Consider the following 144179-nt stretch of genomic DNA (forward strand, 5'->3'; position numbering starts at 1 on the left):
TTACATGTGTTGTTATCCATTCAATTTTTGTGGAGCCATCACTACAAACAACTAGTTTATGTCTTGTAACTATGAGCTAAATGTATAGGACTTGTAACCATCAACAAAAAGCATACTGTATAACCAATGCCAATCCATCCAGATTGAAAAGGATTGTGTCGGTGATCCCATAGATGATGTTATAGTGGTGCTTTGGGTAGCAATGGGATGCACGTTCTCCTTTTGAGTGGGATTTGGAATCACAAATGGATTTGGATTTGAAAATTGAGTAAAAGACACTTGTGATTGGGTGATTGGTGAAAAATTGAATTCGCCAAACAACCTTGAAATATTTACATTCATTTGTTCTTGAATCAAGGCATCATTTTCAAGTAAGGGGTTCATTGGAGAGCTTAAGCGTCTTTGTCGTTGTAGAGCTCACTACACCATCTCTAAGTCTAATTCCTTCTTCTCTTGTGCCTTTTGGATCTCTCTTGCTCCCTTTTATACTCTTTCCTTTTGTTTTGCAATCTTCAACTGCTCCTTTTCTTTGTGTCCATTCTCCTTATCTATTTTTTTTTCTCATTCATTTGTCATGCCAGGACATGTGCTACCTTTTAATTCACTTCTTATTGTTTCTTTCAAGATTTGAGCTCATCAAATTCTTTCTTCCTTTTCTCCCGCTCCTCAATAGTTTCATATGCTCATCTAAAGTTAATAGTTGGGTTTGTATGCTCAAGCGAATTTCATTATCTCCATGATTTGTGGTATTTCATTGACAATGTGCATAGGTAGTTTTATGGATTTTGTAATGGTTGCCACCATTTCAGAATCAGTTGTCCCATTTAACCATGAGTCATCCATGTTGTCCAATCCATCAACACATTCTTCACTCACTTCGTTGAAACTTGCATTGACATCGTCAGTATCAACACAGTAATGTACAACCTCATCCACAAGAGTTGTGGATGGTGGAGATGAAAATAAAAATGTTCCATGTTCTTCTTGGCCATTTAAATAAATACTAAGTTTCATAGCTCCCTCCACAAACCATGACAATTGGTTTTGTTGTGAGGGAAGAATAAGATTATCCTCCAAATCCTCTTGTTGATTATGTACCATGTCAAGATGACCCCCCTCTTCCACTGCTTGTGAGAGCGCAAGAGTGATACATCTGGATCACTTTGAGGCGTACCTCCTGTAGACTTGTGTACATGTGTGTGTTGTAGCTTGAAGATTTCCACTTGGAAGAGTGGACAAGAGTGTATGTACCATTTTAGCTGATGAAACATCAACATCAAAAAGACTAAGGATGTTTAGTATTGCAAAATCATCGTCCTTTACCTTGATCTGGAAAGTGTCACTCAAAAACATGTCTTCTTTTAATGCCTATACATTCAATGATCATATGCCTTTCCTTTTGAACCCTGTAGTGATATTGGATGACATCAACACTTTTTGTAGTGACTTGCCACCTAATTTTGCCAATTCAACCCTCTTGATTTCTATGTTTAGAAACTTGGCTAACCATGATGCTCACTCCCTTTTGAAGTATGTTTTTAAAGGTGAAAACACACTTACATCTAGAGGTTGTAATTTGTGTGAAGTGTGAACTAACAACGTTAGCAAGTCAATACCTAACATCCTTGCTTCTTGAATGGTTGTGACTGCTACATGGCTATCATGGCCATAAAAAATCAACACGTGTCTATTACTAGGTGAGACCCCTCCTAGAACCAAGTGGAAAAAGTGGTGCAACTAGTTCATAAACAAATATTTTGTCATCCAAATGTATGGTTGGGCAACCATGCAAGCACCTAGTTTGCATTGTGCAATAAAGTTTTTTATCTAGTCCTTACATTTGAACAAGTAGAATCTTGATATGCTTTTCCCAAGAAAATTAACACAATAAAAAATTGTTATCCATTCTCGATTCTTAGGAATTATGAATGAAACACTCTTGCTACCTCTTATAGCAAGCACTTACATTGCACCATTTTTTCCTCCTTGAATTCCAATCCCATCACAATTTCATATCCGACAAGGACCGTATGGATTTGTGTCATACACTTTTGACAATGTCTCATAAAATGCAGATACAACAACAGATCTGAGATTGATTACTCTGTCTTTGTCAAGGCCTTTGGTTGTACGCAGGGTGAAATTTGGATGCCTCTTCTTGAAACCAGTCCATCATGACTTTCCATGTAGCCCATCCTAGATGTAATACCCCACTAAGGAACCCTGAAGGATAACCAAGTAAGGAAACATAACAATAATTTAAAAAAAAAACAAGACAAAGTACATTAACAACTCGTTAGGAAATTAATTAAAACATTTGCACATGCAGAAGATAAACATTCACCTAAACTAAGTCCTCTTGTGGGTTCCCTAACGTCACTACCTAAGCAACGCTCTAAACAATGATTAAGATTATTAAACCATATTACATTAGTGATAACATGATAAGAACACATTCACATCTAGTACTAGGTTCATTTTAAAACACCAAACAAAGTGTTCCTATGATAACCTTTAGCATAGAATATGATCAAGCATTCATCTATGAGAGACTAGTTGATACCAACATCACACTACTTAAACATCATTTAAGATTACATAACTTTCCAATAAATTAACTATTATTGCATCAATCTCCATAAAGAGTATCCAATATATAATGATAGTGTTACAATTAAAATGATATCTAACATACATAGCATATGCCAAAATATCACTAAATTATCTATAACAAGGAAAGAGATAAAACTGGAAAGAAGATACAAGGTCCACTGAAGCACACGAACAGGTCCACTGGTCCATGATGGAGGTAAGGAAACAATCTCCTAGCCATGTGGAACCTATAGGTCCACCCCACCGTGCTAGGAGATAGACATAAAGCTCCCACACAAACACAAGCAAACTAGACTGACAGTACCAAGATCCACAAAGACACAAAAGATACAAATGGACAAACAATACTTCATAACAAGGTTACACCAGAGACTTCTACAACACCACATAGGATAGGGTTATAAGATATAATTAGGGAAGAGTTTCATGGCATAGCCTCACATGGGTTACCCTGGCAATATTACCTTCTCTTAGCTCCAAACCTCGACCCCCATGGAGAACTCCATGCGGACCCGAACAATCCTTTCATGAAGACAAGTAAGTTTAATCATGCCATACAAACCTTCCCAAGGGTTAGGTCTAGTTTGATATATTTGGGCAACTTCCTCTTTCAAATTAGCTATTTCAAGGCCATGGCTAATTGCAGCCATCTCTTTGCACCGATCCACAATAAGTGCCTTTTCATCTTTAGTCAACAAAGTTGGTGGTCCTTTCTTGCTGGTGGAGGTACAACCACCTAACCAGTTGGTGGGATATTCCATTTTCTTGTAGCTGCCCTCATTGACATATCATTCTCTTCTATATCATAAAGAGCCCCTACTAGGTCTATTGGTGACCAAAAATGTTCTATGATAGTTGCTCATCTCTAAGTCAGAGGTGCTGAAACCTCCTCCTCAACTTCATGAGGTGCTAGAAAGCTGTCAACAATTCATAGAGCCTCTTGATTTGGTGGGACTCTAACTCTCCTTTTGTTAGCCAACCTTGTAGTTGCCCTTCTTTTCACAAGTCAAGATCCAGTTCCACATGGATTTGTCATCTTCAAACAATGAAATATAAAGTTGAAATCAATTTTTATGGTGATGCTTGAACATAATATTTGAAAACATTTTCCATAGTGTTCAAAGTGTGGTTTCAGTAATGTATAATACATTCTTAGTGTAACATATGTGTTTGAGAGTTTTGTAAACATTATAGATGTAAACATCATAGACATGCACTCATACAACCTAAAACATTAAATGACATAAATAATATGTCCCAAAACATCATAGAAATGCATGAAGGCATAAATACTATAACTTAGAAATAGCAATGCATGGAGGCATAAACAATATAACTTAGAAATGTAATGCATGTAGGCATAACCAATATAACTTACAACCATAAATACTATAACATAGAACTGCATGGAAATGCATAGAGAAGCTTGAACTGTAAAAGAAAGTAACAAGAAATTGCACATACAACAGTTGAAGTACAGTTGGTGCAGTTGAATGACACTTTCAACAAACATGGTAGAACATTACTTGTTTCTTACGAAGGCAATTACAATTGAGACAAGAAATTGAGAATAACACTTAGGCTCAGTTATAGCGAATTGGGACTAACATTAAACGACACACGACACTCAAAAGAGTATTATAGTATACGAACATGAAATGACAATGATTGAAACAAAACCTTAAGTCTATAAAAGACAATAACAGTACTTAAAAGGACAAATACAACACTTAAGTTTTCCTATGTGACAGAGTAAGTGTATGTTGACATGGACACACAAATTTTAAACATATAGGCATAGCAAAAGGATTAAAAGGATATTTACAACTATAACGAGCACTTCAACGATATTTACATTATTAAATAGATAGCCATCGACAACATAACTTAGAACCCCATCAACGATATTTACATTATTAAACGGGCAAGCATGGACACCATAACTTAGAACCCCATTGAAATATATGTTGGAGACATATGGCCACAATGACAATGTAACTAAAAACCCTATGACAATATAAATTAAAACCCTAGAGTAAATAGATTATGGGGAACACTTGTATGAAAATGGCTTTTGCTTCTCCTAATTAACTGCTCCTCCTCCATGACATTCTCTAAAGAAATGACTTAAAGTGGATGTTTGTTGGATGGTTGAATGGTCCAAAATACTAAGAGGGGGAGTGAATCGGTATTCCCACCACAATGAAACTTTACATTGATTTTAACCTTAGCAATTAATCTCATCAACATGAAACAACAAATGCTGAATAAACGAAAAAACATAATCACAAGATAGACACCAGATTTTTATATGTGGAAAACCCAAATGGAAAAAACCACAGAGAGGCTTAGCTCTCAGGATAATTGTAGTCCAATTTTTGGCTTTGTGCCTTAATTGCACTTATGAAGTCATTTTTTATTTCATATCTCGTGTAGGTTGCATTTTATGGAAAACTTATGAATTAATTTTGAGTTTTGTCTTTAATTCCTAGGTCAAAAGGGGAAGGAGACTATTTTGAAATTCTCTTTAAAGTGTAAAACTGTCAAGAAAATGGTATTTTCCCTTTTGACCTTTTTAACTTTTAAAAGGGAGGCTTATATTTTTATGCTATTCACACAATTTTTCTTTTGGGGCAAATACTTTGAAAGTGGATTCCCTGTATTTTGTGAGGGAAGTCCCACCAAAGCATGAGGAAAGTTTTGAACTCAGTCAAATACAAAGAACTCATATTAGTCATGAGACCATAGCATTCAAAGCCTTGCACACAAAATATAGTGATAGCGTCAGAAAATGATAAAGATAGTAGAACACACCGAGTTCATAGGGTCATGATACATCAACAAAGGAGAACACAAGCAAGTCTTAGAGTTCAAGGAGCAACATAAGCCTTTGGACAGTCAAGGCATCAAAGACCATGTGTATCCAAGGATTAGCAACCTTTGAAAGTCCAAAAGGTATTTCAGAGATTTCAAGATCGTGAAGGCTTGATGAAGGAGTGTTTCAGTCCTTTCATCAGATAATGAATGCATAACCAACAATAATAGAGAAGGGTTTGCAAAAAGGGCCTCTAAAGAAGCATAGATTTCAGTACCCAAGGATTGCTACCAAGACTACAAGACAATATTAGTTGAGACAAATCTCTTGCAGTTATAATTCTTGTAAGCTTCATGCACTATTGTAATAGTATGACAGTATGGAAATGAAGAATGCAGCTTTGGAGAGCACAAAGACAAATCTATAAAGTTGATCAAGATCAAAAGGGATAATCTTCAAATCAAAGACCTGCCACTAGTCACAACCAATGAAGGACTGCGTTATTATTAACAATCATGAACAAGGGACAAAATGCAGTTCCAAAGTATCTAATGACAGTCCTAGGATGATGAGATAGTAGAATAGGGAATGAGCAGTCAAGAAAGTGTTAACCAAGGGTAGCACTATATGTGAACTAAGAGTAGCTAGAAGATCATTCCATCATAGGGCAAGGGTTCAGGTCCAAAGTCTTCTACAAGAACAATGAAGAGGAATAATACAAAGCAACTTATGGTAGAATAGAAGTCTTGGTGCAATAAGAAAAAGACACTCAAAACAATGACAAAGTAGCATAGCAGAGAGGCATGATTTTATTCACAATCCAAACAAAGAATAATGTATCAAAATAATGCAGTGAAAGTACTATTCTTAATGGCAAAAAGATACATGAACAAAAGGCTAGATCATTGTTGTAGCAATGTATGACACCACAGATGGTAATTCTCAAACATAAAGAATAGTTTACAAATAGAGACGTGGATGTGCAAATCCATTAGCGTGGGTAACTAAATAGTAAGGTGTTGAAACACTGAGAACTTGTGACAATCACAATGAATAAGAAGCCCTAGTTCATAAGAAAGAGCAGCCTTTGGGCAAACCAAAAAGAATACTACGAGGCTGACTATCATAAGGGACATATTTGAATTTCAAATTCAAAGTAATCATTAATGTCAAACCCAAGCTCATATTTTGAAACTAAGTCAAGAGGGCGACCAAAGACAAAACCCACAATTTGAGGAGGTTTTTGAGAGTTAAACAACTACTTTACACTTGATTGGAAGGCCCACATGGGTTGACCATCAGTCAAGGGCAGTTTTGGGAGTAAAATCAACTTCTTATCCTTAGTTTCAATCCCTATTTTATAGGCTTTTCAGGTCTGCTTGCCCAACAAGATCATTAGTTCAATATCCAAGTCAATCAAGTGCCCGATTTAGAGGAGAATGGGCAACCAACACACCTACATCTCCACTTCACTCAAGCTTGTCACCTTGAATCAAGTCAATTAGCTAGAGCATGGAGTCAAGAATGGCCAAGGATTCAAAATTCAAAATTTTGGAGCCTCTTTTGTTATAAGTCAGACTTCTTCCTATTCTTCTTCTTAGTTCTGAGTCTTTGTTTTTGTTGTAGCAGCAGAGCTTGTACTTTGTAACTCAGTTTTATGACTATTTTCCAGATTCGTGTAAAGATTTTCAGACTTGTAATGAAAGTTGCTCCTATTTCTCAATATAGAAGTTCATTTCCTTTTCAGTTATTCATTTTTCCAGTATTGTATGTGAATGTTTTGATAAAAGTATTGTGATTTTTACTCAATAATCCTTAATTTTTATCTAGTTCCTTCAATGTTGAGTTCATGGTATAGCATGTTATAGCAACTTGCAGGTCAATGAATGTGTTGTTGTTTTTAGTGTATGAAATTGTGAAAACAACACTGTTTTCCTCTTTTTCCTCTTTACAAATATTAGAAAACTTAGACCTTTCATATGAAACACTTATGCAGAGCATGCATTGCTAAGTTGTGAGTATTTACAACTTCATAGCTAAGTAATTGTGAGTCCAATAGTTCATATCAAGTTATTTTCAATTGGTGTATCACCCATTAGTAGCAATAGTTTCATTTACAAAGCATCTCCCTATCCCTTTTCTCAAGTAAAATCATTAGTTTTTAGGATATCTAAAGGGGAGCCAACCCATAATCTGGAGATTCACCTTCAATTTGAGCAACCCACATGCTCAAAGGTGTTTCCATGTTTCACGGGATTGCTAAGCCCTCATCTTAGTTTTTAGGTGCAAATCCCTGTGACAACAATAATATAACTAGTTATATGGTGTTTACAAAAGGGTGGCTCGTAGTCGGATGGCTCACTGCTTGATTACAATACAACAGACTGTCAGAATGCTCACTGCAATAGAAATAAGTGAACTGAAGAAAAATGCATCTCCAAATGCATGAGGTCAGTTCCAAGATAAGATAAGATATCAAAACAACTTACAATAGATCCGGTAAGGGATCTTCACAACACTTTCTCCAACCTGTCAACACAACTGTTTGTAGCATATCCCATAAGGGATTACTGCAACTTTGTCTTCAATCTGTCAAACCAACTACTTGTAGAGAATCCGGTAAGAGATTACTGCAACTCTGTCTTGCACTCGCACGTTCGCACTTACACACACCTTCACTCTACTACTGATACTGCACACTGCTCGCATACACTTTGTTTCTCTATCTCTCACTTCACTATATATATATATATATATATATATATATATATATATATATATATATTGGTAAGCACATACACCAAGATAATATGTTGGCCAAGCACAAAAGGTTTATACAATAATGCATTTCTCGGATTAGCACGCTACCCAAATATGCCTTGACCAAAACAGAGTAACCAAGTCGACCTTCACTGATCTTCTACATGCTTCCTTCTTATTTACCAGAACAAAAAACAAAGGTTTGCTAGACTCATAGACACAGACTCATAAACACAAACTCCAAGCATAACAACTTCCATCTTCAAGATACAAATGGCACAAATTTCGGAGCATAGAACTTATAGATCATATTGCAATAGTAATATCCAAGTAGCAATTCCACAGTCACAACTAATTCCAACACTTGATACAAAAGGAAAAGCTCAACCACGTGATTAGCAAAACACTAGATTCCAGAGTAAAGGATCTTCCGCAAACTACTCGTAAACCATACATACCTCTCTGCTTAATATCACATACATACCTATCTTCCACTGTTGCTCAACATCACATACATACTTGACTTCCACTGTTGCTCAATATGCTACATCCTGTCCTAACCAGATCACAGGGTTTGACATCAATGACAACATTCACACAAATCTAACAGATGCCATGGCTATTTGAATTGTTTGCATTAATGATTTGTGGATTGGTTGTCTGATTTGGAGAGAAATAAATATGTGTCCTATTGTTTGGATTGTGTTTTTACAGTTGGATTATGTAATTTCAAATTAGCCATAAATGGATGACTTGACTGGTTCAGTCCATTGCTTGTAGTATGTGGTTGTTCAATGGTGGCCTTACATCTTGATGTTGTTCGATACAGGGGGAAGTGGGTGGAAGTGCCCATTACATGTGTGCTTCAATATGTTTGATGGGACACAATGTGTTGGTTTTGGTTTGATAAGTGACGTGAATGTGGATCTGACTGACTAGTGATGGATCTGATTGGTACTTGTGATGGGATGGAATGTCTTGTAAAGTGATGACGTGGTTTCACTTGACTTTTAGTACAAGTTAAAAAATTGAGCGCCTAAGGCTTACTTGTATGTATAGTTGTACCTTTTTTTGACTTACTAGGGGTGTTTATTTCAAAGTTGTGGCTATTTGCATACCACATCCGCTGTAGTATGTGTTCTGACAATTTTCAGATGAGTATGCTCTGATTTGAAAAACTGTACAGGGATATACTTAAATTTGACAAATCTATTTATATTATAAAACATTTTTTTTGCGTACAATGTTTGATCTATTTAATCACCATTTCTTATATTTTTATGACATGCGTTGACAATTTGATTGCTCGATTGTGAGGTCCATAAACCTTCCCACATATCACCACTATTAGACTTCGCTCCATTTTTGACCCCTCTTCATGTGTTAACTCCCTTTGTCACTTCTCAACACTATTACATGTACTTAAATTTTTAATCTTTATTTTTTTAATATATATATTTAGCGAATATATTATTTGAAATGTGTATACTACCCGCCTGTTTAGTTAACATTCTAAATATATTCTTTAATGACTTGCGTTTAACATGAATATGAGACTGTAAAACAGTTTCCCGTAAAATCAATAATCTGCTCCAATAAAAAAATGGACCGTTTTCATCAGGGTTTGTGCTATGGCATCGACATTGTAGAATGTGATTGGCTCATGGCATCGGCACTGTAGATTGTAGGAGGCACGGATCATTAAACAAGTTACAATGTATACTCTCGATCTCTACTGCACTCGGTAGCACGCAGTGGAACAAATCGTAGTATCCCCAGTCCAAATAAAGCATGGGATATTAATGCAGTTTGATCAAAGTAGAGATGGTGTAACGGGAATGTGTAGGGCCCAGGTGGATTAACATGGAGTTCAGCGATACATACAAACAAACAGGAGCTTGCTCTTTCTCCCCGAATGCGCGCTATTTGGCTGTTGCAGTTGACTACAGACTGGTCATTCGAGATGTCATCACCCTCAAGGTATGTTGCTATATAAACACATTACTCTTTTTTCTCTGAAATCAAGCAACATTCATAACATTTGAACACAATCATTTTCTGTATCAGTCTAGGGCTGCATTGAAATCACATGGATCCAAATATGTGTCCTGGGTATCAAACTATGTGTGTAAGAGCTACTCCTTGGAATGGGTTATACTTAGTTTTTGCGCTTCAAGTACATATTTTACATTCGGTCTTATATAGTAATCGATGATAACAATTAAAAATAAACATGTGAGAATGCCCATCTCTGGTAATGCCAGGAAACGTTGAGAGAAGTAGGAAGTCACGGTTATTCAGTGTATTAGAAACTCCAATCGGACGACCGTTGTAGATGTATTCTTTCGGGTAAACTACTACCTTTACTCGCCAATTTAACAAATTTTAAAAACAGGCCATTAGGCCTCCAGCAATACAAAACTTGCAGTAAAGAATCGTCTTTGTGTATGCTTCAATGTTTGAATAGGTTAAAAAGGCTTCATCCCTTGGGAGCGGGCCTCCTTCAATGAACCTTGCACCTTACACACACGGTGTTGACGCTGGATTTGAACTTGGGTATTTGCTACCAGAATTTATTGCTACATCCCTGCCCAACTTGCTATAGGTCCAGTGTAACAAACGGAAAAAAGAAAACTGAACTTGATTTTGACTTGGCCTCTGCATTGGAGAGACGAATTGTGTAGATATTACTCTTAACTTCTTTTCACAATAATCCTCTGATTTCATTGTTGACATCTTGTTAAAAAATCTTTTCCCCTCAAAATTATGTACATGTGATTATTGATAGTGACACGCTCTCTGAGTGTTTTTTATATAGGATTTAAAGTGAATGCCAAGTTTAGCCAAGATGAATATGGATCTAGATACTTTGGAAGGCTCTAGTTGATGTGAAATTTCAGAAATCTAGCTGACACTTTAGTGGTTGGAGGTATTAACCCAAGATTCGATGCTTAGAAAAATGGAATGATGCCTACTATTCATTATTCAACAAACTGAATTGTAATAAAGAATTCAGTTCTCTTATTGGAATTTCAATCAAAAGGTCATATGAATAATAATCAAGTCCCAAAGTTTGGTGGATTTTATCATAGATATTCGAAGTTTAGCCAATCTAAAAGGATACCCTAAATTCAATTTGAAATCGACATTGTATTTGTCCGTACTTATCTTATTGGGCTTATCGATGTTTCCATTTTTATTTTTTTGTTTATAATATTTTCTGTTGCAGAGCTATGTCTACAATATTTTCAGAATGAAATGTGATCTATGGCACCTGAACACTGCCGAAAGAATGTTGATGCATGAATTGAGGTTCTCTCATGGATTAGCCCGACTGGTATTTGAGAACAACGGCAAAAAGAGTCGTTGAGAGCACTATAAGCGAGCTACATCAACCAGGTGATAATTGTCCGAGTCTATAATTGTCCCTCTCTCACTCAACTGCACTACGGCTGAACTTACGCACTTTTATCCAACCAAGATTTTGTTTGAGCCCATGTAATAGAATGAAGGGTTGGTGGGCAATGTTTGATAACAGGAACATAATTTGCAAGCCCATTGAGGACAAGGCGGCTTTCTCATAGTAGAGGGTACCTTGTGGATGTAGAGGATGAGAGACAATAAATAAGTTCCTCTTAAACAACTTAGTCATTTGTAAAACAAATGAGATGGTGTCCTTGCTAGAGTGACCAAGCTAGGTGGGGAGTAGATGAGCCCCCACGAAGCTTTCGTGGAGCTGGAAAATAAATCCTTTATGCTCTAATTTTTAAATTAAAGACATTTACTAATATTCATAATTTTATAAACTATTTGTTTTTTGATTATTTCTTAGGAAATTTCTAGCCAGCCTAAGCCTTAGAGGCTACAGATAGGGACCTTCTCCTTGGCATTAATACTAACGGTCCAAATCCGTGAGTTAAATGGTCCAGTAGAGGTGCAAAGCTTGTGAGCCAAATGGTCAAGAGAGGACATGAACTTTGGTGGTGACAACAACATTATATTTTAACCATCACACCACACCTTTAATGACAATTTTATAAGCTATTTTTAATATATAATATTTAGGTTTGATTTTAATTTTAAAATGTATTAAAAGTTTATTTGACTTCTAGTTATTTTGAATACATTTAAATTTTAATATTTCCAATTAAAAAACATAATATATGTAAACAAAAAATAAAAATAGTAGTTGAATTTAATCATGATTTTTAAATTTTTTTTCATCAATAGATGAACTTGTTCCAAAATTTTCTTTGCTGAACTTGAACACTAACACGAACCTTGTGACATAGCATTAGTGCTGGAAAATCTGTTTGTGCTCATTATTTGTTATTTGTTACGAGTTGTTTTAACAATTCGCTAGACTTAGGTTGAGTTGAGCTATATGGGATAAAATTAATAGGTTGAGTTGAGCTATATGGGATAAAATTAAGTAAAACCCATATATGTATAGTTTTAGATTGTGAATAGCAATCGATATTTTCATTTTTTGCGTGAAGCTCTAAAAATCAATATGGTATCAGAGCTGGGCTTCAATATTTGGATTGCGTGGTTGTGAAGGGTGAGCTCATGAAGATGGCTTTGAGTCATGCCACAAGGGGAAGTTGAGCACATTTTACATACCAAAATCTGGTACAAGTTGGGTTGAGTGTGAGGAGACTTAATCTAGAGTTTAGGTGTAACATTCAAAGTGAAACAAGAACAAAGGTGTTAAAAAAGAGGTTTGGAACAACCTCATGAAATCAACATGTCTTTTTCGTTGTTTGACAAAATTTGACGATTCAAATTGTGTTGGAAAGCTGAAAAATAAGAGAAACAAACCCAACAATCTTTTAGAAAAATACTTTGAAACGTAAAAGGTGTTGACAGAAGGAAAAAGACTTTTCAATAATTGTTGGGTGTCCATTATGACTTTATTGTATTAGATCTGCATGTATTGATCAATTGAAAATGAGTTTTAAACTTTCAAACCTGCGAGTATCTTGTTCAAACTTCTATGGACAGTAAGATACATTAAATTCATGACAAATGGATTTTGTTTTGCGTTGAAGTCTAATTGTTTTTATTGCTATTAATTTGGTCTAAGTTTGTCAATATGTGAGTTGAACTCATAAGCAGTAGTAAGTGTGTCTTTGTTAAAAGTGTTATAATCAAGGTGCATTGTCGGTGGAACTTGACATCTTTGATATTCTTTTGATTAAGGGGTAGTCATGGATAAATTAAGTTACATTGAGAAATTTGAAGGTAGAGATTTTCTTACATGGAAGATACAAATGCAGTTACACCTCATAGAAACAGATCTTTGGATGTTGTCAAACTGAACTCAGTCACACCAACTAATGCAAATGAACTTGCTAAGTGGAATATCAAAAATAAAAAAGTGTTGGGAACTATTGTCCTCAACTTGTCAAAAGCGTACTTACACCATGTGGATTTCACAAAGTTTGTTAAAGAGATTTGGGAGTCATTAAATAAGCTCTTTGGATCTGAACTAGAAAGTGCCAAGATGACATTTATGGATTGAAGATGAATAAAGGTGCGAAAATGGCAGATCATATAAGTAATTTTCACACTCTCTTAAATCCTCTAAATGACATTAATGAGAAAGTAAAGGATATTGATGCCAAAGCAATTCTTTTGACTAGTTTGCCTAGAACATGTCTGGTATGGTGTTCACATTAAGCAAGGTAAAAATTAGTCTTGAAGGAATAATCTCTCCATTGCTTGACCACAATGAACACTCAAAATTCAAAAAAGTCTTATACGTACAAAACAAAGCTAGTTCACTTTCAAGAAAGCGAAAGTACAAATTAAGGCATCGCTCTTTAAAAGGAAAATTAAAATGCTTCTATTGTAATGAAGTAGGACATGCAATTTTGAATTGTATGAAGAGGCAACATGATCTACTAGATGACAAACTAGATCAACATGCTTCTTTGGTTGAAGAAATGGATTAGGAAGAGAATGCCAAAGATGAAGAGCTATCTTGTCTTAGTGACGAGGAATATGTGTTTTAAGTAAATTCAAGCTTGAAGGTAGGAGGCAACAGAGGAAGGAGGACACTCAACGTCCTCTCATCAGTCATCAATGATGGGGCCGCTTATCAGCTTTGGTGGCATTTTGTTTTTAATTGTGGTGTGTGCTTCTATTTTTCTAATAATTGAAAATTTCACATCATGGGAGGGGGATATAACACCAATATTCCATCTCCAATGGTAGTGACAATTTTCTGTGTTGTTGGAGATTGAGTGGCACAATTAACAATGGTGGCTATTTCTATTCATCTGTGTGTTTTATTTCATTATGTAACTTTCTAGTGTAAAATATTGTAATGAACAAAAGCACTAGTGTAATGCAGTTCATGGATATCAGAAAGGTTAGTGGTAATCCAAAAAACCATATGAGGTGAATAGATGAGTGTGTTCTTGTTCATGTCCAGGTTTGTGGTAAAATTTTGTGAAAACCATGAAAGGTTGATGAGAGGCGCCTTTCATTTAAATCAAGATTGTGAGCCACAAGAGTTGGGCATACAGTAGTTGAAAGTGTGAAGGTTTTTACCATGTTCGTGTTGAATTTTAGGATCAGACAGATAACAGTATAATGAACACACATAACACATCAGTACCCTGGGAAAACCTCCCTCTTGGAGGTGAAAAACCCAGCAACAAAGTCTAAACCTACATTAACTCAGAAATCAGTATGAGTATTACAACTTCACTTCACACATGAAGTGATATAGCAAAAAACCCAAATTAGGGCACACAGTAGAGTGAACAACACATAGAACAGACTTATCTGATTGATTCTCAATTTGATGTAGACAAAATGCTTGATCTGAAGGTGATACACAGCATATAGAGCAAGTTTGCTGCCCTAGGAGCAGTTCGCTGGCCTTGAGGATGAATTCGCCAGCCCTAGAGAAGTTCTCTGATCTTAGTCTTGAAGTTGCTGCCCTAAATGAAGCCCTGAACAAATTCGCTGCTGTTTGGAATGCAGATTTGCAGAGATGACTTTGCTGATCGTAAGCAGATGATTCGCTAATTGTGTGTTGAATGATTACAAATGACTTGGCTTATATATGTGGCAAGCTTTGCTAATAAGCCTTGGGTCGGCCCTTCCAACTTGGCGCCAAAATAGGATCAGCCCTATTTAATTTACAAGTTACATGTATTGGGCCAGACCTAATACATGAACAAGTTACAATTGAATTTACAAGTTACATTAGGGCCCAAATGAAGCCGCCCACTTAGGGCCAGATTGAATGATTAATACATTAAATTTTGTCAAACTTGTGGCTAAGGCCGACAGGCCACTTAGCCATCAAACGTGCTAGGTCGGCCCTAGAAGGATCCGACCTAGCTACACATCAACACTCCCTCTTAGCTAGGGAGGAGTCCTTCTCAATATCCGAGTCACATTGTGACAACCACCATGGCTACTCCTAGAGGGTGATGGCTGCTCCCATGGATGGAAAAACAAATAAACACAAGTGCCCATCACAGAATTGTGATGTCGTCATCTCAACATGACGTTCACCATAGCTACTCCCAGAGGGTGAATAAACACAAGTGCTACATCATGGAATTTCTTCCATGACATCCACCTTGCCTACTCGTAGAGGGTGGATCCACCATGCCTACTCGCAGAGGGTGGAACAAGGGCTTTCACCTCAAACTTCTCTCACAGAGAATAATGCATTAACAAGGGCTTGCACCTCAAACTTCTCTCATAGAGAAGAATGCATTAAAGTACATCTCAAGAAATCACTGATGTTGAGGCTCCCTCTCAGCTAGGGCTTCATTTTCCACAACTCCAAGCCTGTCTCGAAAGTACACAAACTTTACTTGGGCAAGAGGCTTGGTGAGAATATCGGCTGTCTGATCATCAGTGCTGATGTACCTCAACTGAATCGCATTCCGTTGCACCATATCTCTGACATAGTGATACTTGATCTCCACATGCTTTGATCTGTCATGAAACACAGGATTGACAAAAAACTTCACTTAGCTTTGGTTATCACAATGAAAACTGTAGGCTCCAATGATTGTCCAAACAATCCTGCAAGGAACTTCCAAAGCCACACTGCTTCGCGAATTGCCACACATGCTGCAATGTATTCTGCCTTTGCGATGCTCAGTGCCATTGAAGACTGCTTCCCGCTACATCAGGAAATCATAGTAGATCCCAAACTGAAACAACAACCAGCGGTTCTCTTCTGATCAGTAACACTCCCTGCCCAATTAGAATTAGAATAGCCTTCTAGATTCAGGTCCACATTGGAAGAATATTTCAATCCATATCCAACTGTGCCACGCAAGTATCTCAAGATATGCTTGGCCGCAACTAGATGTAGCTGTCTTAGTCCACACATGAACTGACTAAGTGCACTCACTGCATAACAAATATCTGGTCTAGTGTTAACTAGATACATCAAGGATCCAATCAACTGCCTGTACATAGAGGGATCCTTGAGATCTGAACTAGCTGCAGATTCACTTAACTTCTTCAAGTTAGTTTCCATAGGTGTAGGCATAGACTTGCAATCTAACATTCCAAACCTCTTCAAGATATCAATGATATATTTACCTTGACTCGAAATAATTTCCTTTGGCCTTTGCCATACTTCCAAACCTAGAAAGAAATACATGAGTCCTAGGTCCTTCATCTCAAATTCAGAAGTCAACTCCTTCTTGCATCTAAGGATGAGATGATCTTCCCCAGTAACAAATAGGTCATCAACATATAGTACCAAAATTAACATTTCACCATTGAATACCTTGAAGTAGATATTCGGATCAGCATTATTCTTGCAGAAGCTGAAACCTACTAAGTATCTGTCAATTCTTTCATACCATGCACGAGGAGCCTGTTTGAGACCGTACAATGCTTTCTTCAATTTGCACACATGAGACTCCTTCCCATGAATCACGAAGCCTTCAGGTTGCTCAATGTAGACCTCTTCCTTAATCACACCATTGAGAAAAGCTGTCTACACATCCATCTGATGTAGCTTCCATCCCTTAGCTCCTACAATGGCAATGATGGTCCTGATGAAAGTATATTGAGCAACTGGAGCAAATGTTTCTCAACGATCTATTCCTACTTTCTGAGAGAAACCACGAGCCACAAATCTAGCCTTGTATTTCTCAATGCTTCCATTAGTTGCATGCTTAATCTTGATTAGCCACTTGGAAGATACAACCGACTTTCCCTTAGGTCTTGGCACAATGTCCCAAACATCATTCTTAAGGATGGATTGATATTCTTCATCCATAGCATCTTTCCATACTTGCTGATTTGAGGCTTCCTCAACACTGGAGGGTTCAGTCTCAATAAGATTACACATCAATGCAACATAGCTAGAGAATTTCTGAGGTCTTTTACTTTCTCTGAATGTACCTCTAGGAGCCGCGAACTGTTTTGCCTCCTGCATAGTGGTCCTTGCCCAAAGAGGTCTCTTCCGATTCACAACAATAGCTCTAGGCCCATCAGTAGGATCCAAAGGTTCAATTGGATCATCTTTTGCTAAAGGTTCAGTAGACTCCCTCTGAATCTTAGGAGCATGATCAGTGTCCATGTCTTGAGGATTCTCATGAACTTCATCATCTATCTCCATGCATGAACCTTTGGAGTTTTTGAATGCAACATCTTCCTCAAATGTAACGTCTCTGCTAACCTCTATATACCTCTGACCTGGAATGTAGATTTTGTAGGCTTTAGAGGTTTCACCGTAGCCCACAAATATTCCTCTCTTGCCAGAAGGTTCTGTTGGTATTGGTTTTATCATCTACCAAACATTAGAATAGGATACCCGAAAGTATTCTATCCTCCTGAAAAATCACTACTGATTCCAAGGTCTATATGTGCGAACAAGCGACTTTAGTGAAATAGCTTCTTGGGTAGTGTATGCTGAAAATCTCAAGGGGGACTTACGTTAACAAATGTCTTTGAACTGTTGGACTTAGACGGATTTAGCAATTTTAGGCTCTTTCTTTTTTAGATTTTCCGAGATTTAGACTTTCAAAAAGGAGGAAAGAGATAGGGTTTGAGAAAGCTGATCTAATCCTACGAACTTCGGAGACGGTATCAACTGGGTGCTCTCGGGAAACCAAACTTTGCTTCGCCACACTAAGGACAACTACACAAAGCCGGTGCAATTTTCAATGGGTTGTCCTTATGATCGAGATGTTGGGATGCACAGAGGATAGGCTCAGACTAACTTTGCATAGTGAGATGGAAATCATCCATTCACCAAAAGTATGAGCAGAGATACACCGTCAATTAACACTTATCAAATCCTTCCTTCAATTTAACAACATGAAAGCAAATCTAATTTAACTTTAACTAAGTGTTGAGGAAATTGAAACCATGCTAATCACTCAAACAATAGGGATTACAAAGCCTTAAGAGAAAGCGCACATGCAATATATTATTCGAAAATGACCTTCATGCAACAATATGTCAAAAACCTCACACTCTCCAAATGAGAGGAGGTAGCCTTATATAGTTTTCAGAAATCAATGAACGACCAAGATCAAACAGTGATCAAGGGCCTAGATTGAAAGCTACAAACCCTAATTAGGGTTTCCCAAAACTAACTACCCTCGACCAATGAGAAAATTACATTTGGGACACTTGTCCTTCTTACTAAATATGAACCATCAATGAAAATAGAAGGTTGTTGCATTGTGAAGTGTGCCCTTCTAGAAGCTTCTGGATAAGTCAGGTTCATTGAACCTGGACATGTTGACTTGGAACAATCTGATTGGTTGGAAGATGACGAGGCGCACCTCAATGTGTTGGATGTCTTCCTTGAATTCTCCAATTTGTGCCAAGAAATTGTCTAAGTATGTGTTGATGTGTTTTTCATGCACATGCGAACACAGAATAAAATACCAAGGTACCTTATCCTCTCTTGAACAAAATTTCCCCGAATGCTGAAGATTTTGCCTAAGGATCATTCGAGAAGACTCCAAGGTTCTTATATGTAGGGTCTCTATATGTGGATAAGCTCTTGTGGTATGATGTGATTATGCTGGAATCACAAGGGGGACTTACATTCGACTGTTTGAGCGTCTGATTTGCTGGAATCACAAGTCCTATCTACTAACTGGGAGATAAAAAAATATCAAAAGATACAGGGCTCAGAGAGTCTACTCTAAGACCTAGAATGCGAGAAGGTGGATGAACGACTAGGTGGAGTCCTATTGGACTGGGTCTCACCATCAGATTGAACATCCCGACACCAACTCAGTGCGATCTTCTAAAGGAGGCTTCAAATAGATTCAAATCGTACACCATCAGACTGTGATCACCATTCAAGATAATGCATGAACAATAGACGTGTAATGACTTGAAATTAAGTTCATTCTATGCCAGTTGACCACGCAAGGCGCACTTACAGTCAGCAAGAGGCTAGTAGTTTGGACTAGGCGGATTCCACGCTAGTGCGTTCATTAACTTCCTTCATTCTATCTAATTAACCATCATCTAAAATGAAGATTCAACAAGAGACCATGCATATTGCAAAGAAACGACACTTATTACCATAACTTCAATGAAAATGGAGTTTATTTACAATCAAGGCAACAATTTCTTGCCTTCTCTTCGTAATCTACTCTAATTGATATTCTATTCACTATTCTAGCTACTAACTCTTAGCTATTCTAACCTCTATTAACCAACTATTCACTATTAACCCTTACAAATGAAGAGCCAGGGCTTTATAGAGAGAGCTCCTTACATTTCAATGGCTCTGATTGATTTACAATCAAAGCCTAGGATTACAAGATAGAAACCCTAATTAGGGTTTGTTATAACAAACTCCTTTAGCCAATGAAATAATTACATTTAATATTTGAGAACCAATAGGAAACAGGGGTAGGTGCCTAGAAGTTTGTGCCATCCTCGATAAATTAGGTACATTGAATCTGGACATGCCGAGGTGGACTAATCCGATTGGAAGAAAAGTGACTGGGATGCCATCTTGTTTGACGTTTGTGTCTTGGTTGATCCTCCTTTGTCTTTTGATGCAATGAATGATGTACCTCTTCAACTTCCATGTGCTTGATGGTCAAGGCATTTCTTTCTCTAATAGCATACTTCGCCTTGAAGTACTTGTAAGATCCTTCTTCTCTGTCATCATGTGGTTCCTTTGTGTGGCGAAATGAAGGTTTTGGAGATAGCTTACAATTCTTCGAACACTTGCAGTCTTCCAAAGCTTCAAAACACCTTGAGTCCTCCTCGATGATGATGGGACTGGAATAGGTCGTCCTTGTCCTGACCTGACCTTCTTCCATCTGCAAAACAAACCAAAAGATGATTAAGTACACATGATATATTTATCCTGGCCATAACACTTTTTACCTTAAATCATTAGCAAAAAGGGATCAAAATGGAATTTGCTTTAGGATCCTCCCCAGGGACAGGCCCTATAAGAATTTCGCTCTGGACCCTTTGGAAGGGTCAAGAGCGATTTTTGATTTTGTTCAATTAGACCATTTCTTTCAACATTTCACAATCCTAGACTTAACCTTCAAACCTCCTCCCATCATGATCTCACAACTGGCCCTTTGCCCAGCTCAAACAAGGCGAAAAATAGGGGCTTCAAAGGATTTCGCTCCGGACCCTTTGGAAGGGTCAAGAGCGAAATTCATGATTTGGTCTAAATTCCATCATTTCCTTACCCCAAATTACTTCCCAAGACAAGCATATACTAGTTTTCTCTCCACCAAGGCCTAGGAGTCTATCTTTTGATCTCAAACGTGAGCAAACTAGGTGATTTTGAGAATTTCGCTTTGGACCCTTTGGAAGGGTCAGGAGCGAAATTCATGATTTGCTTGTTTTCCCTCACTTAGCTTCATTCTTCATCCCTTAAGTCATTAAGAACAAGTCTTTGGGCTTCAAAATTGTCTGGGAATGCACTAGCTCGTAGATTGGAGCAAAAAATAGTGTCTTATGAAGAAATTCGCTCTGGACCCTTTGGAAGGGTAGGAGCGAAATTCCTATTTTGCTTGCTTTCCCTTACTTAGCTCTATCTTTCCTACCTTGTTTTCCTTTGACTCTCACCTTTGGATCCCTCTCACACGAAGACAACACTTGTTTGATCCCAAAAAAGGCCTGAAAGGAGAAATTCGCTCAAAACCATGGCTAGGGACGGGACCTATTTAGAATTTTGCTCTGGACCCTTTGGAAGGGTCAGGAGCGAAATTTATGGTCTAGCTCAAAATCTTCACTTCTAGTGATCACAACTCATTCAAATGCATGCTTAGGGACATCTTCAAGCTTAATTCACCTTGGTCAATGTTTGTCTTAACACAAAATTGGAAGAAAAAAGGAGATTATGAGAATTTCGCTCTGGACTCTTTGGAAGGGTTAGGAGCGAAATTCAAGATTTAGGCTTGATTCTTCATTTCTTCAACTCCAATCTACCTCAAAAGGCAAGAATACATCACTCCACTTCCATCCACGCCATAGGAACCAAGGGTTGGACCTCATCTAAAGAGAAAATAGGTGTTTTCAAGAATTTCGCTCTGGACCCTTTGGAAGGGTTAGCAGCGAAATTCATAATCTTGGACAAAATCCTTTATCTTCTTTACTTTCTATCACTTCAAAAGGCAAAAACATGTCAATTTACCCCCATTATGTCCAAGGAACAAGGCTTTTGGTCAAAACAAGGAAGAAAATAGTGCTTATGGAGAATTTCACTTTGGACCCTTTGGAAGGGTCAGGAGCGAAATTCTTGTTCTAGGTTGATTTCACACTTCTTCCCTTCAGTCCACCTTCAAACTTGATCAAACTCACCTTTCCTCACCACAATCAAGTCTATTTGCCATCCACTTAGCTCAAAATCCTCACTTTTCAATGTCTTAGGCAAAATAGAGTGTCAAATTGAGGATTTCGCTCTGGACCCTTTGGAAGGGTCAAGAGCGAAATTCCTATTTTGGGTTGATTTTCACTATTCCATCGCCTCAATCTACCTTTCAAAGGCTAGAACACATCAAAGTCCTTCCATCCATGCCTTAGAAGTAAAAAACTTGGCCATAACAAGTAGCAACATAGAGGATATGTGAATTTCGCTCTGGACCCTTTGGAAGGGTCAGGAGCGAAATTTTCATTTTAAGCTCATTTCTCACTTCCTTTCTCCTTTCCATGCTTTGGACATAACTTCTCAGGCCTCCTCCTATCATGATCAAGTGAATTTGCTCCTTGAATTGGCATTTAGTTCAAGATTTTGTGAAGAAATAGCAAGAATTTCGCTCTGGACCCTTTGGAAGGGTCAGGAGCGAAATTCACCCTTAGGCTCAAATCTTGACTTCATTTCCCACATTTTCTTATCCAAACAAGTGTTTTGCCTTCACTAATGCCTGGGAATGAGCTAGTTCCTAGTTTGGGGTCAAGGTGGAGTGTCTTATAGAGGAATTCGCTCTGGACCCTTTGGAAGGGTCAGGAGCGAAATTCCTATTCTTGGCTCAATTTACCTTGAATTTGACTTGACTTTGCCTTAGACTCACCCCTTTGATGTATTTCCTTCCATATCCTTGCCAATTCGCTCAACCACTCTGACTTAGGTGAAATTTTAGGTCCTTTGTGAAATTTCGCTCTGGACCCTTTGGAAGGGTCAAGAGCGAAATTTGAGATTTTACCTTAGAGACCACTCAAACATCCAAACTCCCACCTCAATCACATTGCTCCTACCTCTAACAAACCACCTCGAGGATTTCCTGGCTCAAAATTTTGGATTACAAAGACATTTTAACCATTTCGCCCAAGTACCCCTGGAAGGATAGGACCTATCTTAGAATTTCGCTCTGGACCCTTTGGAAGGGTCAGGAGCGAAATTGGTGAATTGGGCTAGAATTTCTCATTTTTTCCTCAATTTTGCTCTTGACTTGGTTGTTAGATCGTTCCTTCATCTTTTCAGGTCGATTTGCCTTCAAGGTGATATCATTTCAATGTTTTCGATGACAATTTAGGTCTTTTCCAAGGATTTCGCTCTGGACCCTTTGGAAGGGTCAGGAGCGAAATCTTTCCTCTAGGCTCAAATTTTGACCCTTTCATCAAATCTCCAAGTCCAGACTTGTCCAAGGTGTTCCCAAAGGGTAAATAGGTTAGCTACTCATCAATCTATGCCCAAGACTTCATCACTCATCAATTTGACCTATCTCAGACCCTCAAAGATGATATTCACTCACAAAGCTTCATTGACTTCCTCAAACTCAGACAAGACAACTAGCAACAAGAGCAAAACTTAACCTAAGGAAGGCATTCAATGAGACCCTGACTTGGACCACCTACTGACTCACCCTAGCTCTAGCAGAGCCTGCTATCTTAGTGATCCCTCTGGCAATACTCAAAATGCAAAGGCTAATAGACAAGAACCTAAAAGACCTAGAAAACAAACCCTAGAAAGCAAAAAGTAGGGGTCCCCATTTACAATGGGGCGATGTGTGAAATGGTCACAACAGTATGGAAGTTTGATTCCTTCTTGTCACCATTTGATTCTGCTTGGGAGCTTGTCTTTTTTAATTTCTTCAGGAGATGAAATCCTTCAAGAAGTTGGAAATTTGTTGAACTTTTCCATATTTTCACCAAGTCTAAGAACTTTTCTTTCTTGATGCCTTGAGATTCTTTCAAGTGCCTCGAATTTGGAGAAGAAATCTCTTCGTGAAGTATTTCTCATACTTAGCCAAATTTTGACCCTCTCTATGCTCGGACGAACTTTGCTCGTGGTCCTGTCTTCAATTCTGAATTTGGCTTGAAACTCCATTTGTGTTTTCTATGACAATCCTGCCTTCAGCTGCCAATTATGTTGCGCGGGAGGAGAGTAAAAGCTCTAGATAACCCCTTGCAAATATGAAATGATGGGATCAAGCTGTTCAGACATTCGCTGTGATCATGCCCTCCTTCTTGATACACTGAAATTTGGAGAAGAATTTCTCCATGCTTCCATCATAATTGAGGAAATTGGAGTTTTCTTTGTGAAACATTTCCCATACTTAGCCAAATTTTGGCTATCTTCACGCTCGGATGAACCTTGCCCGTGAACTTGTCCTCAATCCTGCATTTGGCTTGAAACTCCAGCTGCGATCTCTAAGATGATCCCGCTTCTACTACCATGTGCGACTTGCAAAACCAAAGGAAATTAAGTTAGAAATCTATCTTTTAGTGCAAAGTTTCGAAGGTTAGATGGCAGAATGCTTTGATCTTCCAATTTCTCAACACTTTTAGCTTTTAAGCAAGCTGCTAATACTTAGAAGGTCATGCTTAAAAGAAAGAACGTTCCATCCAAAATGATCCTCTTATCAAAATTTTGGATAAACCCGATAAAGACACCTCCAATACACTCAGAAAAATTGAGAAAATTGATAAATCTGCCCACCAATCAACTTCACCTTTGACAAAATGAGAATATAGAAGGAACAAAACTCAGAAAACTTGAAAGTTCTGCCTTCTATTAGTTGATTGAACTCCAAAATCTGCAGATACAATAAAACTCCTCCAAAAGTTCGCTCAATCTGCAAGAGATCACCATGCAACACCTCCAATCTGCAATAAAACTTCTTAAAAACCCTCAGACCTGCAAGAAGCTTGCTTGAAAATGCTCTCACTCTTCATAAAATTCGAACTCTTATTGTGCAATAATGAGAGGAGAGATTATTTATTTGTATTCAAACTTAAATTCAAAGTTAGAAACACGCAAATGCACTTCCATTCTTGACTTCAATCCAATCTTGCTCATGGAGGAAGTTTCTAATTTTAAATGGATTTGTACAATCATCTCCTTCAGTTCGAACCTCTTTACTCTTGAAAGTTCCTAAATTAATTTTGAGTTCTGATTCGAACTGAATCCTCAAGATTGCATCCTTAAAAACTTTCTATATTGGCTACAAGTTCGAATTCTTTGTCAATCTTCCAATATTTCCTCTTTGAAAACTTTCTATTTTGGATTTTAAGTTCGAATTGCTTCTCAAGTCTGCAAGATTCCTTATGATTCCATTCCAAAAACTTTCTAATTCAGTTAGCAATGACTTATTTTCGAACTTGTTGTTGACTTTGTTTGACTTCCAAGAGTAGGGCGGAGTTTTAAGAGTTCAACTTTTATGCTTGGGCGGAGTTTAGAGGTGCCTCTATCACCATGTTTGTTTGCCTTAAACTTCTTTTATCCCATTCATAGGGCGAACTTTTGAAGGCTCCCCATTGTTAGGCTCTCATGCTTACTTTGTTAGGCTCTCATGAAGGTGGACTTTTGAATGACTTCACCAAGGGTGGAGTTTGAAGGCTCTAGGCAAGGCGGAGTTTGGATGACCTCTCCAAGGCGGACTTTTGGGTTACCTCCTCAAGGCGGACTTTTGAATGACTTCACCAAGGGTGGAGTTTGAAGGTATCATCCCATAGGGCAGAGTTTTGGGAGGCCTTAAGAGGCTTGCACACCATCATGGGCGGACTTTTAACATCCCTCCAACAAGGATGGCGGAGTTTAGAGATCACTCCTAGGGCGGACTTTGGAGGTATCTCTCCATGGCATCATCATACCTTGGCTAGGCAGACTTTTGAAACCATCTCCAAGGGCGGACTTTTGGTCTATCACCAAGGATGGCGGACTTTGGAAGGCATCAAGGAGGGCAGACTTTCATGAGACATCAAGGAGGGCGGAGTTTTGTGCTCCCTCTTCAAGGCGGACTTTTGACTACTTCCTCATGCATGGCAGACTTTGGTGTTCCCTCCAACATGGCGGACTTTCTTCATTTCTCATGAGGGTGGACTTTTGAGCCTCCAACTTCATGGTGTACTTTTGGGAGATCACCATCCATCATCACCTTGGGCGGAGTTTAAGACTCTTCATCCAGAGGGCGGACTTTTGGAAGGCCTCAAGAGGGCGGACTATATATGAAATATAACATTTAAGTATAAGTTCTTATACTTTAAATTATATTTCATATATATTGACAGGATGTTTGAGAGTGGTTTCAGACCTCTAGGACTTATAATGCAAATTCTAGTTTTTGGAGGATTCTTCAATTTTTCAGACTTAGTCAAATTTCAGGACATTTGAGGATCAGGATGACATTCCAGACTTAGATGATTTTTCGAGCTGATTATCCTTTGAATGTGCCATGACCCCCTAAAATATAGGAACTTAGCTCTTTAGGTCAAAACTTGGAAATTTTCGATAGCTTTTGATGCATGCCAATGCCACCAGTGCAAACCCTAGGCCCCCATTCTGAAAAAGCAAAAAGAAGACATCCCTAAAAAATAGGGAAAACTTTCTAAAAATAGCCATACCGAGGATTGGGCTAAAAATGCCAAAAATGAAACTTCCTAAAAAATAGGAAAAAGCAAAAAAGCAAACTTTCTAAAAATAGAAAGTTATTCAAATTTGTTCAAATCAATTGCGTTCTTCGTCCTTTGGCATTTCTAGGCACTTTGACGGTATCCGGACTCTGTTATCACTTGGCTTGCAAAAACTGACTTTCAATCTCTAGGACTCGAACCGTTCAAAACTGAGCAAGGTTTGGCAAAACTGAAGCGGAAGGCCACGAGCACTAACAAAAACCCTAGAAAGCAGGAAAAAGGGAGGGTCCCCATTTGCAATGGGGCGATGTGTGAAAAAGGTCACAACAGGTTCCAACTTGGTCCTTTTATCTTTAGGCACGTGTACGTATACTGGACATCCAAAGATCCTCAAGTGACTGATATCAGGCTTGATCCTTGAAAAGGCTTCTTCTGGAGTCATGTTTTGTAGTATCCGATGAGGACATCTATTTTGAACATACATAGCTATTCTAGAAGCTTCTGCCCATAGAAAAGCCTGAAGATCTTGATCATGAATCATAGATTTTGCAGCTTCAACAATAGATCTGTTCTTTCTTTCTGCAACCCCATTTTGCTGCGGGTTGTAAGGGACACAAAACTCCCTCTTGATCCTGTTGGTGTCTGTTTTATCATCTATCAAACATTAGAATAAGATACCCAAAGGTATTCTATCCTCTCCTGAAAAATCACTGTTGATTCCAAGGTCTATATGTGCGAACAAGCGACTTTAGTGGGATAGCTACTTGGGTAATGTATGCTGAAAATCTCAAGGGGGACTCACGTTTACAAGTGCCTTTCAAGCTTCTGGACTTAGATAGATTTATCAATTATAGGCTCTTTCTTTTTTTTGGATTTTCGAGATTTAGACTTTCAAAAAAGGAAAAAGGGATAGGGTTTAAGAAAGCTGATCTAAACCTACGAATTCTGGAGACGGTATTAATTGGGTGCTCTCGGGAAACCACACTTTGCTTCGCCACACTGAGGACAACTACACAAAGCGGGTGCAATCTTCAACGGGTTGTGCTTATGATCGGAATGTTGGCATGCACCAGAGGATATGCTCAGACTAACTTTGCACAGTGAAATGGAAATCATCCATTCACCAAAAGTATGAGCAGAGATACACCGTCAATTAACACTTATCAAATCCTTCATTCAATTCTAACAACATGAAAGCAAATCTAAATTAACTTTAACTAATGTGTTGAGGAAATTGAAACCATGCTAATCACTCAAACAACAGAGATTACAAAGCCTTAAGAGAAAGCGCACATGCAATATATTATTTGAAAATATGACCTTCACGCAACAATATATCAAAAACCTCACACTCTCCAAATGAGAGGAGGTAGCCTTATATAGTTTTTTGAAAATAATGAATGACCGAGATCAAACAGTGATCAAGGGCCCAGATTGAAAGTTATAAACCCTAATTAGGGTTTCCCAAAACTCTATCAGTTTGAATGAATGAGAACATGACAAGTGGCACAATTGCCATTCTCACTAAAGTATGCGTCTAGTTTCCTTTTCGGATAAGTCAAGTTCATTGAATTTGGGCATGTTGACTTGGAGCAATCTGATTGGTCGGAAGATGACGAGGCGCCACCGCAGCGTGAGTCACTCCTAATCTTGCTGAGGCGGTGCAGGAGCAGGTACGAGAGTTGGCTCTTGCTCTCTTCTTATCTCAGCGTTGATATGTGCGGCAATTTCTAGTTCCTTGTCAAGGATAAAACACATGCGATGCCAATCATGAGTGTTTCTTTTCTCTTCCCACGCCAAGCTGTACAATTCTGTGATAACGTGTTCTTGTTCGTCACTAAAATCCAAGTCTGGCTGAAGTACTGGACGAGGTTCTCTGCCTGGTTTAGGAGGAATGATTGGCAGGCCCATGAAGCTCGGAAGGAAAATTGTTGAATTTCTTAGAATAATTTCTTGTTGACAACTCTATGCTTGCTTCTTCGTAGCCCCAATTTATGTTGCACGAGAGGAGGGTGAAAGCTCTAGATAACCCCTTGCAAATATGAAATGATAGGATCAAGCTGTTTAGACATTTGCGGTGATCATGCCCTCCGCTCAACCTGTGAAAACCTTCTTTGAACCTCCTTCAACCTGCAAGATAACTCTGAAATTTGCTCTTAACTTGCTCAAAAAGTTCGAACTTTTGTTGTGTAATAGTGAAAGGAGAAATGTCTTATTTCTATTAGAGTTGGTTTTCACAATTAGAAACACGCAAATATTCTTCCAATTCATGTTTCTAAATCAGCTTCAGTCCTGAATATTCATGGAGAAAGTTTCTATTTTAGTCTTTAGTTGGCTTGTCATCTCTTCAAGTTCGAAAATCTTCTTCTTGGTTCACAAAGTGCAAGTTTCTAAATTGATTTTTAGTCCATAAATTCGAACTTGATCTTGAGATATCTTCTTTTAAAACTTTCTAATTCCATCCACAGTTCGAATTCTTTCTCAATCTGCACTATATCTTCTTCCAAAACTTTCTAAATCAGTTAGCAATGACTTATTTTCGAACTTGCTGTTGACTTTGCTTGACCTCCAAGTGTAGGGCAGACTTTCTAGCTCATGGATGGCGGAGTTTGAGCAACACATGGCACCAAGGCATCAAGAAGGCGGACTTTGAAGAAGGGTTAGGCACTTCAACCTGCAGCAAGGCGGACTTTAATAGGTAAGTGGCTCCAGCATAGGGTGGACTTTGGTTCTTTCAGGACATCATGGCTAAACACTCGGAAACTTTCCTTATCCATTGCTATGTTGTTAAGCAGACTTTGTAGCACTTGAGAACAATTGTGCTTGCTACCTTGAGGCGGACTTTGAAAGCATAACATCTTCATCAGCATAGGGCGGATTTTGAATACCTCCTTGCACCATGACCTCTTCAAACACTTGGAATAATCCTTAACACCATAGGGCAGACTTTGAACAGCTAAGTGCCTTACTTGGGCGGAGTTGGTGAGACTTCCTTGCTCCATGGCCAATACTTAGAAACTTTTCTTCACTTCACAGGGCAGATTTTGATGATACCTTTGAAACTCCTTCATCACCCAAGGCGGACTTTCTATACCTCCTGTCATCACTCTTGGCTGCTCCATCATAATGCTTGGGCGGACTTTCTTGAAGACTTGGAACTCAACCACGAAGAGAGCGGAGTTTGAGGGGTACACTTATCATGGCAGACCTTTTTGGAGTCCATTTCCAATATTCATACTTCCAAGGGCGGACTTTGTTCAACTCGATACCTTTGGCACATGAAGGCGGACTTTGTGAGTCTTAGGCACCACTCACCTTGCTTGGAGGGTGCACTTTTGGTAGCTCACAACACTACTTACCTTGGGCGGACTTTTTAGCTTATGCTTCAAGGCGGACTTTGGGGTTCATTTGAAGGGGCAGAGTTTAGAGTGTTCAAGAAGGTGGACTTTTGGAGTTCAACTTATTCTCTTCTCAAGTGGGAGGGCGGACTTTTCAACTTCCACTTGCCATTCACCATATCCCTGGGTGGAGTTTTTAGGCATCTCCACAGGGCGGACTTTTCATCCCTCTCCACAGGGCAGAGTTTGGAGAGTTCACAACTTGGGCGGACTTTTCATCCCTCTCCGCAGGGTGGAGTTTTCATCCCTCTCCATAGAGTGGAGTTTGGAGAGTTCACAACTTGGACGGACTTTTCCCATCTCAAGCACCACATACCAAGGCAGGCTTTTGATCTCTCCTGTCATAACATTCACCATTACACACTGATTAGCCAGACTAAAAAAATATTTGGAAAACTTCAAAATTCCACAATTTCTTCAATTTTAACCAGATTAACTTGAAATTTGAAATCCATACTCAGGCAAACCATTTGAAGCATCATGACCCTTAAAATGTAGGAACTTAGCTTTTTAGGTCAAAACTTGAAAATTTTCGATCGCGATCAAAGCAGGTCAGCGGAACGAGTGCAAACCCTAGGTCCCCACTTCGAAAAAGCAAAAATCAGGCATCCCTAAAAAATAGGGAAAACTTTCTAAAAAAAGTCAAATCGGGGATTGGGCTAAAAATGACAAAAACGAAACTTCCTAAAAAATAGGAAAAAGCAAAAAAGCAAACTTTCTAAAAGTTGTTCAAATTCGTTCAAATCAATTGCGTTCTTCGTCCTTTGGCCTTTCTAGGCACTTTGACGGTGTCCGGACTTTGTTATCACTTGGCTTGCACAAATTGACTTTCAATCTCCGGGGCTCAAACCGTTCAAAACTTGACAGAACCAAGCAGAATTGAAGCGGAAGGTCACGGGCACTAACAAAAACCCTAGAAAGCAGGAAAAAGGGAGGGTCCCCATTTGCAATGGGGTGATGTGTGAAAAAGGTCACAACAGATCCTTGCCTCAATACAAAAATCATGAAAACTACTCGAGGTGTATTCACCTCCATTATCAGACCTTAGCACGTTAATTCTTTTCCCAGATAAGTTTTCCACTAAGGCCTTAGACTCTTTGAATCTACGTAGGACTTCATCAAATTCTTTGGACCTTAAGAAATAAATCCAAGTCTTCCTAGAGCAGTCATCTATGAAGGTTACATAATACAAAAATCCACTTCGGGATGCAATAGACATAGGTCCACATAAATCAGAATGTACAAGTGCTAATATTTCTTTTGACCTACCTTCACTACTATGAAATGGACTCTTAGTGTTTTTACCCATAGCACAACCTTTACATGTATCGTCATGAACATGACTAAGTTTAGGCATACCTTTAACCATCGTCTCTAATGTTGGAAGAGCTCGGAAATGTAGATGACCAAGTCTTCGATGCCATAGCTCGCTTGAACTGGAGGAGTCATGAAGGAGAGCTTGAACTGGAAGAATGGAAAGCTTATATAAGCTTTCATACCGATTCCCAATCACACGAGCAGATTTGATGTTGGATTTTTTTGGCCATGCAAGAACTCTTCCTTCTGAAAATGCTACTTGATAACCTTTATCCTCCAAAGCTGAAATGGAGATAAGATTCCTCCTGATTCCCGACTCAAACAAGACATCACTGAGGTGAAGAGAGATTCCAGAATCAAGGTTGAGAGAAGTAGCACCGAATCCTCTCACAGAATAGCATGCATCATCTCCAATGATCACTTGGAGATTAGACTCCCTCTCCACCAAATCTGAAAGATGCTCCCGATAGTCGTTGATGTGTCTAGAAGCTCCACTATCAATCAGCCAGGTATCACTATCGGTGGGAACATTGCTTGACACGGCTGAAATGAAGAGGAATTCATTGTAGCTGTCTTCCGCTGCCTTCTGATTTGAAACTTCATTAATGTTCGCCCCTTGTTGCTTCGGCCTTGACAAATAATCTCTTGCGAAGTGACCAAACTTGTCACATCTAAAGCATTGAATTTGGGAGAGATCTTTCTTCTTCTTCTTTGAATCAGGAGTAGATTCTGATCTTTGATCTCTATGCCTCTTGAAGTTGCCTTTCTTCCAATTCCCTCCTTTCTTCTTGACGGACTGAGAGGCAAGAACATGAGTGTCTTCACCATGGGAGCTTTTGATGATTCCTCTTGCAGCCAATCTTGATTCCTCTTGGATGCAATCAGCACGAAGGTGGTCAAACTTGGGAAATTTGGATCTCCCTGTTTGCCCTCTCGGGTGAATAACTTAAAGTACACAGATAAAGCACGTAATGCAGAATAATAATGCCATAGATATCAGATGCAATATATTAGATGTTATTCCATTCATAAGTGTCCTACACAAGTTACATTCGGAAGTATATAAAGATGCCGAGGGGGTGCGAGCTCCAACCGTCGCACCGCAACTACCACCCCTCGGTTGCCAACTAACCAACACAATTACAACTTAATTAACTAGTTTTATTTCCGTGTACAATATTGCCTCCAACATCATCCCCCCCAAAAGAAAAGAAGTCGTCTCCAGACGACTTAATACAAAATAGAAATGACATTAAACAGAACTGCTGACGCCAGTCGAGCCTGGAACCCACACACCTGTTGCGTCCTCGCCTGAAAACCCTTGGCTGCTACCATCCGATGCTCAAGTGCCTCTTTGACATCACAGTTCTCCTGTGCTTAAACCAAACTTGTCTGCCAAACATGCTTTTCAGTCTCAACCTCCACCAACTGCTACTCAAATGATACTGTCTCCATAGCCAATTTGTCCTCGATAGCCACCCGCGCTGCCCTTTCGGCATCCGACTCCTGGGTACGCTAGGCTATGTCTCACGCTAGTACTGCCTCCAACTTGGTGGTCAACTCCTCCCGAGCCATCTCTGCATCCACTAAGGCAACCTCACGTCCAGTCGAGACATACTCCAAGTTCCTCAAGCGTACCATTCCTACCTGGAGGTGGCCACAACCCTTTGGCACAAAGGCTAGGAGACACCTCAAATCCTCCATCACTCCCCCCAAAGGCTGCTAACTGAACTGAATAACTCTCTGCTGTCATACAGTTGCGCGTACCTGCAATGCCTTCCCTCAAATTCTGTTTGTTCGCAACCTCCAAATCCTTCTCCCTCTACGGCTTATGGCTTCCCCGCCAATGCTTAGCTGCAGGCTTCTTTCTCACAGTACGGACAACCACAACACTTACCGTGACATCTCCAATGCCCTCCGTCCAACTCCAACAAGTGTACTGTAGCTCAAAAATAAACTGGGGTCTGGGGGCAGCGCCCCCGCGGGGTCCAGGGGCAGCGCCCCAGGTGCGGTGTCGAGGGGCAGCGCCCCCGCCGCCAAGACCAATTTACAACCTTCAGAACCATACGAAAGTCCATGGCGCACATCATTTCTGTGATATTTTATGATGTCAAAACCCTTCTCCACTCTAATATTTTCAGTGTCCTGGCTCCAGATGTCATCAAATAATTTTTCAATCTGGTCATCGTCGTTTTTTTTTGTTCCTCTGTAATGTCCCCGATGGCACCTCGGCCATACAACCTCCCCGTACGGTCAACAACAGCACCGACACCTCCAATCGTATGACCACCTTCCCGTGTGGTCGACACCCTCCTTACCGTACGGACATACCTCCAGCGTACGGACAACATGCTCAATTGTGCACACCGTACGGTCCTCCTTCCGCACGCCCAACGCAGTTCAACGGTACAGTGACCACTGACGACGAAGCAGCTGCGTGTGTGTTTGTGTGGTTGCGTATTTTTTTTTTGCGTGTGTGGGCTGCGTATTTTTCCTTTGCGTGCGTTTTTGTGTTTTGCACTTTGTTTGTGCGGGGGTTTATGTGTGCGGGTGTCCACCGCACAGTGGTATCCACCGTCGGTGGTCCACCACACGGTGGTCCACCACACGATGGTCCACCGCACGGTGGTCACACCGATTGGTGGTTCCACCGTCGGTGGTCCACCACACGATGGTCCACTGCACGGTGGTCTCACCGTCGGTGGTCCACTGCACGGTGGTCCCACCGCCGGTGGTCCACCGTACGGTGGTCCCATCGCCGGTGGTCCACCGTACGATGGCCCCTACCATCGTGCACCTTCTTCTTTTTTTCCAGCCATATGGTCAATTGCCGTACGGACCCGTACGGTGTTTTTTGTTTTTGTTTTTATATAATCTAATTGTCGAGAGTCTTTGGCTCGGGTCCCATGCCTCTGGGATCGCCCTTCATCCTACTTGGTTTTCCTTGCCCGAGAGTCTCCTACTGTGGTCCTGTGCCTCTTGAGTCGCTGCCCGGCCTCTCGAGTCCCCTTCCATCCTCTCGGGTCCCCCTCCAGGCTCTCGAGTGTCCGGCCGGCCTCTCGGGTCCACTGCGCGCTTCGCTTGGTAGGGTTTCAATTTGGACCCATTGGTGGCAAGTCTATTTTCAATGGCCATCCGAAGACTTGGAACCACAAATTCTACAGGGACCACGGTCTCCTTCCCGTACATAAGAAGAAGAAGAATAAAGATTTTGAAGGCTGCGGCCTTCCACACAGGGTTCCAATCATTGCCGACACAATTGACCTTCGGATTATATATGTCACCGAGGTTTGGGGCGTCTCCCTTCCAATATTCTATGTATTCTGGAGGTACACCTCCTCTGTTACTTGCTCTGGTTCCTCTACTTCGAGCCTGTAGCTCTGGAACATTTCATAATCTTCCATCTGCCAATGGAAGAGCCCGTTCAATGACCCTGTCTCATCCTCGGAGCCACTCTCCTAGTTTGAGAATCCCTTCGTCGTTGGGCTCCCTGCAGCCTCGTCCTTCGTCCCTCGGGTCGCCTTTTCCTTCATCCTCCGATTCCGAAGATGATGCCAGTTCCTCGTCAACAACCTGGGTCCTCAGATCAATGGTGTACTTCCGCCCCCCTTTCTCCATAGAAAGGGTGTTCTTTTTCCAGTCGTGGTTCACCTTTACTGTAAACAGCCACCCTCTGCCTAAGATGGCGTCGTACCCCTTCTTCTTGAGTGGGATTACCACAAAATCTAGTATGAAAGGTTGCGTGCCGATGGTGACCGGCTGGGCCATCAGGGTGCCGAGTGGCTTGATGCCGTGCTGGTTTGCACTTACCAAGTTGAACGTGGGTGGCCATAGTGTTGGCTTCCCCAGCTTCTTCCACGTATCCTCTGGCAGTACATTCACCCCCGATCCTCCGTCCACGATGGTGTCTTTGAGGATAGCCCCGAGAATTCCCATCTCTACTACAGCAGGATGCGGACCACAATTTAAGGCCAACAACATTGGGTCAGCCGAGGGGCTGACCGGAACTTCCGCCTGTGTGGCACGCAAAGGTGCCTGCGCAGTGGTTTGTATGGAACTAAAAATGGCGGTTCTTAACTGTGGCATTGTTTCTAGAAGGTCCTTTACCCTTATAGGTACTTCCATCTGCAGTACTTGCCCAATGATGTTATTTTCCGCTTCCGTATGGGATGATGTACTCGCCACCTCGTTGTCCTGTCTTTCGGTCATCATCTCACGTTCAATATTGGCCTTTGCCTCCCATAATCTCTCCTTCTCCGTACGGGGGTCGGGATAAGTGGCTTTTTTCATCTGGGCGCGGGTGATCACCGGTACTTCTTTCTCACCAGTCTTCTCAGCCTTCTCAATGTTGAGGAGATTAACCCCTGCCTGTGGGCAATTTGCATCCTCATGGTTGCCTGGCCCACACCATCGGCAGAGGGGTGGCTTCCTTCGTGCAATCACGGGCGAAGTGCCCCCATTGATTACAGGCCCTACATTGGATAATTGGCCGGCCCTTGGCGTCATACTGGATACGGCTTCCGTTATTGTTATTGTTGCTATTCCTTCCGCCGCCGCGTCTGTTGTCCCGGTAACCTCCAGATGATGCCGTTGTGTTGGTTTGTTGGGCCGTACCCACTGGTGCGGATGTTGTGGCCTGCTCCGTGAACAACACTTGGTTCATTTGCATATTCCGGGTTTTCATGTTGTATGGACACTCCTTGGTGGAGTGTCCCATCACTTGTTAAATCTCGCAGAATGCCTTCTTCGGGCAAGTACCCTTTGTGTGCCCCTCCTCTTTGCACTCAGTGCACCATATGTCCCCTTCGGTCCGACTGGTGCTTCTCATTGTTTTGAATTCCCTCCTCATTCGCTCCATGTCTTTCTGGAGCGCTTGCACCCGTTTGCCAACCTCGCTGTCGCTGCTGCTTTCCTGTGACAAGTCATCCTCCTCGGACGAGCTATCTTTCTTTTTCTTTGATGTCTTGGTCTCGCTCTCGAGATCCATTGCTCTATTGTATGCGTCTTCGTACGATGTAGGTGGAACGATTTTCATCTTCTTTCGGAGGGAATGCTTTAGTCCCTCCACAAACCATCGCTTTTTCAACCCATCTGCTGGTTGACTCTCCATTTTTCCCAATAGTTCTTCAGCCGCCGACTATAGGCTCGGACAGTCTCGTTCTTGTTCTGCTTCGTTCCATAGATCTCAGTGACTATTTCGTTGTCATCTCTCAGGAGGCGGAACTCTATCCCAAACTCCTTCTTCAGGTCGAGCCATGTGCCGACTTTGGCCTTGTCCATATCTGAGTACCAGTCTATGGCCACTCCTCTCAAGGTTGCTGGGAATTGTGTTACCATTCGTCTTGGTTGGTAACACCGTTTGCTGACCATATGGTTTCGCACGTTTGACAATGGCGGACGGGATCTTCCTTCCCCTCGCCGTTGAACTTCGGCAACTTCTGTTTACTGGCCATCCCATCGCTCGGTCTCGCTCCTCTAGTGCCTTGTGTGCTTGTACCTGGTGATCCTCCGCCTCCGCCTCTGCCTCCTGCACTTGACCCTCCACTCGTGGGTCCTCCGGAGAAGGTTGTTGACCCCGAACCGAACAAATTGCCTCTCGTACGGTACCCTTGTGCTCCCTCGGCGCCGTTGGCCTTACCGTTACCTCCGGTTGTCCTCCGAAATGGACAAATTCTTTAGTAGGTCTCTGGTAGCGTCGATCAAGTTTAGATTTCGCCTTGTTTGTTCCACCAACTCTTCACGACTTTTTACCCTACGGTGGTGGTATTCGGGCGAACTGTAGAGTTCGCCTTCGGCACCCTCCATGACTCCTAGGTTCCCTTCGGGCAACCCTACAACAGTGTAGAGAGTGTACTTCTCTCCGTCTATCTCTGCCTCCGCAACCTCTATGACAGCTCCTGGGTTCCCTTCGAGCAACCCCTCGGCCGGTCGTCCCTCGGCAAGCTGCCTTAGCCTATGCCTTCGTTCTACTTGCTGCTCCAGAATCAAGGCCCTCTGCGCAACCTCCCACTCGTCCGTTTCTGCTTTTTTTTAATTTCTATCTTAATTTAATACATTGGGCATAAATCACTTCCGTACATAGCAAGCACATGCCATGTACACAAAAAAAAAAACTTTTTTTTATTTTTCCTTTCGGCCACAATTTATCTCAACATTGTGCCGGGATTATTATAGGGTTCACTTTCCCCTTCGACGATTGTTCCGTGGGCGCGTCGTCAGCCTCTGGGTTCATCTCACCGACGGGTAGGCCCATCGCGTCCGTGCGCCATCCGTGTCTTCCGTTCCCGAGTACGTCTAGGCAATGGCGCCAAATGTTTGCTCTCTCGGGTGAATAACTTAAAGTACACAGATAAAGCACGTAATGCAGAATAATAATGCCATAGATATCAGATGCAATATATTAGATGTTATTCCATTCATAAGTGTCCTACACAAGTTACATTCGGAAGTATATAAAGATGCCGAGGGGGTGCGAGCTCCAACCGTCGCACCGCAACTACCACCCCTCGGTTGCCAACTAACCAACACAATTACAACTTAATTAACTAGTTTTATTTTCGTGTACAATATTGCCGCCAACACTCCCAATTATGCTTTAGATAAATGGCTCCCAAGAGTGAGGAAGGCCATTCAACGCTAGCATGACAAGGTCCTTATCCACAACTTCATCTCCAATGGTGCTTAGCTGATCTCTCAATTCTGAAATCTTCACGAAGAAGGATATGATTGATTCACCCTTGGCCATCTTGACTTGATGAAGTTGCTGTCTCAATGCAAGTGCTCTACTTGTGTTGTTGATTTCATACATCCCTTCCAATCTCTTGAACCTATCTCTGGCTGAAGACATCATGGAGATGATAGGAACAAGATGATCTTCCATGTGAGTCAATCAGAATCTTCTTGGCTTTGACTGCATTCTTCTTGAACTGAAGTTTCTCTTCTTGATCTTCAGGTTCAGACTGTTCTTTTCCTTGCACGAACTCAAGAAGATCATTTTCTTTGAGGGTAACAAGAATTCTGAATTTCCATGAAGTGAAATTCGAGGCTCCTTCAAGTCTATCTTCAACCTTCAAACCGTACACCATCTTGAATGCTGGAAATGGCGTGAAGAAGGTGAAGTAGGAGAGAGTGCTTTGCTGCTATGAGACAGTCTTATCACGATCGATTCAAACCCGCTCTGATACCATGTTGAATTTTAGGATCAGACAGATAACAGTATAATGAACACGCATAACACATCAGTACCCTGGGAAAACCTCCCTCTTGGAGGTGAAAAACTCAGAAACAAAGTCTAAACTTATATTAACTCAGAAATCAGTTTGAGTATTACAACTTCACTTCACACATGAAGTGATATGATCAGCAGAAAACCCAAATTAAGGCACACAGTAGAGTGAACAGCACATAGAACAGACTTATCTGATTGATTCTCAATCTGATGTAGACAAAATGCTCGATCTGAAGGTGATACACAACATATAGAGCAAGTTTGCTGCCCTAGGAGCAGTTCGCTGGCCTTGAGGATGAATTTGCCAGCCCTAGAGAAGTTTTCTGATCTTAGTCTTGAAGTCGCTGCCCTAAATGAAGCCCTGAACAAATTCGCTGCTGTTTGGAATGTAGATTTGCAGAGATGACTTTGCTGATCATAAGCAGATGATTCGCTAATTGTGTGTTGAATGATTATAAATGACTTGGTTTATATATGTGGCAAGCTGTGCTGATAAGCCTTGGGTCGGCCCTTCCAACTTGGCGCCAAAAATAGGATCAGCCCTATTTAATTTACAAGTTACTTGTATAGGGCCAGACCTAATACATGAACAAGTTACAATTGAATTTACAAGTTACATTAGGGCCCAAATGAAGCCACCCACTTAGGGCCAGATTGAATGATTAATACATTAAATTTTGCCAAACTTGTGGCTAAGGCCGACAGGCCACTTAGCCATCAAATGTGCTAGGTTGGCCCTAGAAGGATCCGACCTAGCTACACATCAACAGTTCACACTTGGAGGGGAATGTGGAAACTTTTTTAGTGCTCATTATTTGTTATTTGTTATGAGTTGTTTTAGCAACTCACCAGACTTAGGCTGAGTTGAACTATATGGTAGAAAATTAAGGAAGACTCCTTCCTTTATATATGCATAGTTTCAAATAGTTTTATATTGTGAATAGCAAGCAATATTTTCATTTTTGTGTGAAGCTCTGAAAATCAATAATAAGAAGATCTGAAATCCCAATGGTAACTTGTAAGAGAACAAAAAGTTGTATCACTAGAACTGTTAAGATTGAATATTTCTGTCTAGCTAAGTTGCTGCATAACAGTAAACAACATTACAACATAGTGAATAATGCCAAGCAAATTAACATGCAAGTTTATAGGTTCAATTGGGATGTTTCTTATAACAAAGATTATCTATGAGGAGCTTTATCTAATGCAAGTAATAAGCACAATACATATATTGTGAGTTTTCCTTAAAAAGATTGGCAAGTAAAGGCGGCATTACACTAATTACAAATTTCTAGTACCGTGGCCACATTAAAGTCAATAACCAAATTCATCTAGTGCATAATTGTTGTTCTTTTAATAGTTTGTGTATTTCTTGTGTTTTTTGTCAGGTAGCACTTTACATGTTTATACAGTGAGTTGCATCTATGGGATTTGTCGTTACATGTAGTGAAACTATGCTTTCTTTAGCATTATTTTTTCACAACACTTGAGCATGTTCTAAGTACTGCCAAACATGCAACAAGATTATCCCAAACAATAATCAAAATTTGAGGCTATTTTTGCCTTTTCATGTAAAATTCCTAAGTAACCGGTTCTTGTAGAGGAATAGATACAGTTTTGGGGTTTTGATATGTCAGCTTGGCATTTTTCTTCCCTAGGTATGGGTACAATTTTATGTATATATACAAAATAATAATGTATAATGCAAAAAACCATTAAATAAAGACATTTTTAAAGGATTTAAAGCTTTTACTATGCACCCTTCAATAATTCAAATTTAAAAACATAATTAACTTATCAATTTGAAGCTACTTTGATGACATACACAGGTATACCACATTCAAATGAGAACAAAGCTGATTTGAGTTGAAAGAAACAATGTTATGAAATATAGAAATATTCTTCAGTGCTTTAGGTGTACAAAACTCATAGATAATGATATCCATGAAACAAAAAATATAATCACATGATGGAGTCATGAACCATAGTAGAGAGGAGCTTGTATCACTCTGCCTAACATCACTAGCTCTATGTGGAGTCATGTGCTTGTATCCTAGACAAGCTTGCAAGTGCTGCTACAGTCATAGGAACATTACTTAGGATAGGGATTGACTTGGAACACTAAAAGTATAAATGTAATTAAATTATTTCAGATTGAGAAAATGTCAAAGAACAAATAAACATTGCTTGTCCATTTGGCTCTACCCAAAATGGTTTTTTCCTTTACTTTTTAAAACTAGCATGGGGTTTGGGGGCAGCACCCCTAGCGAGCTCTCGGTCATGATACAAGATGAGGTTGAGGGGTAGAGCCTTTGTCACCAAGCCAAAATTAAATCTTTGACACAGACCTTTGTGGTGCATGCGATTTTTCATAATTTAATTGCTTTTAACCAAGCTCCAAAGTCCTCTAATCCCTAATATTTAGCATGTTCTTGTTAAACTACTAAAATTTACTATGAGTACAAAAGTTGCCACAACATATGCATTGTCACAAAATGACGGAGACAAACTTTAAATCAAAATGATGGAGTATTTCAGTTTTCAATCATGTTTTAGGGTTGAGAAATGCTTTTTTTAATCTTGAAAAATGTGGATTTGACAGTTTATTGACAATTTTTAATTAAAATAAGTTTTTTTTGTCCGGGGGCTCCCTTGGGTGTAGCTGGGCACAGATTGGGTTTAACTAGTGCATGGCCCTACTGCCCTAGGTACCTTGTGGGTACATCTCAGATGCACTTGCAGGATACCCAGGGCAGTAGCTTGTGTGCATAGCAAGCTCCCTTTTTCAGGAGTTTGGAAATATTCTAACAATTTAATTTAAGTTTCTTGAAAGTCAATTTTAGTTTTATTGAAAGGCAATTTAAATTTAATTGTTAAATTAAAAAGTTCCTCAAAGTGATATTATAAAGTGATTTTAAAAGGTCACTTATTTTGTTTAATAAAGTGTTGCTAAGGCAAGGGGCCAAATTGAAATGTTAAAAGGAAAGGAAAAGAAATTTCAAGAGACTTCTGGAAAGGCTAAAAGTAGCAAATAGAAGATAATAAAAGGAGGAGCTGGGCTTGCGAAGTTATATACTCATTTTATCAAATTCTATTTTCTATAGAACGTACAAGAGTTCTATTTCTGCCTGAGGGTGAGAACCCTTTGGTAAAATGGATTTGAGGATGAAAAATCCTGCTATTCATTTGCTTGATTCCATCCAGGGATCACTCATGCACTACAAAGATTTGGATATGAGGATGAAATTTCTCATCCCTTCTCGAGTGATTCCATTCAAGAGTCACCTTATGATTTGGAACTGGGTTATGCTTTGAGGTATTTTCAGATTGTGAAGAAATTTCTAGTTTTACAGTCACATATATATTTGTTATCACTTACTAGTTGTAGAATTTAATTTTGTAAAATTTGGTGATAACTTATTTTTATTAGCTTTTCCATATTTTGTTATTGATGTTTATTGCCAACTTTATATTATTGAGGCAGTAGCTGCAGCTTAAGGCTTTATCTCTTCTTTTCATTTGAGTCAATTTTCCTTTAATCACCAAAGTATTACTTTTTTAAGGAGGAAGCACCTGTTATGGAAGGCTGCCACATCCTCTGACTAGTTTATCTGCAGCCAAGTCACAGCTAACTTCCCAGTCAGCCCTCCTTTGTGACCTTCCCGGAAATAGAATTTTGACATAGTCGTATATGTTCAGACATCCAATTTGGGTTTATATTAAAATATAGAAAGATGGTTGACGTTTTTAAAAGCAATTTTAGATTTAAGCAGTTGATATTGAGTCTTATTCCCATCACAACTATTCAATCATCGTGTTGATTGGCACCTAATATCTTAGGGTGATTTATGATTGCTATGCTGGGAGAGACTCCTTTTGAGAGGGTTGTCAGTGTTTGCATCCTCAGCAAGAGTTGCCTGCAAAGCAAAGAACCACAGACTTATTTGCTAAGCTGCCACACTTAGAATTTCAGAAATCCATGACCAATCAGGAGACCCTTGGGGTGTTCAGTTCCCCACCCCACCCCTCTTTGGATAACAACATTGAAGAAGGAATATGCAATGTGAAGGATGTGAGCCCAAGGCAGCCTCATCCTTTGATTGTAGATGGTCACAGGACCTATAATGTATATAGTTTGACATCAGTAAGCTACCAATTCATTCATTGCTAGTGAAGCAGCTATTCACTCCAGTGGTATTATCTACAGACACACATTCATTTGCTGATGTTTATAAATCAGGGTGATATAGCTGTCTTGGAAATTGATTTTCTAACATATACTGCTCCAGCATTGCAGTTCAAACAGATTGTTAACGCTCATACACATCTAGATATTGTCTATGAGCTTATATAAAGCATTTTATTAAAGTCAGCTTGAATTCAGTTATTATCTATAGTCACATTGCTGCATATCAAGTAATGATTTATTGAGTTTGATATAAATTGAGGTTGCCGTTAATTACCAGTCCATCAGATTTGGTATTCTATGTTTGTTGTTTGGAGTTGTCTATTACGGAAAGTAATTACACAGAGAATGATTACCAAGATGTTTGATATTAACAAAGGAGCGAATGTCTCCTTAAATAAGAGTTATAAACTATTTATCTGATAAGGATAAGATTGCCAACTAAGAAAAATATATGACAACTAAGAGACTAAAGAATACTCCTAATTCTATTTGTTGATGTGTTTTTTATGCACCTCGAACACAGAATAAAATACCAAGGTATTCTATCCTCTCTTGAACAAAGGAACCTCATATGCTATACAGCGTGATTAGATGAGAGGACTCCAAGGTTTACAATGTGAACTATGCGACTTAATTGCTGAGGATAGACTCAGTGATGATGATGTGATTTTGTTGGAATCACAAGGGGACTTATGTTTTGCTTGAACTTCACCGGGACATGGACTCTTTCTAACTTGCTCGGAAAATAAAAGACAAAAGAGATAAGGGTTTAGAAGGCCTATACTAATCCTAAGAATACAAGAAATGACTTTTGATTAGGTACAACCAAACCAAGCTTTGCTTTGCCATGTGGGAACAACTACACAAAGAAGGTGCAATCTCCTAAGGATAAGCAAATGATTTTCATATTGCCCATGCACACCAACATTATGAACAATGAGCATACAATGATTGAAGTTAAGCTTTTAATCAAGTTCACTTTGACCACACCCTGCAATTTGCAATCAATAAACTCCAAGTGGTATGAATGTAGGTTCACCATTCATCAACAATAAGATCTTCATCCATCTAACAAACATTTACAGAAGTAAAGACCATACAACAAGTTGAAATAGCACACCAAATCCACCATAACTTCAATGAAGAAAGTATTTTATTACAAGAAGTCTTGGCAACAATTTCCTTTTCTCCTACTCCACTCTACTTCTGATTTCTAACTATCCACTATTAACCTTTACAATGAGAGATTTGAGCCTTACATAGAGGTCTCATTACATTCCAATGGCTCAGATTGATTCACAATCAACGATCGAGATTACTTGATAAAACCCTAATTAGGGTTAGTTACAACTAACTATTCTCTAGCCAATGGGAAAATTACATTTTGTTCCTCTTTGAATATACACCAATGATAGAATAGGTTAGGTATCTCGAACTTTGCATTTCCACAGGATGAGTCAGGTACATTGCATTTGGACATCTTGACTTGGAATCCTTTGATTGGTGGAATTATGATTGGATGCCACCTCAGCTCACTCCTTGTGGATCATTGCAATTATATTTGGTTGAGCAATATCTCTTGATACTCAACATCTCCAAGCTCGGTGTTGTGATGATGAAGGCATATTCCCAAATTGTATCATCTTGTTGATCAAGTTGACCTTCTAACTTTTATTAACTTTTTTGAAACTATCTCCTTGATCACAATTCGCTCTTTTGATCTTCATGCTTGTATTTTGGAATTCACCTTGTTCTTTGTATAACATTTCATCCCGAGTCCTCCAATGATCCCGAATCCTCTTATCTTGAAGCTTTTGTCTTGAATTACCCGCTTGTTGTATTGGCAATGATTCTTGGATTTCCGGAGGAAATTGAAGATTGCAAACTTCCTCATCTTCATCATGTATGTTTGTGTAGTTTTCTTTCCAAGTTACAACTTTAGTGTTGATCTCTTGCCGTCCTTGTGAATGTTATCTTCCAAGTTGCATCTTGATCATCCTATTGTAATTTCTTTGTTGAGGTTGAGAAGTCCATCATCTTGCCTATGGAAATCTTGATGTTGTCCTACTTCACCTTGTGCCTTTCATCGCCCCATGAACTTGAACATCTTGAGCTTGTCTTCCTTCATGCTGTTGAATCCTTGTATAGTCGGCCCTGATTCTTTTTTCCTTTGCTGAAGCGTTGTGGAAAGCCTTCCCTCTTCATTGCAATGTTTCCTTGAAGTGTTTTCAGCCTGCTACTTTAATTTCTTCCTTAGTCACCTGCAAAACAAACAAGAGGGTGTCAAACACATATGATACATACTAATTTCACCTATCTTTCATCTCTATGTGCTCCGATTTTTGATTTTCAGATTGGGTTATGTGATGTTTCAGGTCCAATTAAGGTCTGATTTCCAAATTTCATTTGTGCAGGTCTGAGTTCTGAGTCTGATTTCAAAGTTTACATCCTTCCTTGGGCACTTGAGTTGGCATCATGATGGGTGCAAAATACACCCAAGTCTGCTCAAACATGGGCGTATAGTGCACCTGTGCATGCACTATGCGCTCAAATGGTTTACACTTAGTTGAATTTCTATGTCTCCTTTGCACAACGAGGCCTCTTGCATAATACAAGGTCTGTTGCACAGTTGATTAGAGTCTTGGACATTCATACATCCCTATTCTACCTTGGGCACATTGTACGTGGGAGCTTGCACTATGAGGGTGCATTGTGCACATGTATTTGCACAGTGCACTTTGTGCTTAACTTAGCCAGATTTTGATTTGTTCTCCCTCTATCTTGTCATGGCTTGATATACTATTCTGATCCTTTTATCTCTTTGGTCAACTTGGGAGGGCAAATAATTGTCATATGATGTAAGCCGACCTCTAATGTTGATTTGGAATGTTGCCTTCTCTAGCGCTTAGGGTTTGGTGATCAAGGGAGAGCGCATAGTGCACATGTATCTGCACTATGTGCCCAACTTGGATTGAGCATTTCCTTAAGTTTTGAGCACATTTTGTCCATCCATTTGCACAAGTTTGATTGGAAGACTAAGTCTTGATCTTTTGAGCGCGCATTACATATTCACCTGCACAAAAGGAGCGCATATTACAAGCTTGTTTGCACAACTTGAAAGTTAATTGTTGCTGGGCGCATTCTACCTTTGGGTGTGCACAAGGTGGGCGCATAGTGCACTTGTGCTTGCACTATGCACCCAAGGGCAAGGCTTAGTTAAATGCAATGCCTTCATCAAATTCACACGCCTTCAATCCAATTTGCCACCTTGATTGTATTGATGCTAAGTTCTCATTGCCTTGAGCAAGATTGGAGCTTGGAGTTGAGACATCTGGGTGGCCTTAATACCCATTTCAGCTCAAGCGCATTGTGCTGATTGTCATGCACAAGATGAGCGCAAAATACACGTGAGTATGTACAAGATGAGCGCATAGTGTAAGTGAGTATGCACTATGTGCTAGGTGTAAACTTAGCAAAAATTATGAATTGTTGCTCTCAGACTTGCTTGCCTTAATCAGATTCGTTGCCTTGAGCTTGTTCATTGATAGGTTTAAGATCACTTGATTGTGCTTAAGGTTGAAGGGAGTTGGGCTCATAGCATGTAGAGTAGCCTACACAAAGGTGGCAAGTTTATCAAGATCAACTCCAACACTTAGGCAAAATTCACCTCGCTTAGATTTGTCCTCACAACATTATTATGATTTATGAACTTAAAGTGGCATGCTTGTAGTTCCTGATGGAACTACAAGCGTGCCAACCTCTCCTGGCCTGCATATCATTAAACATTAATCAGAGACATCTAAAAACCCTAGCAAGGTTCGACGACTTAGCAACTTTTGACAAGATTTCTTGCTGCATGACAACTTTTGACAACACTAGTTAATCGACAATTTTGACCTTGACCCATCATATTCTTTACAAACTGGACTAACTTCCTCTCACTAAAAGGTTAAGACTAAGAAATTGATGCCAAGTTACGATGACTAAGCTAAGGAAACCCCAAGGCTAAAGCAAAAAGTGGGGGTCCCCATTTGCAATGGGGCGGTGTGAAAATGTCACAACACTATCCTAACAACTTTATTGACCATTATAACTAAATATTACAATATTATTTTAATACCCTCCTGTTGTGACCTAATCACACATCACCCCATTCCAAATGGGTACCCCTTGCATTTTTGGTCCACTTGGTATTTTGGTTGTGGTTTTTGGGTTGTTTAGCAGCAATTTCCTCAATCTCCCCAGGTCCCCAAGTGTTTTGACAAATTTTGGTCAAGTCTGCAAGTGTTTTGAGTAAATTTGGCTAAGTCTGGAGCTTGTATTGTCTATTTTAGGGTTTTTACCCTTCAGACTTAGAATTGAGGTCAGTAGCTTAGGGTGTTGAGAAATCTGAATGAAGCATTAAAATGAAAACCCTTCAAGGAAGCTACCAGTGAAATTTGAGCGAATTCCGAGCACTTAACTTACTATTTTTAGTATGTCTATTTTTAGTAAGTGTCCTTGTGCCCCGGTTTACCCTAATTTGATGTTTGGAAGAACTTACTATTTTTAATAAGTTTATTTTTGGTAGTGTATAGGAACACTAATGGCAGAGCATTCCTGAAAATCCAAGCTCTAAATCCGGAAAGTCGAAAAAGCAGGCAATTGATTAGAAATCTGGTTTGTGAAGTGGCAAAAAGCATAAAAAAATCTACTCTAAGGCAAGAAAGTTTTCCTTCACTAAGAAATCCTCCTCAGTCCAAAAATGGCACTCAAGTCTAGATGATGAGTGCAAAATACAAGGCAAGGAGGAAAGTTCAAAGCTCCTCAAAATTCCTCCATCATGCGTGAAATGCGCTCAAAGGCGGTAGTTGGGCACTAAAGTGAAGCCATGGAGGAATTTCCTCCCAACTCAAAAATCCTCCACCATGGGCAAAGTGCGCTCCAAGGAAGGGTAGAGCGCAAAACACTAAGCAAGGAGGAATTGTTTCCAAATACCAAAATTCCTTCCTTCCTAGCAAAATGCACCCAAAGGCAAAGAAGGGCGCAAAAGACACATTGAGGAGGAATTTTCCTCTTGGAGGAAATTCCTCCACTTCCTAGCAAATGTGCTCCAAGACTTGAGGTAGGGCGCAAAAACATGCCCAGGAAGGAAAATTTATCTTTTGCAAAATTCCTTCCTTCCTAGTAAAATGCGCTGAAAGGAAGATAATGAGAGCTGAAATGATATCAAGGAGAAAAAGAAAAATTCAAAGTTTAAATATTTCTTCCTTCCACTCAATTTGCGCTCTGGACAAGGTGGTGGGTGCTAAATGCATGTAAAGGAGGATTTTTCATCCTCAACCAAATCCCTCCACCCTAGTTGAAATGCACTCCAGGATAGAAGGAGAGCGCCGAGATCCATCAAGGGAGGAATTTCTAAATTTTTTCAAATTTCTTCACCTCATCAAAATTATGCCCAAGATGGAAGGAGAACACCAAAACAGGGTCAAGGAGGATTTTTTGCCCTCACAAAAAATTCCTTCCTCTCCTTAGAAATGCGCCCAAGTTGAAGAATTTCAAGGCACGAAAAATTTGGCTGTCTGAAGATTTTCTCTCTCCAGGATTCAGGACAAGATAAAATTCCCTAGACATGGAAAAATGGTCAGTGGTCAGAACAATCTCTCTCCAGGACAAGGTATGCACAAGAACAACAAAAATTCCTTAGGACAAAAATTGCTCTAGAAAGAATTTTCTCTCTCCAAGAATTCCAAACGCTCAGAAATCCTTCAGAAGTGGAAAAGATTGTTAAAAATCTTCCAAGGCAGGAAAATCTTCCAAAGTATCTCTTGTATGTCCAAGATAGAAATATTTTCGTAATAAATGAGTTGGCGACATGCAAAGAGAATATTCTGTATTTATGACACAACTCGGAAAATTATAGAAGTTTCCATTTTTTGAACTCAAGATGATGGCGGGGTCCACTTGCATGGCGAGTTGTCTTAGGAAACATGACGCATGATTGAAAGGAAATTAATGCAATTGCTAATTTTATCCCCTTGCGAACTTAGCAGTTTAGTGGGTGACTTCTATTTAAACGTAAACTTGGAATTCATTCTTGACAACGATTTTTGGAGAAATTGGAAGTAAGAGAGAAGTGAAGAAAGTCAACAAGAAGTTTTTATTATTTCTCATCTTCAGAGGTTTTTATTTATTCCAAGTCTAGAATTATTAGCTTGGAATTCCTTCCTTGACAGATTTATAGAATTCTTTTATCAAGAATTTAATGTTAATTATTTTATTTTGCAGGAATGGTGAAATCTAGCAAGGTGACAATACCTCTTGGCAGGCTCAAATCAAGAACGAGCAAAGAGGATTTCTCCCGAAGTCCAAGATCATTTCGAAATGGAGAGAAGTCAACGACACCAACTTGGGGACTTTCAGGCTAGAAGAATTAAGAAAAAGAGTATATGGAATAGCTGGACGTCCTCCATCAGCCATTGCCACCAAGATTGTCAAAAGTGGAATTGGAGTAGTTGCCGGCTTCCCTCCTTCCATCTTGTGTCCAGAGCTGATTATGGAATGTGCGAAACATTACAATGGTGAAAGAAGGGCAAATCTAGTGCTTGATGGTAAACTCTTGGCTAACCTTACAGCTGAAGCAATTGGAAAAACTTTTGGGATTCCTGCATACCAGTCCATGACATACAAGAGCAAGGAAAGAGCAACAATGATATATGATGTTGGCTTTGAGAAATGCGTTGGAATAATCAATAAGGTGTGGATGTAGAGGCCGAAGCCTCATATTTCCAAGTTACCCAAGCAGATCACTGGTATGGATTTCAAACAAGAGTATGTTGATCTTGTGCTGATGATGAGCAGAGCCATGGGATGTCCACATGCCTTCATGTTTGAACCTTGGATGTTTTACTTAATTGGCAAAGTAATGGAAGGCGAAAGAGTGATAGATTGGGCAAAAATAATCAGCCACAACTTGGACCAGCAGCTGAAGAATTTAAGGCAATCCCAATCCTTCTATATGAGCTCATATGCTATCTACTTGTTGGCTAGAATGGGCAAGTTCAATGGGTTGCCAGGCAAAGGACCCATGGGATGCGGACTACGACAACTGAAAGTTCATGAGTGCTATCCACAATTGCACTTGCATGTTCCTACTTTCAAGATGGCAAGCAAGACCTTCACAATGCACATCACTAGATCTTTGCAAGGACTCCACACAAGGTTGTCGCAAGAAGCAAGAAAATTAGTAAAGAAGTATGGAGCCTGGTACATTCAATTTCCGAAATTCACTTATATCCGGGTCCAAGGATTCTCTGACCAGCCATACAAGCTTCCAAGATATCCAACAGACAAGATGGTGCTATTGGAAGTTACCAAACAGTTGACTGCCTATGATAAAATTAAGAAGAAGAAGTTGTCGCTTGAATTCCCAATCGCCATAGGAGATAATGAGGAAATGTGTCCATCATTGGTGGCAACGGAAAAGTTAGTGGATGAATTATTATTATACCACTTAGCATCTCATACTGTAAGGACATTCTTTGATCCTCCTGATAAAATCAGGATGGTTGTTGGCATAAAACACAAACACAAGTTTTCGGTTGGAGTTTGAAGTCAACACCAAAGATGACTTTGAAGTCTGCAGGTGGATGTTTTCCAGATTGCCTCTCAAGCTAATAAGAATTTGTGAAGTCATGCAGGTACTGGACCAAATTGAAGAAGATGAAAATACTGTTCAATTGGAGTACGAAAAGGAGAAAGATAGGCTTATTCAGGTGTCAAACTGGCAGAGCCGGAAATTGACGATCTAGATGTCCTAAGTAGGTCAGTCTTGAATTTCACTAGGCATTGGGTTGAGCGGCGCATCACAAAGTTGAAGGCAAATAATGCCCACCTGAACTACCATCCGATGGGAGACTTGGAATCCCATGACGAGGCAACGAAAGGGTCATCAGGAGCCCAGGCCAAGGAAAAGGAAATTCTGCAGGAAACAGTAGATCGTAGGAAGGAGAAAAGTGTTCTTGGGACATCACAAACAAGGAAAAGAAAGGAAGTTCAGCAGGAAGAGCCGCAACAGAAGAGGTCAAGGATAGAAGAAGCACAGTCACCTGCTAGCTCTTCCAGCGTGCACGAAGTGGAAATATTCACAGGAGAAGCCATGGGAAATCAGCTGCAAGAAGATGATCATGATATTTCACAAGCACATGATATTCTTAGCGTTAGTGCTTCCCATAGGCCTGTTCAGCATAGGAGTCAAAGGCAAGAACTTCCTCCGATTCCAGAACAACAGGATTAGGATTGTTTGATGGAATCAAGCATTGGAGATTAAGGAACTTTTGAGGAACTTTCGTAGGAACAAGTGCAACTGGAAGTGTAGGATCAACAAGCAGTCGCTCCAGATTGGCTGAAGGAAAGAATGAGAAAAGAGTCAAAGAAAGAAATGGATCCTGCACTGGAACTCGAAGAACTTCTAAATAGGATAGATAGACCAACGGAGATGAAGGCGACAAAGAGATTCTCCAAAGTTACAAGGGACGAGTAAGGATCTAGGACATTAAACCTAGTTGTGCCCAAAGTTGACAAAGATAAGAATGAGATTATTCTTGATGAATATGAGATCACAACGGTCAACTTAGGGTGTGCCTCCAAGGCATAGGTGGTAGAAAATTTTGATGAGTCTTCCTTAGCACTGAATGAGCAGATGAAAAGAATAGAAGAGAAGAACAAGAAGTTGAAGAGTGAGGACAAAGCCTTGTGCGAATATGTGTGACGCTTGAGGCGTCCATTCATAGAAGATCAATTCTTTGTTCCTCCCTCTTCTCTTCCGAAGGAATCCATTGACGAGATTGAAGAAATAAGGAAAAGGGCTTAGTGCTCTAAGGAATGGGTAGAGGATGTCTTCACTTTAGTTGGTAAATTTATTGAAGACTTGGCTCACTTCTATTGGAGAATACTAGCTATCCTGAACAGGTTTGAAACTGTGGACAATTCATGGGAGGATGCACATATCTATTAGGACTTAACAATTCCATGCATGAAGGCACTAATGGGGATTCCCAGGCAAACATTGATTGATGGGAAGGTCATCAAGGAGAACGAAATATATGATTTCCCTCGATGGTTTTATGCAGTTTGCACTGGGAAAGAATTCTTTGAGAGGTTCAGTAAGGAGTCAACATTGTTGTGAGGTATTCACACATCGCCCCATTGCAAATGGGGACCCCCCACTTTTTTCCTGCTTTCTAGGATAGCGTTAGAGTTCTTATCTATTAGCCTTTGCATTAGAGGGGTATAGGTGGTCAAAAGCTAGGAGTCAGGTGGATAGCCTTGTGTGAGGTGTGAAATGAGTGAGTTAGAACCTTCACTCCATGTGCATACCCTCAGGAGCGTATTTCATGAACATCACCCTTGGAGCGAATTCCCTTAAAAGCCTTATTTGAATGTGAATTAGAGCATTGGAATAAAGATAGTGAGCATGGTTTTGATTTGAGATCACCTCTTCTTTGGGGCAAGGTTTACCTCATGAGCTCCTTGATAGGAGTGAATTTTGCATTTTAGGCCTTCATAGGGAAAGTTTGACATGATATTGTGAATGAAAGCTTGAAAAACCCAAAGATTGAGTTGAAGTAACAATGAAGTAGTTCAGAATTCACTTCATGTTTGAGCCTAGAAGAGTGAAATCCTTTCATATGCTTTGAGCTGATTCAATTTGGAGTAGAAAGCGAACCTCATGTTTGAAGGTATATGAGCGAATTGCAGGAATCAAGCTACTTGAGCGAATTTCATGTTTGAAGGTATATGAGCGAACTTCACAAATCAAGCTACATGAATGAACTTCAGGAATCAAGGCATATGAGCGAACTTCAGGAATCAAGGCATATGAGCGAACTTCAGGAATCAAGGCACATGAGCGAATTTCATGATCTCAAGAGGATGAGCAAACTTCTTAGTGAACTTCATGTTGAACTCCATGACCTCAAGCATATGAGCTAACTTCACAACTTGGACTACATGAGCGAACTTCATGTTTGGAGGAATATGAGCGAACTTCACAAACTAAGGAAAGAGTGGTTTTAAGAGCAATATCAAAGGCGAAGTTCAAGAGTCGCTTCATGCGATGGATGACAAGATCTAACTTCATGTGCTTGGTGAGAGAAGCGAACTTCACAAATCAAGACACATGAGCGAACTTCAAAAATCAAGACACATGAGCAAACTTCACAAATTGAGGTACATGAGCGAACTTCATGAACTGAAGGACATGAGCGAACTTCAAAAATCAAGACACATGAGCGAACTTCACAAATTGAGATACATGAGCGAACTTCAGGAATCAAGGTACATGAGCAAACTTCCTGAACTGAAGGACATGAGCGAACTTCACAAATTGAGGTACATGAGCGAACTTCAGGAATCAAGGTACATGAGCGAACTTCAAGATTTGAGATAGATGAGCGAACTTCATGTTTAAGCACATAAGGGCGAACTTCATCTTCAAGCACCTATGAGTGAATTTCATGTTTAGGGGCATATGAGTGAACTTCATGTCTTGTGGATGGGGAGTGAACTTCATGAGAATGAGTTTGAGAGAGAATTTTATGTGATGACCTCCAAGGGTGAACTTCTTATGCAAAGAAATAGTGATTTTGAGTTTAAAGTGAACTTCATAAACTGAGCAAGGAGAGCGAATTTCTTCTAGTAGCCTTCCTTAAGGAGAGTTCATCAAGTTTACATCAATAAATGGTGGAAAGGCTCAACGTTGGAACACATAGAATGAAGATAAATGAATGAAATTGAAAAGGCAAGCTAAGGGTAACTTCATGAACATCAGTGTTGGAGTGAACTTCAAGAGCTCCTCTCTAGGAGCGAAAAACAACTTCAAGTGCTCCTTCATGAAGGCGAATTCTCTCTAAATCCTCTTATCAAACCTGCAAAACACATAAAATCAAGAGACATATCAAGCTAGAAGAACTATCAAGGTTATATAGTATGTATTTGAAATCATTTTTTTTTTGTTTTGCAGATGAGAGAGGATGGTGATTGCAAAGCAAAAGGAGAAAGATTGTAAGATCTATATCACCATGTAAGGAAGAAAACTTCATTTACAAGCATAGAATGCCCAAAAGGAATCTCAACTCTCACAACACCAGGGAGTCATAGAGAAGGAATTCCAAAGGAGAGAAGCAATTGTGCCATCAAGAATTCGTTCCAAGGCAACATCGATACTTCAAAACTAAGAAGAAGACAAGATCTACACCTTGCACCTCCATGATTGAAGCCCTCAAGAAGAGTGTTTCAGAAGAGTTAATCAAAGTTAGAAGATCATCATCATCGCGGAAGTTGGATAATGTTGAGTGCTAAGAAATATTCCTTCATGATGATCTACCAAGGCTACAAGTGCAAGTTAAAGGCGGAATCCTAGTCATCATCCCAGTCACTATCTCTACCAATCGAAGGGGTTCCACATCAGCATGTTTTGATTCAATGTACCTAACTCGCCCATGATGGCACAAACTTTGAAGCACCTACCCTTATTATCTATTGGTCATGCCAAAGTGTTGTAATTACTTCATTGGCCAGAATTGAGTTTGTTGTAACAAACCCTAATTAGGATTTTTCATTGTAAAATCTCAGCCATTGATCTCAAATGGATATGAGCCATTGAATTGTATTGAGAGCACTATAAAAGGCTCAAGTCTTTCATTTGTAAAGGTTAATAGTTAGCTAATAGCGAGTAGTTAATAGCTAGTAGCAAAGAAATAGAGAAGAATAGAATAACAATTAGAGTAGAAGTTAGATTAGGAGAAGGCAAAGATTGTTGTCAAAGCCTTGTTGTAAAGAACAATTGATTTCATTGAAGTTATGGTGAATTTGGTTTGTTGCTTCACAACTCACATGGTCTTTGCTTCTCAATTTGCTCTCATGTTGATTAGATTGAGTGGAGGAATTTGTTGAATGTATTTATGTGGAATCCGTTTAGTCCATGCCACTAGCCTCTTGCTGATTGTAAGTGCGCCTTGCGTGGTGAACTGGAATGGTATGAGCTTAACTTCAAATTGTTATGCATCCATTGTTTATGCATTGACTTGAATGGTGATCAATGTTTGATGTTAATGATTTGAACATCTTTGAAATGCCCTTAGAAGATTGCACTGAGCTTGTGTCAAATTGTTCAAGTTGATGGTGTGACCTCGTTCAGTAGGATTCCATCTAATCATTCATCCATCTTCTTACATTCTAGGTCTTAGAATAGACTCTCTCAACCCTTTCCTTTTGCCATTTTTTTTTCCAACTCAAGTTAGTTTAGGAAAGAAAGCATCACAAGATTTCAACATCAGATGATTGAGTTCCAGCGATTCAAGCATTCAACAATTCAATGCAAGTCCCATTGTGATTCCAACATAATCACATCAAACCAATGAGCTTATCCACACGTCGTGACTCGACATACCGGAACCTTGGAGTTATCTCAAGTGATCCTTAAGCTAATCTTCAGCATTTGAGTAACTTTGTTCAAGAGAGGATAAGATAGTTTTGGGTATTTTATTCTGTGTTCGCATGTGCCTAAAAAACACATCAACAAGCATCATTGAAAGGAATTAGTCAGAAAAGTTTAGGAAGAAATCCTTGATGCGGTAGAGGCATTGTTTGCAAGAAGGTTGATTGATGAGGAGTTGACAGTGGACCCCTTGAGGGACAAGCTGTATGAATTTTTATTCGTGGAATTCTTCTCAAAGGAACATTTGGAAAATGTTTCCTTATTCCCAAAACAATGCACAAAACTCAAGAAGCGACATCAAGATGGGAGAAGTTTTTCTCCAAGTGTGAAGTGGACACTTCAATGTCGGAATTCAAACTGGAGACTGTGCCAAGTGTCTCCGTAGGAGAGCTGGAAGCCGTTGTGACTAGATTCGTCACACTTGCCATCAATGAAAGAGATAATGGTCGTCCATTTTTGGATGAGAATCTATTGAGTGCATGACGACATAGTGGGTCATTATTTGCTAGTGGACGTTTTGACCAAGTGGTGGCTCATTCATTGCATGATGGCTGCCATGTTTAAGGAGTTAGTGGATCATTAATGCATGGTGGGCGATTTGAGAAGTGGAAGGTCATTTAATGCATCATGGACACCCTTTTTGGGAACAAAGGGTAATTATTGTGTAGTGGGCGAGATTCCTCATTAATGGCTCTCCCCATTACTTGGTGACACATTTTGGGAATCTTTGGTCAAATCTTAATTAGGGTTTTGCATGGTGAATCTAGCCATTGATTGGAATGTAATCTAGGCTGTCCATTTTCTTCTTGGAGGCCTATAAAAGGGGTTCACCCCTTCATTTGTAATAGAGGGAGAATTGTATGAGATTGATGCTATAAGTTTTTGAGATAATAATAGTGATACATTGGCTTTTGATGTTCACTTGAGTTATTTTAAAACTTGCGTGGTTTCATCTTCCTCACTTCGATTAGATCTGCTTAAAGTATATAGATGAATGAAATAGATTGCATTGCTTTATGTTGAGATCGCTTGCTCATACCTTTTGCCGATAGATGATTTCTATCTGCAGTGTAAGGTTGGACTGAGCTTTATATGTGCGTTATTAACTTGGATTATCGTATGAGTATTGTTCTCTGATGGTTTTAATAGATGATTCAAAATCTTACAAGCACAACCTTTGAAGATTTCACCCCCATTGTGTAGTTGTTTGAAAGTGGCAAAGCAAAGTGTGGTCGATCTCGCCTAAGTCTTGTTGTTTGTTGAGTTCCTAGATTTAGATTAGAATCCTTCTAAACCCTTACCTTTTTACTTTCTGCATTCTTATTGTCCTAAAAAACAGCTGTCCATTGATAAATCATTAGCCAAAAATCTCCTTGAAGTTTCGCATTTGCTTAAGTCTTCTTCGCTGCACGTAAGTCCCCTTTTATCACCGACAACATCAAACCAAATGAGCTTATATCCATCGTAAAGTCGCAAGTACGCAGTTGGAATCTTGGAATCATTGTATGATCTTCTTGCAATCTTAGCATGCACATGATTTTGATCAAGAGAGGATAAAGTGACTGTTGGGAAAACTTTATTTTGTGTTGGTGTGGTCCTAAAACACCCATCAACACCTCCCTTAATGATCAATTTGTTAACTACATCGAGATTATCCTGAAATTTTGCAAATTTGTTAGGACTCAAAGACTTGGTAAGAATGTCTACAATCTAGTCCTTAGTTGGAACATATTGCAACATCACTGATCCATCTTCTACAAGTCGCCATATGAAATGACAATGAAGCTCCACATGTTTTGTAGGCTCATGGAAGACTGGATTTTTGGCCAGCTTTAGCACCCCTTGATTGCTCTTGCCTTTGGATGATCTTCCCCTTGTCATCTCATCGTCTCGAACATCAGCAACGAGTTTTTCCCATTACTTGGGTCTCTTTGAAGAAACATCTCCATCCAAATCAGTGTGGTCAGCATGACTTGGGCTGTGTGGCATTATATCATTTGGATGCTGATCTAGATTCTCTTGAAGAAACTCTTTTGGTAAAGTTATCGGTACCTATCCAGGAGATTCCACATGTTTGGAAACATCAAAGGCATTCCACATGTTTGGAAACATCAAAGTCCCTCTCCTTTAGGTGTAGGTAATCGAAGCTATAACGCCTGAATCTTTAGCCTTCATCCCGACCTTCAATATCATGATGTCAGAAGAGAGCTGAAAAAGCCCAACCTCTTCATCAATGACCACATCCTTGTTGGATGTCAAGCAATCAGTGTCCACAACAATCATCATGTAGGCTTTTTGATTGCCATTGTACCTAGTAAGCATTAACTTTTGACTCTTGGAGTTCAGTTTTGTTCTCTTGGCGTTTGGAATCCACATGTAAGCAGTGAACTAAAAACCTTAAGATGGCTCACTGTTGGTTTCCTCCCAAACCATGCTTCCTTTGGAATCTTCTCCTTCATTGTCAGTGTTGGAGACTTGTTGAGAAGGTACACAATAGTGTAAACTACCTCTGCCCAAAACTTATTGGGAACACTCAAGTTATCCAACATACTGTTAGACAGTTCAAATAACCGGAAGACAACTGAGAGGGGGGGTGAATCAGTTGTCACCAGATTATCAGAACCTTAAGCAATTAAAACTTTAATACCGGAACACATAAGATCAATACTGGAATACTTAAACCATTTACCGAAATAGCAGATATACCAATTAAGCACAATCAACAATAGATACCATCCACATGACACCAAGATTTGTATGTGGAAACCCGGTAAAGGGAAAAACTACAGTGGGAAGTCTACCCACAGTCAGATAATACTTCTGTAGTAAGTATGTTATTACAAATTGAGGAGCCTGCACTTGTAGGAAGGCCAACATCCTAGAGCACACTGCTCATTACTAAAGGAGTCTCACTGACTACATAAAAATCCAGACTACAATCTGGAAGGAAGAATGAACTGCAATAATAGCATCTCCAATGCTTGAGTACAGTTCCGGTTAAGCTCAATACCGGAGGACTTAATCCTCTTGCATAAACCCAACTCGATCACCAATGATCGACCAAATCTTTTGCATGAATCATTATTACATTATTCACTCCTACACATCGTTCCATGATCTACAATGAGATCTTACATCATATATATACAAACCCTCGACCATAAACAATAAGGTCGGCCACCAGACAATAAAGCAATTACATAATTACAAAACATGTCGGCCTGAGACCAAACAAATATTATCCAACCCATAAGATATCCCGGAAACACATCGAGAAGCCCAACAACATGTTACATTAAGCCGGTCCATAACCTAGATAGAACAGAATAGGTCCGCACACGTTAAAGCAATGATCCCAATCAGCCAAGTCTCGAACACGATCACCATCAGCATCCTGAATCTCTACTAGAAGCCACACCAACACCACTTATGCATAAAATCAAAAGATCTGCAATAAAGCTCTGCCGGTGAAACCCTCACCGGATCAACAAACCAAGCTTACCAGCATATAAGATATCATCTGATCACCAAATCAAAACCAACTGACTGAACATGAATCTGAGTAGCATGAATAGCAGATCTAAGCCAATTCCAAAAGCCAAAGTATACCGGAGTATACCGGATCATCATGATCTTACTAGCCAGAAATCAAACAACTTACCGGGACCAAAAGGATATTGGTAACTAGCCAAAACAGCTAGTGTTGATATCAATGACAAAACATCAATGCAACACATAATCAATTCCTCCTCTCAACTATGACATTTTGCTGAGGGGTATAGGGTGTTGTGAATTGGCGTTTGATACCATGTTTAGCATAGAAGAGTGTGAATTCGTTTGAGTAGAATTCACCCCCATTATCAGACCTAATTGTTATTATTGCACATCTTGACTCTTTTTCTACTATTGACTTGAATTTACAAAATTATTTAAACACTTTTGATTTTTCTTTTGGGAAAAACACCCACGTTTTCCTATTGTAATCATCTACAAGCAAGATAAAATACCTGGCACTAGTGACCAATGTTGTATTCATTGGTCCACATACATTTGCATGAATTGTTTGAAGGACCTTCTGTGCTCTCCAAGCTTGTCCATCTGAAGATGGATTTTTGTGTTGCTTCCTTGCTTGGCAAGCTCTGCAAACACCATGTATTCGCTGCTGGATCTCAGGTTAACCTTCAACCATATTCTCTTGAGCCAATTGAGAACAATAAGAAAGGTTGAGATGCCCATAAAGTTGATGCCAAAGAGTATTGATAGCAGATGAACTCTTTGCAGCCAATGCATACTCCTGAACCTCTCCAATGTGGACAAGCTGATATAGATCATTATCTTCTATGCCAATTGCGATGGTTTTCTTGGTCTCCCTGTCAAATTATGGCACTTATGTGTGCTGAAAATGATGTCCAACTTGAGATAGTGGCACATACTAATTCACTGAGTGCAAAGTGAGCTCCATTCCCAAAACATAGTATACATTGAAGAAAATATGAGATTTCCTTCCAGAGTTTTTTTGAACCATAGTTGAAAAACTTAAATTCGACAATGACTTGGCAAGCCAATTTTTTTAGAAAACTCGGGGAAAATCTTAGCAATAACTCGACAACTTTATCGAACATTTGAAAATATATTTTCTTTAAAATATTCTTCAAAAACACGCATTTATATAAAACTAATGTCTTCCAATTTATTTTATAATTATATTGGAATAAACATATACCTATAGAATACTTTTTAAATCATAATAATATTTTTTTTTAATATATTTAAAAAAAATAAATTATAAATTATTAAATCTAATATTTATACTTTATAGTTTATAATTAATTTTTTTTAATTTGAAAATAAAGCCAATTATCAATTAATTCAATCTTTCAATATATCATTATTGTTAGTTTTAATTAGGGTGAAGAGCGGATTCCAATTGCCTAAGGCAACATTGGAATCCGCTCTTAAGGGCTGGGCCCTTTATCTCTTCAAAGGATAACGTGTACCCTTTAGGGCTGGGCCCTTCTCACATGCCACTCTCTAATAGGGCCGACCCTATAACTCACACCACTCTAAGGGAAACGTGTTCCCTCTAATAGGGCCGACCCTATAATACAAAAGACAATTCGCACAAAAGGAATAAAAACAAATAAAAGAATTGGTGACAAGCCGACCTCAAATAGGTCCCTCGCCACATATAAATGAAGAACAACTTGACCTCATTAATACAATACATCTTCCCTCTCTAATGCGAATCTGCTCTGAAGTTGTAGCGAACTTAATCAGTCATCTGCTGTGCATGAATGCGAACCACATCTGCTGTCAAGGTGTAAAACTTTAGGTGTGATCATCTCCAGTGAAAGGTGCGAACTGCTGTCAAGAGTAAGGCGTCAAAGGTGCAGATCAGGTTGCTGTTTGATGAAGACAATAGTGCTGATCTGAGGTGCAGACCTGATACTGATTAGCCATCTATATCAGCCCTAAAGTGTGGCCATATCAGACCTCCTAAAGAGATAAGTGTTGTAATCAGAATATTGTATAATTCATAATCAGATCTGAGGATCTATTCTTGTTGGGTTTTTCCTCATTAGAGGTTTTCCCAGGGTAATGTTGTCTTGTCTCATTTTTCATCTATTTTGGTTGCTCTCTATCATTCACTAAGTTGAAAAACCTAACAGAAATTAATTCAATTCCAGTTACTAAATCTACTTTCTGCTTTTATTATTAATCGTAAAACTAACAATTATATCATAAATTGGGTATGGATATTGCTCAAACCATAAAGGAAATTCAAAATATTTTTGGTAAATGAAATGCAAACCATAATAAATGCAAGGAATCGTTGTGTCTTGGAGTCGCGCCATCGTCGTCGTGCCTTGGAGTGTGCTTGAAAACCTGATTTAAACCCTGCATGTCCTTTCTCATGGCCAAAAACTATAAGGAAACATTTCAAAAGTTGTAGATCAAATTTGTAATGCTCGAGAAGTTTTTCTCAAGACATAGGGTTTAACTTGTGGGATTTCATGAGTTTTTCCCTAAAAACCGCCATGCATTTTTGCAAAAACTCAGAGCCAAATTTAATGGTGAGTGACTTGGCCAAGGTTTTGACCCCCAAGTACTCGCGAATAAGATAATTTTTACAACTACGATTTGAACATTGCCTTTGTTGACAACTTTATACTCACCGCCATCGAAGATCATTGAATTTGAGCAATCTGTATACTCAATGAATCAATCCTCTCTATGTGAAAAATGTCTAGATGCTCCAAAATTGATGTACCATGCAGAAGACTTGGAGTGATTTGCTGGTCGTTTGACAATTTGACCATAAAAGTGTAAAGGCTAACTTCTTCTACTCAGAATGTTTTGCAACATGAGCCTCTAGTGGAGGCCCTCCTTGGTTAGATTTCTGGTTAGCCAACCTCTTCTTGCAGTGCTTTCTTCATGTGACTAAGTTTACCATAGTAATGACATGTGATAGTCTTCAAATTCTTCGATGTATCTTCATTTTGTCCTTGACCTTTCTTCTGAGGCCACTTGCCTTTGCCCTTGTTCTTAGCTGCAAAGATCTGTTCTACACTTGATGAATCATTGTTGCTATCAAACTACTTTTTCCATTTGTTTTGCTGCAAGAGTTTGTTGCACAAATCATCAAACTTTAGGTCAACATTGGTAGATGTGATGTTGAGTGTTTCTATGAAATGCTCATAGAACCGTGGTAAGCTTTTTAGCATTATAACCATCATGTCTTCTTCTTCCATTGTGCAACTAATAGTAGCTAATTGATCGCAAATGTCTTTGATCTTCATCAAATGATCCTATAAAGACATTCTCACCCATCATGATCGAGAATAACATATTCTTTAGGAAGAAGGGTTTGCCTTTATTTGACATCTTGTGCAGATCTCATAGGTGTTTCCAAATCTCCATAGCAAATTTGCTTGAAGGTATTTTCAAAATTATTTCATCTATGATGGATAATTTAATGAACATCATGACTTCTTGAGTACGCTCATCAAACTTGTCTAGGTCTTTACTCGCAACCATTGGCTAGGTCTTAGTCTCGAGGACGATCTGATCAAAGCATTGGTATTCAGGGATAGTTAGCATCCTCTATTTCTAGTTGTTCTAATTTTTGCTAGTGAATCTGTGGCCTCCTTCCAACATGATGTTGGTCAATGAAGCCATCCCTCCCACAATTGTAATTCACAGAGAACAAGTATCTCACCAAAAGAGCAAGGAAATTTGGAAACTCTAGGTAGGAACAACACCCACTGTTTTTGTAAAACAAAATGGTAAAAAAGTCCGCAAAACAATTCTGAAAATTGCCGTATAGTTGGTTGGAAACCCTAACCGCTTTCAAAAAATGATTGGAAAACCACGATTGTGTATAACCCTAGGAAATAGGAAATTGCACCAAAAATTGGTAAGAAGTCCAATAATTTTTAATGAAAAATCATAAAAAATGTCTAAATTGATTTGGGAAAACCTAAATTGAGAATGATAAGGTCAAGTAGCATCTATATCTTTGTCTATTGCTAATTTCGAATGCTATTGTGCAAGGGACACAATGTGTCATCTCATGTGGCTTTGAATGCTTCTTTCAGGGCTTGGATTTCCTCAAACAATGCCTATCATCATTTGTGCTGACAATTCGAATGCAATGCAAATTATTCACAACCTAGTTGAACATCAGTGAACAAAGCACATTGAGATCCATATTTTCTATGCTAAACAATTGTTTTAGGACAATCAAGTGGATTTCAGCATGTTTTCACTTTTCTTAAGCTGATCAATAGGTAGATATCTTTGTAAAGGCTTTTCCTAAGGATATGTTCTTTAAGCTTTATTCTCACATTGGGCTTGAGGGGCCTTTGTCAAGTGGACAAATGTGGAGCAAGGTAATGGCAATAGATTGATAGTCAGCCTTAAGGGGTGATGTTGGTGTAGTAATGTTGAGTTTGGTCTCTTGTAAGGGGTCCCCTATCACTATGTTCTTATTGGCGTCCAAGTGATTCCACACACCAATTGTGTTGTATAATCTATGCTGGGTCATGTGCTTTCATTTTCCAATGACTAAAATGTGTATATATACACATGCTAAGATCGTTGTTTGTATCTTATTCCATTCCATTATTATTCAAAATGATTCTTTCAGCTTATGGTCACGAACACAAAAGCTTGTGTCTCTTATTATTTCTTGTCTTTCAATTTTGGTTTTTAATTTATGTTGCATTTGTTCCTTGTGCAATAATCTTCATAATTCCACATGAGATCATTTTACCTAATGGGATATTGAGGTCATCTAGACTTCCTTGACACAATTTTTGGAATCAAATTTCTAAGTAGTTGTCATGCCTTGACTAGAAATATCAAAAGAAAGAAGAAACAATAATACAAGCCCCACTTTCACAGAAGTTTAATTTAAATATTTGAACATGATCAAGGAGCGATCATTATGTAATGAGGCTGACCAGGATAAGGGCAGCGATTATATATATTAATTCTGGCCGATTTATTTATGAACAAAGGGCAGCAACGGTAATTATGGCCGACTAAACAGGGGCAGTGATAGTAAGTGTTTAATAAATTGTTTATTAATCAAAAGCAGCAATCAAGAGAAGAAGGCGGGGCGTAAGCCTTTCAAAGAGTATTGGTGGTGAAAGGGTGTGACTCCCTACACAAAGGGAGATATAAAAGAAGAATTTCATTTGAAGGAAAGGGGATGGACATGGAATGAATCAGCATAAGCACTCATCCCAAAGAGCAGTGACCAGCATTCAGAAAAGGAACGGCATCAAGTCAGATCTGCCTAATTGCAACAGCAGACTGGAATATATATAACCTGCAATAATTCTATATTCTACAAGTATAGTGGTATAAAATAGTGGAATCAATAATTGTTGTGTGATAATGTGAAATGCATACTCTAAATCATTGATCTATCTATAACCCGGCAAGTAATCATGAAGAGAAGAGAATGAAATGCAAGAAAGGGGAGCAGATACAAGATCACCATCTAAGTAGACCACTTAATGATGGATGTCCAATGTGCTTGCCACTTGGGGCCAAGGGGGTAAGTGTCCGCTCTTGGGTCTAGATAGGAGGATTTTCGGGCACCCTATCGCGATTTTCTTTCCAACCTCTACAATAGTTGATTGTTTTGAAATCACGAGTCATAAGAGGATGAATAGGGAGACATGAATAGGGAGGGCAGATATAAGCACCCCACTAGATAGACCACCCCATGCCGGATGTCCAATGTGCCTGCCACTTGGGGCCAAGAGGGCAAGTGTCCGCTCTGAGCTTAGTGTGAGGATTGCTTCGGGCCAACCTATTGTGCTCCCTCATTCAAACCTTATTGTGATTGAATACGAAAAATGAATATTGTTGTGACATGACTTATCTAATGAATTATGATGATTATACATATTTGTACTCATATGTGTGATTACTAACCCTAATAGAAATAATTGGATTTATGAATTATATTGTCTAATAAATATGATTGCAGGACCTAAACCAGGGTTTATCTTGTTAAAAGGCATTTTAATCGGTATATCCCAAAAGGGGATATTTGAACATTACAGTAGTTCAAAATTGGATTAAATGGGAAGCCCTTGAGTAATCAGAGACAAAGAAAAATAAGTTTTTTATTCTTTTGATTCCATTAAGGTTTTTAAAGTCTTCATTTCTTCAGCCAAGTAGAAAGTTTGGATCCTTGCTTTCAATACTCATCAATATTTTCACAAGTATCAGGCAATTAAGGCAACTACTAGTGTGCCTTGATAGATTCATATGAAAAAAAATAAAAAATGGTCCATTAACTCTCCCCTTTGAATCTCTTCACCACTTTCAAGACGATATGATGTTGGGCTTTTAAATCTTTGAATGGGATTAAGTAAATTATAGTTAACATGCATATTATCTATCCTCCTTATTAATTTGTGGACTTTCAAGTTAGGCCTCAATGCTTGAGGCACCTGGTGACTTGTCCCTATAATCAACCTTTGGGTGCCTTGTTGATATAGGCAGGTATTTGTAATAACTACAGGTCAGCCCATTGGCATTTGTAGATGTATGTATGGTTATACTGTGCATAAGACCCATGGGGTAGCCTATGGGTATTTAATATTTGTTGATATATGCCTGTTCTCATCTATTTAATAATGATTACAGGTCAGCTTATCGGCATTTGATAATATTTACCTTTATGATTTTGGCCATTTGAGAGGTTTGGGTCTGCCTTCTGGATATTATTTATTGGACCATTTGTTGCTTATTTGAGAATTGCTGGGTATGTTGAACTGGTTGGAGTTACAAATTAGTGACAGTGATTGTTGAGGGACACTCATCTACATACAGGTTTTTGATGGCCATCCACCATAGTAATTGTAGTTTTCTTTATTCCTGGACATTAGTAAATTACTATTAATCCTTGTTACATATTTGCTATTTGTATGTTGTGTGTGCATACAGTTGAGGGAAATTGATCTATAACAGGATTTACAATAGTCCACCCTGCATGTTAGGTTTTCTGTTTGTTTGGAATCGTGGATTGTCAGCTTAGTCATCGTGAGAAGTAACTAGTTGGTGCAAACCTGTATGTTTCAGATCCATGAATTAAATAGAGTTTATTGCTGTCACAATATTCAATGGAATAGTTTAATGGCAAAAGCAATTGTTTTATCATAATCAAACTTCAAAATGTGAGTATATTGATTCTAGAAAGTGGTTAGTTGCTATTTTGGGTATTACATATTTGTATATTGGTGCTTCTACAAGGTCTCATGTAATATATAATTCATAGCCAAGTAAATTGATTTCCCATTTAACTCATGGAAGCCAACTTCAGTTTTCTTGTCTTTGAATTCCCATTCCATTGTCAACTGTAAGCTATGTCACAGCATTCGCCGAATTACAAGGAAGAAATTCGAAATCTGGCAAATTTCGTTACAATCTTAAAAATTCGTTTAAGTTTGCCTCACATTCATACGGAGAATGGTCTGACATTTTTTACTATAAAATATCTTTAAGTGAATACTCAAAACCCTTGGAGTGACTGCAGATTGCATCCGTCACACAAGCAGGTCTTCCGGTTCAGCGATCAATATTTTTATTCCCGTCTGCTGAATTAATGTTTTTTTTTTTGGATATATTTTGTTTTTGATATATAGGTCATGTTTTATGTTTTTTTAAAACATGTAACTAGGAATTAACGGGGAGGCTATTAAAAGAGAGCATAAAATTTAATATATTGAAATGTATCAATGTTGTTTTATTTTGTTTTTATCTTCTTTAACATATTTTTTGATAAGTTTATCTTCTTTAATATATTAATGGTATACATTAAAATTTAATATTTTAAAATATATTTTTTAGATTTTTATATGTTAATATATAAACTATATATTAATAAAAGATATATTAATATATCTTTTAGCTTTAATTATTGATGTCAAAATCAATACAAATAATTAAATTGGACATGAAATATATAAAATTATTAATATATAATGAGTTAATGACATAAAATAATTAAAGATATATTAATATATATTATATCAAGACATAAAATTAATATTTATATTGGTTTGGATTTTTAATTATTAATATATTAAATGTAAAATTTGATATATGTATTGAAATTTAAAGTTTATTTATTTTAATAATTTTGCGAGTTTATTTATTTATATTAGTCAAATTTAATGTCGAAGTTTTTTCGGAAATTTTTTCCTTGCCGAACTTCATTCGAATTTTATTGTTGTCGAACACGAATTCGAATTCGAACCTTGTGACTTAGGCTGTAAGCAAATAATTGCAAATGCTGACTTTATTTCTACTGCTAAAAAAGGTGGGAGTCCTGCGAAGAAGATTTTGAGTGGGTTTATATATTATAGTTATTTTTATCAAGCAAAAATTCCATTTTGAAAGAATATAAATGCAACTTTTGATATCACAGATCTTCTATTGCAGGTTGTACAGTTGTATTCATGCTTGGATAAGATTAGCCATATTGAGTGGGCTCTTGATTCAGAGTATATCCTCTGTGGCCTATATAAGAGAGCAATGGTTCAAGTCTGGTCAATATCACAACCTGAATGGACTTGCAAGATAGATGAGGGGCCTGCAGGAATTGCCAATGCACGATGGAGTCCAGACAGCCGTCATATAATAACAACATCTGATTTTCAGTTGCGTCTAACAGTTTGGTCTCTTGTCAACACAGCATGTGTACATGTACAGTGGCCCAAACATGCATCCAAAGGTGTTTCATTCACACGGGATGGCAAATTTGCAGCTATTGCTACAAGGCGAGACTGCAAGGACTATGTGAATCTTTTATCCTGTCATACATGGGAGGTTATGGAGACATTCTCTGTTGACACAGTAGATCTTGCAGATGTGGAATGGTCTCCAAATGACAGTGCAATTGTCATTTGGGGCTCCCCATTGGAGTACAAGGTTATGTACTTAAAACATTCAAATCTATTATTTAAGTGTGTTACGAATCTAATGTGATTGAAAGTGGATATAAAAAATATTTGTAATTGATATTGCTTTAGATAGTTTGAGCAACCCTGAATTGTGTTCTTGAGGAATTGCATAATAGTATTGAAGAGCAAATTGTTAAAGTAAAATGTTCAAATTATTGTTCTTTCAATTAATGCATACGATTCTTTCTTGGAGGATGAAGCTAATAGAGATCTTAATTATTATAATCATAATGATGTCTTTGTTGTGTTTCCTCATTTTCAGGTTCTTATTTACTCTCCAGATGGACGGTGTCTCTTTAAATATCAAGCTTATGAAAGTGGATTAGGTGTGAAGACTATTGCATGGTCACCATGTGGCCAGTTTTTGGCAGTGGGTAGTTACGATCAGATTTTACGGACCTTGAACCACCTCACTTGGAAACCTTTTGCAGAATTTGTGCATAACAACATTATTCGAGGTCCTGCCAGTGCTGTTGTTTTCAAGGTTAGTGACAAGAACAGGCGAGAGTGAACTACTCAAATGTTTGTAAATATTAATTTTCTTCAAAGTTGTAAATATATTTTTTGAATGCTATGCAGGAAGTAGAGGAACCATGGCAGCTTGATATGTCAGGCCTTTACTTGAATGATGATATTCCTCATGATGTCCAAAATGGCAATCCTGGTGAGACTAGCTTGATTTACAGAGCAATAACTAGGTTGGGTTCCTTTGTTTTCTTTACTACATCTGAAAATAACATTAAATTTAAGATAGCTTGAATAATCAAGAACTAATTTATATAATAAAACATTAAAAAACAATTTGTACCCATAATATATGGGCCACTACATTTATAGTTTATTTGTTAATGCAAACACATTGATTGGATGAAACCAATTATCGAGATCCACTTGTATGAGATTTCTTAGTTGTTTGACTGCCCACTATTGAGATACCTTGTTAAAAAAAGCCCAAGATTTACAAACATTGGCTTCATAATTTTTTCTTGCATATTCTTTGCTCTCTTTTGATAATTTCACTTGGCTCTCAGCTTTGTACATAACTGATAACAAAATGGCCTATCTTAGTATACAACTCAAAGGTTAACAGTCAGGTGCTGAATAGGTGGCCTGTATTACCAAAAGCAATATTTTGACCTTTTTTAATAACCAGCATGGACCAGAGAGAGAGAAAAGGGTATTTTCCTGGAGGACTTGGTGCAAGGATCCCCCTTTCTTGACTAGGGCATCTACATTGTGAGAATCAGTGGCTTAGGTTGAAACTTAGGAAAGGAAAAGGTAACCTAGCAAGTCAAATGGGTGCATGCATCCAAGCTTTTAATCTTAGGATGTAGCAAATAGTCAACTCCAAGTCTTCGAGTCCTTTGCATTTGAGTGCTCCTTTGGAATAACTCCCTTTGTTTTCTTGGGGGGTTTATTTAGCTGTTTGCAGGTTTGCTGCAATGCACCAGGGGAATGTGAATTGGCTCATGCCTTATGATTTCTGAAATATAGGATTCAAGTATAAATAGGGCTACCAAAGCTCAATTCTGTACTCTAAAGGTTGATGGTCCTAGTTGAGCTGGTATAATCAAACTTGAACTATATTGTTCATGATCTGGGTAATTGGCTTCAGATGGCTGGTATAGTTCTAGGGGCAAAAATGGGCTAGAAGGGTCAAGGGGAGGCAAGAGAGGAACTCTGGATTAACTAGAAGGAAAATATGATTTTATAGGTGCCATTAGATGTAGGGATTTGTTGTTAAAGGCACTCTATCTTGACTATGATCATGCAATTTTTCTAGCTGAACCCATCCCAGTCCCGTGGTTTATCAATGATAGTTGATGCAAAGCAATAACAGGTCCTTTGACAAGAAAAGTGTTGCTAAAGCAACTTCTGATTTCCTTTGTGAGGTTCATCACCTACCACATAACATAGGAATAGATGGAGTCTGGAGAAAAAGTACTAAGAAGGAATGAAATATGTTGACAGAAATGATGTAAATAAAAATATTGAGAAAGATATTTATGTACCTTGATTTAACTGTCTGCAGAAGAGATGCATACATTGGCCCTAAGTTTGGTTGTGGAGGGTGTAATGATTTAAATTTCTTCATCAAAAGGTGCCTGGGATAAACTCTGAATGTTGCAATAATATATGGATGAATGTAAGCCTAGCATATGAAGATGAGTCTAAGTGCAGCAAAATGAGACCCAAGTACAAGATAGAATGCATGTTATATGACCCCAAATGCAATGTTCTTTGCTCTTGCAAACAAATGTGAAGTTTTTAAAATGCACAATATTGCTCTTCATAGGCACTCAGGTGGGTCTGCATAGCAGTAGGGGCTAGGTTGGATCTAGATGAGCAAAGATTGAAGGAAGCAGTTAGACAAGGGGCTGAGGATCTCACTATGTACGAGCAAATCCTTGAAAGATAAGGAACTGGCTGAAAAAGCATCTAGTAAGCGAAAGATGCAGTTGTAACTAAATGTAACCAATGTATACAAGTCATGGAAAAGGCTAGCCCCATTCCCTAATTCTTACAATGATTTGGAACTTTAGTAGACTTTAGGAGGCATCACTATCACTAATGGTAATCTAGATTTGTCATAATCATAAGCAATGTTCATATATTCAAATATGATTAGAGAGACAAATCAAGAAGACATAATGATAAAATTGACTTTCTTGAGAGATGTGTATTTGTTTATATTCTAGCTAGATCTATGTTAAGGATTTGAGTGTAGGTGCTAACTAGAAATCTCAATATATGTGTTCTATCTAATTTGTCTATTTTATGTATGTTATAGATTTATATGTTACATTACCAAAATGATGGTTATGTTAGAATGGTTACAAATTTTTCGAGGATTATTTATGGCTGACAGGTTACTTCTCTATAGGTGAGAGTTGGCCTTCCACATCAAAGTGGTGGTGAAAATTGTGTTGATGTGGTGTCAGCCATGGAATTGTGGTTTGACATGGCACGAAGGTCCAAACTGTTTAACATGCAAAACATGTTGTAGTTTTGTGCCAGCTTTTGTTGGTCTAGTTGGGTGGTGTAGGAAATGTTGAGTTGCACTAGATGGCACAAATACTTTAAGGTGGTTTCATGAAATTGAGACACATCTGATGATTGTCAGCCATCTATGAATGTTGGTACAATTTAGAGTTTCATGTGGTTATACCACATATCCAACATCAAAGGTAAGTGCATGGCATGGCACAACTTAGTGTAGATCATTCACCCATTTTTTAGAAGCGACGACCTCCATTGCATTAGTTGTTAGCTATGGAAATTGAGTTTATAGTTGTTGGAGTTTGCATCAAATACCTTGATTAGTGAATTGTCTTACCTTGACCACGTTGAATAATTGGTGTGTGCCATGGCAAGTACATGTTGTGGTAGTTCAATTGGATCCACTAGAGATGAATGTATATGTTTTGGATACAACGTTTAAGGATGTTGATTAACTATTGGCTCAAATAGAGGTGACAGATATGGCTGAAGGAGTTCCACTTTGAATATTGAATCTAGACTCAAGTATGGTGGTAGATCAAAAGCAAAGGTGTGTTATCCCTTTGCATGTTGTATGGTGTAAGGGCCATCAAGCCTCTTAAGGATTATAGTTTAAAGGCCTGATCTTCCAATGTGGACTCTTGAAGTGCTCCTTTTGAAAATGAAATAGACTTTATCTCTTGTCTTGAACTCAGTGAGGTGCATGGTGAGCCTCATGCTTGCTATGCCTTGTATTTTTACCATTGGCATAAAAGAATTTATTGAAGTTTTTGGTACACATAAAAAAGTGTTGTAATACCCACTTCCTTATCTTGATGGTGCAACAAAGATCCTGGTGGTGTGTGATGAGAAACATTGAGGGGCATGGCTAGATGGAAGGTGTAATTAGAGGGGTTCAAAAACATGTTTGAAATACACTATCCCCTATAGAAAGTACACAACTTTGTTGTGGTAATGTTTCATGAATGGAAGATTATCATCATAGGTATGTATTGTTGCTAATTTGCCATGGGTCGGTAACATTACCATTAACTACTTATGTTTGTCTATTTGTTTGAGAATGAGGTATTGTAGATTGGTACATTTGGGAACTTAACATGTCCAACAAGGCTTGCTAGAAGTGATTGATATACCTTGGAGACACAATGGATATAGGATTTTAAAGTGTAATCACACATGGTTGAGGACATGTGATTTTGATTTACATTTTCAAGAAACTATCCACAATGACAAACATAACATCATTCTAGTGCTTTCTTGTGGTTAGAATAAGGAAAACAGTGCTAATAGCTTCCCATGCTTTACTTGTTAGAAGAGTGAATGTATTGAGTTTGAGAGAGAAAAACACAGTACACTTCAATGCAAGTACATTACATTTATTATTGTACACAACGTATAGGGAAGTTCTGTTGGCGGTTGTAACCTACTTTTTGTGAGTTATAGTAGTATCACTTGAAATTGGGATTGACTCAGCAAATCAAAAGTACAATTGTAATTCAATTACCTGGGAAAAGTTGAGAAATTAAAAAATGCTGAAAAATAATGAAAATAAGGAAAAAAAAACTGTGGTTTTCTATCTAGTGCAACCAAATTTTTAATTTATTTTTTGATCTTTAAAACCAAATTGGGGATTTTGGGGTGGCAGCACCCAGTGGGGTCAAGTGGCAGTGCCCCTTGGGGTTGGGGATCTCATTTCTCATAATTTAATTGCTTTTAACCAAGCTCCAAACCCTTAAAAAATGCAGTTGTCAAGGCCATTAAACAGTAATTAGGCCTTAATTGAATGAGAATGGAAATGATATTTGCTGAAGAAGGAGTGCCCTCAAGTTGGCTTAATCAATATAATGTCTGGTTAATTCAGTAAAATCTAAATCTGCTCTAGATTCCAAATCTGCACTATTAAAGTGAGGTTTAAACTAAAATTCAAGTTTTTTATAGGTGATTTGACAAAGTTGATTTAATTGCAAATTAGTTGCAAATTTCCCAAAAAATCACAAATAAATTGTAACTTCTGGAAAAATGTGATCAATTTGCAATTTAATTTCCTCAAGGTTTGTGCCAACAATCACAAGAAAAACAATGATCTGATTTGAACTGGACCATTTGCAATCAGCTGTGATTTATCTTTTTTTTTTCGTGATTTCTACTGCTATTACGTAGGATGCCTTATTAGATACAATTAATGTGTGTTATTGTATCATCATCATATTAGTATAAACATTATCTAATACCCCCTTTAATTACTAAATTGAAGACAACCCCAAGGTTATCTCAAAGAATTTCAAACATAATAGAACCAAGAGGTTTAGTCATTAGATCAACAAAATGTCTTCAATATTAATCACTTGTGGAATCTAGTGATGATTAACCTCAATGTGCGTGGTGTGAGCATGATATATATTGAATTCTTCACCAATTTCAGTATGCCTTGATTGTCCTAGAAAAGTGGAGTTGCTATAGCTTGAGGAAGTTGGAGATCAAAGAAAACTTAAAGTAGCCATATTGCTTTACAATTAGCACCAACGATTGCTGTGTATTCAAATTTAGTGAAAAATAAAGCTGTAGTTTGCTAAAGCTTACTCTGCCATGAAACAATTATTGAACTCAAAGAGAAAATGCAGCGAGTAGTTGATCTTCAAATATCAATTGATCTGAACCAATTAGAATCTATATGGAATGTTAACTTGAAAATTTCTGTCTAGTGATAGAGAATTTCAAAATCAAGAGTATCTTTGAGAGATTGCAGCACACATTTTGTTGCTTGCCAATGAGTGAGCTTTGGTTTGCCAAAAATTTTGAGAGATAGATTTGTGACTCTGACTAAGCAAAATTTGTAGATAGTACATCATTTTTAGCAATATTGATTTGCGAGTGTTTGCTCAGTTTTTGAGTTTTCCTATGCCCAGCTTGGTGTGTGTTGGGGAGAACTCCAAACTTCTTGGAGCACTCTAGGTTGGTTAGCAGTGACTTTGGTTCTTGGCAATGAGCTCAATTAACAGAAGGGATTAATATAACACTTTCAGAAGTAATTTCGACCTTTGGTGGCTTCTCCAAACTTCTTGGAGAAACAATCTAGTTTTAGTAAGTCATCCAGTTGTCTCTGATCATCATCCTACATCTTCAGTATCATCTCGGTGTGATCAGAGTTTGATTCCAATGCAGTTTTAGTGCTTTCTATAACTTGGGTAATTTATTGAGTTATTATTTGATTAATTCATTTAAGTTGTCTAATGTTGGGAAATATTAAAAAGGACAACTTAGTGTAATAGCTTGTTGGAAAGGTGTTGAGTTGTATTTTAAGTTGGACGCCTAGGCTTGGGGTTTTTTTCCCCTGAAAAGTAATATTAATTCTCCAGAAAGGTCTTCTTGAGGTAAAGATGAATTATTTTAATTTTAAATTGATGATTTCCCTCCAAAAAAGATATATAAGGAGGTGGTGGGGTTCATTTTGAGATAGATTTGATGAATAATATTGCTATGCTACTGGAATGAACCTGAGTTCTTTCAAAGTTTTTTGAGGACAAAAACCCTTTTGAGGTTACTGGTTTTGAGGACAAAACCCCCCCTAGCTGGTTGGTGTGGTTTCATACAAAGATCTCCATTGAGCTACAAATTGAAACTTCAGATTTTGGTTTGCAGATATGAATAATTTTGGTGTGTTTTGAAGAGGCTTGCTGTTGATAATCTTTGGGCGATTAACTCGTCATTTTAGTGATTTATTGATGAATCTTGGACATAGTGTACGCTTGCAGGTGTGCCATATTCACTTACCTAGTCATACCCTCGTGGATGTCTTATTGCTGGTATGAAATATATTGTTTCTGTTGTTTTGAGATGATAATGATTATAGAAGAATAGATCGTATAGCTAATGATTGCATAGTTGAGCCAAATCTCATCTTAGGAGGTGTAGGAATGTGGTGATTAGGATGCCTAGTTTTTGGTGCTCTTTTCTCCCTCATTTGAGGTGCCTAGTGTGCCAACGATGTTTTCATATCATTTTTTAGTGGGAAAATGATTGTGATAGAGGTTTTGTTGTGTTTGTTGTTTGCTGTTCTAATGTTATCAGCAGCTCTAAAATGCCGCTAGAGTCTAAAGCATAGTTTGTAGACTTGGACTCAAAGTACTCGACAAGCCAAAATTTTCGACTTGGCAAAAGACTAGACAAAAACTTGGCAACTTAAAAAGTACTAAAAATTAAAATTTAATAAAGAAACATATTTTTTTTTTTTCAAAATTCAATTACAAAATGTATTAAATAAAACATTGACATCTTGAAAGAGAAAATGCATGGTTTATAGCAAAAACAATGCGTGGAAAACATGTTTTAACCAACATTTTACTTGTGTAGGTGTAATGACATGTTCCTCCCAAAGTTAATTAAATATTAACAGCGGATTTAATAGGTTAAATATTAGAGTTAAGATCATTTATAAGATCTAATGTTATTAAAATAGATGTAAATAACCAATGTAAACTATAATATGTAATAATTTGACAAGAATCCAAAGTAAACAATCAACATGGTGAATTGAATAACATAGCCACATAATTCATATTATCATCAAAACATATATAAAATATTCTGTATATCTTATAGCTTCAAGAGTTTCCAATACTTATTTGAATCTTGAGCACTTGGAATGGTCATTCTTATTACTCTTGGAAGATTCTAGTGGTCTTGGCCCTCATAGCTATGGCACATCTAGGAGGAACCGGTTCTTATTCAGAACTAACACAAAATGCTTCCCAAGCGTCAATACAACATGCTCCAGAGTAATTACTCATCATGCATACACCATGCTTTAGAGTAATTACTCAACATGCACAACAGCCCTGGCCAAGATCTTGAGTGTACACATTGTGTGCCCCTTCTCCAAGCCCATAGCTCACTAAACCACTTTTTTCTTCTTCCTTGTGTGATCTCCATGCCCCCTTCCAAGTATCACATGAATGCTTTATATAGCCTTTTAAGGGGTGGTTTCCAAACCATCATACCCTTTCAAAAAGGTTTCCTTCTAATTATTATTTAAATAAATAACCGTTCCTCCACTTTTATAAGATTTTTTATAAATATTCTTTATTAGTATCTCTTTTAACCAAAGGAATATATTATCCTTTATTTTAATCCCCTTTTTAATTCTAAGGGGTCATTTCATAACTTTATCTTCTCTTAGGAAAAATGTCATATAACATTTCTCCCCATGTAATTTAGCTGTAGCACAAGTTGCAGCTGCATCACAACTCAAAATACACGTAATCAATAAATAAAATAATTGACATCGAATATTTTCATACTTCATCATGTTTCTAGTTTATTTTTACTTCCTCTATATCTTTTTCTTCCTTTAATTCATAAATCTTTCTCTTTTTATTTTATTTTAAATTAACAAGTAATTTCAAGAGAATCACATTGCTAATCAAAATTTTGACAAGATATATATATATATCGCAAATTTATAATTGAATAAATTAATTTAATGTCATATATTTCAACTTCACCAATTTTCTCTCATGTACCCCATTTTCTTTAATATATGCATTTTAATAATTTGTATGTAACTTAAAATTTACAAAATTTTATCATGTGTTAACATAACGTTTAACTAGTGGATGACATGCACATCCCATACTATGTGGTCATTCATCTATATATATCTTAAATATATTGCAAATTAATAATTGAATAAATTAATGCTATTATATATGTTTAATGTCATATATTTCAACTTCATCAATTCTCTCACGTACCTCATTTTTTTTTATATATACATTTTACTAATTTTTATGTAACTTAAAATTTACAAACATTTTATCATGTGTTGACATAACATTTGAGTAGTGAATGACATGCACATCCCATACTATGTAGTCATTCATCATTTAATAACATATAATCCATATATTCAAAGATGATAATTATGCATTCCAAACTACATTAGTATAATTGTTTCCTATAGATCAAGTATAATTGAATTGAAACAAGTACACAGTAACCCTAAAACGAGGTCATGAAACAAAGTTTTGGGACAAGTTAAAATACAACAAGGATTCAAATATAGATTAGTTTATTGCCATCAACATAGTGTTTATAATTTCTAAATAATGACAAGGACTCAAAGGTGTTCAACTGTCATGCCCCGTCAGGATTACATCCTTCACTTTCATAACCCAAGCTATAATACATTCATCGTCATTAAATAAACTCAGACAATTGTCTTACTGCATAAGACTTCACAATTTTGTGATCAGACCAAGTCTAACAGTGAAGGAAGGAAGCAATCATGATTAATTTGTTTCCAATCTATAAATCAGCGACTTCATACAGAGTCTTAGACCAGCGATCAAATTATAAACTTTTGATATATGACAACAATTGCATGATATATGACACATGACAACAACTATATGTATATCTGATATATGACAGGCCTGCGATCCAGATAGCAGTGACCAGTCATCAATCTGTTTAGCAAACAGGAGCAGGTGGTTTGTTATGAAGTAAGCCAATACAAAGAAAGGATACGATCTTGAGGAGTAATGTGATTTTAGTTAGTAATGTTCTCTAAATGATGTGATTTAGGATGAATTGCGAATTAGTGAGCAAACAGATAGTTCTGAAGAGGCGCTCCCACTTTCCAAAGGGACGTCTCTCTCTCTCCATAAGACTTATAAAATGAAAGACCACGATGGGGAGAGAGGGGGAAATCAAGGAATAAGTTATAATGATGAGTGGTTCAGAAAGAAGCAAGTAGCTTCAGACTTAAGAAGAATAGTTGCAGATTTATATATTGACCAGTATTGGGTATGATGCATAAAGCATAGACCCTGATATTGCTGATTTGCACTATTTGGTCTTCTTAGTAGGAATGTATGCGGATAATCTATGGCTTCTAATATATATAGATATGCATAATTAATGGTAATGAAGATTCCTTTAAAGCTTCAGCCAATCTGCTGTCCCATTATGGAGGGGAGAATGTGTCATGTCCCCTCCTTGATCATTATGTATAACTTAAATGAAGTAATTATTATTGATTAATATAATAATTATCAACAAATGATTACTTGAAATTCTAAAATATTTATTTACTTATTAAATATTAATTAATATTTTTGAAATATTTAAATAAAATAAATTAATATTATATTTGAAATATTACCTATTAATAAAATAGTGATATTTAAATATTTGATCAATAACAGTGTGTAACTGTAATTGATCAATAATAAATTAATAAGTAAACATTCCTTATCATAACAAAATAATTAGAAAACAAATATTCAATAATTGATCAATAATAAATTAATAAGTAAACATTCCTTATCATAACAAAATAATTAGAAAACAAATATTCAATAATAGAATATATAGCATTCATCCTAATCAATCAATAAAGTTAATTATTAAATCAAATACTGACTGCTGGTGTCAGAAATTGTCCCCTCAAATATAGACAGTGATATTCAGCAAGAATAATCAACATTGATTATAATAATCTATATCACTATCGATGGAGTTGTGAAGAGGCACGAGTTAGAAAATTAATAGCAGCAATCTATTATTATGACTTTAGAAGATAACGATTAGGGAGGAAAAGACTAATCGATATTCATGAGATAACTATATGTTATGTGTTGCGATTGGCATATAATGAAAAGAAGCAATCATGAGTAGACATTGGATATGTCTTTTGGGACGCAACCTATCATTGCGTTTTGCAAGATATAAGGAGGCGGGGGGATCCATCTTTTCTAATTATTCCAGGGAAATCTGCTCTATGTTGAGTGATTGCCATTGGCATTTTTAGTTGCATATACAAGAGGAAAGAAAGAGGGATAATATTGGCAACCATCGAATAGATTGGGAATTATTATATATGGTCTGTGCCATTGATCAGATCAGAACTGAACTGTTTTTAAGTTACAGGCAGTAACATCCTTGTCCTTAGTGGTATGTGTAACATCCTTGTCCTTAGTGGTATGTGTACGAACGGGTTTAGTATGTATAATATAGAAGGCTGCTGATGTTGCTATGCAGAATTTAATAATATTATGAATATTAATGATGACATAATAATTATAACTTACTGCAATATGGGTAACTGCTCTGCAGTAATATATATATTAAAAATATTTGAGAATAGATAAAGATATATGAATATATACAAAAAAAAATATATCTATATAACTATATATACACATATATAAAAACAGTGCTTTGATCAGAACAAATAAATCTGATACTATAAATCAGATTGAATTATCAATCCAATATCAGGGAAAAGATTATGTTATCATTAATTGGATTCATGTTAAGAGGGTTTGGTCTCCTAATCAATGTAGTTTAAGTCATAAGCAAGTTTGGGTTATCAATCCAATATCAGGGAAAAGATTATGTTATCATTAATTGGATTCATGTTAAGAGGGTTTGGTCTCCTAATCAATGTAGTTTAAGTCATAAGTATGTTGGGTTGGATTAATTATGGTTAAAACAGTCCTAAACCTAGTGTAGGACATTACAATAGGAGAGCAGGAACAACGGCCATCCATATTATAGTTATACAAGAAGTTCATATGAAGAAGTAAAAAGATTATTTTATACAGTTGGATATGAATAAGTAGTAGGATGCAGATTTGAATGAGATGTGCATTGATTTCCAAGACAGCAACATATACGTACCAAGTATCATCGATAAGGAGATAGATTGCAGACCTAGGAAGGAGTTGTATGGGAACATTACTTCAGATTTCGAGAAAAGAGTATGAACTCCTAGCTGATTCAAAAGAGAGCATGAACAGACAAATAGCAGATTAGATGAGAAGAATATAAGGAGTTTGAAATCATATTCATGACAAATTTATGATCAGTTTATATCAAATATAAGTAGTCTTATAACAGATTTGTAGTGAGGAATTTTATAGCAGAATTGTAAATTGTATCAGTTTATGGGAGATTTATGATCAGCATAAATCCATTGTCAAGTCAGAGAAAACTATCAAGTAAGTTCCATCTTCCAAAATTATTCTTAGCATTATGATTTAAATATTATTGTAAAATGTCTTTAGAATCAATGAAATTATATTTATAAATGTATAACAATTCTCACTTTAAGTTAGAATTGTTGTTTCAGGACTAAATCAAGGTAAACACCAAATGGGGACATTACAGAATGTACATACAAGGAATGCAAGTAGCATAAGAATCCATTTGAGCAATAGTAACCTCGAGTGGGGCTGGGAGGCCGAATGGCGAGTGTCATTTCATGCTTCTGGGCTTAATGGATAAGCTTGAGGCACCTTGTATGATCTCCCATGGTGCTTCGTAATGTGGAGTCGTCATTGGGTTAAGCCTTAAGGGAATCCACATGCACATTATGTTATCTACAAATGATGCCTAAATGTTCCTAACCCTAGTAGGAAAGATTGATCTTATATCTAACATGATCGAGGGGTCTCAATTAGGATCTAATTGGTAAATTTATACCTCTAACCATCTTACATTTCCAATTTGAATGGAATTTGTGATTTTTAGGGCAAAAACTAGGGCATTTACAAAAGGGGACATTACAAATGGTATCGGAACTTTGATCCTGCCATCTTCCAGAATAAAAATGAATCAATGAATCATTCTAGTGAATGAGGAGGAATGTAACAATATGTGTATTCATGTGTATGCTCCATGTTTGGTTTAGATGTGATGTATTTCCAGCATGTCTATCATGTTAGCACAAGTTGACATAACCAAGAGAATGAAAGAAACATGACTTGGTGTAGAACCTCCAATTCCTAAATTACATCGCAAGAAAGATCATAAATTCCCAAAGGTTGATTTGGGGATTCTCATATTGGTAGATGACTCAGTTTGAGAAAATTAAAATTGACATTGCTCAAGGACAAGCAATCTTGGGAAGGGCGGACTATCATGCCCCGTTAGGATTACATCCTTCACTTTCATGACCCAAGCTATAATACATTCGTTGTCATTAAATAAACTCAGAAAATTGTCTTACTCCATAAGACTTAACAATTTTCTGATCAGACCAAGACTAACAGTGAAGGAAGAAGGCGATCATTATTAATTTCTTTCTAATCTATAAAGCAGCGACTTCATACAGACTCTTATACCAGCGATCAAAGTATAAACTTTTGATATATGACAACGAATATGACAGCAACTATATATATATATATATATATATATCTGATATATGGCAGGCCTGCAATCCAGATTGCAGTGACCAGTCATTGATCTGTTTAGCAAACACAAGCAAGTGGTTTGTTATGAAGTAAGCTGATACAAAGAAAGGATACGATCTTGAGGAGTAATGTGATTTTAGTTAGTAACGATTCTCTAAATGACGTGATTTAGGATGAGGTGCAAATTAGTGAACAAACAATTAGTTCTGAAGAGGCATGTCCACTTTCCCAAGGGACGTCTCTCTCTCCATAAGACATTAAGTTATAACATGAAAGACCACAATGGGGAGAGAGGGGGAAATCAAGGAATAAGTTAGGAGGATGAGTGGATTAGAAAGAAGCTAGTAGTTTCAGACCTAAGAAGAATAGTTGCAGATTTATATATTGATCAGTATTGGGTATGATGCATAAAGCATAGACCCTGATATTGCTGATTTGCACTATTTGGTCTTCCTAGTAGGAATGTATGCAGATAATCTATGGCTTCTAATATATATAGATATGCATAATTAATGGTAATGAAGATTCCTTTAAAGTGTCAGTCAATCTGCTGTCCCTTTATGGAGGGGAGAATGCACATACAAGGAATGCAAGTAGCATAAGAATCCATTCAAGCAGTAGTAATTCCGAGTGGGGCTGGGAGGCTGAATGGCGAGTGCCATTTTGTGCTCCCGGGCTTGATGGATAGGCTTGAGGCACCTTGTATAATCTCCCATGGTGCTTCATAATATGGAGGAGTTATTGGGTTAACCCTTAAGGGAATCCACATGCACGTTATGTAAATCACAAATGATGACTAGATAATGTTCCCAACCCTAGTAGGAAAGATTGATTATATATCTAACATGATTGAGGGGTCTCAATTAGGATCTAATTGGTAAATTTATACCTATAACCATCTTACATTTTGTATTTGAATGGAATTTGTGATTTTTTAGGGCAAAAACTAGGGCATTTACAAAAGGGGACATTACATCAACAATGATATAACATTTCAAAGATCCTAGTCTTATATAGTAAAGCATATGTACATGGCTATTGGGTTGGTCAAGTCCAATAACGAAGTACAAGAATAACAATAATATTCTTCCCAGGCATCTGATCAATAATGAACTAGTATCATCCATGGATGTTTTTTTGAGAACACTTCTAATTTTGTTTATACCATGTTTACACATATCTAATTCTTGTTTAAATTTTTAGAGGTTATCTCCCCCTATAAAGTTTGACATGCCCCTATGTTTGATGCTGAAATGTTCAATTCATTTCAATAACATCATATTTTCTAAAGTTAAAGATGTGAAAAATCATGCTAAGACTTGTGGGTTAAGGGCCCACAATATGATCTTTGTTAGACTTAAGAAATCAAAGTTTTATATAACAAGAAAAATAAAATTACAAGATAAAAACAATAATCACAAACTTTGAAATGATTTATGAAAAATTATAGCATCACCTCTCCTTAATTCGTCCATTCTCTAATACTCCATATTCTTCCTTGTACACTTAATTATCAGTTGAGAGGAGGCTTAATATTGTCTTCTTGTTACCATGTTAGGGTTATCCCTTGATGGTTGTGTAGGTATTCCACTAGTTTTTTGGTAGATGTTTGATTGTTAAACCTAGCTGAGTAACACAAGAGATTGTAGCACCTAGTGTATTTGTTCTCATGTGTTCCTTCCAACAACATTATAGTTGGTAAGAATGTATACTCATATGTATGTTATTGTTTTTGCATTACAAAGTGTTCATTTATTTAGTTGTCCACTAATGTCTTGAGTAAAAACCTTGGGCATTACAATGGATACAAGCTAAGATAGGTTCACGGGTATAGTATATTTCTAGAATATGCCTCTTAAATATTTATTTTATGAATGAACATAAAAATAATATACTTCTATAATAATTTGTTGGGTGAATCTTTTGCAGATAAAGAATAATTTTCATTATTATTTGATTTTAAAATAAATTATAATAAATTTTTTACTTTCAAAGATTTGAAGAAATAAAGACAAATGGATAATAAACATGTGATCTCCTATTTAGAAAGAAAAGGAACTATGATTATTAGAAAAAGGCAGCATATAAATTATAACAGGAGTTACATTCATTTTAAAATGTGAGTCTATCATCCTTTTCCACCCTATTTTGTAAGTGATGTACTAAAAATATGTACTTATTTTGGTGAAATTTTTTCTCCTTGTCATCTCTAGGGTCTGCACTTTATAGGGTGAGTAGTTTAAGAAATATGAAAGGATGGTGAGAAGAAAATTTTCAAGTTTTGTAGCTCTATTTTGTAGGAAGGATGTATATGCCATAAATTATTGGACAGCATCGACTTGAAAAATACCCATTACTGATTCACTGTGGCACTGTCACCTTAGAAACAAGAAATACAATCTGTTTCACACCTGGCAAAATCACCTTAGGCTTAAACCACTCATAGTTTTGTGCTAGAACTTTAACAAGCCTACTAAAATCATTGACTCAAGCATAGATTGTTATATTCTTTATTCCATGGCAAGACCGAGATTTTCTTCAAGAGAAATTTCTAACCTGCAATGAAAACTCTCCTCCCATTAAGTAGATCAGTTGTTTCATTTGATCAACATAAACTTACATTGCATTAATTATATTTCTATGTACGTATTTCCCTTTTCTGAATTGAAAAGAGCACTCCTCTATAATGCACATCCTCCGGATAAGGTAAGGGCAGCAATAATCAAGTGGTCCAAGGATTCGAGATTTAGATTTGAGCATGTCAATACTTCATTCAAAGCTAATTTGTGAACATAAATTTGAAGGCATGACAAGGGACGTGACTAATTATAAGATCAAATCGTTCAACTTTTGTAAACAGCAATAAAAATAGGATGACATCTAAAGATTGTTTTGGAATCCAATGAATTCTGTTGGTGGAACAATATGTCATTCTCACAAGGATTCCCATTTCTTTTGTAGACTATAATAATTGTATTCAATGAAATAACGTTTCATTCATTTATGTGTTTAAACATTTGACAAGTGTCCAATTGATTTCCATGCTCGCATATATGTAAATAAGCTTATGGTGTATGCACTTATCATATGTTCTTATAGGAAAAACCATTATGATAATAGTTGTTCATATGTCTATCAACATATGATGCAACCAATAATAGTTATCCTCACGTCTATCATGTCAATCGAATATGTTTTCGGATGCCATCGAAAATGACAATTTGATACATTATCTTTTATGGTCATATAAAAAATCATCTAGTCCTAACAATTTGTTTCTTATAAAATTTAGAATTATAATTCGAAGTGTCTTATTAACATTTTCAACAAAAAATTCTTAAAAAATTTCTTCAAAAATTCATTCCTACATTTGTCAAGAGTTAGAAGGTCTACCAAAGATGTGGACGATTATAGTCCTTCACTATAATAAAATAATAATTGTATAATAAATTTTATTAATATTGTACTTTATTAAAAAATTTTAAATATCAATCCTCGTCATATTTTTTTTTGAAGTTGATTATATTGATTATGATTTGATACGGTAGACAAGTCATTAGTAATAGTGAATTAAATGTTTACTAAAATAGAATAACATAGCCACACAATTTAATTATATTATTATCTTGCTTTCACTCATAGTTATGATTATGACGTCAAGACCACTGGAATCTTCTTAAAGTGAGAATGACCATTCCAAGTGCTCAAGTTTTAGAAAATATTGGAAACCCTTGAAGCTATAAGATATATATAATATTTTATATATGTTTTGATGATAATATGAATGAATTATGTGGCTATGTTATTCAATTTATGATGTTGATTATTTATTTTAGATTCTTGTCAAATTGTATTATAATTGAATTATGTGGCTATATACAAGAACTTATCATGCTTTCACTTCTAGTGAACTTATCATCGACCGACCACACTTCCAAAAAGTCTACCAGTTAAGAGGATAGCCCGTTGCTCTCCTATACAAATGCTTACAACATCAATGATGTCCTTATTTATTAAAATAATATCTTTCTCTTTGTGTTATTAATGGTCATTTAAGTTGTTTCTAACTTCGCCTCTAGTTAACGATTATTTCTTTTAGAAACATCGTCTTTGGAACTCTATTTAAAGGAGTTTGTCTCCTTGATTAATTGAACAACATCGATTCTTTGAAATCCATATGCTTTTGCATCTATATTATGGTATTAGAGCAGAGATAATTTTTGAGATTTTTAGCTATTCTAAAAAATTTTAGAAATTTTTTTAGGAAAAATTTCAAAAGTTTTTCGAAGTGGTTTGTTTCCAGTTTGTGGATTTTTTGTTGCAAATCGCGTTACGTGTTTTTGCCCTCAATTCGTGTCTATTCTCCATGTGTTTTTACTCGATTTGGTTCATTCATGGCCGCCTAGGGTTTCTGCAATTTTCGACTAGGGTTTTGACCCTTCAGTTCAAGTCAAAATTTTATTCTGGTTGTAGACTATTGGTGGGTTTTTCGAGACCTCAACTGGGTCGTTGTCAGATTTTTCTGGGTGCATCGTTTTTCATGCCTCAATTTTTGAGCCGTCAGATTTGCATTCTGATTTCAGATTCTTGGTGGGTTTTTTGAGAGCTTTTATGAGTTGGTCTCAGATTTTTCTGGGTACCTCGTTTTTCATGCCTCGAAAAACGTGAAGATGGCTTATGGGCATCAATGTTTGTTTTGGTTTTTAATATTTTTTTACTTGAAAAAATATCTGATGGGTTTTAATATTTTCTTCCCTTAAAAAAATCTGTGGGTTTTAATAATTGTCCTAAAAAAGTATCTGTGGGTTTTAAAATATTTTTTGCCCTTGAAAAAAATCATGGAAGGGTTTATGATTTTTTCCTCAAAAATTGTACTTTGTTGCAGTCTGTTTTTAGTCGCACCTGGAGTTGTTGTGTGAACATCTGCACTAGTCTCTTGTTTGCAATCTATTTTCGGGCATCTTGCTCATCTGCAATAGTTTGGATTTTGGAGGGTTTTTCGATGTTTTTCTCAAAATCGTGACAACTGTTCTTGGTGCGTCTCTGGTTACAAGGAGGGACAGTTCTCCAACATTAGGTTGGACGGTTGGTGTTGGTTTGGGTATCTTCAGAAGTTTTGTAATTTCTGGGAGGGTTGGTGGTAGACTCGTTTCAAGTGGCAGAGTTAGTGGCAGACTCTTGTTTTCTATTGCAACGTGTTCTGAGAAGAAGGGGGCAACTTTCTCTGTTATTTCTCTTGGTAGTTAGAACGATGGCCATTAAGGGAGGGTATTAGAATAATATCTTTCTCTTTGTGTTATTAATGGTCATTTAAGTTGTTTCTAACTTCGCCTCTAGTTAACGATTGTTTCTTTTAGAAACATCGTCTTTGTAACTCTATTTAAAGGAGCTTTGTCTTCTTGATTAATTGAACAACATCAATTCTTTGAAATCCATATGCTTTTGCATTTGTATTATTATTCTCCTTTCAAACTTTAGCAAGGGAATGCTTACAATGTTCTCAATTGTAGGCACTGTTGTTGAACATTGTCATTGTTTTTGAAAAATTATTGCTCAAATAATTGGAGTCATCTATTCAATGATATACAACCATATATATAGAGATTACAAGACGATGTTCTAAATTAAGGACAAGTCGCTTAAGTGAAAACTAAAAAGCTAAAAAGCCAAATAAAGTTGAAAAACTTCAAACTAAAAAGCAAACTATGCGTTCTTATAAAAGAAGCAATAGTTGACTAATGCTAACTAAATGACCATTAATAGAACCACAAAAGAAGGTAACTGACTAAAATAATTAATTATTCTAATACCCTCCCTTATTGGTCATTGTATCAACTAAGTACCCGACAAAAGACACTGTAGATCTTTTGATCATACATGCAACGCAAAGAACACTCTGCTACTACGAAGACACTCCCAGGATTTGCAAAGCGTTAATGACCAAGAATAGCTGATTCTGGACGACTGATGTAACCCTCACACGCGAATTTGAGAGCTAAGTCACACAAATTACTGAAGCCTGAGATCATGATTTTGAGGAAAAATCAGCAAAGATCATGATTTTGAGGAAAAATCAGCAAACCCTTTTGCAGAAGAACACTGAGCATTGATAGCTCCAGCAACTCCAAAACAAATTGCAAGATACCATGGTTGCAGATGTTCGCCCCGACAACTCCAGGGGCAACCCAAACTTGACAAAAGCGTGATTTTTGTGGAAAAAAAACGTCAAACCTTGAAATAGGAACTCTCCAAAAAAGAATTCATGATTTTGAGGAGAAAATCGAAAAATCAAAAAATTTGAGGTTACAAATCATTGTTTTTGTGGAAAAAATGGTAAAACCTAACCAAAATCTTACGCGGACATCACGGATTATAGATGAGATAATTTTTAAGGGAAAATTATAAACCCTACTAACAATTTTTGAGGAAAAAATTGTGAAAACCCTAAAAGCGTCACGCAATCTTTGTGGATTACAAATGAGAATTTTTAAGGAAAAAATTATAAACCCTGCAAACAATTTTTTAAGAAAAAATCGTGAAAACCCTGGGCCCTGTAGAACAAAGTCTGACCTAAATCAATATGATTAAGGCAACGATATTCAAATATCGTCATCAAGCACTGTTTCCAGGTGTTGTTGCAGTTGTTGAATTTCTGACTGTGTTCCAACATGATGTTGGTCAAAGATGCCATCACGAAAATCGAGGTTGAACAAGGTCAACCTAGTGAAGGCATGAGACAGAAGAATTTAATTAAAAATCAGAATAGAAGTAGCTGCACAAAAATCTGAAACCTTCGAGTGGAATTCAAGGCACAAACCCCAATGTGCGAATTTTGAGGTTTGCTGAAAAATTCAGAAATTAAAATTTCTTGCAAATTTGAACTTTGTAATTTTTTTGAAAAAATCAGAAAAATAAAATAATTTGCAGAAAAAATATTGATTTTTTCTTTAAAAAATCAGTAAAAAAACAGCTGAACTGGCTCAAATCCCTAGAAAAAATTCTGCAGATAAAACAGAATTTTTTTGAAAAAAATATTCTGCACAAAATAATGTCTTTCTTTTTAATTAAAAAAACAATAAAAAATAACGATTTTTAAAAATAAAAAACCGTCTCAAATCCCAAGCAAAATTTCTGCAGATAAAACGGAATTTTTCTGAAAAAAATATTCTGCACAAAATAATGTCTCTTTTTTTTAATTTAAAAAACAGTAAAAAAGGACGATTTTTTAGAATAAAAAACTGTTAAAAAAAAGGGAAAACCCTAGCCGCCGGAAAAACCTCTGTTGCAAAACCCAGAAGGCCAAAAAACTCACTGAATAAAATGCTGAGCGTAGAAAACCCGACACAGGCGTCGCAGAAAATACCAAATCCACCCAAAAAATCTCGCAAATCGTGCAGTATTTAACCCACGAAAAACGCAACATAGAAACACATCGTAGGAAAATCGCGAATATTGCTGGAAAAAAATCGTGGAAGGCGCGAAATAAAGAAACCCAGATAAAAAAATCACAGAAGGATTATAGCGTGCGAAAAAGAATCGCAAAAATTCCCGTCGCCATCGCTAGGAATTTTTGCGACGGCACGGGAATTTTTGCGATTTAAAAAAATAAAAAACCGTAAAAAAAAGGGGAAAATCCTAGCCGCCGGAAAAACCTCTTTTGCAAAACCCAGAAAGGCTAAAAAACTCGCTGAATAAAATGCTGAGCGTAGAAAACCCGACACAGAGGCGTCGCAGAAAATACCAAATCCACCCAAAAAATTGCGCAAATCGTGCAGTATTTAACCCACGAAAAACGCAACATAGAAACACATCGTAGGAAAATCGCGAATATTGCTGGAAAAAAATCGTGGAAGGCGCGAAATAAAGAAACCCAGATAAAAAAATCACAGAAGGATTATCGCGTGCGAAAAAGAATCGCAAAAATTCCCGTCGCCGTCGCTAGGACAAGGAAAACAGGTCGCGGAAAAGACGTAGGCGTTGAAAATCCGTTGTAGAAAAAATCGCGAACAAAAATAGCCACGAAACCACCGGAAATTGCGAAAAATCAGCCACGAAAAACGCGAAAATCGCGCCAAAACAAGCTGGAAAAGGCGCACGTAGGGTTCCTACAAGAGCAATGACGAAAAACCCTCATGTTGCGCAGGACACAAAATTCTTGCTATTTTGGAACAAAAAGCCCAGGAAAATATGCACGGGAGGTTCAGAACAAACCCTTCTGCAAACGACGACCAAATAGAAGCTGCCACACAAAAACAAAGGCGGACCCGACGCTGAAAACCACTTCACAAAAAATTTCGAAAAATCCGAAACCAAGAATGCCTTGCCAAAAAAAATGCGAACCCTAGCATGAATTTGAACCAGACCTGCAAGAAAAGTTAATTCTTGGCCACGAAGTTTTCAGAAAAAAGCCAATTCGATTTTTCTGAAAAAAAAAACTTTCAAAAAACCCTTCGAAAATTTCTACAATTATTTTAATAAAAAAAATATTAAAAAAAATTCTGAAAAAAAAACCAGGTAGGAGGCTCAAATTTAAAATATTTGCCAAATCCTAAAGAAGCCCATCAACCCGCTCTGATACCATGAAAAATTATTGCTCAAATAACTGGAGTCATTTATTCAATGATATACAACCGTACATATAGAGATTACAAGACGATGTTCTAAATTAAGAATAAGTCGTTTAAGTGAAAACTAGAAAATTAAAAAGTCAAATAAAGCTGAAAAGCTTCAAACTAAAAAGCAAACTATGCGTTCTTATAAAAGAAGCAATAGTTGAATAACGACTAACTAAATGATCATTAATAGGACCACAAAAGAAGGTAATTGACTAAAAGAATTAATTATTCTAATAGATTTGACACAAATATTTTGTCACTAATACAATTTTGCAACCTTGTTGCTAGTGATTGACAAGAGGCTGCAAATGTCCTCCAAACTCCTATGCCCTCCTGAGTTGTCATCTTCTTCCTTAGGAGTTACCCTGAGGCGTGAGGTGTCACCTCATTCTTATACTTTTTGAAAAGTGAGTTGTCATCCTCCTATCCTTTTTGTATTTGCTCTAATTTATTGCATTTGTTGTTTACACATACTTGATGAATATAAACTCATTGCATTTTGAATGTACATCGTTTCCTTCGAGGCTTTTACGAACAACTAGGTTACTGTAAAAATGTTTTAAGTCGTTTTTCCCTTGGTGGAGTTTTCCATGAGCAAATCTGACACATAGTAGACAAGAAAGGATGCATATCATTTTCTAACTTCGAAACATATTCTTGTCTGTTTCTTCCTAAATGGTTTTAAACCGTCAAGCCTTGTTACTTAATTTGAAAACAAATTCTACACATAGAGGTGTTGTTCCTTTGTTACAAATACAACTTTATTGTGAATATGCATAAGAGGTGAACTTTTCTATGGGCTCAATCCCCCAAAATGTCTGAACAATTTTTTTTTTTTTTCCCACTATTTTTAGATGCAATTTATGATTTCTTGATGCAGTTTGCTAGGAGAAGTGAAAACAAATTGAAAAGAAAACATCTTCATGTGGATATAATAAGCAATCCTGTATTTTACTTGAAACGAGCATTTCTATATGCATTTAATTGGATCTAAAAATATAATAGGCTGCATCATAAACAGACTCGGCATTTATTAACATTTGAATAAACTGATATAAACAGTGTATGCATGCATATATTTTGTTTGCTACCTTTATGTTGAATACTTACATTCTCTCTACTGTCAAAGAATATTCTGAAAGTAGTATAGTTTCTTGGCATCTTGTTTGCACTTGATATCTAGTGTAATAAAGATATCAGTGGAAATCACTTAAAGAACTCCATATTGAAGACTTACTGGTTTGTAATTTTGTCTGTTAATCAGAGAATGCAGCTGAAGGTCATTCTAGAGTCCGTTACAAGGTTGTGGAATTCCCTGTGAATATACCTTCACAAAAGCCTCCACTGGATAAACCAAATCCCAAACAAGGAATTGGTAATTACCATATGATTTTTCCCGAGATTGAAAAATCTGAATTTTATATTTTATGACGATTTCAAAATTGATACTTCAATTTTGGGTCCAAAATGTTTAGTAATTGTATTTTATTTGAACAGGCTTACTGTCTTGGAGTAAAGATAGCCAATATTTGCTTACTCGCAATGACAATATGCCAACAGCACTTTGGATATGGGATATTTGTCGCCTTGAGCTTGCTGCACTACTAGTACACAAAGACCCTATTCGTGAAGCTGCCTGGGATCCTATATATCCCCGTGTGGCCATTTGTACAGGAAGCTCACATTTATACATGTGGACACCCTCTGGTGCCTGTTGTGTAAATGTTCCTTTGCCCCAGTTTCTTGTTTCGGACTTGAAATGGAACCCAGATGGAACATCCTTACTTCTTAAGGACCGTGAATCTCTATGTTGTACTTTTGTGCCTATGCTTCCAGATTTTAATGATGATGCAACAAGTGAAGAGTAAGTACTACTCAACTAGCCTGGAATAGTATGCATCCAGCAAGTGCATCCTTATGTGTTAACCTTCATCAAACTGCCCATAGCCTGTGTAATTTTAACTTGTTATTGACATGCTAATTCACACAACAGCAATGGTTTTCTCTCGTGAGTTTGTGGTTCTCGGTATAAGTTGACATTTGTTATTGAGTTGTAACACATGAAACTTGAACATTGACCACTACAAGATTCATTCATATGCTAAGATCTCAGTTACCAAAATCTACTTAAAAGCTTTAACTATGTAGTAAATGATTAGTTATTGCATTGCTCTAATTCGGCTTTTGATATGTGTTTTAACATGTTCCAATTTTATTGTCGCTCTTTCACTATAGATAGGAAGTACATTCAGACCACTTTTTATCATACTTGAGAAGTATTTAGTAATTTACCCATTTAATTGGTATTATTTGTTTTTTTTGTGCTTATGTTTTTGATTAAGGATCAAAGAGGTTTTGTGGGGACCCGAAACCTCTTACAATAAGTTTTGAAGGGCCTTGACATCCTTGGATTTTGCATGGATCCGGAACCCAAAGAAGAACGTTGCCATAAGATACAACATAGACAACCAGCAACCCAACCTCAACCTAACAACATAGAATAATCATTGAAGAACCAACTGAAAAAAGAAAGAGGCCGAAGCCATACACCAAGAAGCTCTGTCAAACATAACCATAGGGGTTTTCCAGGCACCCTCAACCTTAACAATGGGTTTTGGTAAGGCTCCCATAACCTTGATCTTGAGAATGATTAAAACTGAGTATATCATACCCTCCAAGATCTCCACCTCAATAGGAGATAAATGAAGGAAAACAATAAAAAGACTAGTTTCAGTTTCTAAACAGCCAAGTAATCTGACATCATCAGCCTTCCAACAACACCTCCCAGCATCAACCGCAACACCCAACTCCACCTTAATAGGAGAAAGGCCATCTCTAGCATCGACTATCTCCACCTTGAAAGAAGATAGGGCCACCTCTATAAGAGAAACCAAAGAAAACCAAGGATGCTGAGATAGAAGCATAAAGGCCAAAACCAAGGAGGCAATAAGGGAAAAACCAACAAAAGGGCCAACAAAGATAGATACAACCATAACATCCCACAAGGAAGGCACATCACACAACACCAGGGGGATAAAAACACTCAACCATCCCCTTAGAGACACTAAAATGAAAAAAAGGGTGAAGACATGATAAGGACAATAAAGGACTACACCCTCCAAAAACATAGCATTAGCTTTGGGAGCCACAAAAAGGAGACACACAGAGAAATATAAAAGTCTTCCAAAAAGCATAACATAACAGACACCAAAAACAGGTCTCCATAGAAGCATCAAGTCTAGAATCCAGGACAAAAAGCCTACCGTAACAGGGTCCAAAGAGACTCTCCAATAGATGCAGCCCCAAGGCAGGAATAGGCCAAAGGGAGAAGCAGTTCTAGCCCCTCAAACAGGGCCATCCGCCACACCAACATCGACCCCATCATCAAAATCCTCCGTTGCCTTTGTCGAAACCTTAGCATCGCATCTTCGCTTGCTCCCACGCACCATGTTTCCTGCAACGAAATGGCAGCCGCTCCCATGACAAACCGAGGACCACACATACTGACAAAGGCAACCCCGTGACAGGAGAACAACAAGGCCAAAGGAAGAATCAACACAATCCCCCCAAATAGGGACAACCGCCTCACCGTCATCATCCCCTTCATCGGAATCCTCCGCTACTTCAGACAAAACCCTACCTTCGCACCTTTGATCAAAAACTCTGCCTGCGGGAAGAAACCTAATAAAGCTCATGTCAAAGACAACAAAACTTGAGCCGAGAAAGGGAAGGAAGGAGACCAGAAAAGCCTCAAAGAAGCCTGCACAATCCTCGTCCCCATCGGGATCCATCGCCTACAACTTCTCTCGAAGCCCTAGCCGCTCATTGTCTGCGCACGCTCTCGCTCTTTTGAAAATGCATTTTTTGCGGTTATGTTGGGATATTTTGAACATGTTTATTATTCATTCAATAATCTTTTCCCTATTAAAAAAAACATATATGATTTATATATTTAGCAATTATCAACTAAACTTAGTAGATTTCCTCAATTAATATTGATTGTATATAAAATTTCTAGATTCAATTGTGTAAAAGATTTTTGCATTGATGTTTCAGATCATGCTTTCTGATCCATCATCAGAATGTAAGAGAGCAAATGCAGGAGAAATAGTGGTGCACCTCTGCAAACTACTAGCTATAAACTGCACCGCTTTATCCAAAACAAGAGAGTTAGGCATTTTTGTCCCAAAGAGAGGAAGGGGTAAGCACTATGATTGAGGAATAAGGAGGGCATGGGTTTTCTGCTGCTGTTGTTCTCTTACATCCTGATGATAGATCATGGAGTGTGATCCAAAACATTGATGCAACAATCTTTTAACACATTTGAATCCAGACTTTTTTTATATAATTATCAACTATTTAGCGAGGAGAAATGTTTTGGAGGAGTTTATTTATTGTGGTCTCTTTTTTGTATCAAATGTTTTAAGTATTTTATTTATTTTATTATTTTAATTAACACATTTTTCATTGTTTAAGATGTGTCACAGTTACCTTCTCAATTCTGCAAAGAATTTTGTAAGTTTATGGGACTTTGCTTTCATTGATATAGATATCTTCAAGATTATTGCCCTTGAACTAAACTAGAAAAGCAATTCTAGTATTGCCTTCGCCAACATGTTAGTCATGAGTGATTAACGACAAACTATAGTACCTTGAAACCTAAATTATAACCCAACCTTCCGATGTTAATCATTAGTGAACAACAACAACTATAGGGGAAGAGCACCAATAGTTGTCATAGCTAACTTCGCGCACCCACAAATCTTGAACGATACATCGGATTTTGAATTTTTTTTTTGGTTGTCTTCATATGCGACTTAACTACTTAAACCTATTGATCTGACTTCTGGGTAGTAACGATCCGATTTCTACAGGTCGTTATGCGTCGAAAGGTCAAAAGTGGTCATTTCAAAGTGTCGCCCGATACTTGACCACTTTTGCGCCAATAACCGCACATGAAAATGCCAATATCCATTTATAAAATACTTAAAAACTAATATGTTTTTCACCTTTTTATAAAATTAAATTAACCTAAATATTTTATGTTAGGCATATTATTAAAAATATATTTAATATTATAAAGTTTAAAATGGGTGGTCGAAAAAATTGATGACCACCCATAACCGCCTTTTCGCGTACACTTTATGGGCCCACGTGGCACAAACTACCGCTATCTACGTTGCCCTAAAAACTTAGGGAAATGAAGATTTTTTGGGGCATTTTCTACGTTTGTCGTCGTTTCTCCTCCATTTCTTTGCAACCATTTTTTGGCCTCCTCTGCAACCATTTCGTCGGCTCTTCTTGGCTCCTAGGTAATGGTTGCGCTCTTCCTCCTTGCATATTGGATGTCCAATGATGGTTTTGCTCCTTCATAGTTGCATTATGCTTTGTCTATTGATGATTTCTTTGTATGCGGTTTAGGGTTTAATTTCAATGCTTTGTTACAGTTTAATAATGCTGAAATCCTCACAGAGAATGGCAAAAAAATTGATTATCTCTTTGTTTTCTTCGAAACCCCTTCATTATTTTTCATTTCATTTTATGGGTGCGCTGTTAAATGGCGTTTCTCTGTTTATAATACCGAAATCCTCAAAGAGAATGGCAAAACAATTGATTATCTCTTCATTTTCTTCAAAACCCCTTAATTATTTAGTATTTCATTTTATGGGTGCGCTATTAAATGGCGTCTCTTTGTTTATAATGCCAAAATCATTATACTGAATGCAAAAAAAGTTGATTATTGTTCATAATTGTTCGAAACCCCTTCATTATTAATCATTTCATTTTATGGGTGCACTGTTAAATGACGTCTCTCTGTTTATAATGCCAAAATCATTACAGTGAATGCGAATTTTTTTTGACTATTGTTCATAATTATTCGAAACCCCTTCATTATTTATCATTTCATTTTATGGGTGCGCTGTTAAATGATGTCTCTCTGTTTATAATGCCAAAATCATTACAGTGAATGCAAAAAAATTTGATATTGTTCATAATTGTTCAAAACCCCTTCATTATTAATCATTTCATTTTATGGGTGCACTGTTAAATGGTGTCTCTCTGTTTATAATGCCAAAATCATTACAGAGAATGAAAAAAAATTTGATTATTGTTCATAATTATTCAAAACCCCTTCATTATTTATCATTTCATTTTATGGGTGCATTGTTAAATGACGTCTCTCTGTTTATAATGCCAAAATGATTACAGTGAATGCAAAAAAAGATGATTATTGTTCATAATTATTCGAAACCCCTTCATTATTTACCATTTCATTAATATGTATGCTTGATAGTATTATTTACAGTGAGTATATACTGGCTATATGGTTATAACAACCTTCCCGCATACACTTTATGGGCCCACTTGGCACGAATTACTGCCAACTACATTGCCCTAAAAACATTGGGAATGAAGATTTTTTGGGGGCATTTTCATTGTTTTCTCTGCAAAAAAAACCTTGTTCTCCCGATCCCTGATAATATTAGTTACAATGAGTATATCACTGTAAATAATATTATTGGGCATACATATTATACTGTTTTCAGAGAACTTTAATTTTTTCTATTTATTACTTCCAATAAATTTCATATGACAAATACAACATCATTCAGTAGTTAATCATATGAGAAATGAATCTGCACTAATAGAATATCAACAATATCTAGTTTTTAATCACATCACATTTACGTCTTTCACTCTGCATCTCGTGCTTTTATTTTGTGTCCTCGTGATATTAAGTTTCAAGTTCTGTGCTTATATGGTTATTGTCCATATATTTATATGTATAGGTATATATACATGTACACACACACACACACACACACACACACACACACGTGTTTGTGTGTGTTTATATATAAACACACACAATAGCATTTTACTTTGTTCAAAGATGTTCAATGATGGATGTTTCAAGTTCTGTGGCTATATGGTTATTGTCTAATAGAATATATATGTATATGTATATGGCCAATAACCATATAGCCACAAAACTTAGCAAGTTGTTAATATTTTTTATTTCAATATATTGTATGCCTGATAATATTATTTATTGTGAGTATATACTTGCTGTAATCAACAACAAAAATACTAAATTATTTATTGAAGGACGCTCATTCAGGTTGGTACACACAAAATAACTAAATTCCCTCTACAATCAATGTTTGATATTATAAATCTTTCAATTTAAATTATACCGTTTTCGGTAAACCAACATTTCTTTTATATATTTCTTTCAATATCTCAAAATTGTATTTCATTCCAAGTTTTCCATTCAATATAGTCATTGTAAATAATATTAACAGGCATATTGGATGTCGAATGATGGTTTATGGTCCTTCGTAGTTGCATTATGCTTTGTATATTGATAATTTCTTTGTATGCGGTTTACGATTTCATTTCAATGCTCTCTTACAGTTTAATGTGGCTATACACCTGTGTGTGTAGACCCACACGATAATATTTTATTTTGTTCAAAGGTTTGCAATGATGGATTTGTACTCATTGGTACCTACAAAAATTCATTTGTTTTTTCATCAGTTCTCTCAATGATATTGAGGGTTTCATTTCAATGATTTTTCTCTATTTATAATGACCCTATATTATAGTGTGAACTTGACTCCAGTTTCTTTGCTTCATTATTTATCATTTCATTTTATGGGTACGCAGTTATTACCTTCCCACGTACATGTTATGGGCTCACTTGACATGGATTATTGCCAACTATGTTGCCCTAAATTTTTTGGGAAATTAGTTACAGTTTGCTAATATTTTTATTTCAATTTTATTTATGACTGATAATATTACTTACAGTGAGTATATACTCACTGTAAATAATATTATCAAGCATACACATTATACTAATTTGATACAACTTTATATTATTATCAAGCATACATATTATACTGATTTTAGACAACATAATAATATTATCAGGCATACATATTATACTGTTTTCAGAGAACTTTAGTCTTTTCTATTTATTACTTCCAATAAATTTCATATGGCATACATATTATGAATCTGCATCTAATAGAATATCAACAATATCCAGTTTTTAATCACATCACAGTTACATCTTTCACTCTTGCATCTCGTGCTTTTATTTTCTGTCCTCGTGATGTTAAGTTTCAAGTTATGTGCCTATATGGTTATTGTATATTGATGATTTCTTTGTATGCGGTTTACGGTTTCATTTCAATGCTCTCTTACAATTTAATGTGGCTATATGGTTATTGTCCATACACACACACACACGATAGCATTTTATTTTGTTCAAAGGTTTTCAATGATGGATTTGTACTCATTGGTACCTGTAGAAATTCATTCGTTTTTTCATCATTTCTCTCAATGACATTAAGGGTTTCATTTCAATGATTTTTCTTTGTTTATAATGACCCTATATTATAGTGTGAACTTGACCCCAGTTTCTTTGCTTCATTGAAGGCAACATAGAAAATAGACCTGCTTGCATTGAAGGATTGCATATTAAATATGAGATGACCAATTGTTTTCCACAAAAAATCAAATACCACAAATGAATGCATTCATATTCTACATTCGAATTATTTTATAAGACAAAATTTCTCATGTCACTTTCATTCCAATCCAATTCACTGCATATTCCTGAGCTCTACAAATTCCCTCTGCACATTCCTTATGTAATTATTTATATGCATTTTGTATGTATGTTATATATATGCATATGCATATGTATGTATATGTGCAAATGTGCAATTCTATGTATATGTGCATATGTATGTAGATGGATATGTATATGTATGTACTTATGCATTTGAATATGTATGTATGAATGTGTGTAAGGATTGTATGCATGTTGTGAAATGTTGAAGACGGTCAAATATGTTTATTAACACACTTTAATTCTGTGGGAGATTATGCCTTATACGCTTACATTTTTTATTAATTTGTGTAGATATCTCTGATGATTATGCATTTTTTCCTAAATGTGTTTCTTAACACACTTTAATTTGTATTGCATTTTGTTGTGATTGTTTTGGTAGGCATCTAGAGACGCGATAATGAGCTCTATAGAAGACAACAAGCCTTCCTCCAGGTAAAGTCTTTATGACTTTACTTTGGCAATGACCTAGTAGACATTGCAATTTGTGATATGTCTATGTTTGAATCTTCTCTTTCTGGATTGTATATTTATAACGCCTTCAATTTCAACACTTACATGCATATATTGTTTTGTTCTTGTTATCTTCTCTCTCTCTCTCTCTCACACACACACACACACACACAGAAGACCAAAAGGAACTGTCCCATTTGTATAAAAAAAACAGACAAATAATTATTTAATAGTGCCGTACTAGACATTTTGTTAGATACTTCCAACAACCAAAAATTGACTGCTAACAAAATATCTTGTAAGGCACTAGAAAATAATTCTTTGTCTGTTGCCTTTTGCAAATAGGACAGTTCCTTTTATCATTTCAATGCAATGACCTAGTAGACCTAGTACACACTGCAATTTGTGAATTGTTGTCTTCTTTTATTTTTTATGTTTCAATCTTGTCTTTGTGGATTGTTTATATATAATGCATGCAATTTCAACAATTATAAGTGTTGAAATTTCTCACTATCAAAAGAGGGCATATCAGTGGTATCTGAATAATCAAATGCCACTAATGTGGCCATTTTGATAGGGAGCAATTTCAACACTTTTATGCATATCTTGTTTTGTTGTTGTTCTTATATTCTTATGTTCTTGTTATGTCATATCTTGTTAAATTCCAACACTTATGTGGCCTCTTTTGATAGTGAGCAACGCACTTAGTTGACATTAGAAAAAAATCATATGAGATTCATTGATATAATCATTAGATAAAAATCATATGGTTGCAAGCAACACATTTAGTTGACATTAGAAAATAATCAAATAAGATTTACAACAACAACATCAATTCATTGATACAATCATATGAGATTTTAGAAAAACAATGAAACAACACAGTTAGTTAACATTAGACAAAAATCGTATATATATATATATATATATATATATATATATATATATATATATATATATATATATATATATATATATATATATATATATATATATATATATATATATATATATATATATATATATATATATATATATATATATATATATATATATATATATATATATCTGTGTGTGTGTGTGTGTGTGTGTGTGTGTGTGTGTGTGACTACAAGCAACACACTTAGTTGAAGACAGAAAAAAATCATATGAGATTTATAACATCATCAATTCATTGTTATAATCATATGAGACATCTGAAAAACAACAACGAAGTTATGAAAACATTACAAAATATGGCAGTATGTCATTTTATAATCATATCATAGTTATATCTAAACTCAAAATCTGCTCTTTAGAGTGCTCACAAAATATAATTGATTGCAGACTAGATCAATTATCCATATAGGTATTAAATGGAGGAGGTGTCACATATCCAAGCCTAGTAGGATGTGGCCCAACAGAGTCTGGCCCATCAGAGGTGTTTTCTTGGTTTGGAGGGGCTTGTAAGCAACTTCCTATATGAGCAAGCAACTCCTGGTTTTGCATGATGTTTGAGCATCCAGGTGCAGTCCCAATTTGCATATTACTAATAGCTGCTAAGACTAGGGACAAGAGGTTCATCATATCAATCAGAATTGGGTGTTGGGGGGTAGAGGGTCTGCAGTTGTGGCCACATTTTTTCTTTTCTTTTCTTGTTTAGCTTTCTTTTCAGCTACCTTCCTTGCCTTCTCAAGCTTCGCTTCCTCATCTTTCTTTACCTTCTCTTGTCTTCGAATGAACCGTTCTTGGGATTCCTGGAATTTTCTTGCTGCTTTTGCTGCCCTAATAGCCTCCCTTTCTAGTGCATCTGCTTCACGTTCTGCCTTCCTTTGCTTCATCTGTTATTTTTTTCGTTCTGCCAATTCCTCATCTCTTTTCCTTTCTGTCTCTTTATCTTGTTCCTTTTGAATGCACTCATTAGATGCCAAAATATGTGTCTGCCTACTAAGATGTAGCACCCCTCTCCTACCTCCCCGTGCATAATGATTCATTCTCTGCACTGGAAGTCTAAAAAATCCGGTGATTTTCCTCGATACTTGTTGCCCATCATCTTGGGTGCATGGCACAAAGTTAGGTTCTTCACTTATGTGAATTTCTTCTTCACAATCAACACCATCTTGCTGCTCCCAGTTGGTTGCATTGGTGAAGTAATGGATCACATCTGTTGGATCAATTTCTGGCGGAGTTGGCATGGAAAGGGTTACATCATCAGAGTTGGCTGCTTCTTGAATCCACTCTGGTATGACAACTTGTGTTGGCAAAGACATGTTTGCTGATGTTTTCACACCCTCATTTGGCTGATTGGTTTGTGGGGGCAGACTTGGTTCGCTGGTTTGTGGTGGAAAACTTATACCATCAACCGTTGCTTGTGTTCCACTATACTGTTCCACAAATTCTTCAATCTATTTCTCATTATAACCATACAACTGCAAGCAAGCCTTCGTTGCAATGTGCTCTGGTTCTTCTTCCATTGTAGTGGCAACATGTTCTGTTCCACCAGTTTGTGTATATCCCCTTCAACATCAAATGCCTCACTTGGCCTCATATCATTCTGCAATGCAGTTCGATTAAGTGGCCAAATTCCAGTCCTATGGAAGCCACTCATTATATTAGCAGGTGTTAATGCTTGGGTAAAGGCCTTGCTCTCTTCGACATCCATATAGTCCTCTGCTATTTGAAATAATTTTTGCATAGAGAAAATACATAGATATCAAGTGGTTGCAGTTTGTGGCTTGTATGAGCAGGCAGGGCTACCAAGTCTATACCTATCCGCCTTGCTTCTACAATTGTATTGAATGGCACATGGTTGTCATGAATGTCAAAGATCAAAAGGGCCCTATTAGAGGGTGAAACCCCACCAGGGATTGAATGTGCAAAATGTTCCAACCAATTGAGGAATAACTCCTTTGTCATCCATGCATGTTCTTGGACTGCCATGCATGCTCCTGGCTCACAGTTTGCAATGTAGTTTCAGATATGCCTCTTGGATTTGAACAAGTAAAAACCATAAATACTAAACCCACATGCACTAACACATGCCAAAACAATAATCCAGTCTCTACTTTTTGAAATAAGGTGCGATACAGACCTCTGCCCCAATTTGGCTATCAATCTCATTCCACAATTCCTCCCAGCTTGCACACCAGTCTCATCATAGTTCCAAATTCGACTGGATCCATAGTGATTCAAGTTGTACATCTTCCCCAAGTTGTCATAGAATGAGGCAACAATACAAGGTCGAAGCATAATGGTTCTATTGAAATCCACTCCTGTTGTTCTCATTATCAAATATGGGTGCCTCCTTCTAAAACCTGCCTACCATGACCTCCCTGACATCCCATTTCTGAATGGATTGGGCCTATTCCCACTAATTTGGGGAACGGTTGATTGTAGTTGACTAATTTGCAGACCGTGGCCAATTTTAGCCATGTCCTTGCACCATTGGACAACTTCAACCTCCTCCTCTCATGATAAAATGGTGCATGGACCCCTCACAGTCGTTCTTGTAACTCGCATTAGCCATGCATTCACAAAGGTAATGGGGATACCATACTTGATTGATGCGGCTCTAACATACATATGCTTGTCTTCTATACATGCTATTGCTGCTTTCCTGTCAGATATGCTCCATTTTTTTTGGCACCTTTGAGGGCAACACATTTAGTTTTTCAGGAATAGGATTGCAACCTGCATTGGAAGGCTCATCTACAACAGTAGGTTCCAAATTAGTTGCATTGTTCGCTGCATTGGGCAAATCAAGAGTTACTATGTCTTCATTTTGGGCCATACTATCTTCGTCGGTGAAGTGCACCCCATGAGTGACTCTAACTGTTTGACGTCTAACGAATCTGTTTCCCTTTCTACCTCGTGCCATGTTGTTCACCTAACCTGCAACCATACGGTAAACAGAGAGACAAATCATTGAAATGAAACCCGCAATGCCATTGAAATAACTGATGAAAAAACAAATCAATTTCTGCAGGTACCAATGAGTACAAATCCATCATTGAACATCTTAGAATAAAATAAAATGCTACCCTATATATATATATATATATATATATATATATATATATATGGACAATAACCATATAGGCGCAAAACTTGAAACTTTATATCACAAGGATATAAAATAGAAGCACAAGTTACAATAGTGAAAGATGTAACTACATGATGTGATTAAAAGCTGGATATTGCTGATATTCTATTAGACAATATCCATATAGCCACAAAATTTGAAGCATCCATCATTTATCATCTTTGAACAAAATAAAATGCTATTGTGTGTGTGTTTCTATATATATACAGATACATGTATATGTATATAATGTATATATGTACATATACATGTATATATATATATAGAGATACATATATCACAAGGACATAAAATAAAAGCACGAGATGTAGGAGTGAAAGTTGTAAAAAAAAATTGATTATTGTTCATATTTCTGCAGGTACTTGAAACATCCATCATTATTGTTCAAAATAAAATGCTATTGTGTGTGTTTCTATATATATATATATCACAAGGATAAAAAATAAAAGCACTGTGAGATTTTGCCAAGATCAAGAGGCAATGGAAAGCACAAATAAGAGAGACAAAATAGATGATAGGAATAAACTGTATTCTATTAAGATGCAAAATATGATCAACTGGATCATTACAAGATGTTGATTGATTGCCCGTACAAACAATGTAGATGAGCCTGCTTATATAGGCAAGGTTATATGGATATGTGAGCACACAAGCATGACATGTGGCTCAATAAGAAACAAAGGTAGATAGGAAATATGTGTGGGTAGGTAGGAGAAATAATATAATATTCCACATGAGGTGGATCACCTACTGAATGTGGAGTGTAACAACACGATCACACCATAAAAGGTGGAAATTCTCCTACACACACTATCCCAATGTTGGCACAAACACCCAAGTGTCTCATACCTAAACTACTATGAAATGCATTTCCTAAGTAAACTTAAGTAAGGTGTAATAATATCCAAGATGAATAATTATTTACACCAACACTCCCCCTTAAGTGCAACTTCAGGGAATGCACTAAAGTCTACAATGCAACTAAGCAATGCAAGATGGGTCCCCGCTACTAGGCCATGCTAGGTACCCATGTACAAATGTAAATGCAATCTCCCATAAAGAGAGGAAAGAGAGAAAAACCCACCCCCAAAAGAGAGATGATGAAAGCACACAATGCTCTCAATGATGAATGAGAAGAAGAAAACTGTGTCCCCCCATAAGAGAGAAGAAGAGACCATGAAGCCCCCCCCTCAATGTCGAATCTCCTGCAAAGATGGTCCAATGATGATGACCAAAATACCTCCCCATAAGGAAGAAAGAGAGCCTATGCTGCACCAAAAATGTCAAAGTGTGACAAAACTAGGTACCATGTCAATGACGATGAATCACTTGCTGCAACAAAATGAAGATCAAACATGGAGACAACCTGCTGTAAGCATCATCTGGATACTCAGAAATAACAAAAATATTGGTACAATCCAAGTCTCACGGGAGCCATGTACAAATGTGTACAATCTAAGTCTCAACTAGAGCCATGCACCAAGTCTCACAAGATATTCCTAATCTATGTGTACAAGAGGATTACATCAAATATGTCAACAATGACAAGATACAAAGAGGTGTGGCACTTTATGATAGTGCGAGCACAGCATTGCTCATGCAAGAGCATACAACATGATAGTGCAAATCTGGAAACATGAAGATGATGCCACTAAGAAGCCCTGTAGAATACTGCAGAAAAACGATGTCTCCGATTGGGATGTGGCCAAGAGATATAAAGGAGCAAATCAACCTCCCCCCCCCTTGACTGCCGGTTGGAAGCACTGCAAGACAGGTGTGAAGTGACAAGAAAAAAAAGTGTTCCCAATTTGACTTATTAAATAATGTTTGTGTTTTTAAAAGATTTTAAAAATCTAAAAAAAACAATCCATTAAAGCCCATGCAAAAAAAAAGAAATGAAAAAAAACTTTAATAAAAATTTATTAAAGAGAAAAAAAACTTTATTTTTTTGTTATGAAAAAAAACTTATTAAACTGAGTAAGAAAAAAAAAAGAATTTTTTTTTTAACTATTAAAAAAACTTATTTTAAAAAAATAAGAAAAAAGATTTTTTTTTTTGATTTATTAAAAAAATTAAATAACTTAAAAAAACAAAATTAAACACATCCCTGCAGGGACCACCGTAGGTGGCCTGCGGTTATCGTAGAGCTTGTGGGCCGCAGTACTCTGCGGTACCCGTAGGTACCTTGCGGAGGTGGCCGCAGGTGGCTTGCGGACCCGTACAGACCCCCCCTTCTCCCAATTTTTTATTTTTTTTCGGATTTAAAAAAAAACGAAAACAATAAAAACGCCCCCCTTAAAGTTAATTTTTTAATTTTTCGAAAAATAAAGAAACGAAAAAATAAAATAAAATAAAATAAAAATTTCAGACTTGTACCTGCAGGTCCGTACGACGGGCTGGGAGGGGAGATTTTTTCAACTCGGGGTGACAAAAGCCGATTTTGATGAATTGACAGTCGATTTTGGGGGTTTTGGGCCTTCTGAGCGCAATGGCGATGGCAGATTTGGCCAAAAATACTCCAAAATTGCAAATCGGTGCCGGGACAAGTCACCACCCTCCACCTTCAAATGGCTCTAGATTTGGCCTCAGATGTCGGATTTGGACAAAATAAAAGGCGATTCTTAATTGCTCGAACCTCCTCAATCCAATGGTGACCTCAGATCTGACCCAACAAGCTCCAATAATAACCTGCAATAGAAAGCTCCAAAATGCAAACCCCAATTTTCTCTCAATTGGCAAACCAATGGCACTCTAATGGCTCTGATACTATGTAAGATTTTGCCAAGATCAAAAGGCAATGGAAAACACAAATAAGAGAGACAAAATAGATGATAGGAATAAACTGTATTCTATCAAGATGCAAAATATGATCAACTGGATCATTACAAGATGTTGATTGATTGCTCGTACAAACAATGTAGATGAGCCTGCTTATATAGGCAAGGCTATATGGATATGTGAGCACACAAGCATGACATGTGGCTCAATAAGAAACAAGGGTAGGTAGGAAATAGGTGTGGGTAGGTAGGAGAAATAATATAATATTCCACATGAGGTGGATCACCCACTGAATGTGGAGTGTAACAACAAGATAACACCATAAAAGTTGGAAATTCTCCTACACACACTATCCCAATGTTGGTACAAACACCCAAGTGTCTCATACCCAAACTACTATGAAATGCATTTCTTAAGTAAACTTAAGTAAGGTGTAATAATATCCAAGATGAATAATTATTTACACCAACAAGCACGATATGCATGAGTGAAAGATGTAACTGTGATGTGATTAAAAATTGGATATTGCTGATATTCTATTAGATGCAGATTCATTTCTCATATGATTAACTACTAAATGATGTTGCTGTATTTGTCATATGAAATTTGTTGGAAGTAATAAGTAGAAAAGATTAAAGTTCTTTGACAACAGTATAATATGTATGCCTGATAATATTATTAAGTTGTCTGAAATCAGTATAATATGTATGCTTGATAATATTACTTACAGTGAGTATATACTCACTATAACTAATATTATCAGGCATCAGGAGAACAAGGTTTTTTTTTGCAGAGAAAACAATGCAAAATGCCCCCAAAAATTCTTCATTTCTTAAAGTTTTTTAGGGCAATGTAGTTGGCGGTAATTCGTGCCAAGTGGGCCCATAACATGTACGTGGGAAGGCTGTTATGGGTATTCAACATATTTTTTGACCACCCATTTTAAACTTTATAATATTAGGAATATGTTTTACACACACAAAAACACGCGTGTGCGCGCACACACACACACATATAACTATATAGCAAGTATATACTCACTATAAATAATACTATTAGACATACATATTAATGAAATGATAAATAATGAAGGGGTTTCGAATAATTATGGACAATAATCAATTTTTTTGCACTTTTTGTAATGATTTTGACATTATAAACAGAGAGACACCATTTAATAGTGCACCCATAAAATGAAATGATAAATAATGAAGGGGTTTCAAAGAAAACAAATAGATGATCAATTTTTTTTGCCATTCTCTGTGAGGATTTCAACATTATTAAACTTCAAGAGAGCATTGAAATAAATCAATTTGTACAAGTACCAATGAGTACAAATAGATGATTGAAAACCTTTGAACAAAATAAAATGCTATTGTGTGTGTCTATATATACACACACACATGTGTGTGTCTATATATACACACACACATGTGTGTGTGTGTGTGTGTGGACAATAACCATATAGCCACAATACACTGTAAGAGAGCATTGAAATGAAACCGTAAACCACATACAAAGAAATCATCAATATACAAAGCATAATGCAGCTATGAAGGAGTATAAACCATCATTTGACATCCAATATGCCAGTTAATATTATTTACACTAACTATATTGATAGGAAAACTTGGAATGAAGTACAATTCTAAGATATTGAAAGAAATATATGAGAGTAATGCTAGTTTACTGAAAACATTATAATTAAAATTGAAAGATTTATAAAATCAAACATTGACTGCAGAGGGAATTTAGTTATTTTGTGTGTACCAACTTGAATGAGCACCATTGAATAAGGAATGTGCATAGGGAATTTGTAGAGCTCAAGAATATGCAGTGAATTGGATTGTAATGAAAGTGACATGGGAAATTATGTCTTATAAAATAATTCAAATGTGGAATATGAATGCATTCATTTGTGGTAGCTGATTTTCAAATTTGATTTTTTGTGGGAAACAATCGGTCATCTCATATTAAATATGCAATCCTTTATTGCTTTGTTCCCTTTTGTTTTCTTTGCTGGCTTGAATGAAATTTGATTTTTTAAATTATTTTTATGCAAATTCTTGGTTATTGGGGAGCCTTACACCAGTTGTTGCAAATGCAGATCTATTTAATGTATGAAGCTGTGAAGTGATGTTTGGGAGAATGTACACATGAGTGTCTATGAAGTCAATATTTGATTGTTTTTATGTCATGTAATGCACCAATAACTGTGCATATGTAAATGTAATTTGAGTACATTTGTACTTTTTAGCCACTTGCATAGAGTGATAAATGTAAACATAAAGTTTTTAAAATAATAAATAATCATTATATTTTGTGCAAGATGATTTGTATTAAAATTGGAAATGTATTAGTAGTTTTTTTTATAACCGAAATTATAACTTGACTTCGGCAAGACCTACAGGGTAATTGAATGTTGACTTTTAGACCTTTGTAGTCAGGGTTTGGCATAGTAAATTTAATTTACTTATAATAATTCTAATGTTGTTCCAGACATACATATGCAAGCACTTGCGAGATATAGTTTCTTGAATCAATGAATAATTAAGATACTATGAGAATTATTCTTGATGATATCAAAATTTCAGAGGGCTTTGAAATTTCTAAGTCATATATAAAGATGCTAATGTGCAAGCCCTGCCTCTAACGATCACTAGACTCCTGTAAAGGTATGGTTTAAAAAGGAATCTGTAGAGGTGAGCCTAGCGAGGGTTCAACTTTCAAGGTCATAAACGATAGGTGGTAATGGAGCTAGCCTTTTCTAGACACACACACATGACCACAAACAATGAAGCTAAGATGGAGAGGTCGAATCTCAACTTTAAAATTGTTATTGATTTTTAGATATGCTAGATTGGTGATTGAAGTTGATTGTAAACTTCAGTCTATTAAAATTTGGTGAATTTTAAAGTTTGTTAATTGTTATTTTGCAAGGTATGCAAGAAATGAGATCTGAAGGACGTAATCTTATGCTATGCAGTTTTGGTTATTTTATTGTATTTTTTTCGAGTTAGAAATATCCTAGCATATCTATCTGTAGTGTCATAAATTGTATACCCTTGCTAGGGTGGTACAATTTTCACACTTAGGTTAGCACCCACCTTAGTGTGTTTTGCATCTTGAATTTCTCATTCCCCTTTAAGCATTTAATTAATTAATTAAATTAAATCTAGGATCATTTCTTATTACAAAGTTGGGCCCTTTACCCTAAGTATGCCTCTTTTCATTTTATTCCTCCAATGAATCATTTAATCATAAACCCTAATTATGTCTTATTTCAACCGTTTATGACCGATTTTGCATATCAAAATACCTCGAAATTGACTGTAAGTTTGGGATGCGCTCTAATATCATCATATCTAACGACCTTGAAAATTTGGTGAACAGTTGGTTGGACCATGGCGGGAATGCACATGGTTCGCAAATTTTGTCCTGAAATTTCAGGAGCACAATCCTATGACATGATAATGCTTAACCCCAATATATCAGCGGGAAATTCAAATCCTAGGTCGGCCTAAACATAAAATTAAGATCTAGGGTTTCATACTTAAGAGCTCTCTTTCTTCATTTGAAGGGGTCTTCTTCTAAGAATTTAAGACCAGGTTTTTGGAGCATTAGAGCCTTCTTTGCAGCGAAAGAGTAGATCTTTGAAGTCTTCAACAACATTCAACATTCATCCATCAAACACTCTTCAAGCATCATTTTGTCAATTGGGGGCTTTTGAAGATGTAGAAGAACAATAGGAGATCACCGACTGACGATTGGCTTGTACCTCTCCCTTGGGGTTGGGTATGGTTTCATGTTATTTTCAAATCTTTACATAAGCTTCATTTTGATTCATATTCATGCTTTAGATCACTGTGCATTATGGATTTAGAGTATTTACTTTGTCAATTATAAGCAATTCAGGTTTACTCTTTAGGGTTTCTCTAGGTTGTTTACTTTCATTCTTAGGATCTTGCATATACACAAGGTTCTTGCACACACATTTTCAGTACATTATCGGCTATTCGTAGAGGTGGAAATCACCAACACGGGGTTTTGACTAAGACAAAACCCTATATAGCCACCCCAAACCTTCCCTTTTCAGTTGCAGGTGCAAAAACATGAATCTGGAAGCAATTATAGGTATGGAACAGGCATCTACACCACCCAAAAACCTCAGAAGTGCAAAAATCTATCAAGGATAGGGGTGTGGCGTCCTGGTCCTGCCCTCTATCAGCAGGACTTGGCAGATCAGCAACTTACAAATCTCAGAATCCCTCCTATTAGCTGCAGCTCCAAAATTGCAGAATCAGGACAGTGGCGTGGCACCCTGGTCCCAGACATTTCTGCTTAGATTTCAGACATAGGCGCACTTGTGATTTTGCCTTCTAATATGTACTTTTCAGCAGTGTATCAGTTGTTCTTTGATCTAAATTCTCAAATTAGGATTTGCTTGCTTATTTGCTTTCTAGGTTACATTGCATTTTGCATCATTCCTCTCTCTCATTCACAACAAAGGAATAGAAAACCTAAGAGTTAATCCACAAATCTCTCTTTCTCATAAGAAGTAACCGACGTGCGTTACCTCCCTAGGCTCTTTCGTATTCCATGAGTGTGTAGGAGAGTGGGATTAGGGTTTCCATACAATCTCACTTTTTCCCCTACACATCTTTGGTGAACCCGACGTGAACACAATTTCATTTTAATTGCATTGTATTGTTAGATATAGATCTAGTCTATTTCATTTGCTTTCAAAACAAAAAAAAAAAAGAAAAAAAAGAAAAAAAAGAGAGATAGGCTTCTTTCATTTTCCTTGCATTGTGCGTTTAAGTTTCATGCAATTTTCATTTCAAAATGTCAGATTTCTATTTGCAAGAAGTTCATGCTTTTGATGATGTATGCAATTTTGTTGATTATGAGTTTAGTAAGGATGAATTAGATGAAGCTCTAGATGAGTTTTTGAACCCTAAGCCTTCTAGACCCTCATTTTGTCAAAAGTTAATCAACCTTGTTACTATGCCATTTCGTGGTGATGAGAAAGATAAGTTGAATGATCCCCGTCATGGGTATATTCCTATCAACTCCTCCACTAGATCTAGCAACATAGTTGATTCCCATGATTCCCTCTATGATGTTATGTCTCCTTTTGAGTCTAAATATAAGCTTTTCAATCACTATGACCATGCTTTATTGGATGATGCCCTTGATGACTTTATGTATTTGCCTAAACTTTCAAACAAGAATAATGCATCTAAAAAATTAATCAACATGATCAATGTGAATGAACATAGCAAACCACTTTTTGTTGTCCAAGGTGCTTGTGCTTCTCCAACTTCACCTCTTCCTAATCAACCTCTTTTCACGGTTCATGGTGGATATGGTCATGATTCCTTTAGCACTCCAAATAAACCCATCATTACTGTTCAAGGAAGGAATCCCATTGAGAGTCCTTATAGCTATGCTAAACAACTTACTAAGGAGAGTTACAATGCAGTTGCCCATACCTATAACACAAGAAACAATAGGCAACCTAACCCTCCCCCGGTTGTTTTGACTCCTCTACCTGATCCTCAACTCATTCTTCCTCAAGCACCTCGTATTTCACAAACTCTTGGTAAGGAATATGATCTTGTCGAACAACTTAAAGCTACTCCTGCCAAGATATCCCTTTGGGATTTTCTCCAAACTTCCTTGACTCATCATGGAATGCTACAAGATGCCTTGAAAACATTGAATGTCCCACCCGCAGTGACATCTAATAATATGGCTTCCTTGATTCACTCTATTACATCACCTAAGGCTCAGATTGTGTTTACACAAGATGAGCTGCCTTCCAGTGAAATTCAACAACAATATGATCCCTTAATGATTGTGGTTATCATAAATGATAGCGCTATAAGATGAACATTAGTCGACAATGGTTCTGGTCTGTTTGTAGCATTAACTTGTTGCATAAGATCAATGTTGATACATCTCTTATCAAGCCTGATTCTCTCACTATCTGTGGCTTTGATAACATTGCTAAATCTTCACTAGGTATCATCACCTTGCTTGTTAAGGTAGGTCCTGTTACTTTACCTACTCCTATCCATGTCATGTTGGGAGAGTTGACATACAACTTGTTGCTAGAAAGACCTTGGATTCATAGAATGCAAGCTGTTCCCTCTACATTGCATAGGCAAATCAAATTCATTCACAACAATACAACATACACCTTGTTAGGAGACAGGAGATTTCAGGCTTGTTTACAAACATCAAGTTCTAAATCCTCTTCAATCAATTCTTCCCCAACTATCTTAGACAATTCCTCTAAAAATTCTACTCTGATTAGTGTGACTAGTTCATCAAACCCGTCTCCTATATCTGGATCAATCTCTGATACTTCCTCAAGTGGACCTAAGGTTCTTAAGGAAGAATCTTCTCAGCTTGACTCTAAGATTGAGAATAGTTTCTCCCCTGAACAGATTCTTGCAGAAGATGATTGGGGATCCCTTGATTTCAATCCTACTTTCGTAGGGGAATACAGAATCCCTCTTAGAGAACCTCAGGTTGAAAAGAAGAAAGAAGAAGAAGAACATAAAAAGCAATCTACTTTGTCTTGGCCATTGAGTAATAACTTTGTGGCAGCTTCTCAGATTTCATCTCCCTTAGTTTCTGGTCTAGAGGATTTTGATCCTTCACTATTTGAAAATCCTCCTTCTTCGGAAATGACTAACCTTTATGGTCCTGGTTTTCACATCCTAGCTAGGTGTGGATATAATGGAAATGGATGTGGTGTTCAAGAACAAGGGAATTAAAGTTCCCTTGGAAAACAACTTTCGTGATATGACATTTGGGCTTGGTTATGATCATTTCAAGCGTACTAAAGCCTCTAAGAGACCATCTATTAGTGTTAATGTCATTTCTGCTTCTCTCACACTAAAATATCCAGAATATATGCAAAAGCTTACTCTGGGAAGGAAAGAAATAACGATGAGATAGTTAAAGAATTTCCTCAATTGAGAGATGCTCCTCAACAAAATAATCTCCTAATAAATGACACCATTGATATCAAGATGGTTCCTTGTGTTGAAGATAAGATCATCAAGATAGGGAAATGTCTTGGAAGAAGATCAAAAGCAATATGCTGAGTTGTTACATTAATTTCCTGAGATCTTTGCTTGGATATATTCTAACATGCCTGGCGTAGATCCTAAGATTTTTACTCATAACATTGCCTTAGTTCCTGATGCTAAACCTATGAAGCAAAAGATTCGAAAGATTCACCCTAAAGTGGCATTACTTGTTTACGTTGAGATTGAAAAATTGTTGGATGTTGGATTCATTCGTCCTATCGATTATTCCCCATGGATTTCAAACATTGTGGCTATGGCTAAAGCTAAAAAGGATTTGTATTGATTTTCGTGATTTGAACAAGGCCTCTTTAAAAGATGATTTTCCCCTCCCGAATATTGACATGATAGTGGATTCGGTAGCGGGGCATGCTTTACTATCCTTTATGGATGGTTTCTTAGGATATAATCAAATCTTCATCGATCCCCAAGATCAATATAAAACTGCTTTCACAACTGCTTGGGGTACGTTTTGTTGGATTGTGATGCCTTTTGGATTAAAAAATGCAGGTGACACCTATCAATGTGCTATGACTCTCATCTTCCACGATAATATGCATAAGACCTTAGAAGATTGCATTGATGACATCTTAGCCAAATCCGTCCTTTGTACAGATCATGGTAAGATCCTTCATCAAATCTTTGAGAGAATTCGTAAGTACAACATGCGTTTGAATCCCCGAAAATGTGTTTTTAATGTGGATAGTGGAAAACTATTAGGATTCATAGTTTCACATCGTGACGTTGAGGTGGACACGAATAAGATAGATGCTATTGTTAACATGCCACCTCCTAAGAATGTTTTTCAACTAAAAAGTCTGCAAGGAAAGATCCAAGCTATTCATAGGTTTGTCTCTCAACTTGAGGATCATACCTTTCCTTTCACACAATCGCTTAAAAAGAATATCACTTTCCAATGGAATGAGGATTATTGTCAAGCATTTGAAGACCTGAAAACTTATTTGGCCAATCCTCCCATTCTTCAACCTACTGATCCTACTAAGCCTTTTCTTTTGTACACCTCTTCTTCCCCTCAAGCTCTTGCAACCTTATTGGCACAATGTGATAAGGATGGTAGAGAATGCCCGATTTATTACATAAGCCACACTCTACTCGATTACAAAGTCCGATATTCTGCAATAGAGAGATAGTGCCTTGCTTTAGTCTTTGCAACCCAAAAGTTAAGGCATTATCTTTTGAATGCTGGGATTCATGTTATCGTTAAATTTGGTCCTCTTAAACATTTTTTCTCCAAAACCGATCTTTTCAGAAGCTTAGCTAAGTGGGTTATGATGTTGACCGAGTTTGACCTTAAGTTTGTCTCACAAAAGGAAATAAAGGGTCAAGCGTTGACTGATCATTTAGTTGATGCTCCTTCACCCTTCTCCCTACCTAATCCAAAGTCTTTTCCTGATGAATACATTCTTTCCATTGAGGTTGATGAGATTTGGGAACTGTACTTTGACGACTCTAAGTGTCATATAGGATCGGGGGCAGGGGTGGTCTTAATTTCTCCTAAAAAGAAATCTATTCCTTTATCTTATCATCTCAATTTTTTATGTACCAACAACATTGCTGAATATGAAGCTCTTATATCTAGAATTAAAGCAGCCTTGGCATTGAGTGTGGAAAATCTACATATTTATGGAGATTCTTAGTTAATCATAAGACACGTGACATGAGTTTATCAAGCTAAACAAGACAAACTATCACAACATAAAGATATAGCTTTATCCTTGTTACAAAAATTCGATTCTTACACCATCGAGCCCGTTCCTCAAAAAGATAATCGACATGCTGATGCGATGACATGTGTTGCCTCTCTTGTGTCTCTAGAGGACCCGATGGTAGATCTTCAATTCACTATTCACAACCTTACTTCCCTGGCTATTGCTGATAACCCTAGTGATGTGGCATATTGTTGCTTTATAGATTCTGACGAATGGTACTCACATGTCGTAAGATATTTGAGTGATGGTACCTTTCCTAACTCTGTGAATAAGAATACTAGGGCCAAGGTTCTCAAATTGGCTGCTAGATACATTATCCTTTCTAATATTCTCTATAGGAGGGGTTATAATGGCCTTCTTCTTCAATGCTTAAACAAGGCTAAGGTCCCCATTGCTCCCAAAGAAGCGCATTTAGGTGCTTGTGGGAGGCATTTTGGGGGTAGGTCTTTGGTTCAAAGATTGCTTGGAATGGGATATTATTGGCAAACCAAGGAGAAAGATTCTTTTGCATTTGTTAAACGATGTCATTAGTGTCAGCAACATAGCAATTTAATCCATGCCCCTGCCCAAGAGCTTCGATCACAACTAGCATCTTGGCCCTTTTCTACATGGGGTTTGGATCTTGTTGGTAAAATATCTCCTCCTTCCTCTCAAGGACATACCTTCATCATAACTACCATTGATTACTTTACGAAGTGGGTGGAAGACATTCCTCTTCGATCCACTACCGCTCAAGTAATTTGTCAATTTATTTTAGAAAACATCATTTCTCGATTTGGGATACGTTTCACCTTAGTTTTAGATAATGGAACGTCATTCAAAAATAAGGATGTGAAGAAGTTTCTCGAGAAATATCATATTCAACATAAATTTCTACACCTTACTATCCTCAATCCAATGGTCAAGCTGAGTGTTCTAATAGGATAATTGAACAATTCTTCAAAAGATTGTAAACAAGCATGGTAAGGATTGGCATACTCAATTAACCTATGCTCTGTGGGCTTATTGCATGAGTGTACGTGTTGCTACGAGTTGTACCTCTTATAATCTTGTTTATGGTATTGATGCCATTATGCCTTTGGAGTTAGAAATTCCTTCTTTGAGAGTTTCTCTTAAGGGTATAGTGGATGATGACTCCTATAGAGAGCAAAGAATTCAACAACTTGAGATGCTTGATGAACAACGTATAAATGCCCTCGAGCATATTCAAGAGTATCATAAAACTTTGCAATGAAGCTACAATGATAATGTTATTCAACGTTCCTTCTCGGTAGGGGATTTAGTCCTTTATGAGAATCAACGCAACGTGAATGCCTTACTTGAGGAGAAAGGAAAGTTCAGTCCTAATTGGCTTGGACCATACATCGTTGTGGAGGTCTATGGATCAGGTGCTTATAGGATAGCAGATGTGGAAGGCACGCCTCTCAAGGAACCCATAAATGCTATGCACCTTCGTAGATACTATGCTTAGTTCTATTTGTCTCTCTCTTGCTTTCTTTCTAGTCTTATTTCTGTTCTCTGTCTATGTCTTTTTTTCATCAAAATTGGGTTATATGTTAAAATGTTTTCATTAAAGTATATAAGATTAAATGATGTTATATTGTTTGGTCTACATTACTTCATTCTTGACAAGCATGTTTCATTACTGTATTGTTTGTCTTGGATTCTTTTTATGTAAATTGTTATGGATTTATATTTCATATGTGTTAGCATATTATACAATTTCTTATGTGTTAAGTAGAATTATATCATGTTGTGTTTAATTAGTCACATTAGTCATATGGTTCTCATGCTTAATACATTCTTCTTTTACATCATCAAAGTAGCATTTGATTAAATACTTAGTTATTTAATTAAATTGCACATGTATTAATTTAATCATGGAGCATTGAGAAATCAATCACATGGAAATTAAATCAGATATACATGCTCATTACTCAGTATGTTACTTCTAATCTAAGCAATGTGTACATTGTTTAAGCATTACAAATAACATAATCATGAGTGTCATCATATATACATCAATACATCAAAATCATCTCCTATCCCTAGGACTAGTAGCAGGAGGATGGTGGCTAGATTCCCCCTCTCGATCTAGGCGTGCGGGTGGCCCCATGGGGGTGTATCGTGATACAAACCGCGAGTGATTCCATGAGGAGCTCCTGCGATCTCTCTCCATCATGATCCGTTGGCATGTGGCTGCCTCTGTCTGCATCGTTGCTAGGTCACACTCTCTCTGTCGTAATCTGTCTCGTAGGACCTCCACCTCCGTCCGAATAGGGGAGAAAAGGTCCTCGTGTCGTCCTGCACTCCTCTGGGATCTATGCGGTATCTGTGTAGAAATCAGAATGCGTGCAGTCACAATAAGGTCTGTCACTGCATTCTGAATCAGAGAACGCCACTCCTAGACGGTAGCTGCAAGATAGAGAGAAATTTTTCATCAGTAACAATCTATATCATCAAATCTAAAACAGGTAAGATAATAAGTTAATCAACAACAGGGCACCTTACTTGGGTCTCCCTCTCGCTAGTGAGGATCGTGGACATCGACTGCCTGAGATTGAGACCCGCTAGTTTCTCCCCGCTCGTACTGTCTTTGTATAATCGGTGTGGGCCGATAGGGTTGAGGATTAGGAGCCCTTATGGGATCCCTCTCTGCCCGCCGTGGGAGACTCGGTGGGTCTAGGGATCTGGTATCCTCTCTGGAGTGATGAACTGTACCTAACTCTTCCTCCTCTTCCTCATCCTCCTCTTCCTCTTCCTCTTCCTCGTCCTCGTCGTCCTCGTCGTCCTCGTCATCCTCATCATCTCCATCCCGATCTCCCTCTTCGGTATCAGGATCGTCTTTGTCTCCGCCTGCCTCCTGCTCCTCCATGTCGTCACTTTGATCATCTGAATCCTCCTCGAATGCATCAGATGACTGTCTCCATGGTCCAAGATTCCCTCTAGGGAAGCCTACTGGGAAAATAGGTCTAGGGTATGTTCTCCTCCACCATGTGATGTATCGTCGGTGCGCACTTGAATCATCTTTATAATCTGTCGCTATGTCCTGATCTGACCCATCTGAATCTGTGATGTCGATCTCATCACTCATAGGTCTAGGAATGGCTCCTAGCTTCAACATCACTCGTGAGTGTCAGATGTATACATACACTTTAGTTGGAACACACTGCTCGAACCCAAACTACCGCTGAACTCGGTCGAAGTAGAAGAGAACGACTATGTGGCTATACCTTCCCTCTAGTAGATGGTTCCTCTACATGCTGAACATTTGTCTGCGTAGCCCTGCCCACATGGACATCCTGAGGTAGGGTCTCCATATGATCCTGCCTGCTGTCAATCTATCCATGCTCAACCTCCAATATAGGCAATCACCGAATCGCCACTCATGGGTAAGAGGATAAGCATATACACTAGGCTGCTCTGGGACTAGCTCTATGGGGGCTCCACCAGGTCTAGTGCATGTAATATGCTAAAAAATCTACACCTGTAGTAGTGTGCATGTCATAAGGCTGCATCCCTGTCCAAACACATACTTTCCCAATTTGTGATAGAGATGTGCAAGCATGCTCTGATCCCGAGAGTATACTCTCCTCTGTCTCTCCATGACTCGTATGGTGTAGATGAGTCCTCAGTGCATATGTATGCCACGCCCATTGGGGCACACAACTACTGCAAGGGTCGCAATCATGAGTTGTCTCACCAATGGAACCTCCCCTGTAGGGTGTTGGAGCCAGCTGACCATAATGCGACCCCTCGTCTCGCTGTGTATCACTCTCCCCACAGCATATACTTGCTGTCTCCTGTAATCCTCCTCGGTGCTGTCGGATCGATATCTAACAGTCTCTCCTCTAATGGGCAGGAACATAATGTGGTATACATCCTCTAGGGTGACTGTCATCTCCCCTACCGATAGTGAGAATGTCGAGGTATCTGCACCCCACCTCTCCATCAATGCCATCAAAATAGCAGAATGGAATCGGATGGCTGACATGGTCATCGCATCCCACAAACCCATTGCATGTAGGAAATCCCTCTCTTCTGCTGTCAGTCTCAGGATCTGCTCCCAAAGGCTCCGAAAGGTGAGACCGACAGTATGCTTGTGGATGTACGGTAGTGTCTGCAAAACGCAAAGCAATCTCTCATCAGTAATCGATCAATCATCTATCATCATCTAATCAAAGCAATCATTCTATCATTCCTAGCATTTATCGCCTGATCTTGTGTTGCTGTTGGTCGCCCCGAACAGGGACCAGGGTGCCCTATATGGACCAGGGCGCCCTGCTGGGACCATGGCGCCCTACTAGGACCATGGCGCCCAAAGGGGACCATGGAACCCCCTTGGGACCATGGTGCCCTAGGAGGACCAAGGCGCCCTAGGACCCCTAGGTGTCCAAAGGGTGGGCCCTAGCTTGGACTAGGCGATGATATCATCACTCCTGAAAACTATGAAAACATGACAAAGTCAAATGCAGTCAACAAAAAGTCAACTCAACTCGTCAAGCAGTCGGCCGACGAGTACAGACTAGCACAGGATCTCCATCCACATAGGTTGCTCAGGTCGACGTCGAGGCATGATGGCTTGTATGTGGGCTCCTCTATAGTGAATAGTGACAAAAAGTTAGAAAGTGACAAATGAAGGTGTCACTTTCATATTTATGTGTTATGCACTTTTTGACTTTATGTTTTTAAGTTAAAACCCTAATTTCTACACTTTTTCTTCAATCTATCATATCTTGAGCTAGGAAGCTCCGATTCTCACACTGTTGGTGGCGTTGGAATCATGAGTTCGCCCTCTCGCTCCGCATTAGTTCCATAATGTGCTTGAAAAGGTAATCAAGCCTTGTTGTGAAATTTATTCATCACGATCTTTATCACAATTTGTTGTGGAAAGCATGATACCCCGTTTCACCTCACAGATAAGAAAGTCGAAACAGGGGGGCCATATAGCTACTCGCTGATTTCATCACCTTCCTTAGTAAACATTAGGTGATTTTGTGATCTAAAATGTGGTTTTGTAGGGTGTGGTTCCTAACTGTGTACTGTAGATACCGTTGGGGGGCTTCGTTCGACAACTTATAGATATATCCTTTTTCAAATGATGTTTACTTTTCTATACTTTAGCTTGCATATGCATGTAGTGTCATATGACCGCTAAAGTGGGGGCTAAATTTAGTGTCGTAAATTGTACACCCTTGGTAGGGTGGTACAATTTCACACTTAGGTTAGCACCCGCCTTAGTGTGTTTTGCAATTTGTATTTCTTATTCCCCTTTAAGCATTTAATTAATTAATTAAATTAAATCTAAGGTCATTTCTTATTAAAAAGTTGGGCCCTTTACCCTAAGTGTGCCCCTTTTCATTTTATTCCTTCAATGAATCATTTAATCATAAACCCTAATTATGTCTTATTTCAACCGTTTAAGCCCGATTTCCCATATCAAAAGACCTCAAAATCGGCTGTAACTTTGGGATGTGTTGTAATATCATCATATCTAACGACCCTGAAAATTTGGTGAAAAGTTGGTCGGACCATGGCGGGAATGCACACGGTTCGTGGCTTTTTTTCCAAAATTTCGGGAGCACAATCTTATGATATGATAACACTTAACCCCAAAATATCAGCGGGAAATTCAAATCCTAGGTCGGCCTAAACATAAAATTAAGATCTAGGGTTTCATACTTAAGAGCTCTCTTTCTTCATTTGAAGGGCTCTTCTTCTAAGAATCTAAGTGCAGGTTTTTGGAGCATTAGAGCCTTCTTTGTAGCGAAAGAGTAGATCTTTGAAGTCTTCAACAACAATCAACATTCATCCATCAAACATTCATCAAGCATCATTTTATCAATTGGGGGCTTTTGAAGATGCAAAAGAACAATAGGAGATCATTGACTGACGATTGGCTTGTACCTCTCCCTTGGGGTTGGGTATGGTTTCATGTTGTTTTCAGATCTTTACATAAGCTTCATTTTGATTTATATTCATGATTTAGATCACTGTGCATTATGGATTTAGAGCATTTACTTTGTCAATTATAAGCAATTCGGGTTTAATCTTTAGGGTTGCTCTAGGTTGTTTACTTTCATTCTTAGGATCTTGCATATACACAAGGTTCTTGCACACACATTTTAAGTACATTGTCGACTATTCGTGGAGGTGGAAATCACCAACATGGGGGTTTGACTAAGGTAAAACCCTATATAGCCACCCCAAACCTTCCGTTTTCAGTTGCATGTGCAGAAACAAGAATCTGGAAGCAGTTACAAGTCTGGAACATGCATCTACACCACCCAAAAACCTCAGAAGTGCAGAAATATGTCAAGGACAGGGGCATGGCGCCCTGGTCCTGCCCTCTATTAGCAAGACTTGGCAGATCAATAACTTACAGATCTCAGAATCCCTCCTGTCAGTTGCAACTCCAAAATTGCAGAATCAGGATAGTGGCATGGCACCCTGGTCCTAGACATTTATGCTTAGATTTTAGACACAGGTGCACCTCTGATTTTGCCTTCTAATGTGTACTTTTCAACAGTGTATCAGTTGTTCTTTGATCTACATTCTTAGATTAGGATTTGCTTTCTTATTTGCTCTCTAGGTTAGATTGCATTTTGCATTATTCCACTCTCTCATTTACTGCAAATGAATAGAAAACCTAAGAGGTAATCCACGACTCTCTCTTTCTCATAAGTAGTTGACGTGCGTTACCTCCCTAGGCTATTTTGTATTCCATGAGTGCGTATGAGAGTGGGATTAGGGTTTCCATACTTAGTCTCACTTTTTCCCCTACACACTATCTTTAAAGGAATTTAAGTAAAGTACACCGAAAGCAATCATATTTTGTTCATTATTCTATTTTAAAAATTATTATATTATAATTAAAATTATTATTATTATGATATTGTAATTAATATTAAATTATGATTAAGATATGATTATATTATTATGTTTTAATATATTCTTGTCACTATAATTTTTATATTTCCATTAAATTCTTTACAAAAATAAAAATTTCTTAATACCATATTATTATTATTATTAATTTTGTTTTTATATTTATCTATCAAGAATATTAATGTACTAATCTAGCAATAAAAATAATATAAAGTTAAAAATTTGATAGTAAAATGATTTTTTGTTTTTCATGCATTTAAGTGTCACAAACATGTCAAATTAAATGCTTTGAGAGACATTTTTGCATCCATATGTTAGTGTAATTTGCTTTTGGTGTAATCAATTAGACGTAGGATAAATTACATTACTAATCAAGAAATAAATGCTTTGAAAATCATAATCAAGGGTGATGATCCTAGCAATCTGGAAGTTCAAGCTGTTAATTTATGAACACTTTTTATAGCCATGAACATTCCTTGATTAATTATTGTTGTCAATGTTTAATTGGTTTTGAACCCTTTTTCTTGGAATGCGATTGGACTTGGATTTCAAACTCAATGAGAGTTATTACCTTGATGACTTGGTATAGGGGAATAGCGTTGGTCACCGTCCATGTTCCAATAACCACACTCCTTGCACACCCAACCCACCAATTACTAACTTTAAAGAAACCAAAAAAACACTTAAAGCCCATTAATAAGTTTCACATGTCCAATAGCTGCTCATTTTTTAGCAATTTTGGACCATAACTGGCCCATTTGTCCACCATTATTGGTATCCATAGTGTACGACTATTGGGGCATTTGTACATAAGTATTGACAATTTTAAGTGCACGGTTAATGGGGCATCTTTAAGCAGGTATTGGGGGACACTTTGAAATGTGTATTTTTTGACCCTTGCGCACATAATGGATCCCACAGTGTGCATTGTTACTACTAGGGGCCATAAAAATAGCTATAAGTAGTTAAGTTGCATGTAGATACAATAATTTTTTCCGACATACTGTTTAGAATCTAGGGTGCGCGAAGTTAGCTATAAAGATGGTAGGCTTCCTCTAGAGGTGGTTTAATAAGGGATTTAAAAATCTACTATCCTACTTTTTTGTTTTGTTTGTTGTAATTAATTATTTAATTACCAACTGTTTTTACCTCTATCCTTTTCTATAACATATGTGAATATATTTATGTTTTTTATTTATATTTTTATCATACAAGTGGAAAATCCATTAGAAATTAGTTCTTTGTTTGTTTATGTTTATTTGTGAAAATTTGAGATTTTATTTATGACTATTTTTCATGATTGTACATATATGACCAGAATGACAATTTTCTTAGGCTTCCACCTTCAATGAAAGAGGTCTAATTAAATATTTACTCTAAAGGTTGATAGTCCTAGTTGAGGTGGTATAATCAAACTTGAACTATATTGTTCATGATCTGGGTAATTGGCTTCAGATGACTGGTCTAGTCTTAGGGGCAAAAATGGTGTAGAAGGGTGAAGGGTGAAGGGGAGGCAAGAGAGGAACTCTGGATAAGTATATGTAGGGATTTGTTGTTAAGGGCATTCTATCACGTCTATGACCATGTAACTTTTGTAGCTGAACCATAAGAGCGTTGCTAAAGCAAATTCAGATTGCCCTCGTGATGTTCATTACCTACCGCATAACATAGGAATCGACAGAGTCTGGAGAAAGTAAGTACTAAAAAGGAATGAAATATAATGTAAATAAAAATATAGAGAAAGATATTTGTGTACCTTGGCTTGCCTGTCTGCAGAGGAGGTGCATGCATTGGCCCTAAGTTTGGTCGTGGAGGGTGTAATGATGTAAATTTCTTCATCAAAAGTTGCCTGGGATAAACTCTGAATGTTGCAATGAATGTAATACTAGCATATGAAGATGAATCTAAGTGCAGCAAAATGAGACCCGACTGCAAGGAGAGACAAATCAACAAGACATAAAATTGACTCTCTTGGGAGATGTGTATTTGTTTATATTCCAACTAGACCTATGTTAAGGTGCTAACTAAAAATCTCAAAATATGTTACATTACCAAGGTTATGTTAGAATGGTTACAAAAGTTTTGAGGATTATGTAATGGCTGTCAGGGCACTTCTGGGCACTTCTTTGTAGGTGAGAGTTGGCCTTCCACATCAAAGTGGTGGTGAAAATTGTGTTGATGTGGTGTAGTCATGGAATTGTGGTTTGACATGGCACAAAGTTCAAAGTGTTCACATATGTTTCAAGGTTTTTTTTGTCTAGTAGATAAATATATTTTATAAATATAAAATATATTTAAAATCTTTATTTGTAAAGCAATTTTTTGGAAAAGAGTTCTTAAGCTACCCAAAATAAAGAAACAATTTGTATAAACATGATATTTGTGTAGGTATGGTAAAATTCCAATTTTTAGTTTCACACCTTGATCCATGAAAAAGCTTATTATGATATCAAAATAATGGATGATCCTAGGTTCAATCGAAACTAGATTCAAGAGCGGTCTATCATTGAATTACTAGTCCATATTGAGATAAGTCCATTTACAATCTAAACTAAAAGCCTCAACATTAGCAAACAGATATATAACTTGATAACGATGACAATAAAACTAGAAACATGAACCAAGGTATGTACAACATTTGAGTCTTTTAGTTAGAGGTAGTGATCTGAAACACAAAAAACAGAAAAACCAAAAATTCGTAAGGCAATGATATAGTTATTTATTTACCCCAATGCAAAATGATTGAGGAAGATGCCATATATGATATATATTAGAATTTTGGGACCATCCATTTATTGTCAGGATGTTCTTATTTTCCAACATATCACGCTTATTTTAATTAGAAATTGTTCTACTGATATAAACTCTACTTGTAGTTTAGATTTTTAATGACCCATCATAATTTTTTTTTTTTTTCTTTTAATTCTATTTGATTTGAGTAAAAAAAACATAGCTTGTATGAAAGAAATCAGGTGAACTGTTCCTTGTTTCCAATTCCGGAAAATAATATAGAATTGTTTGATTAGTATATTGTTGGGAGGCCACACTAGGAGGCCAATTTTTTTTTATATTTGAAGGTAGGTAAATGGTTTCGTAAGTTCTCAAATAGGGTATCTTGACCTTTATGTTTTAACTTCCAATATCATTTTGAAAGATGAGAAGCAATATTGTGTTTTTTCCTTTATTGATCTTTGGAAGATCCTTCATAAGAAGGGCATAAAATAAAGAAAAACACGTGAATGAATCTGTACCACATGTATGTGTTTGAATGCCTTTCATCAATAATTTTTTTTATTACAAGACAATGCTATTATTTAACATCCACAACCATGACCAAAGGAATTGGTGGCTATTTTGTGAGTTTGACAAGTTACGTTCAAGTATTATTCGTTGACCATTTTGAATGGAGATGTTCCTTGCATGATTGAATGTATTTGTTTCATTAATTAACAATAGTTCAACATTGTGGCTTTTTCTAGGTGGCTTTTAATATTATTTGTCCACTCTAAATTGTTAAAGAAACTTTTGAAAAATATTCAATCTTTGAAATAGGAGGACCAAGGGGGCAAAACTGCTCGTCTATGAGATTAGTTAATCTTTTTGAAGGCATAAATAGTCAAGTTTTAATTTATTTTTCAAGCTCATCTAAATAACAGTTTCCCATGTATCTGCTCCTGAGAATGTCTCCCACCCAGGCGTTTTCAAACTCCTCCTCACCCGCTCGCAACGGCTCTGCTGCATTGGACCTTGCCGTTGCGAATGGCACAACTGTTGCTGTGGGTAGTGGTGGGGGCTGCTTCTCTGCACCCTTGACTTCTTCCTTCCCTCCCCTTTCTACTGCTGGGTCTGTGCGCGATGCTCCCCTGGTGGTGGTTTTTTGTGCTAGTTCCCCCACGACTGGTGTCTCTGATCCGGTTTTGGATTTGCATGCCCTTGTTGCTACTGATGATGCTTAGGTTAATAGGGACTCTCCTCGGATTGGTGGTGCTCTTGATGAACCTCTTGCGGGTGCTAATGCTCTGCCCAAACCTCCTTTTGCTGGGAATTGTAGGTTTTCTCATGTGGCCAGATCTGTTGCCCATCCTTCCAAGGGGGTTCGTCCTCTTCCTTGTGCCAAGACTTCCCCTCTTATGGTCTGTGGCTGGGAGGTTGTGGAGAATATTGATTTCTATCAACGTAGTGCTTTGATCTGTAGATTTGCTGGGTTTTGGCCTTCTCTTCTAGACCTTCATCGCTGGGTGAGTGATTCTTGGAAGCCTTTAGTTGCTCATGGCATTGAGCTTTTCCCTTGTGCTAAAGGCTTTTTCGTTGCTTCTTTTACCTCTACTCTTGACTGTGATTTGGTTCTGGGAAAGCTGTGGACTTGGGGGGATCACGCTCTCTCTATTAAGCCCCAGTCTTCTTCCTTGAACCCCCTTACTGAATCTCTCTCTATTCGTCCAGTTTGGATCCGCCTCCCCAATCTCCCTCTCCATTTCTAGGAGCCTTCTTGTTTCGAGGCCATCAATAACTTCATTGGCAGCTTCTTGAAGGTTGATGATTCCATGTTCTCCATGGGTCATTCTACCTTTGCTCGCCTATTAATTGATGTTGACATCTCTGGCCCTCCCCAGGGATGTGGTTCTTATGGTTGGGGATAGGCCATGGACTCAACCGCTGGATTATGAGGGCCTCCCCTTTCGTTGCCGAAGGTGCTTCTCAATGGGTCACTTAGATTTAGACTGTTCTCTCTCTTGCCGCAGAGGTGCTACTACTTGGTGGAAGGATGCTACTGAAGATCACTTGCCAATTAATGCTTGAAACAATGTCTCGATTGAATCCTCTTGAGATGAGGTGCCCCTTATTGCTGATGAATCCTTTGCTGATGTTACTACTGTAGTGGACTCTTCCGCCCCCTTGGATCCTACATCTGTTGCTCCTGCTCCATAGCTTCGCTCTCCTCCTGGCGATTCTGCTCTTGATGTTGTTCTTCAACAACAGTCTACTGTTTTTCCTGCAGTAGCATTTTGGCAGTGACTCTGCAGGGTCTTCCCTGCTTGATTTTTCTCTGAATGTTCTTAATGATAGTGTTTCCTGGACGGTTGTTTGTCGTAGGTGGAAGGAAAAATATACCCCCCTTTCCCAGCCCCCCCTTCGTGAAGTTTTGGGTATTTCTCACCACTCTTGAGTTGGGTTGGGTTGTTGCAGGTTTGAAAGGTTTGTTTGGCCTGTCCAACTTTGTTTGTTTGGGGTTTGCGCCCCTGCTTGGTCTCTTTAAAATTGATAGCCTTTTGGCTATGTAAAGGGTTAATGCCGTAGTTAACGCTGCTTTATTAATAAAAAACAGTTGCCCATGTGAATGTTCAAGAGTTTGAGCACAATTCTCTTTATGGGGTCCACCACCTTTTATTTGTTACTATTTTAATGATTTTTATTTTATCATTATATATATTTTTCATATTTATCTTGTCATCAATAATACTCATAATAATTAATTTAAATAATTTTAGATTGATTTAAATTTTGATTTCACTAGAGTAGTATTCCTCTCTAGAGATATAATGTAGGCCATTAAAATATTATTCAAATCATTAAGATTTAAATAACAAGCCATTTTATGTCTTTTCACTCGGGTTTGCAGCTTGATGGTGGAGTTCGGGTCCCCTTTTGGAAACTATATGCTAGGCTCTACCCTCACCCACATTTAGTCCACATATAGCCTAAACATAGAATATACCATTCAATATGGATTTCAATAGCCTCGATAATATTGATTTAAATTATCAACTTTTGAAAAGCTAAATATTCACCCTTGTGAGAGATTTAAAATCAAACCCCAAAATGAAGTTCGGTCCCCTTGTGTTATTATTATAAACTTGGTCATTGGCATTAAATATGGCTTGCTATTTGTGTCTTTTGTTAATGAACTTGTAACAATAATAACCTTATCTGATGATTAAATAAACCATTCTTCTCAAGCCAATATCCATAAATTGGAAAAGCTTGGTGTCAGCAAAGAAAACTTCAACAACTTTGTGAACACATTCTCCCTGGTTAATCAAATACAAAAACTTGGTGATGACACGTGCACAGTGTCTCAGAAAATGGCTATTTGAAGGACTTTCAATGATTTTCATTTTATGAAACACTAAATTTTACAAAAAAATTAGGGTTCCAACAATGGCTCTGTCTGGGGATGTTTGCTCCTTGTGGGCATAGCAAGAATCCAAGATCTCTGGCAAGAGCAGACAATGTGCTAATTATTTCTCCTCTACACATCGGGTTGAAACTTCATTTGGTGGCCCTAGGCCCCCCAAAGTGAACACGAATTCTTTCCTTTATCAAACACTCGATTTTCATCATGTAACAGTATATCAAATTTGGAAATGCCATTGGTTGTGCTTGTTTCATCATGATTCTTTCCAAGATCAAATGCCCATTGAAAATATTTATCATACTTTCCTTATTTTCCGTATGTATTATAATGTCTCTCATTACCAACTCCATATTTGGTCCTATAATCTAGATAATGACCTTTTTTTTGTAATTACTAGGGTAATTGCTTTCTCCTTTTGTTTTCACCACACAGGATATCAAACTTTTATAAATTATTATATTTTTTAATTTATAAAGTTTTACCTTTTGAGATGGTCTCATATCATCTTTCCCTGTTTTATGGGCATTCTCCACATCATCCGAGATACATTTATTCCCACTTCTCTTTTCATCCTTGGAATTAGGTTAAATTATTTTACTAACATCAACATTAGGATTTGAAAAAGAATTATTCTCCTCTTTTATCACTCCACATTTTCTCACAGAACTATACACATCATCATCATCAATTGTTGCACTGCTCATTCCATCTAAAATTGCTTCTTCAAATATTCAATTGGAACATGTATATGTATTATTTTCAAATATAACTTGGCTAGATATAATATAATTCTCCTCCGTCTTTTAATTATACAAATAATTTGAAAATATATGAAAGTCATTTTCAAATTCACCTACTTCACTTATTTCACTGTTAATGTATTCTTTTCCATTACCATATTCATTTGATTCACACACTGATATATTGTATCGATCATTTGAGAATGTCACATTTTCTTCACATAATGAATTTGAAATGTATAGAAATCACTTTCGACTGCATGTTGACAAGAGGCCATGCAATCTTGTATGATTTTATTATAGAAAGGGTTTGAAAAATTATGAAAATTGTTTTCCACATGCTACCAAAAATAAACATATGCAACAATCTCATCATCTTTCTGAAAAATATTCATATGTTCTTTCCTTTTTGTGCTACTACCATTGTTGTTTTCATTGTTAAAGCCAATTTGTGTTGGGTATAACAACTTTGGATTATTCTCATAGGTGTATTTTTTATATTCTATAGCTAGCAGCTCTGAAATTTGTTCACTTCTGGGTAAAGCTTTCTCTTTTGTGTCACATGCTTCCACTTTACCCTTTATGTCATCATAATACTCGTATGAATGAATAAATTATTTGTTCATTTTCAAGCGAGCATGTTTCCTCACCATCATCATGATCAATACATTCTTCATTTTCAAGAAATGTATCAGATAATTGAGGCCATTTCTGATTATTGGAGATTGTAATAGATTTTTCAGGTTCATAATCACTCTCTGATTCCCAATCACAAATATCATCTGTATTCATGGGACAACAAGCACTACCATCAATTATTTCTTCATCACACAGATCCCCAATTTTTTTTTCAATCATTATAGGGTTTTCAACTGGTGATAATTGTGAATCTGATTAGTATACTCCATCGGCTGACATCCACCCATGTTCACAGTTCTCCTTATGAATCCTTCCACATTTCGGGATGGTATCTCAGACATTGGTATTTTATTGGAGCAGAAGATGCATTTGTTTCTCCCATCAATTTTACTATCTCATCATTTTCATGTTCGAGTGCTAATTGTCCTTCATCATTATGTTCTTCATTTGTAGGGATATTACCACTCAAACCATTATTCACATTTTCAAATTTATTCATTTCAATAAAATCAATGAACTCAAGTAGTTCATTTAAATTAGTTGGTTTCCAACTTTTAAACCAAGAGTTTAAACCTAACCCACAAGAATTTATGAACACATCAATCAAAATAAATGGATGCGGTTTGAAACCATTTGGGATGTTTTTATAAGAAGGTATAATTATTTCCAACAAGTTGTAGCCTGACTCACCCTCATAACTCCTTATATCAAACAAGGCCATGTTGTATATTATGGGATTAACATTTCTCAATACCTGTTCATGACTCAATTGAAATTCATTTTGGCATGTGGGAAATTGGAATGAACAAACTGGGGGATTGATGGCAAATGCATTGTCTTCAATGATTCCATGTAATTGATTTAGAAACCACCTCTTAAGTTCTTCCCATGATGGAATACTTTGCGGGGGCAACAAACTAAAAAACTGATCTGCCTCATCTGCTAGTGATCCTACAAATAATATCATGATCACATCTTCCACACAATCTGAAAATCTTCAATGAACTTATAGAATGCTTGCAAATGCCCGACTGTTGAATCACCTTGCCTTCCATGGAAGTTTGGGACATGCTCTCTAAGTTCACAAGGGAAATGATTTTGGTAGCCTGGGATGTTGAGGAAGTTTAATGGCTTGTATCTGTCCAAGACATACTCATTCCTCTATGGATATGTCTGATATTGCTATTGTGTATCATGCATTATTAAATCAGGATATGTATAGTGAAACATCTTGGATGTCTAGAATTATCTTCTTCATTAATTCTTTTGACAGAGTTGCCACCTCTTTCAAAGAGGAATACAATTTTTCTCCTTTTGAGTTCTTTCTACTACATAAATTTAAGGCAGAGTGATACAACTTGTAACAATTCTTCAGGCATAAATTTTAGATTCTTTTAATGCCTTGACTCTTTTCCCAAATGGATTTATCAACTGTCTCCTCAACATAGTCACCAATTTGTTGGAGCTCAAAAGTGCAGGTTGCCAAACCCTAAAGGTATGTCAAGCCTTATGCTCAAGTTCAACATTCAATTCTGGCCAACTAACAGAATGAACCAATATGGTTGCTACTCCCTCCATTTCAGGCTCTGCAAGACCTAGGCAAGCGTACCTTTTTGAATAAGAAGATTATAAATGTATTCTTCTAACTGAACTATTCTCTATTCTAGATTGACATGAATATCTAAAACATATTGATCTAAATTCTAAATCTACTCCTATATACTACTTGCATAAAACTGAAATTGAAAGTAGATATGAATATGATTGTTTTAACTGATCAATGCCTTCTATCTACTGGGAAACAGAGTCAATATTCTATTTCTTCACTAGTTGTATACCACTCTGTTAGATAATTTTTAAATTCACAGTTTGTGTAAATCTATCAATTATTTGGATCCTAATATATTCAATGAGTTATCTTATTATTATGATCCATCCACACAAATTTAATCTCTCTTTGAGAGAACCGAGAAAATAAATCATACAAGGATGTTTAAAGATTCTTTGAGCAGTTTGGAATATCCTTGATATTCAAATTAATATAATAAGAAATTCACAACATACAAGAATCTCCAAATAATCTTGACTGCTTGAGTTGATATAATAGGTAAAATCAAAATTGGAAACATTCAACTATATTCACTGCACAGTATTGAGAAAGAACCAAATACTTTACAGAGGTTATTTTATGATGGTATATTACAAGTGATGATATGATATTCCTTTACCCTCCTTCCTTTTTTTTTTTATACCTAATTTTATCCTACATATATACATTGCAATTTTAGGGTTGTGACCCGTCACATTGTTCAATGCAACTTTACATTTAATTAACTATGATTTAAATATTTAATTTTAATCATTTTGATCTTCACACTTCAAAATAATAACACTCCTCTTGCGTTGGCAATCTTTGTGCTTGTATTTTTTTACCAAAAATGGCTCCACGATTTTGATGCTTCTTTAATCACTCTTTTGATTCCCATGAATAATTTTCATTTGGTAACATAAGTAATACTTTTATCCTCCTGAAAATAATTCCTTCTTTTCGTTAATAAAGGTATTTTCGCTTTTGTCACTCCCATGTGAAAATATTTACCATTTGGGTAAAGATATTCCTACTATATCATTATGTACAAAATAATTTCTCCCTTTAAAATATTCCATATGCCCGTTATCTTCATTTTCCTTTTTAACCCCTCTTAAATATTTTATCTTTGATACTATCATATGCCTTAAGTAATTAAAGATTAATTGAATATTTTGATTTTTACTTGAAATAACTATCAACCCCTTTTGGAAAATTTTAACTATAAATACAACTTTAATGTCCCTACTTTGAAATTTAATTTAATAATAAATGATAATAATAATATGAAAATACAACTTAAAAAATAATAATAATATGAAAATACAAAAGAATAGAATAAAAAAAAAAAGAAAAAAAGAAAAAAAAAAAGAATATAATTGAATATAATTAAGATTTGATTAAAGTTAATGAATCGTCAAAAGACATGAACTGACAAGTTGTGACTGCCCCAAATATGAGGTATAAAAGGGAGGAGAGACTCATTTGCAGAGGGGATAATTTGTGAATGAGAAGTGCAAATCTGATTTAAATAAGAAGTGCAGATCTGATTGTGAAAGGTTGTGTCCCTTTCAAAGGGCAGAAATAATAAAGAGTTTTACTCTTTCAAAAGGCGTGTCTCTTGCCAAAGGGCATACATGATGAAGAGGTGTGACCTCTCCCTCATATTGAGAGATATAAAGGAAAGGAATCAAAAGAATCCAGTGACAACACCATGGATCAGATCAGATCAGAATTGTTATTAAGTTACAACCAGTAACATCCTTGTTCTTGGTGGTATGCATGGGGATGTGTTTAATAAGTATGCTTAATATATGAAGCTCGATAATGTTCTTATGTAGAATAAATAGTAATATTAATATGGATTGCAATATGTATGACAAGCATGCAATTTCATATATATTCATAATACAGTCTAAATCATGGTATTACAGTCAGTGTTTATGAAGTTGGGAATTGAGATGTTTCCAAAGAGGGGTAGTCTAAATCCAGACAATAGGGTGATTCCCAAGAGAGGGTGGGGATCAGCGTCTTGAGAACCTTGAGGGATAGGATCCCAAGATAGGGTAAGGGCTTGGATCTGTAAACTTTGAGGGAACCTATTATATTTGGTATCTAAGCGCTTTGGTAACATACATAGACCCTTCTTCCTTAAAACCGAAGTAGTAGTAGGGTCTGATAACTATATATATATATATATATATATATATATATATTTTGATAAAAGTGGACAAGCCACTAAACTTATATTAATTATAAATATGTCTATTTACATTGGGTTGAAAAAAGGTATACCGACGGGGAAGAACCCACAAGAAAACCTCCGGTTGTAGCCTTTAAAAAATAAAAACTAAACACTACCCTTACATCATTTGTTACTATCCAGTAAGATCACCCAACCCCCTACCTCTGCCATTACAAGGTCCCATAGGAAATTTACAAAAAAACCAGTTTGTTGCCAAATAAAGGGTTGAACAAAATTCCATCAAAATATCATGAAGGACCACCAAGGAGATAATAGTGATGTAGTAACTGTCAATTCCACATTGAAACTGAAAAAACCTCCTCGAAGAAAAGATAGTGCCAGAAACACTCAAGCATAACAGTAGCCAAAAAGCCTCTGAATCTACATCCAAAAAAACCATACCACCAACTCCAAAAAATAGTCAGATATACAAAACCAAGAACTAGTGCTCTCCTCTGGAGGGTCATGGGCTGAAACCGGAGGAGGAATAACCCTCAGTGGAAGTGCCAAACGAGCAGGAGCAGAGAACAAAAAACCCAAAGTGATCAACGAGTGCAAGGCCTCAAAATCGACCCAAGCTTTATCCACATACTGATCAGGAACCAGATACAACAGAAAATCCATAGAAGCCCGTGTATCTTCCATAGTGTCACATATCAATCCCATTCTTAATTCATATAATAATTGACCAAACCAACCATTAACCATGAGCTCATGGCGAGGAAGAAAACCACCATGATAAAAGGACCCCACATCAAAACGATAATCAACCAATGCAGAAGAAACCAAGTCCCAATTATATACTGACGAAAAAATGAACGTAGAAACCAAGAGGCAGACCAAATCAACATCAAGTAAAACATCATAACAGATTGTAAAAAATTGAGACAAAAGCTCAGCATAAGAAATATGAGGGCAAATTTCCAGCCATCGACACCCCAGCTGTTTGTGGAATTCAAAAGCCGCCGTAGGAGAAAACAAATTAAAGACCTTACCAAGCTTGTCACAATTATCCACATTCTCATCCTCCGATATCCCAGCTTCTAGAACCACTCTGTATATCCCAGAAGCCAGAGAAGATGACATTTGCAGGAAGAAGAAAACTCCAGAAAACCACAGAAGCATAAAACGTAAAATGTTTCTTATCTCATAATAAAACAAGATAACACATGAAAATATTAAAACCACCATCAACTTACCATAATGATGAGAACATATATGCAAAATATCCATTGCAAACTTTCATGACTTACATTTCACATGAGTTAACAACCCTGAAAACTGACAATGATAAATGAAAATCATGAAGGAGAGGACGCCACTACCAAACAATGATCATCACATAATCCCAAATCTACCATGGTTGAAAACTCACACTAGGCGAACAACGATGCAGTACCAATCCTTAATAAATAAAAATAGCCCAAGATTGTACCGTATATTTAAAAAATCACACACATGCCACTAGCCTATGAAGGACCGAAATCAAAAGTCATACACACACATGCCGCCACCCTTGAATATATCATGATCAGCCACATTCTCACCCTATAAATGACATTATATATGACTATATCCGATATAAGGCACATACAAAGTCATCCATAAAGTGAAAAAGAAGATGAACCCGACCAATCAAGGAAGGCGGGTAACCAATTAATCAAAAAAACAAAAAAAATTGAACACTTTCCCAAACTGTCGAAGGAATTTCAAATGAATCAACCAACCAGGAATGAGCTTTACTTTCAATGGCAAGATTTGCTAAGAAATCAACATTTCAGTCCTTACTCCCAAAACCAAACATAAAACAACATGCACCCCAATGAATATCGCCGTATCAAGATATAAGACATAAATACACCTCATGCCTTGCCAATCTCACCTCAAAAAATACGCACATGCTCTGCCAACATTACCTCCTCAAGGGATAATACAAGAAGGAACAAAGCATAATAAACACCTTAAAAACCTTCAAATTAATTAGAGACAAGACATCCCATTTCCTTCCATGAGACCGTGAGGAATATCCCTTACCTCAGCAATTTTAAATTGATCACCAGAATAATTTGCCACAATTGGCAAAAATCTACATTTTCCTGTGAACCTTACCTCATGGGATATGTACACCATCATCTAGTCCAAAAGAAAATGCTAAGAGCACACCATATGTAAACAAGAAGATAATAGTGCCTATCATCCTCCCATCTACACATAACATGAATACCTCAAGAGATAATGGAAGCAGATAACAAGGACAAAAACAAATACCGTAATACCCTTAGATTAGATCAAATACCCTTGAAGAATATCTTGAGGAATGCCACATACCTCCATAATATTAAATTGAGCACAATATACTTCAAGATTGTGGAGGTCAATGACATTCCTCAAGATATTCTTCAAGGGTATTACGATATTTGTTTTTGTCTTTGTTATCTGCTTCCATTATCTCTTGAAGTATTCATATTAGCCTTTACTCATGTAATGAGGAAAATAAATAAGCACTTGTTAATAACTAATAAGTTGAATAATATAAATGTTTGGCTTCATGATTAGTCTTTCAATCAATTTTAGTATATTGAAATAGATTAATTATGTTAATCAGGTAGGGGACATTACATCCAAAGGAATCTAATTGTTATAAAAAATGAGGAAATTCAACAAAATTTAAAAAATTGTTGAATAACATCTATATTTAATTATATGATACAATGATTATTTATACTAATCAAAATTCATATTTGTAGTCAAATGTCTATAGATTTATATTATTGTATAACTAATTATATAATATCAAAATATATTTAAAAATTTCCTTTAATTTCCTATTGACGTATCTCTTGACCCTGTTAAGGTGAAAGTGCTAGTTTTATTCTTGGTGTATGAATAATAAAGACCATAATTAATAATACCTTTAATGTATTTTTTTCATTTTTTAATGGTCTATATAGAATCAAAAGATATATTATATAGGTATTATTTGATCTAGATATTGTTTTATTTTTTTAAAATTGGTATTTTTACATGACGATATCAATATTTAATTAAATACCAACCTTAAAATAATTGGTTTGATATATTATATTTCTTAAGTGTGTACTTTGTTTTGAGATACTAGTAATTGTTCCTAGAATATGAACAATTGGAATGATGAAATAGACTTAGATTTGTTATTTCTAATCATTGTTTCAATCATAAGTAAGTCAACGTCATATAACTTATGTGATAACCCTCTTTTTAGACCTTGTTTTGCTTATTATTATTATTACTACTTTCATTATTATTATTAATTTTAAGAGTAATGCTAGTTAGAAATTTTAAATTTAATAAGGTTGAAATATTTTAAAAGAAAAGAATTAATATGTGGTGACTCGCATGAGGACATAAATTTAATTGGTTAATTATTTGTTTACTCAAAATGCCAATTGATCACATGTCGTAGGAGAAAATGAGAATTTCTAGAAGTGGATTTCAAATTCCATATTCTTGCATGTAACTCCTCCACTATGTCAACAATCAATTTTGCATGAAGTCAATTTTGGAAAATAATCTCTATTTTCAATTAATTTTTTTGATAGTGGGAATGATGCACCTATTCTATATAATGTATGCTAAACTTTCGAAGAAGGGAGTTCATTTTTCAGTTTGGATGAAAAAAAAAAGTAATTTCTTGAGTTATTGCAAATTCTTCTTAGTAGTAGTAGGATTTTTTAGTCACATTGTATGGTAGGATTTTCAAGCTTTTGAAGAGATCTTATCAAGCTACAAGGAAGGAATGAAGAAGGGTAGCTGGGAGATTGGAGGCGTTTCAATAACAAGTGACTCATTCGATCCAGATTCCTTCTTGTCTACTCTCATGTTTTGAAATAGATTTTTATTTAGTTGAAGAAAAATAGAATTCTATTCACTTGTATGCTTTTCCTATTGTAAATTTGTGTAGATTTTGATAGAGAAGTTTTACATGCAAATAGGAAATAAAATTTGAATAATTGCCATTGTTGAGGTTAAAGTTGAACTCCAAAGAAATGTCTTGAAAATTGTTAGTCCATCATAAAATATAAAAAGAAAATATACAAGAAACTTAACTTCAACCAATGTAGTAACATGAAGTAAATGAAATAAACAAGATTATACCTTCCATGATTTACACCTCATTGTGTCCTAACTCCACTGTTCTTGGTTGCAGATAATTTGCTCTCAGACAAGCACTGGTAGCTTCTAAGATGGCATATGAAGAATGGATTGATAGTTAATTGATACTATGATATGCATATGCAAATGATATAAGCTAACATGATATTAAGCTATGATAAGAATTCTAAAATTTCTAATTGCTTCAAATTCAAATTCACAGATGCAAGATAAAAACTCCTAGAATGACTATATGATTAGCTATATTTTCAAAATGGCTCAGGAGACTTCTTTTTATAGATTTTTGAGTGCATGAGCTTAGGTGGAAGAGATCAATGGTCATGATCAAATCTTGCAAACTGGATGGCTATGAGAAAGAAGTTGAAGGTTGAGAGAAAGGGGGAAGGAGAAGACAAGTGTCACTCATTTCACCTTGACTGAGTTGAAGACTTGAGAGGATATAGGATATTTGGAGAAGATGTAGGAATGAGAGGACAAGTTGACTCGAGTCTTCCTAAGATATAGGGATATTGGAGAGAATATAGAAGGTTAGGAAATATGTGTACATACACAATATTTTATTTATTTTGGAAGTTGGAGATAAGTGGCTAATAAATATTTTATTTAATTAAATTTTATTGAATTAATTTAACCACATGATGGATGAGTTGGCAAAGGAAAGATGAAGTGAAGATGAAAAGGTGAATTGTAAAATGGATTAAATAATTAAGAAATTATTTAATTAAGGAGACTATAGGATAGTAAACAGAGGAATAATTAAATATTAGATATTTAATTATATGATTAGACAAAAAGGATATAAAAAATTAACTAATAAAATGTTTCAATTAATTAATAGAACGACATGAAATGAATGAAATAAATTAAATAAATTAATCTTTTTCAAATTAACTATTAATAGAAGAATAATTATTAAATAAATATAAAATATTTATTTAATTTCTCATAGCCAATTTTATGTGTATATGTTTTTCCTGTCTTTGAAATGATGTTGAGAAAATATTGTTTCAAAGATTAAATCAAGTCTTGATAATGCGCCTGATGAAAATAAAAATTCTGATTGTGTGACTCCTTGGGAGATTGATCGTGAAATTATTGAAAAATTTGGATGAGCGATTAATCTCACGATTGATTTGAAATAAATCCATCAATTAAATTCATTTTTGAAAAATAAATAAAATTGTCTCACTCAAAAAAAACATTAATTACCCCTTCAAAAGGTAATAATAAAATTAACCTAGGTAAATTTTATCCTCATTTGCATTCTTGTCATCTTTTGGAGTGAAAAGAAATTGGTGTGCTGAGCTGACAAAATGGTTATCCCATTCGAGAATCATCGATTTGAGCGTGTTCGACATTTTCAAAGACCTCCTGAGTACAACCAACCGGTGAGTAACTTATCCCAAGCTTGTACGTAACTTTCCGTACATTTTTTCATGATTTTCGGCACTTTTTAGGCTAGTTTACAATTTTTTTGATTTTTGGCACTTTGTTTAGTGCATGTGCATTGTATGTTAGAGCCTTTTCATCATATGTTCTCGCTTTTGCTAGAGTAGCACTTCTGTTGTGTATGTTTCCACTTTTGATGAGGAATGTTCGCGCATTTTATAGTTTCTCATTTTTGCTTCATATGTTCATGCATTTGTCAAAAAGGTTAGCGCATTCCGAAGTTTTCTCACTTTTGCTTCATGTGTTCACGCATATGTTATTTGGGTTCTCTCATATGTGTGATTTAGCACCTGTGTTCAATAGAATAGCTTATTTGCCTTGAGGAATAACACATTTGGTAAAAAGGAATTTGTTAGATTTTGACTATGTAAAAATTCATTTAGATGATTTGATTTGATATTTTGATGCGTGAATATGATAGATAGGTATGCTGATCGATGTTTGATTAATAGAGAATTTGATAAATTTGATTGATAGGATAAATGATAGATTGATAAATAACTCTAAGAGGCCCATTCAGTCTCTGATGAAGAGCGTGATAGAGTTGGTTGAACACATTGATTGAAAGAAAACCATCATTGATGATTTTAGGTTTGTTTTGATAGCTTGATTTTCTTGGTAGAAAAGATTTGATCGATTGTTGATGTGATTGATCGTTTCATTGATATACGATTGATAGATTAGTAATTTATTAGATTTGATAGATAGATGTTTGATACAGATCAAATTCTCTTGTTAAATAGGAGAAACTCGATGTTCTCCAGTGTCGGGAGAAATTCCCAGCCATGTGCCTGATAAACTTGTAAGGCACTGAGAGGGGAGGGTGAATCTGTGCAAGCAAAAACCTTAAGAATTTGATTACACCTCTTAAAAACTTTAAAATCAATAGGCATGCAAGGAAAATAATCACATAAGCAAACACTACATAAAACATGCCAACCATAACACAATGATTTATATGTCGAAACCCAAAAGGGAAAAACCACATTGGGAGTTAGTACCCACAAGATTCACTATTTGTAGAATAGAAACCTCTAACCGGTTAAGGTCTTACAAATATGCCCTGTTAGGAGAAGACCCTATTAGGAGTCACCTAGTGAAGGGATTTTCTATGACGAGCCCTGTTAGGAGTAACCTTGCAAGAGGATTTAACTCAGATGTTGAGCTACCCTGTTAGGGGATTTACAGATTAAGGCCTGTCAGAACCTACCCAGTTAAGGGATTTGACTACTACAACTGTTAGGATAACAACAATTTAATGATCTTCATATAACACTTCTATGTCTGATAAGATCCTCTCCAGCTCCTCTAAAACTTCAACAACATATCAATATAGAGCTTCACTAATCACCGCAAAATCAAAATCTCAATATTCGCCTTCGATTTCATGCCTCATCTCATAACTCACCACATGTTTTATAGACATCAACTTAGTTGGCTCATAACCTTGGAAACAATTTCCTAGGTTCAATGAATCTAGACAAACTTACATTACATGCCAAACTTATGTCGGCCATTGACATAACAAACCAAAAATAAAACAAAATTGTACCGATTTACTGATCTTAGTGACTTTATCACTACCGGTTAAGTGTTCTTCCAGATAGCCTACTCTGTACATCAAATCTTGATCATCTTGTATCTACTAATGCGGTCATGAATATAGCACCAAATACCTCTCTCCATCACACCTGGAGAAGCGCATCATCCAACTCTTTATTAATCGCCTGTACTAGTTTCTTGAATGCAACTCTGTTCCTATTTACCGGTTGAAGACTTATTTGCCGGTTCACTGTTAAACCGTCTTCTCTACCTATATAGTTGCTATCAATGGAAACATAAAACAAGTCACGAATCAACTCTTTACATCAAGACATCATCATCAAGCCAACAATCTCCCCCTTTGGCATTGATGGCAACACTTACAAATTTTTTTGTCTAAATGTGCAATACAAAAAAATGACTCAATCCATGACACATACTCCCCCTTAGTAATTACATGCTATTACAAAAATTTAAACTAGTACAAGACTCATACTACTACCCATTATAATTACAACAAAATTTTGACTCTCTTTTCACCTACTACTCCCCCTTTGACAACAATGACAAAGGAAAGTAAATGCATACAGTTACATCAAATTTGCATGAAAATTGCATAGCATATATAGATATAGGAGTTCAAAATGTTTTTACAATGCAATTTTAGAAAAAGAATCACTAAAATGAGAGTTCAACTGTAGTACCCCTGCCCTAATCAATTTCTAATCTTGGTTTAATCTTGGTTAGTTTATCTTAATACAATGATTATAGTCAGATGTTTGATTTAACGCATAGTTGTTGATGTGGATTTTCACACTAGTTGTATGCAAGTTGTTTAGTGTTCCTATTTCGTGGTATTAATATCAGGCTAACGCTTTCATGAAATTTTATATATGTATGCATGTATGACTCTTGGTTGCAGGAGATTTCAGGTACAACGCCGCATAAGTGCGAGGTTTGTCTTCACCTGGATTTGCAGGTTTGAGTGTACCTCTTTAATCCTTAGAGTTGGATTAGGTGGTCGTAAGACCCTAGTTGACCTTAGTCGTGCTCAAGTGAGCATCGTCAGTCGTCGTCGGTAATCCCTTTTTGTTCGGGTTTGCGAGTCGTCTGTTTGGTTGACCTTCTCGATTTGCGTGCTTGGTGTGTATGGTTAAATTGATTAATTAGTCCTTAGTAATTATTTTGATTATATATGTGTTTGTGCATTGAAGATTAATGGACTAGATTAATCAGGTTTTCGTTATGCGAGTTTCGTTGATATTGGATTGCTCGTCTTAAATTGGGAGTAAGTTCAATTAATGGTTGATTTTGAATATTAAATGCATTTTGTATATGTTGTTGAAAAAGAAAGTTTTGTATTTAATTGCAATAGATTTAATTGTACTCTGTTGGCTTTTGAAATTAGAAAGGTTAAATTGAATTAAATGAGGAAATCAATTTTTAAATGGGAAAAAAAATTTAATTTGTTGTAATAGTTAGAAAAGAATTAATTTTGAGAATTATTTTTAAATAAAAATTTTAATTCCAAAAATGGAATTTTGGTCAACTCTTCCTTATAACATAAAATTTTGGGAAATTTTGGATGATGGATATTTTTGGAAAATATTTTGTTGGAAAAAGATTTTTGGGGGATGATATTGGAGGGTTTTGGATGGAGAAGGAAGGTTTTGGGAGCTGCAGATTGGGGTTCTTCAGCAGATCTTGCCAGGAATGCGAGATCAGGTAGGATCTGCTTATCAATTTAGTTATTGTTTAAAATAAAATAAAAATGGGGGTTTGAATGTTTTCATGCTATCTTGGTTCCAGATTCTCCATTGAATGCCAAGATTAAGAACTGTTATAGTAAATTAGTTAGTTTGGCTGATTGCTTGTAATTTTGTATGAAGAATAGTTCCCTTTTGGCCCTTTATGAGTATGGCTGGAAATTTATTTGAGGTTTTGTTATTCCTCAATTTTTATCCTTTTTGTGGGTGTTTGGAAACCCAGTTGTGTTTGGAATGGGGAATACCTTAAAAAAAAAAAAAAGAAACCAAAATACTTTGCTTATAAACCGGATTTCTATGCATACCGAAATTTATAAACAAATGTTGTTTTGTTGTTTTAAAAAAAAATAAAAAAATAAAGAGAAATTTCGAATTGTGCGTGGTTTTTAAATAAATTTAAACCTTTTGTTGGGGTTTGGAGGGCGGGGAGCGGAGCTCCACCCGCCTCCTCCTCTCCCTTTCCCTTGTCCCCCCCCCCCCCGCGCTTGTGTGCTGCTCGCGATGGTCGCAGGCGCACTGTGGTGGCCGCAGGGCGTCGCGGAACCTGTGCGCACCACAGTGGTGCCGCCCGCGTGGGTTTTTCCCCAGGCTGGGGTTTGGCTCGCCCAACCCCCGCGTTGGGAGGTGGGCCCGGCCTTCGCCGCCCCCTATTAAAATGTTTTTTTTTTAAATTAGTTTTTTTTAACATGTTTTTTTTTATGTATTTTTTTTTTATTCAAAAAAAATATATAATATTTTAATATTATTTAATGGAAGTTTTTAATTAAGTTTTTAATTATAAGTAATGTGGCATAAATGTATATATGCTGATGAATTTTTAGTTAGATTATTATGCAAGATTTAATTTTAATTGTGTATATTTTGGGAAGATGAAATATTGTTATATTGGAGAATCTTTTTGAGTTAAAACATACTTTATTCACGAATATATATTGTTTGAAGATTTTAATGTTATAAGCCATCTGGAGATGTTAGAAATGAATATTTAACCATTGGACATTAGGAATTTAAACGATGTGCTTTTGGGAATTTAATTTAGTATCATTTGGGAAATTGTTTAGTTACTGATATGCTCATGTGGTAAAATGAATGGTTAATTTATATTTTCCCTTTGTTTGAGAAATAGACAATGGTACTATTGCTAATTGTGGTATTGTACTCACCTGGTAACGGTGATTTCCCGTCAATGCATTTTGAAAACTTAGATCAATCAAAGAATTGGGTCAACTGTTATGCTTAAATCAATTTGAGAAAATATTGTCTTCTCTGATTATTGCCTATGCGAGTTTAATTTTTGTATTTGCTTTTTCTTATGTTATGGCAAGTCGTGCTTTATTTGATAGGTCCCTGTCATATGGGTTGACTTGGGGTACCTGTATCAGTCCTCGGTTCCGAGTTGACTATTGTATTGTGGTGGTGTCATAGTTGGTCATATCCTTTGTGTAGGTGTCGAATGATGATTCGTGTTTGACCAAATGAGGGATGTTTCCTCCTTCTTGAACTCCGTTCGTCCGACCATGTGTATTCCTTGGTTTTTGAGTTCGTCTGAGTATAGTCTAGTGTCGTATGGGAAAGTGGCTTTCGGTTGGGGGCCGCGCCCAAAGTGGCTACTGGGTAACCCATCGAAAGTGAGTCTAATAAGTGATAACCTAACAGTAGCTTTGAATGTAATCTCTAAGTAAGATAATGTGCCTCACACATGGGATGAGTGCTAACATAGAGTCAACATGCTGTGAGAAGGCCTGAAATGGCAAACCATCATCCTTGTCTTCACGAGAGGATGTGTGGGTCCACATGAGGCTTGGATGGGCCAGAGGCTCGGATTAGGTTGCCAGGGTAACCCAATGTATGGGGCCGGGACCTATGAAGACCTGCCATGGTAACCATACCAGGTTGTGTGATGACACTTGTCCCTACGTTCACTAGTGTGTTGTCGTTTGTCCTGTTGGGAGTACCTTTGTGGGTCGTCCTTTTGTCTATGCCCTTGTGAGTATCATTTTCATGTTAGACCTTGGGTGGTGATGACTCAGTTTTGTGGACACTCTCCTGGACCTTTGTTTTAGCTTTGATTTTGTTTAGCTGGATCCTTTTCTTTTCTGGGATCGTTTATGTATTAATTGACCGATGTGGTCGTTTGTATATTGTTTATATTTCGCCTTGATGGCCGGATTGTAAAGGTGTAACCTCATGTATTCTTAACTTTATTATTTATCAGAGGGGTCTTGCAGTTGAGCAGACCCGGAGATGTAGCCTTTTAGGGGTGAACTCCGAGATCATTATGGTGTTATGTGATGTTATTCTCTTATGCTTTCCCTTATTCAGCTTTATCATGTATGAATAGCTTACGTTAGAATGTATAAGTGGATAAGATGGAATTAACTTTAAATGCTTATATGTAGTTCTTTCTTGAATGCTTTTTTGATCGAATGCATAATTGGTTTAGATGAGATTTATCGTAGATGCATGTATGCAATCGTCTTTTTAAATACAATAAATTGGAATATGAAAGAATGTAACTTAGAGTAATGGGATATATTCAATTGTTGTTAAAGAAATTAAGTATGCTTGAAAAGATCTCATATGTTTATGATGAAATTCTAGTGTGTTAGAATGTTAGATGGATGGCTTGTATTTTTATGAAAAGCTTGAATGAAGATTATGAATAGATCTTAATGGATGAACCTTTGCTTGTGATTTATATTTCCATCTTCTGAAAGAAATTATCCTGATTAAGAATTATCTCGTTATTAAGATAGTTAGCTTATTGGATTAATTGTGTGAGTTAAGTGAATTGTGAAATTTAAGTAATCTCGTTGGGAAACTCTCTAGGTGTTAGTTGATGTCTTCCGCT

The 144179-nt window shown here is 36.9% G+C and overlaps 2 protein-coding genes across 2 annotated transcripts; one reads left to right on the forward strand and one right to left on the reverse strand.

Moving 5' to 3' along the window:
- Positions 1-9707: 9707 nt before the first annotated feature.
- Positions 9708-91546, forward strand: LOC131062626 (uncharacterized). The gene is made up of 6 exons (XM_057996332.2): positions 9708-10168; positions 67060-67548; positions 67843-68064; positions 68160-68244; positions 90659-90769; positions 90892-91546. The coding sequence occupies exons 1-6, from the start codon at positions 10052-10054 to the stop codon at positions 91260-91262; spliced, it is 1395 nt and encodes a 464-aa protein (XP_057852315.2). The 5' UTR covers positions 9708-10051; the 3' UTR covers positions 91263-91546.
- Positions 91547-100314: 8768 nt separating this feature from the next.
- On the reverse strand, positions 100315-117058 carry LOC131876589 (uncharacterized). Its single transcript, XM_059222026.1, has 4 exons — positions 116738-117058; positions 116322-116566; positions 100971-101061; positions 100315-100875 (listed from the first exon to the last, which is right to left on the reverse strand). The coding sequence occupies exons 1-4, from the start codon at positions 117056-117058 to the stop codon at positions 100315-100317; spliced, it is 1218 nt and encodes a 405-aa protein (XP_059078009.1).
- Positions 117059-144179: the final 27121 nt, after the last annotated feature.

This window comes from Cryptomeria japonica, chromosome 6, assembly GCF_030272615.1.
Source record: "Cryptomeria japonica chromosome 6, Sugi_1.0, whole genome shotgun sequence".
In the NCBI taxonomy this organism is placed as follows: domain Eukaryota; kingdom Viridiplantae; phylum Streptophyta; class Pinopsida; order Cupressales; family Cupressaceae; genus Cryptomeria; species Cryptomeria japonica.

Bases quoted from the DNA above. Each gene is read 5' to 3' on its own strand.
- LOC131062626 (XM_057996332.2), top strand. From the start codon at position 10,052: ATGGAGTTCAGCGATACATACAAACAAACAGGAGCTTGCTCTTTCTCC. The intron at 68,065-68,159 runs GTTAGTGACAAG...AATGCTATGCAG, and splicing joins CCAGTGCTGTTGTTTTCAAG to GAAGTAGAGGAACCATGGCA. The intron at 90,770-90,891 runs GTAATTACCATA...TTATTTGAACAG, and splicing joins AAATCCCAAACAAGGAATTG to GCTTACTGTCTTGGAGTAAA.
- LOC131876589 (XM_059222026.1), bottom strand. From the start codon at position 117,058: ATGGAGGAGCAGGAGGCAGGCGGAGACAAAGACGATCCTGATACCGAA. The intron at 101,062-116,321 runs GTTTGTATCACG...TGGCTTCCATAG, and splicing joins TCCTCATGGAATCACTCGCG to GACTGGAATTTGGCCACTTA. The intron at 100,876-100,970 runs GTGGAACAGAAC...AATGAGAAATAG, and splicing joins AAGGGGATATACACAAACTG to ATTGAAGAATTTGTGGAACA.